The 144,179-nt window shown below is 44.8% G+C and overlaps 7 protein-coding genes across 11 annotated transcripts in view; 3 read left to right on the forward strand and 4 right to left on the reverse strand.

Annotated features, from left to right (window-relative positions):
- The first annotated feature begins 849 nt into the window (after window positions 1–849).
- Window positions 850–13,864, forward strand: pde6hb (phosphodiesterase 6H, cGMP-specific, cone, gamma, paralog b). Of its 5 annotated transcripts, none has more exons than XM_078531911.1 (4): window positions 850–958; window positions 11,290–11,454; window positions 12,772–12,812; window positions 13,055–13,864. In XM_078531911.1, the coding sequence occupies exons 2-4, from the start codon at window positions 11,327–11,329 to the stop codon at window positions 13,129–13,131; spliced, it is 246 nt and encodes an 81-aa protein (XP_078388037.1). In that variant the 5' UTR covers window positions 850–958; window positions 11,290–11,326; the 3' UTR covers window positions 13,132–13,864. The 5 variants fall into 5 exon arrangements, with proteins under 5 accessions (XP_078388037.1, XP_078388034.1, XP_078388036.1 ...); XM_078531908.1 differs by lacking the exon at window positions 850–958 and adding an exon at window positions 7,555–7,674; XM_078531910.1 differs by lacking the exon at window positions 850–958 and adding an exon at window positions 9,668–9,824.
- Window positions 13,813–37,828, reverse strand: cfap184 (cilia and flagella associated protein 184). The gene is made up of 12 exons (XM_078531905.1): window positions 37,778–37,828; window positions 33,118–33,154; window positions 31,739–31,861; window positions 31,124–31,330; window positions 30,293–30,336; window positions 27,720–27,906; window positions 26,727–26,818; window positions 22,404–22,557; window positions 19,769–19,962; window positions 18,377–18,589; window positions 16,952–17,089; window positions 13,813–14,126 (listed from the first exon to the last, which is right to left on the reverse strand). Exons 1-12 carry the CDS (start codon window positions 37,793–37,795, stop codon window positions 13,872–13,874), a joined length of 1,662 nt encoding a protein of 553 aa, XP_078388031.1. The 5' UTR covers window positions 37,796–37,828; the 3' UTR covers window positions 13,813–13,871.
- A 1,471-nt stretch (window positions 37,829–39,299) lies between these two features.
- wbp11 (WW domain binding protein 11) lies at window positions 39,300–67,986 on the reverse strand. The gene is made up of 11 exons (XM_078531912.1): window positions 67,777–67,986; window positions 65,329–65,360; window positions 63,765–63,858; window positions 63,014–63,210; window positions 55,152–55,285; window positions 54,121–54,320; window positions 50,623–50,829; window positions 50,062–50,163; window positions 47,784–48,065; window positions 42,856–43,038; window positions 39,300–40,296 (listed from the first exon to the last, which is right to left on the reverse strand). Exons 1-11 carry the CDS (start codon window positions 67,838–67,840, stop codon window positions 39,881–39,883), a joined length of 1,911 nt encoding a protein of 636 aa, XP_078388038.1. The 5' UTR covers window positions 67,841–67,986; the 3' UTR covers window positions 39,300–39,880.
- Window positions 67,987–69,128: 1,142 nt separating this feature from the next.
- Window positions 69,129–76,373, reverse strand: LOC144669462 (uncharacterized). The gene is made up of 4 exons (XM_078531913.1): window positions 76,210–76,373; window positions 74,929–74,964; window positions 71,834–72,115; window positions 69,129–69,873 (listed from the first exon to the last, which is right to left on the reverse strand). Exons 1-4 carry the CDS (start codon window positions 76,235–76,237, stop codon window positions 69,707–69,709), a joined length of 513 nt encoding a protein of 170 aa, XP_078388039.1. The 5' UTR covers window positions 76,238–76,373; the 3' UTR covers window positions 69,129–69,706.
- A 9,730-nt stretch (window positions 76,374–86,103) lies between these two features.
- On the forward strand, window positions 86,104–102,607 carry LOC144669525 (uncharacterized). The gene is made up of 8 exons (XM_078531994.1): window positions 86,104–86,150; window positions 88,759–88,788; window positions 94,270–94,551; window positions 98,142–98,249; window positions 99,010–99,040; window positions 99,949–99,989; window positions 100,661–100,698; window positions 101,570–102,607. Exons 1-8 carry the CDS (start codon window positions 86,120–86,122, stop codon window positions 101,699–101,701), a joined length of 693 nt encoding a protein of 230 aa, XP_078388120.1. The 5' UTR covers window positions 86,104–86,119; the 3' UTR covers window positions 101,702–102,607.
- Window positions 102,608–118,832: 16,225 nt separating this feature from the next.
- LOC144669526 (uncharacterized) lies at window positions 118,833–132,535 on the forward strand. The gene is made up of 4 exons (XM_078531995.1): window positions 118,833–119,134; window positions 129,831–129,930; window positions 130,637–130,766; window positions 131,166–132,535. The coding sequence occupies exons 2-4, from the start codon at window positions 129,846–129,848 to the stop codon at window positions 131,494–131,496; spliced, it is 546 nt and encodes a 181-aa protein (XP_078388121.1). The 5' UTR covers window positions 118,833–119,134; window positions 129,831–129,845; the 3' UTR covers window positions 131,497–132,535.
- Window positions 132,536–139,384: 6,849 nt separating this feature from the next.
- LOC144669473 (heme-binding protein 1-like) overlaps window positions 139,385–144,179 on the reverse strand; it is a 13,649-nt gene continuing 8,854 nt past the window's right edge. Inside the window, exons 3-5 of the mRNA XM_078531944.1 lie at window positions 143,967–144,105; window positions 141,947–142,127; window positions 139,385–139,704 (exon numbers count right to left, since the gene is read on the reverse strand). Coding sequence (XP_078388070.1) covers window positions 139,527–139,704; window positions 141,947–142,127; window positions 143,967–144,105 — 498 coding nt within the window. The 3' untranslated portion in view covers window positions 139,385–139,526. The remainder of the gene's footprint in view (window positions 139,705–141,946; window positions 142,128–143,966; window positions 144,106–144,179) is intronic.

Consider the following 144,179-nt stretch of genomic DNA (forward strand, 5'->3'; position numbering starts at 1 on the left):
CGTGTTCCAGGCCAGCAGACTAAGGGTTAATGATAGGATTTGATCAATTCTAGGTGACCGAAATTCCATCAGCATTAATGATCGAGAATGTGTGTTGTTTATTAAAAGGACAAGTCTGGTTTTAAGACGTTGAAATGTTCAGAAAGAATGAAAGCGTCAGCTGAGAGTTGTTCAAGAACATTACCTGTCCCATCATTTCAACATTCACAGGAAATGTCCAAGTAACCCGAGCTGCTGTGTAGAGACATGGGACCGAACCCAGGAACATTCCTGATCAGTAACGTTAGCGAGGAATAAATACTGTCTTTAGCTTTCTGACCTTGTTTATAATCTCGCTTCCAAAGGCCAACAGATGAACATTTTTCAGGTGTGTGTGTGTTTTTTTTAACAATACGATTGACATGAGGAACCAGTCCGGACTCCCCTGTGTCCGGTTCTCTCGCTCATCGGATGGTGTCCTGGCTGCAAAAGCTGGAGAAGGGTCCCGGCCCCGATGGTGCCTCACCTGCTGAGAATTTACAGCATTTTCTGTTTTTAAATCAGTGAGATTTATAACCTTCAAGCGACAAGAGTTTAACAATAATCCGGCCCCGTGATTGTCTGTCCAAAGGCAGTTTTGTGGATTCACTTCAGGTAATTAAAGTCTGAGTTAATTAAGGAACATTTCCTCCTGAGATACTGATTGGGAAGCTCAGTAAGAAGATTAATACAATCCGATTACCGAAATTAAGTTTTGGGGCGCCACTTACGTCTAACAGGGAACAGGGTGATGAACAGGGATTTAACTCCCATTCGGATGTAAATCTGAAACTGGGAAATTAGACCTGCGGGATCTTCACTTTTGTCTATTTACTGAATCGTCACATGTAAATTGTTTCCGTACAACTTTGTTCCTCCGACATGAGATAACCTTTGTGACTCGGATGGATCAGGAGACGATGTGAGGAAAGCGGGCGGGGTAAATACAGAGATAAAAGCAAAAAACTGCGGATGCTGGAAATCCTAAACAAAAACAGAAACAGAAATACCTGCAAAAACTCAGCAGGTCTGACAGCATCGGTGGAGAAGAGCACAGTTGACGTTTCGAGTCCTCATGGCCCTTCAACAGAACTAAGTAAAAATAGGAAAGGGGTGAAATCTGTCTACTGCATTCGCTGCTCCCAATGCGGTTTCCTCTACATTGGAGAGACCAAACGCAGACTGGGTGACCGCTTTGCAGAACATCTTCGGTCTGTCCGCAAGCATGACCCAGACCTCCCTGTCGCTTGCCATTTCAACACTCCACCCTGCTCTCATGCCCACATGTCCGTCCTTGGCTTGCTGCATTGTTCCAGTGAAGCTCAAGGCAAACGGGAAGAACAGCACCTCATCTTCCGACTAGGCACTTTACAGCCTTCCGGACTGAATATTGAGTTCAACAATTTTAGATCATGAACTCTCTCCTCCATCCCCACCCCCTTTCCGTTTCTTCCCCCTCCTTTTTGTTTTTTCCAATAATTTATATAGATTTATCTTTTCCCACCTATCTCCATTATTTTTAAATGTATTTCCACCCATTGTTTATCTCTACCTTTCAGTATTCCCCCACCCCCACTAGAGCTATCTGTACCTTATCTGTCCTGCTTCCTACTCTTAATTAGCACATTCCTTTAGATAATATCACCACCTTCAACACCTCTTTGTTCTTTTGTCTGTGACATCTTTTGGTTATCTCCACCTATCACTGACTGCTTGTCCCAACAACATCCCCCCCCACCCCACCCCTTAAACCAGCTTATATTTCACCCCTTTCCTATTTTTACTTAGTTCTGTTGAAGGGTCATGAGGACTCGAAACGTCAACTGTGCTCTCCTCCGCCGATGCTGCCAGACCTGCTGAGTTTTTCCAGGTATTTCTGTTTCTGTTTTTGTTCGGGGTAAATACAGTTTAGTGATCAGTTAATATTGAATGTTGATTTGAGGTTTGGGTGGGGGCTGTGCTCTGGTTTGTTGTTCCTGTGTTTAACACTGTCTTCCACCAGTTTCAGTGGTGCTGGGCTCGGGTCAGAAATGAAAAGGAAATTGCATCAAAAAGAGAAATATTAAAATATGGACAGCAAACTGGATCAGACTGGGTGGGGTATTAAAGGGAGGGGGGGTGGCAGTGAGATTGGACTGGGTGGGATATTAAGGGGGGTGGCAGTGGGTTTAGATTGAGTGGGGTATTAAGAGGGGGTGGCAATGGGATTAGACTGGGTGAGGTATTATGAGGGGTGGCAGTGGGATTAGACTAGGTGGGGTATTATGAGGGGTGGCAGTGGGATTAGACTGGGTGGGGTATTATGAGGGGTGGCAGTGGGATTAGACTGGGTGAGGTATTATGAGGGGTGGCAATGGGATTAGACTGGGTGAGGTATTATGAGGGGTGGCAGTGGGATTAGACTAGGTGGGGTATTATGAGGGGTGGCAGTGGGATTAGACTGGGTGGGGTATTATGAGGGGTGGCAGTGGGATTAGACTGGGTGGGGTATTATGAGGGGTGGCAGTGGGATTAGACTGGGTGGGGTATTATGAGGGGTGGCAGTGGGATTAGACTGGGTGAGGTATTATGAGGGGTGGCAGTGGGATTAGACTGGGTGGGGTATTAAGAGGGGTGGCAGTGGGATTAGACTGGGTGGGGTATTAAGAAGGGGTGGCAATGCGATTAGACTGGGTGGGATATTAAGAGGGGGTGGCAGTGGGATTAGACTGGGTGGGGCAGTAAGAGGGGGTGGAAATGCGATTAGACTGGGTGGGGTATTAAGAGGTGGTGGCAATGCGATTGACTGGGTGGGATATTAAGAGGGGATGGCAGTGGGATTAGACTGGGTGGGTTATTAAGGGGGGATGGATTTTAACGAAAAAGCAGCTGATTGGTGAGTAAATCCTGGGAGCAGACTCGGAGGGAGGAACACCGGAGCGGTGAGTATAAACCTAGCTTACCTTGGGGATTTGCAGCCTTGTCTCCAGGGAGCAGACTCAGAGGGAGGAGCACTGGAGGGGTGACCATGGGGCACAGAGTAACTGAAGCCAAAACTGAAAAAGTGACATCACAGGAAAGCTGTGACCTGATTGGTTGGTAGGAAATCTGCACCAAATTTGAAAAAAAACACTGCAAAGCTAATTAATAAATTAATTAAGTAAGTGGAGATGGCTGGGCAGGTGATGTGCTGTAGCTGTTTGATGTGGGAGCTGGCAGATCCCATTGCGAGCCGCAGTGACCACATCTGCAGCAAGTGTTGGTTGCTGGAGGAACTCCGGCTCAGAATTGATGAGCTGGAGTCCAAGGTCTGGAGCTGCGGCACATCCAGGAGGGGGAGAGTTACCTGGACGCTTTGTTTCAGGAGGTGGTCACACTCGGTAGATTAAGTACCTCAAGTTCGGTCAGTGGTCAGGGTCAGCAGGGTGTGACTGCAAGTGAGGCAGGTAGAGGGATCCTGTGTTCAGGAACAGAGGAGCCTCAGCTCTTGACCTTGTCCAACAGGTACAAGGTACTTGCTCCCTGTGTGGATGAGGAACAGGGCTGTAGGGAGGATGAGCCAGCCGACCACGGCACCGTGGCACAGGAGGCCATTCAAGAGGGGGGAGCAAAAAGACAAGTGGTAGTTGTAGGGGATTCTATAATTAGGGGAATTGATAGCTCCCTTTGTAAGCAGGATCGAGAGTCCCGCATGGTATGTTGCCTGCCCGGTGCCAGGGTGAGGGACATCTCTGACCGGCTTGAAAGGATATTGGAGAGGGAGGGGGAGGATCCAGTTGTTGTGGTCCACATTGGGACAAATAACATAGGTAAGACTAGGAAAGAGGACCTGTTTGGGGATTATCAGGAACTAGGAACTAAATTAAAGAACAGGTCCTCAAGGGTTATAATCTCCGGATTACTACCCGAGCCACGTGCAAATTGGCATAGGGACGCGAGAATAAGGGAAGTAAACACGTGGCTAAAGGAGTGGTGCAGGAAAGAGGGGTTCCATTTCGTGGGGCACTGGCATCAGTATTGGAACAGGAGGGATCTGTACTGTTGAGACGGTCTCCACCTGAACCGACCTGGGACCAATGTTCTAGTGCAAAAGGTAAATAGGGTGGCCAACAGGACTTTAAACTAGAAAGTCGGGGGGGAGGGAAGGGTAAAACTCCAAGAAGTATGACTAATGGAAAACAAAGCAGCAGGTTAGCGTGTGGGGGGGTGGATTCAACTTCATGGAAAATTATGAAAAAACTGAAAAGAAAGGAGAGCCCAGGAGAGGCTATTAAAGTCCCCAGAACACAAAATAGGACAGAGTGTTTGGAAAGGGCTAGGAATCTAACTTCAAGCACATCAGATAAAGGGACGATGATGAGAAAGGGGACGGGAAATACAGGACTGAAGGTGTTGCATCTGAATGCACGCAGTATACGAAATAAGGTAAATGAGCTTGTGGCGCAGATTGAAATTGGCAGGTATGATGTGGTGGGCATTACGGAGACATGGCTGCAAGGGGATCAGGACTGGGAGCTAAATATCCAAGGATATACATCCTATCGGAAAGATAGGCAGGTTGGCAGAGGGGGTGGGGTTGCTTTGTTAGTAAGAAATTAACTTAAATCGATAGCAAGAAATGACGTAGGGTCAGATGATGTAGAATCTGTGTGGGTAGAGTTGAGGAACCGCAAAGGTGAAAAAACCATAATGGGAGTTATGTACAGGCCTCCGAACAGTAGTCAGGATGTGGGGCACAAGATACACCAGGAGATAGAAAAGGCGTGTAAGAAAGGCAAGGTTACAGTGATCATGGGGGATTTCAATATGCAGGTAGACTGGGAAAATCAGGTTGGTAGTGGATCCCAAGAAAAGGAATTTGTGGAATGTCTACGAGATGGCTTTTTGGAGCAGCTTGTGGTGGAGCCCACTAGGGAACAGGCAATTCTAGATTTAGTGATGTGTAATGAGGCAGATTTGATAAGGGAGCTTAAGGTGAAGGAACCCTTAGGAGGAAGTGACCATAATATGATAGAATTTACCCTGCAAGTTGAGAGGAAAAAGCTGGAATCAGATGTAACGGTATTACAGTTGAATAAAGGCAACTACAGAGGCATGAGGGAGGAGCTGGCCAGAATTGACTGGGAGATGAACCTAGCAGGAAAGACAGTGGAAAAGCAATGACAGGAGTTTCTGGGAATAATTTGGGAGACACAGCAAAAATTCATCCCTAGGAAGAAGAAGCATACTAAAAGGAGGATGAGGCAACCATGGCTGACAAGAGAAATCAGGGACAGCATAAAAGCTAAAGAGAAAGCATACAATGTGGCAAAAAGCAGTGGGAAACCAGGGGATTGGGAAGCCTACAAAGACCAACAGAGGACAACTAAAAAAGAAATAAGGAGGGAGAAGATTAAATATGAGGGTAAACTAGCCAGTAATTAAGATTGCAAGAGTTTTTTTAGATATATAAAGGGTAAGAGAGAGGCAAAAGTGGACATTGGGCCGCTGGAAAATGACACTGGAGAAGTAGTAGTGGGGAACAAAGAAATGACGGAGGAACTGAATAGGTACTTTGCGTCAGTCTTCACGGTGGAAGACACGAGTAACATCCCCAAAGTTCCAGAGAGTCGGGGAGCAGAGGTGAGTATGGTGGCCATTGCCAAGGAGAAGGTGCTAGGAAAACTGAAAGGTCTGAAGGTGGATAAATCACCTGGACCAGATGGATTACACCCCAGAGTTCTGAAGGAGATAGCTGAAGAGATAGCGGAGGCGTTAGTGATGATCTTTCAGGAATCACTGGAGTCAGGGAGGGTCCCAGAGGACTGGAAAATCACTAATGTAACCCCCCTGTTTAAGAAGGCAAAAGACGGGAAATTACAGGCCGATTAGCCTGACCTCGGTCGTTGGTAAGATTTTAGAGTCTATTATTGATGAGATTTCAGAATACTTGGAAGTGCATGGTAAAATAGGGCAAAGTCAGCATGGTTTCATCAAGGGGAGGTCATGCCTGACAAATCTGTTAGAATTCTTTGAGGAGGTAACGAGTAGGTTAGACAAAGGAGAGCCAATGGATGTTGTCTACTTGGACTTCCAGAAGGCCTTTGACAAGGTGCTGCACAGGAGGCTGCTCAGTAAGATAAGAGCCCATGGTGTTAGAGGCAAGGTACTAGCATGGATAGAAGATTGGCTGTCTGGCAGGAGGCAGAGAGTAGGGGTAAGGGGGTCCTTCTCAGGATGGCGGCCAGTGGCTAGTGGAGTTCCGCAGGGGTCAGTGTTGGGACCACAACTTTTCATTTTATACATTAATGATCTAGATGAAGGAACTGAGAGCATCCTGGCTAAGTTTGCAGATGATACAAAGATAGGTGGAGGGGCAGGTAGTATTGAGGAGGCGGGGAGGCTGCAGTAGGATTTGGACAGGTTAGGAGAATGGGCAAAGAAGTGGCAGATGGAATACAATGTGGGGAAGTGTGAGGTCATGCACTTTCGTAGGAAGAATAGAGGCATAGACTATTTTCTAAATGGAGAGAGAATTCAGAAATCTGGAGTGCAAAGGGACTTGGGAGTCCTAGTTCAGGATTCTCTTAAGGTTAACTTGCAGGTTGAGTCGGTAGTTAGGAAGGCAAATGCAATGTTGGCATTTATTTCGAGAGGACTATAATATAAAAGCAGGGATGTGCTGCTGAGGCTTTATAAGCTCTGGTCAGACCATATTTATAATATTGTGAGCAATTTTGGGCCCCGTATCTCAGGTAGGATGTGCTGGCCCTGGAGAGGGTCCAGAGGAGGTTCACGAGAATGATCCCAGGAATGAAAGGCTTAACATATGAGGAACATTTGAGGACTCTGGGTCTATACTCGATGGAGTTTAGAAGGATGAGGGGGCATCTGATTGAAACTTACAGAATACTGAAAGGCCTGGATAGAGTGGACGTGGGGAAGATGTTTCCATTAGTAGGGGAGACAAGGACCCGAGGGCACAGCCTCAGAGTAAAGGGAAGACCTTTTAGAACAGAGATGAGGAGAAACTTCTTTAGCCAGAGAGTGGTGAATCTATGGAATTCATTGCCACAGAAGGCTGTGGAGGCCAGGTCATTGAGTGTATTTAAGACCGAGATAGATAGGTTCTTGATTGGTAAGGGGATCAAAGGTTACGGGGAGAAGGTGGGAGAATGGGGTTGAGAAACTTATCAGCCATGATTGAATGGTGGAGCAGACTCGATGGGCATAATGGCCTAATTTCTGCTCCTATGTTTTATGGCAGTGGGATTAGACTAGGTGGGGTATTAAGGCTGGGGAGGTGGCAGTGGGATTAGACTGGATGCTCATGCAGAAAAAACACCAGTGCAGGCCTGAACACCAGTTGTGAATGCACTATTTCTTTGCTGGAGCATTCTGTGAAATCTTTGCTTTTTTGTTTGGTGTGAGGCAAATTTGTTGTAAAGGAAAGTTTCACATTTTCCTGCTCTCATTTTGTTTGTATTTTCAGAGATTTGGTCTTTCCCGAGGAATATATTTGCAGTTTCAGTATGTGTCGGTTTCAGTTTACACTAGAGAGATGTTCAGATCATCTACAAATACCATTCCTTACAGCAGGTCAAACGCAGCAACATAGAGAATTTATTTCATATTAAACTAAATTATCTAGAGTAAGAACATCCCAACAACCAGTAATCAGGCACAGGGAAATATCAGGTAAGTTTTACTGCATAGAAGTTTGATATGTATCTTGTAATTCTGTATTTTAATAAAATAGTCCCATGTCTGTCTCTGTCTGTGTGTGTCTGTGTCTCTGTCTGTGTCTCTGGTCTGTGTCTGTCTGCATGTCTGTCTGTGTGTTTCTGGTCTGTGTGTGTCTGTTTGTCCCGGAGAGAGAATTCATCTTTTCCAAACAGCCGAACACATTCAATTCCGGATATCAATTTATTTCCCTGAAATAAACATTCCAGTTTTTAAGTGGAAAATGTCAGAGGTGACTTTCATGCATCCCTTCCTGAGGCACTGCAGAATTAACTGAACCAAGCATAGTGTCTAATTCTAAATTGCATCTATGTAAAGTTCTCTAGCCCTGCAACCCTTCAAAACTTAAATATTCCTTTAACATTGGCCTCTGTGCATTCCCGAACCTTCATCCCATCATTGACCTGTCCCTAGCCATCTAGATCCTAAACTCTGGAAGCCCCTCCTGAAACCTGTCACCTCCCCATTCCCCCCCCCCACCCCCCCCCCACAATACCTTGGGGTTCATAGTGATTTTGCGCTTCAAGGCAATTTTCTGTGACTAAAGGTGCTATATAAATGTCATTTGTTGTTGTAATGTAATGACATTAGGGGAAGGATGCAATAAACACAACATCATTGAAACCCAGAGTTTCTGAAGCATCCGCTAGATTCCATAAGATTACATTGGATATGAGGCACAGAAAGAGGCTATTCAGAGAGACAAAAGATTTCAGGAGGGATTTCCAGAGTTTAGGCTCCAGACGGCTAGGGACAGGATAATGGTGGGATGAGGGGTGAGGGGTGTACACAGAGGGCCAATGTTAAAGGAATACTGAGGTTTTGGAACCTTGTTGGGCTCCACTCGAGATGCTATCGTTATTTGCAGATGATACGAAGCTTGGGAGTGTTGTGAACTTCAAGGAGGACGGTGTGGAGCTTCAAGAGGACATAGACAAGTTGGTGGAGTGGGCAGATAGGTGGCAGATGAAGTTTGATGCAGAGAAGTGTGAGGTGATGCATTTTGGTAGGAAGAACACGGAGAGACAATATAAAATAAGGGGTGACATTTTTCAGGAGCAGAAAGACTTGGGTGTGTATGTGCATAGATCATTGAAGGTGGCAGGACAGGTGGAGAGAGCAGTTAATAAAGCATATAGTATCCTGGGCTTTATTAATAGAGGCATAGAGTACAAGAGCAAGGAGGTTATGCTGAATTTATATAAGGCACTTGTTAGACCTCAGCTGAAGTATTGTGTACAGTTCTGGGCACCACATTATAGGAAGGATGTGAACCCATTGGAGAGAGTGCAGAAGAGGTTTACACAAATGGTTCCAGGGATGAGACACTTCAGCTATGAGGATAGATTGAAGAGGTTGGGATTGTTCTCCTTGGAGAGAAGAAGACTAAGAAGAGATTTGATGGAGATGTTCAAAATCATGAGGGGCTGGGCAGAGTAGATAGGAAGAAGCTGTTCCCGCTCGTAAAAGGATCAAGAACGAGAGGGCACAGATATAAAGTGATTTGCAAAAGAAGCAAGTGTGATGTGAGAAAAAACTTTTTCACAGAGTGAGTGGTTCGGGTCTGGAATGCACTGCCTGGAAGTGTGGTGGAGGCAGGTTCAATCGAGGCATTCAAGAGGGCATTAGATGTATATTTGAATAGAAACAATGTGCAGGAGAAAAGGCAGGGCAATGGCACTAGGTCATAATGCTCATTTGGAGAGCCAGTGCAGACATGATGGGCCGAATGGCCTCCTTTTGTGCCGTTAAGATTCTGTGAGTTCTATTGAAATTCTCCCCTGGACAGAGATCCACACCGACAACAACTATTTGATAATAATAACCGGGACCTGGACACAGAATCAAATCAATCACCTGCAGTTTTCCAGGGAATTCAGAAACTTCACAAATTACCAACAGGACATCGAGGCTCTTGGAACCCTCCTGGCCCCGGATTGGCGGTGATGTGGGAGCTGTGCTCAGGGTACAGTACATCCGGAGAAACAACTCGGCAAATAGGACGGGACGTCCCCTTGATCCATAGGATTAAGGCAGCACATCATTAAGCGTTTAGTTCATCCTCTAAGGTGCCAGCCTGTCTGAGGAATATCTGTGTACAAAAGGTTCGACACTCAAACATAAAGAGGCGGTAAAGGGGGACGAAAATGTTAGATGGTCCAGCAACAGTGGCTTAGCCCTTTGAGTACTGAATGTTATCACTCATTATCCACAAGGGTAGATAGGAAAGATATTAATTGGTCGGAATTTCCATGAAATGACCCTGAATTTCTCTTGCAACTTTGGCAGAATCCATGGAGAGGTTAAAGTTAAACGGCTGCCTTTAATCGTTTGCACTCGTTCACCGGGAGTTCCGTCGATTTTCCGCAGAGAAAATCCAGGAAATCCCAGCGAATCCGGGAGCCTCCAAAATAAATGTGGAGCCTGATGTGGGCACTGAAGTTGCGGTCGTGGAGAGATGGGCTTCAACAGGACAACTAGGACCCGTTTCTTTAGGAAATCACGAGAAACCTGCAGGATATTGACCCAGTAATTAGGGACCAGAATAAAAGCAAAATACTGCGGATGCTGGAGATCTGGAGTAAAAACAGAAAATGCTGGAAAAACTCCGGAAGAAGACTCGAAATGTTAACTCTCTCTCTCTCTCTCCACAGAAGCTGCCGGACTGGCTGAGTTTTTCCAGCACTTTCTGTTTTTATTTCAGATCCCCAGCCAGTCCGGCAGCTTCTGTGGAGAGAGAGAGAGAGCGAACCTTTCGAGTCTTCTTCCGGAGTTTTTCCCCAGCGTTTTGTGTTTTTATTCAGGGAGCAGGCCTTTGCTGCCCAGTCCTTGGGAATGTCTGGAATGGGGTTCAGCAGACACGGGCGGGAATGCCTCTGCGCCAATTCACTCCAGACTTTCCTGAACCAAGGTTTGTTGCTGTAAGAAATGTCGGATGATCTCTGCGGTTAAAGTCACAAGGCAAACTCTGACTGCACTTCGGGAGTGGGCTGTTTTCACGCCATGGGTCTATTTTGGGCGTTTGCTCTTGAGCTGCAGATTTCCTGAAACTGTTGCTCAGTTTTTTTTTTCTTGTTGGTGCGAGTGTTGGGGTTGTTGTTGATGTTTTGGGGTTGTTGTTGATGTTTTGGGGCTGTTGTTGATGTTTTGGGGCTGTTGTTGATGTTTTGGGGCTGTTGATGTTTTGGGGCTGTTGTTGATGTTTTGGGGCTGTTGTTGATGTTTTGGGGTTGTTGTTGATGTTTTGGGGCTGTTGTTGATGTTTTGGGGTTGTTGTTGATGTTTTGGGGTTGTTGTTGATGTTTTGGGGTTGTTGTTGATGTTTTGGGGCTGTTGTTGATGTTTTGGGGCTGTTGTTGATGTTTTGGGGCTGTTGTTGATGTTTTGGGGCTGTTGTTGATGTTTTGGGGCTGTTGTTGATGTTTTGGGGCTGTTGTTGATGTTTTGGGGCTGTTGTTGATGTTTTGGGGCTGTTGTTGATGTTTTGGGGCTGTTGATGTTGGCTGATACCCGCCTGAATCTGAGGAATTCTTCAATCTTCTATTGTAACGGCGATGTTTTGTCTTTCAGAGAGATTTTCCTACCTCAGTAACTCCATCCTGTGAAAATGAATACAATTATGCCACCAACCAAAGATTCTGGAGGTGCCACCTCCCCTAAAAAGGGGCCACCAAAGTTCAAGCAAAGAGCAACCCGACAGTTCAAGAGCAAACCCCCCAAGGCAGGAGTGAAAGGGTATGAGCTATTTGTTGATTGAACCATGGGGGAAATCACTAATTCCTGAATCTCAGGTTTGTTTACGGATGAGCTGGAGTTTTTGATGTGAACGACACTCGAACACCTTCCAGTGTTAGCCTCCTACTAAGAGTCAATATTCGTTCCCAAATGTCTGCTCATAGCATTGGAGTCAGGCGTTGACAGGGGTGTCACAGAGAGTCAGCATCGGACCTTTCTGCCCTCACTCCTGTGGGGAGATCCATACACTATTGTGCTGACGGATTGCCCAGATACCCCAGTGGAGAGGCAGCCCTGACTTATCTTGGCTGTGCCTCTTCCGCTCCACCGCCTGTGGAACTGTGCCCCACAGGAACGGACATACGAATTAGGAGCAGAAGGCCATTCGGCCCCTCGAGCCTGCTCTGGCATTTGATAACATCATGGCTGATCTGATTGTGGCCTCTACTTTCCTTTCTAACCCCTCATTCCCTTTGACTCCTTTGCCAATCAAGAATCTACCTAACTCAGCCTTAAAAAATATTCAATGACCAGCCTCCACTGATCCCTGGGGAAGAGAATTCCAAAGACTAAGGACCCTCCTGAGCCGGTGATTTAGTGGCACCAAGCAGAGTGCTGACCTATTTCACTTCAGAAGAAGTGAAACTTGCCCCTTGCCAGCAGTCCGGACAGCTCTCCACTCCACTTGGTGCCTCAAACTCACCAAGATGAGGTTTAGAAACCGTGATGTGTTCAGTAATGATTGTCAGTGAGTTTTTAGATGGAGCCCCATCTCTTTCACCAACGCCTCTGGTAAAGAACAGAGAGGCCACTTATCACAATAATGGGAATAGAAACTCACTAGTCAAACTCTCCCATTATCTTTGCCCATAATCTAATAATGTAACCAATATTTTTAAAAGTACTTATCTTTTGTTCTGTTGTTACATTAACAGTAATTTTAGTACTTTAATTTTAGTATGAAAGTTGGACTCTGAGCTGACTGTTGTATTCTGACTCCATTCAGAAGTTAGTGTTGTGGCAGGTCACTAACAGGCCTAATAATGTGATTTGTAAAATATTGTCACTATGGTGACAGAATGGCCATGGCCCCAGTCTCATACCAATGCTTCAAGCTCTCAGACTGAATTTCTCCCTGAGCTACTCTAAGCTGAGGTAAACTGGATGAACACTGGCATTAAAACAACCAGTATTCAGACTTTATGAAAATAGGGCAATTTTTAAAAAAAATGTAATTACGCTGCTGAGTTGTATTGAGCTTTGCTGGTTTGTGGCAAACTGAGTTTTAGACACTGATTCATTCTCATTCTCCCTCAGGTTTGGAGATGATATTCCTGGAATGGAGGGGCTTGGCACAGGTATGTGTGGAATATTTCCAACCACTCGTTCTAAAGCACTGAACTTTAATCTAATCTCACACTCGCTCCCTGACTGTAGGTCGGGTGAGCACAAAATTGGGCGTGTGTACTTACACTCAAACATCATCAGTGACCACTTGGGCTAGGACTCAGGAAGATTCAGTGCTTCAGGAAATGAGCAAGACTGATATAGAAAACAATCTGGACATAAGAATGTTCAATTCTCTCTCTGTTTCTTACAGATATCACTGTGATCTGTCCCTGGGAGGCATTTAACCACTTGGAGCTGCATGAATTGGCTCAGTATGGTATTGTCTGAGACAGGGAGATGCCAACCAGTCGTTAGTGGTCCATGTTTCAGATGAACAGTAACTATAGTGAAGCAGACTTGACTGGGTTACTATTAGAACCAACTGTGCACAATGCGTCACCATTAGTGTTCAATCCCATCAGCCTGAACATTGATGTAGCTGTCAGTTTTCAGACTGTGATTGTGAGTAGTAGTGTATAGTGTATAATTTAAATATATTTATGTGGCATCCAGTTGTATGGTAAAGTTCTACTTTTAACTAACATAAAACTTTAATCTTTGCATCATTATTTGTATTTAATCTGTAAAACTCTGTCAATCTGGATCCTTGTCTGTAAAATGGGAGAGGTGCATGAAAGGATTTTAGTTCATCCTGTCATTGAGTTGATTCAGTTACTATTGCTAAATTGAAATGTGCATCAATATCTAGAGAATGACATTTACATTTACTCATGTCTAGAGAGTAAGCTTTATATTTGTTGCTGTCTTTGAGCTGGATAATAATCGGGTTAGAAAATTGTACATTGGCTGTTGTTCCCTTGGTGTTTGTTGCCTTGCCTAAAAATCAGAGTCTTGAGACAGTTTGGAACCTGATCTGTTGTAGCTACGCTTGCCTCATGGCTTACCACATTGCTTTCCCCATTGTATCTGTTTTTCACCACTAGAACAGGAAGAATAAATGCACAGATGCCAGCTCATATAATATTTATCATAACAGAATAAAGTGGAAAAACTCCCCGAAGTGGCTGTTACTGAGTTTGTAATTGTCCCATCTTCACCCACTCGATTTTCTTCTTGATACCGTAGGAGTCGAGTGTTAGATCAGCATGTCGTCGTTTCAGCACCTCCAGCCTTTGGCGCAATCTATCGCTGGTGTCTACATTGTCCTCAAAGTCACGAAGCAGCACCTTGTTACACAAGAGGCCACATTTCTCCTTCAGTTTGAAGTTGGCTGCCCGGACTCTGTCCCGTGCTTGTTTGGTTTTGGTCAGGATTTCCCGCTTCTATAATAACCACAAGTGGAAGGCCACATCAGAAAACCAAAAATCATACGATAATGTTAAAAAGAAAATAAAATTGTTATCCAGTTTTACCGGGTCAGATACTGGCTCAAACCTGATCATAATGCAGCAGTGTTTCCTACAACAGTGACTACACTTCAAAACTGTTTCATTGGCACTCTGTAAAGCACTGAAGGATGTCCCGAGGGTGTGATACAGAGGTGCGAGTCTTTCCCTTTTTATGAAAGTTGGATATGACTGTTACTGTCATTAGTCCACTGAGCACATGTTTTGATGTTAGCACAGGTACTAACATGTATAAGACATGTTAAAACTCCTGAAAAACAATCACATATCTCCGCCATGCTGTGTTAGCTCAACCTTATTACAATTATACAACTCTTCCCTGAGGCTTTTCCCTGCCTGGTTGATGCTCTGTAACTACACAGCTGAAAAAAAGGCTTTTTTTTTAAAAAAGCTTCCATCTTACTGAAGAGGCTTCAGGCCAATCCACATCCAACAACCTGCTCTTAAAACTCTGCTCACGTTTTGACAACCGTGACAAATTCCACCACAGCATCTGAGACAATTCACAACATTCTAAAACAATTAACAACATTTTTAAAAAGTCAATTCTCTCTATCTCCCAATATTAATTCCAGGATCTGGATCTTTACCGGAAACTAATCAATTCTTCCTTGGACCATACCCTTTTAAAAAAAATTTTTCATGGGGCGTGGGTGTCACTGGCAAGGCCAGCATTTGTTCCCCCTCCCTAATTGCCCTTGAATCGAGTAACTCAGAGGACAGTTAAGAGTCAACCACATCGCTGTTGGTCTGAAGTCACATGTAGGCTAGAACAGGTAAGGATGGCAGATTTCCTTTCCCAGAGGCCACTAATGAACCAGATGGGTTTTTACAACAATCGATCATAGTTTCATGGTCACCGTTACTGAAACTAGCTTTGTACTCCGTATTTATTAATTGAATTTAAATTCCGCCAGCTGCCTTGGGATTTGAAACCAGAGCATTAGCCTGGGCCTCTGGATTACTAGTCCAGTGACATTAACACTACACCATTGTCTTCCTTTAAACTCTGTACCAAAATTCATTGAAATCCATCCATTAGTTTTTCAGATATATTGCTTACAGACAAACAGTGGCAGAATTTACAGCACAGAAACAGGCCATTCAGCCCAACTCACCAGTGCTGGTGTTTAAGCTTCACACAAGGCTCCTCCCACCTACTTCATCTCATCCTATCAGCAGTTCCTTCTATTCCTTTCCCTCTCATGTGTTTATCCAGCTTAAATGAATCTATACCGCTTGCCTCAGCCACTGCCTTTGATAGCGAGTTCCACATTCTCACCGCTCTCTGGGTAAAGAATATTTTCTTGAATTCCATGTTGGATTTTTAAAAATTCTTTCACAGGGTGTGGACTTCACTGGCTAAGCCAGCATTTATTGTCCATCCCTAACTGCCCTTGAGAAGGTGGTGGTGAGCTGCCTTCTTGAACTGCTGCAGTCCATGTGGTATAGGTACACCCACAGTGCCGTTGGGGAGTGAGTTCCAGAATTTTGACCCAGTGACAGTGAAATATTTCCAAGTCAAGATGCTGTGTGGCTTGGAGGGGAACTTCCAGGTGGTGGTGACTATCTTATGATGTTTTTGTGCTAATATAGCTAACAATTCCACCTTGCTCTGATAGGTTTCACTCTGGATCTCACCAGGCTATAGCTATCCAGGGAGTGCTTGATGCTGACACCGGTTGCCTGAAACACAAAGGGATCCATTCCCAGCACTAACATCCTCCATCTAAAAAGAGACAAAATACTGAAGCTGCTGGAAATTGGAAATAAAAATGAAAATGCTGGAAATACTCAGCAAGTCAGACAGCTTCTGTGGAGAGAGAAACAGGTGAGGTCGATGACCTTTCATCAATTTCCCAGTCTGATAAAAACTCATTGACCTGAAATGTTAACTCTTGTTTCTCACAGATGCTGCCTCACCTACTGAGTATTTCCAGCATTTTCTGTTTTTATTACTAGCATCCTTCCTCTTGAGCACAACATTTAGACAGATGTAGAAATAAAGCATGCAATCCCTCACCCTCAAGGTCCCAATGTGGGCTCTCTGCTAATGTTGCTCTGGAGCCAGGTTTCAGCCACTGGGTGTTTATGTTAGATGCTGGATGTTTTCCCCTCTCCTGCATTGGGCAGTGTTATCTCTGTTCAGTTCCTGCTCTGAGAACAGCATCTTCTTGTATAAAGGGTCACAGATACAGACTCCTGTCTACCAGCACAGTATCTGGTCTCAGTGGTGCCTGTATCCTACTCATCTGGCCTACATTGTCTGTCTCACCTCCAACTTCAAGAAAAAAAACAATCTGGGTATATGACGCACTGCAAGCTCATGTTTTTACTGTCGTTGGTTATCACATGCACTGTGCTATCAGCTGAAGAGTCTCTCAGGGAGATTGGAGATTTTGTACCTGCTCTCCTGTCACCTATGTTCTTCCCCAACCCAAGTACCTACACTCTGCACAACATCACCCAACCCACCCACTACCTTACCTACACTGTCCTCCTGCCCCCCTACCCTGTGCCACTGCCCCTCTGCCCCAGTACCTACATTCTCCATGTCCCCCCGATACCTGCACTCTACTCCAGCCCCGCTGTACCTGCACCACCCCTCCACCCCACCCCCCCCACCCCGCCTGGTACCTACACTCTACCAACCTCCCACGAGTGCCCCCAACCCCCCCATTCCCGGGAATCTACACTCTCACCCTGCTGGTCCCCACCCCTGGCCCTCCTCACCCCGGTACCTGTGCTACGACAGCCTCAAGGTCCATCAGCTGGGTTTTCTTCTCTACATTCTCCACCTCCACATACTCCAGCTTCTCCTTAATATGGGTCATCACCCCAATGGTAACTGCAACCTTCTTCCGCATTTTTGTGACTTCCTGGAAAATGAAAATCAGATCTGAACACCTGGCATTGTTCTAATATTCCATTTAAAAGCAAAGCAAAACATAAAACATTTGTCTCATAATGTGATGCTTTCAGTTTTAAACTCCTGCTTACACATAAATGTTTCCATGCTGCATTTAGTTTTCCACCTTTGCCGTTTTCCTGTAGCCCTGGAGGAGGTACTGGCTCTCACTGGGGTTGGACACACCTTTACCAGCAGAAATTCATGACTAGCATCAGCAATGGGAATGCTGGCTTATTCTTGTACACTGAGACCAGTTATATTGACCTGTGCTGGTTGCAGTGGAATTGTACATCATTGCATCAAGGTACTTGGCATTTGTTTTGTTTTCTGTTTAGTCTTTACACACATGGTGAGTGCCAGACTGTCCCAGGCTGCAGCTGAAGAAGCTAAATACAATCTAAACGCAGTTCTAACTTGGTTCCCATGTGCTGTATAAAACCATAGAGAGTCTAAATCACATTTGTATACAATGGATATAAGGTCATCTCAGACCTTAGGTCCATTGGATTTTGGTGGGCTGGATGCAGGCCTATAATTTTCACATACTGCCTAATTTTCTGTTCCCCTGACAACTGGTCTCATCCCCTAAGGAAATGCAGGGCCTAGACTGCTACATCTCTTTACAATAGGTGGTGCTGCTGAACATTTATTTTACATGATGCAAGTCTGGCAGCTGATGCCAAATGAACATGGCGTTGAAAAAAATACAGCCTTTATTGTCCCTTCCTGCTTTCCAGACTGGGATACGGCTCCACTGGAAATGGATCTTTGTGTTAGCACCTTTGGGAACGGAGAAAGGGAACAGGTCTAAAAGGCGCATTTCACTGTTAATCCAATATCTACATTTCTTTAAAACTGTGAAATGCTCCTTTGTGACCTCTGTCTGTGCCCAGAGATGTTAATCCTTGCTGCCTGGCACCTCCTTTACATGTGGAGTTTGATGATGGGAGGAAATTGACAGTTGAACCCAACCCTGTCCCACCTCACAGACAGTCCAGCTGATATCAATGGACAGTGATTAGAAGTAGAAATTCAGGCTGGGTTTTTTATCCCTCCCTAACCCAAAGGTCAGGTTGAGATCAGCCGACAATTCAAACTGGGCAACCATCTTTGAGGTCTGGATGGCTTAGTTACAGGGGGCAGGAAAATGTTCTTTACTCTCTAAGCAGTTTTATTGATCCAAGATTTTGCAACAGTGACTTAAATGGTCCATCCGGCTAGCAGGTGAACTGGTGAGATCGTTCTTCCTGTTTACCTCATTGCGTTCTTCAATTTTCTCACTGTAAGACTGATTCTCGATTTTCAGCTGCTCATAGTCGATCAGGTTTAGTCCACCTGCTAGTTCCTCCTTCGCCTTCAGCTGATGCTCGTAAAACTTCAGTTTATTCTTCAACTTGATAGTCAGAAATCGAACCTGCCTCATCTCTTTCTCTTTCTGCTCCTCAGTAGTCTGAATGCGTTCCAACTCCTACACATACACACACAAACAAGTTATGTTTTCAGTTACTTTTTATAATTTAAGATTAATGAATGTTGTTGGGGAAGAATGGAAACTTTACTCTGTATCTCAACCAAGCTTTTTCTGAGCTGGGAGTGCTTGATACTGACAATGGATGTTCACAATAGAAGTGCCTCATCCCTAGCAGTAATATTTTTCACCTGTTGATTAGAATATTAACAAACAAATAAGGATCCTGACAATGATATCCCAATCAGATTTGGAGATCTAAAGACTAAAGTTCTAAATGTTGTGCAGTTTGTAGTCGCAGGATAAGCTTCAGAATGAACGCAAGAGTCTGTGGTCTGTTATTCTACCTGTATGTAGGTTGCACGTGAACAACATGAGACGGTAACTGGAAAAGCTCCTAATTAGTCTGCAACTCCTACTTGAGATTGTAAACTTGTCAGTGAATCCATTTAGTGCCTTTCTAAACCAAAATGTTTCAGTTGAATTTGTCCCTCAATAATAACAGCTAACTCTCTATAAAGCTCATGTCTGGCTAAGATCTAAAATGGAGCTTCCATGATCTGCTGCACCTCACAGGAACTCACACCCATACAGGGCTTGGATCAGAGAACTGAGGTTCCCATGTTATAGTTTTAATTCTGCTCCCATTGAAAACAGTTTCATTGCTGGCAGTGTGTGGAATCACTTAGACGTGGCCCGTAACCAGGGAGAATCTTCCATCTCTGTTACTGCCGGACAGGATTCAAAGAAAATCTTATTCACTCACCCCTTATCTCCAACCTCTCTCAGTCTCCATCTGAATAGTTCCTGCCTTTCTCCAACTTTTCTACACTGCTGTGGTTCTGAACTTCCTAGTCTTACTCCTACTAAGTTCCAACTACACTCTCCTACCTGCTCAGTGTATTAAAATTCAAGCCCTGTTTTTGAAGATCAGGCAAGAATGGAATTCAATTTGAAAAAGACACATTAAGGACCGAACACTGATCTTCATTTATATGGAACTTTGCATGTAGAAAAATATCTGAGGGGCATTTAAATAAGTTGACTAGGAGGGGTGGGGGGGAGGAAAAGTCCACAATCTGACATTTGCAAGTAGCTGAAAATTTAATGATTTTGTGTTTCGAAAGCAATATATCCTCAATCACTCCCAGAAACCACTAAAAGTAATGGTCAACCTACCAGTAGTGCTGCGTGTCTTCCTGGCCGTTTGTTTATTACGGTCTTTGCAACAGTCTTCTTCCTAGACACAAACAGCCTCCATTCATATTCTGTCAACTGCTGCTTCTCCTCACACTCAGCAGTGAGATCAGCGATCTGTTCCTGGTACAACTCAGCCTCCTCCCTATATTTGGCCTGCAACTTGGCCAGGGTGTCTGTGCCAAACAAACGAACTTCAGTCAGTGGCATCAATTCCAGCTTTTCTTTAACCCCCTAGGAAAGAGCTATCCAATTAGTCCCAATTCCCCAGTTCTTTCCCCATAACCCTGCAAGTGTTTCCTTTTCAAGTTTTTAATCAAATGTCCTTTCAAAAGTTCTTACTGAATCAGCTTCCACAGCCCTTTCACACATTGCATTCCAGATCACCCTAAGGCACTGCATAAAATATGTTCCTTCACGTTGCACTAAATAGAAGCAAAATACCACAGATGCTGGAAATTTGAAATAAAAACACAGTAAGAATAAATGGGTCATTTTCATAATGGCAGGCAGTGACTAGTGGGGTACCGCAGGGATCGGTGCTGGGACCCCAGCTATTCACAATATATATTAATGATTTAGATGAGGGAACTAAATGTAATGTCTCCAAATTTGCAGATGACACAAAGCTGGGTGGGAGGGTGAGTTGTGAGGAGGATGCAGAGATGCTTCAGTGTGATTTAGACAAGCTGAGTGGGCAAATGCATGGCAGATGCAGTTTAATGTGGATAAACGTGAGATAATCCACTTTGGTAGCAAAAACAGGAATGCAGATTATTATCTGAGATAATAAATAAATTTTGAGATAAATTGAGAGACGGGAATGTGCAACAAGACCTGGGTGTCCTCGTGCACCAGTCGCTGAAGGTAAGCATGCAGGTGCAGCAGGCAGTAAAGAAGGCAAATGGTATGTTGGCCTTCATAGCAAGAGGATTTGAGTACAGGAGCAGGGATGTCTTGCTGCAGTTGTACAGGGCCTTGGTGAGACCATACCTGGAATATTGTGCGCAGTTTTGGTCTTATCTAAGGAAGGATGTTCTTGCTATAGATGGAGTGCAGCGAAGATTTACCAGACTGATTCCTGGGATGGCAGGACTGACATATGAGGAGAGATTGAGTCGGTTAGGATTATATTCACTGGAGTTCAGAAGAATGAGGGGGGATTTCATAGAAACCTATAAAATTCTAACAGGACTAGACAGGGTAGATGCAGGATGTTCCCGATGGTGGGGGAATCCAGAACCAGGGGTCACAGTCTGAGGATATGGGGTATACCACTTAGGACTGAGATGAGGAGAAATTTCTTCACCCAGAGAGTGGTGAGCCTGTGGAATTTGCTACCACAGAAAGTAGTCGAGGCCAAAACATTGTATGTTTTCAAGAAGAAGTTAGATATAACTCTTGGGGCGAAAGGGATCAAAGGGTATGGGTAGAAAGTGAGAGCAGGCTATTGAGTTGGATGATCAGCCATGATCATCATGAATGGCGGAGCAGGCTCGAAGGGCCGAATGGCCTACTCCTGCTCCTATTTTCTATGTTTCTATGTAAAACAGAAAGTGCTGGAAACACTAATCGGGTCTGGCAACAACTGTGGGGAGAGAAATAAAGTTAGAGTTTTGAGTCGGATGTGACTCTTTTTCAGTTTTTCCGTTCTGAAATTTGACTTGAAACAGTAACTTTGTTTCTCTCTCCACAGACGCTGCCACACCTCATGAGTATTTCTTGCACATTCTGTTTTCATTCCTTTGTTGTCAGTGGTTCTTTTGCCAATCACCTACATTCTGTGTCCTCTGGTTACTGATGCTCCTGCCAGTGGAAACAGTTTCTTTTCTTTATTCCATCAAGCCCTTCATGATTTTGAACACCTTTAATAAATTTCACGTAAGCTTTACTGCTCTAAGGAACTCCATAGAACTGAAATCCCTCATCTCTGGTATCAGTCTAGTAAATCTCCTCTTTACCTTCACAAAGGCCTTGACATCCCTTTGTAAAGTGTGGTACCCAGAATTGAACACAATACTCCAGCTGAGACCTAACCAGTGTTTTGTGAAAGATTTGTCATTTCTTCCTTGCTTTCCTTTTCTTTGCCTATATTTATTAAAGTCAACGATCCCTTATGCCTTTTTTTAAACAGCCTTCAAAGCTTGTCCTGCTAACTTCAAAGATTTGTATACATACACCACCACGTCTCTCTGTGCCTGCTGCCCATTTAAAATTATACCCTTTGGTTTAAGTTGCCAAAATGAACTCACCACTGGGATGTTTAAGAGTGCCAGAAATAGCCAGCTAATAATGATCCTGACTGAACATGTCTTTTGTTAAGAAACGTCTGTTACCAGAGATCTCTCTAATAGGTGTGGGCTAACTGAAAGGAAGTGAGGTGAATGACAGAACTATTTATTTCAGTATAATTCTCTCAGGTGGAATTTTATTGAATATCTTCAGAAAATCCATATAAATAACATCCATAGACACTCTCTTATCTACCACATTAGTTAATTTTAGGTTCTTTAGTTGAATCTTCTCTGTCAATATTGGAATTAAACTCATTCCCAGAGTTGACATGATAATGTTTCTATATCAGACTGTCCTCTTCATACCCTAATCTTTTCCTTACCCATGAACCTCACATATCGTTGTTCATAGTCTGAGTGGGTTTTCCTTAACTCGCTCTTTGTTTCCTCCGTCCTCTTCCTGCGGTAGTAATCTGCCAGCTTGTTTTGTATTTGGTTATTATGGATCCTCAACCTCTGCAGTTCCACAAATAACGCCTGAGCAACAATGAAAGAAAAGAAAAGGATCTTAATCAGCTTTGTATTTTATACCAGTGAATCTGCCTCTCAACACTGCTTGTTATTAAATTAGATTGGAATGTCATACATTGGATCTTATAACTGATCAATTTACCTGGCTTCCTTTAGTTTTGTCTTCCTCCTAGAACCTACAGGTTTTTAGAAACCAAAAGCAGAAGAAAATAAATTGAAAGAAAGAAAGGATGAAAAAAGGTTTGCCTTTATAAGTGATTCTCAGAAACATCGTAGTGCAGTGGCTATTGTAAATGCGAAATAAAAGTAAGCAACATCTTTTATTTGTTTCTGGGATTTGAGTATCGCTGGCCAGGCCAGCTTTTATTGCCTATCCATAAATTCCCTTGAGGTGGTGGTGGTGAGCTAGCTTCTTGAACTGCTGCGGTCCATGTGGTGTAGGTACACCCACAGTGCTGTTTTTGGGGGGCGCGGGGGGGGAGAGTTCCAGGATTTTGACCCAGGGACTGTGATGATATAGTTGCAAGTCAGGATGGTGTTTGTCTTAGAGGGGAACTTCAAAATGGTGGTTGCCCTTCTCCTTCTAGGTAGTAGAGGTCATGGGTTTGGAAGGTGCTATTAAAGGAGTCTTGACGAGTTGCTGCAGTGCATCTTGAAGATGGTACACACTGCTGTCACTGTGCATTGGTGTTTTTTTCATTCATTCACAGGACGTGAGCATCACTGGCTAGGCCAGCATTTATTGCCCATTCCTAGTAGCCCTTGAGAAGGTGGTGGTGAGCCGCCTTCTTGAACCACTGCATTCCATATGGTGTAGGTACACCCACTGTGCTGTTGGGGAGGGAGTTCCAGGATTTTGACCCAGCAACAGTGAAGGAACACCGATCTATTTCCAAGTCAGGAGAGTGTTTGGCATGGAGGGGAACTTGCAAGTGGTGGTGTTCCCATGCATCTGCTGCTCTTGTCCTTCTAGATGGTAGTGGTTTTGGGTTTGGAAAATGCTGCCTGAGGAGCCTTGGTGAGTTGCTGTGGTGCATCTTGTAGATGGTACACACTGCTGTTACTGTTCATCGCTGGTGGATGGAGTGAATGTTTGTGGATGTGGTGCCAATCAAGTGGCCTGCTTTGTCCTGGATGGTGTCGAGCTTCTTGAGTGTTGTTGGTGCTGCACTCATCCAGGCAAGTGGAGACTATTCCATCACACTCTTGACTTGTGCCTTGTACATGGTGGGCAGGGTTTGGGGAGTCAGGAGGTGAGTTACTCCCTGCAGGATTCCTAGCCTCTGACCTGCTCTTGTAGCCACAGTATTTATATGGCTAGTCCAGTTCAGTTTCTGGTCAACAGTAACCCCAGAATGTTGATCGTGGGGGATTCAGTGATGGTAATGCCATTGAATGTCAAGGCTCGATGGCTAGATTCTCTCTTGTTGGAGATGGTCATTGCCTGGCATTTGTGTGGCACAAAAGATACTGGTGGAGGGAGTGAATGTCTAAGGTGGTGGCTGGGTGCTGATCTAGTAGAATGTTTTCTTCTGGATGGTGTCAGCCTCTTAAGTGTTGTTACAGCTGCACATGGAAAGTATTTCATCACACTCCTGACTTCTGCCTTGTAGATGGTGGACAGGTTTTGGGGAGTCAGGGGGTGAGTTACTTGCCACAGAATTCCCAGCCTCTAACCTGCTCTTGTAGACACAATATTTATTTGGCTAGTCCAGTTCAGTTTCTGGTCAACAGTAACCCCCAGGGTGTTGATGGTGGGGGATTCAGGAATGGCAATGCTGTTATATCAAGGGGAGGTGATTAGATTCTCTCTTGTTGAACACGTTCATTTCCAGGTATTTGTGTGGCACAAATATTATTTGCCACTTATCAGCCCAAGTCGGAATGTTGTCCGAGTCTAGCTGAATGCGTGCACGAACTGCTCCAGTATCTGATGATTTATGAATGGTGTTGAACATTGTGCAATTATCGGCAAGCATCCCCATGTCTGGCATAGGCTGATGGAGGGAAAGTCATTGATGAAGCAGCTGAAGATGGTTGGGCCTAGGACACTACTCTGAGGGACTCCTGCAGTGATGTCCTGGGGCTATGATTGACCTCCAACAACCACAACCATCTTCTTTGTGCTAGATATGGGTCCAACCAGTGGAGAGTTCTCCTCCTGGTTCCCATTGACTTCAATTTTGCTCAGGCTCCTCAATACCACACACGGTCAAATGCTGCCTTGGTGTCAAAGGCAGTCACTCACACCTCGCCTTTGGAATTTAGCTCTTTTGTCCATGTTTGGACGAAGACTGTAATGAGGTCTGGAGCCTAGTGGCTCTGGCAGAACCCAAACCAAGCCTCAGTGAGCAGATCAGTGTCACTTGATAGCATTGTCGACGACACCTCCCATCGCTTTGCTGATGATTCAGTGTAGACTAATGGGATGGTAATTGCCCTGATTTGTCCTGCTTTTTATAGACAGGACATACTTGGGAAAGTTTCCACATTATCAGGTAGATATACCAGTGTTGTAGCTGTACTGGAACAGCTTTGATGGGGGCGCAGCTGGTTCTAGTTCTGAAGCACAAGTATTCTGTACTACAGCCAGGATGTTGTCAGGGCCCATTGCCTTTGCTGTATCCAGTGCCTTTAGCCACTTCTTGATATTACATGGATTAAATCAAAGTGATCGAAGACTGGTGCTGGGGACCTTAGGAGGAGGTTAGGATGGATCATCCACTTGGCAATTCTGGCTGAAGATGTTTGCAAATGCTTTTCAGCCTTGTCTTTTGCATTGAAATGCTGGGCTCCACCATCATTGGGATGGTGATGTTTGTGGAGCCTCCGCCTATAGTTAGTTGTTCAACTGTCCACCACCATTCATGACTGGATGTGGCAAGACTGCAGAGCTTTAATTTGATCCATTATTGTGGAAATACTTAGTTCTGTCTATCGCACGCTGGGTCAGCTATTTTGCATACTTACAGTCCTGTGTTTCACCAAGTTGATACCGCATTTTGAGGTATACCTGGTGCTGCTCCTGGCATACTCGCCTGCACTCTTCATTGAAACAGAGTTGATGCCCTGGCTTGGTGATCATGGTAGAGTAAGGGATATGCTGGGCCATGAGGTTGACTGTGTTTGAGTACAATTCTGCTGCTGCTGATGGCCCATAGCACCTCATGGATACCCAGTTTTGAGCTGCTAGATCTGATCTGCATCTTACATTTGTATAATACCTTTCACAGCCTCAAGACATCCCAAAGCACTTTACAGCCATTGAAGTATTTTTGAAGTGTGGTCACTGTTGCAATGTAGGAAATGTGGCAGCCAATTTGTGCACAACAAGCTTCCACAAACAGCAATGTGATAATGATCAGATAACTTGTTTTTAGTGATGTTGGCTGAGGGATAAATATTGTCCAGGACACCAGGGAGAACTCCCCTGCTCTTTGAAATAGTATCATGGGATCTTTTCCATCTGAGAGGGCAGATGGGGCCTCAGTTTAACTTCTCATCATGTTCTCCTTAAGAGCAGAGAAAGCTAAGAAGAGATTTGACAGAGCTATTTAAAATCATTGAACAGTTTAGATAGAATAAATAGACAACTGTTTCCAATGGCTGAAGGATCGGTAACTAAAGGCCACAGACTGAAGGTGGTTGGCAAAAGAACAAAAGTTGACATGTGGAAAAAATTTTAATGCAACAAGTGTTTAGGATTTAGACCTATTGAGTGGTGGATACAGATTCAATAGTAAGTTTCAAAAGAAAAAAAATTGCAGGGATATGAGAAAAAGTGGGACTAACTGGATTGCTCTTTGAAACAGCGATGTAGACGCTATTGGTTGGATGGCCTCCTTCTGTGTTATACTTCTGTGTTTTTCTATAATTCTATGATCTGAAAGCTGGAACTACCAACAGTGCAGCACTCCCTCAATACCGTACTGGACAGTTAACTTAGGTTTTGAGCTCAATTCTCTAGAGTGGGACTTAAACCCATGAGCATTTGCCTCACAATGTGGCATCTTGTGTGAATGCAATGAAATGAATGAGCAGTTACCCTATAGGAGAGTATGGCTAAAAAAAAGAGAAGAGTAAATAGAGGATGTAACAAACTAATCGTGAGAGCAAAGTACTGGGAGGTAATGTGAAAAAATAGAGAAAGAGGAGTCAAAAAGGAAGGGATTTACTTGATATTTGTACTCTAGCTCCATTCGATCAGGAGATGCTTGTTCATCTTCAATCTCATCACCTTCATCTTTCTCTTCTTCGGTGGGTGTCTCTAACAGAAAATAAAAGACACCCTGTAAAATGGTATCTTAGCAGTTGCGGGATTTGATTATAAATCTTCTGAATTCTAATGTACGTTCCTCACAACAGCATTAGAAATATTTGTTTTGATTTACAAAATGAAGTCAGACTCTTTCCTGAAGATCTTCTGTATGCAGCAAATGTGGGGTAGAGGGCACAAACAATAAACTTACAAAGCTGAGCAAGGTAGGGTGATGGATTCTCCTGGCCCTGCATTTTGCTGCATCTGATTGCCCGGATGCAATGAATACACAAGAACTGGTCAGGGAGAATTCTATGCCTGTAAAGAAGCTTGCCCAACTCCTGTACATTAATTTAAATGGGTGGACCCCCAGACAAGCTCCAGGATGAGTTTGTGCTTCCCCCTGCCTGACTTGCCTGTGTGTGTCGCACCCTATGGGTACATTAGGTAAAGGACTAGGATAATCCACCCTGAGATTTTCAAAAGTATAAATAGCTGAAATCACTCTCTCATTGCTTCTTCAATGTCCAAGTCCGGTGATAGGTATTCCACCTAACTATTAGGCTAAGAAGCATTTTTAATCACTTACCGTGGCAACAGATTTTTCTAAGTTATAATCCCTCAGTAAATTGATAGTGGCTTTTTCTTTCTTTGTTCCCAGCTTCCACTGTGCCACTAAATCAAAAGTCTATTCTTTCATCCAGGTCCAAGATATTACCCTCCTTTCTCTACACAGTTAAGATAATGTACCTTTCATGGCTCATTGCAAGCTGCACCCTTTCTCATTAACCTAGTGTTACCCAATCATTATGATTCCGGGTTCCATGATAACCTTACCATCCAACACAAATGCACGACCTAACTTTCGATTGGTATAATTTCCTCTGCGACAGTTTGGTGCTAATCATACCTTCTCTCTCTGGTGTCCCAGGTTCTAAGGTTGGTAGACCTTTTGCAAATTCCTCCTTTACAGGACCATCATCACGTGCTAAATCTTCACCAATTATAGTCAGTGGTTCTTCCTTCTCCCCTTCTGAAAAAGTGAGACTAGTAGGCAAAGGTGATGGGGTCTTCTCCATTTCTTTTGTTTCTTCATGCTTGTTAGTAAAAGAAAAAACTGAGTTAAACAATATAAATAAGACTGATTGAAGTGGTGGCAGGGTTGGAATCTGAATCTGAAAAATGTTTTTACAGAATGTGGATTGGAATGAATGTCAAATCTTCTTCAGTCCAATATGATATTGCCAATCACCATCTAAAGTACATTCTACATAAAAGCTGATCTACATCTTTTATTAGTGTAGCATAATATTTATACATGGCACATACATAGCAACCATACCCAACAACTGCTTCATTGCTAATATTACAGTAAATTGTTTTGTTCCCAAGTTTCAGCATTTATGCTTACCTGGATTTATGACCTGCTCAAGTTTACAAATTACACAGGCCTCAGTTAAACCCAAGACATTCATTAGCTCCTCCGATGACTTAATGTTTAAATGTAGCACACAGTGTGATACTAGGACACACAGACCAGAAAGGTACCAGGTTTAATACCCAGTCTGTCGAGAAACTGCTAGTCTCAGCTGGAACTTTAGTTGGGGCATTACAATTGATTTAAGCACTAAAACAAATGAGGGAGAAAAATTAGCCAAGTTTCCTACTCCTGACTCCTACCAGGAAAAATTGTATGTTGGATAAAACAAAAAATTGACCTTGACTATGACAGCCCTGCAGCCTCAAAACCTGTCAGCTATACTACACATGAAGTTGGTCGGATGATGTACTGAAAGGGTGGTGATGCGTGTAGCGTCATACACCAGCAAAAGAATGTGCATCAGTAAAGGAGCAAACCAAGGGGAGAATATTAAAACAAGATAAGCATTAAGTACTACATGGATTGCATGGTGCTTACATATGCCAGGCAATAAACTTCTACATTATAATACATTGACATTAGTCCTTACTCATCTAACTGCAAACTTCTACTTCTAATATTGATTTTCGGAGTTTACATATTGATTGACCCATTGCCCATTTTGTTCATACAGCATTTCAAGGTTACAGTATTAAACATTAGTACAGCTGTATACATTTGAACAATCTAGGGAATTAGATGGATTGTTACGAGTGAGTTTGTGCCGGTCAGGTGGGCTCTCAAATGAAAAAGTTAATTACTAATATACCAATGACCAACCGCCTGTTCATTGGTAACTGAGACCAATAGCTTTAACTATATAACCAGATTCAAAGCCACGAGTTTGCAGATTTTAGACAAATAGACAGAATCATGGAACAGGACCTCCCAAAGCACCGGTAAAAATCCCGTACTCTCATGCAATGCGACAAAGATTAACTCTGAACCAAACAAGAAGGCATCAGGTGGAGAGACTAAATGCTTGGTCAAAAAGATGGATTTTAAAAAGCATCTTAAAGGAGGGGAAACAGGGAGTGGCAGAGAAGTTTAGAAAGGCAATTGCAGAGCTTAAAGCCTAGATTGCTGAAGGCACTTCACCACTGGTTGGCCGAAAAGGGGGTTGACTGAAGGAAGTGGGACATGCATTAGGGGTCAGTGTTGGAGATCTTGGAGGATTGTATACCTGGAGAAGATTATAGAGATAGGGAGGGGTGAGGCCGTGGAGGGATGTGAACCTGCATGGGATAATAATTTTAAATATTGAGGCCTTGCTAGGCAGGAACAATGTGGGCCAGTGATCACAGAGTTGATGATTGAACAGGATTTAATGTAAGTTAGGATACAAGCAGCAGGGTATCGGATTTTTATGGAGAGTGGGAGATAGGAGGCCACCCAGGACCAAATTAGAATAGTGGAGTCTGGAGGTGAGAAACGTGGGTGAAAGCAGTTCTGATGAAAGGTCAATGACCTGAAACATTAACTCTGTTCCTCTCTCCACAGATACTGTCTGATCTACTGAGTATTCCTGAGAATTTTCTATTTTTACTTTGAACAAAAGCATGGATGAGATTTCAGCAGCGTGGCTGAGACAGGCAGTGTTGTGGAGGTTAAATTAGCCAGTCCTTGTGGGAGGGATAATATTGGATCAGCAACTCAGCTCAGGGTCAGATGGGTCCCTGAGGTTGCGAGCGGTCTGGATCAGCTGGAGGCAGTGGACAGCAGAAGGCACAGAATTTGGGGCAGGTGCTAAAGACAATAGCTTTGGTCTTCCTAATCTTTAACTGGGGAAAATTTTAGGTCATACAGGTGTAGATATCGGACAAGCTGTCTGAAAAACAAAAACAGTACAACATAACTGTACTGCAGAAGATTGGGAAGTAAATTTGATTTGAGCAGACTGAGGGGATGGGAAATGCAAACAATGCAGGTGGGTATAATTACAGTGTGATAAACTGACATAGGCAGTTTCCATTATAAATGAGGACATAACAATTAGTATGTAGATTATATATTATTTTTAATCACTATTTGAATCTTCTGTAAAAACAGGAGCAGATACTCACAACAGTCTTTTCTGCAGTCACTTTCAGCTCAACTGCTATTTCTCCTTCAGAATTAAAAGACTCACAATTATTATGTTTATCTTTACTTAATCAAATCAAGTCCAAATGCATGGATAATTAAACAGTGTTGTGAAGAGTTTAAATATTCAACATTGCGCCATACTCTCCTTTGTTCCTCCTAACTCCCACACCCTCCTCCCTACAACTTGTTAAAATTGAAATCAAGGCTCACCATTCTGCCTCCTTGCTCTAAAATCTTTCCCTGCATCTCCTCAGCTCACTCAGTCTTTCCCTTCCCCTACAATCTATATGCTTAGAAGATTCAAGCCTTGCTATCCTTTAATTGTACCTTCTTGCTTTGTCCAGTCTCAACGTGTTCAATCTTGTTGGTGTCCTACACTATGGGCCTTAGCCCTTAACCTCAATCTGGCAATTTAAAAAAGGTAATTAATCTGAATTTAAACCACCAGCTGTTCCTTCTGTAGAGAAAACAAGGTACTGTGCAATTATTTATAAATATATTTTTAAACTTTCTGCCCTTTTTCTTCTTATTCATATCTTTTTCAAGATGATTCCTTCACTCTAATCATTATTACTACTCTGGAATCACTCTGCTTTACAGAAGCACATCCAAGTGGAAAAGATGAATGTATTACATGTTGTAAATACATTCTTCTTTTTTAACACCAATACCATGCTGGTTTAACAGCTAAACTAGGAATCGACTACTTGCCAACAGGAGGCAGCACACTCAGGTACTTGAGTTACTGCATTGCCTTGGGTAGATAGGTTTCTGAATGCTCAGCCTGTTATTCATACACACAAACATACCTACATTGCTACTTGTTTCATTTTCTTTCTCTAACATTTCCTCTGGTACATCATCATTTTTAGGTTCCTGAATCTCTTGGGTCACTCCATCACTGTCAGGAGGTAGGTTTATTTCTTTCCTCTCATCACTGACCACATTGTTCTCTTGTGTAGTTTCTTTAACAGCTTCAGGTCCTCTCTCACCTTCTACTGCTTCTTCAGTAATCTCTGCAATGACAAAGAGAAATAAAACAACTACATCCTTTCCAGCACAACTGAAAGGCACCAGGACGAGGGATCAGAACTACTCGTGGCTGAATACATCTTTACTGGCTCAAGAGTTGCACTATTGACTATGGTCAATGCCTATCCAGGATCAGGCAGGATAATTAGTGCTATCACTCCTTCATTCCCCAAACACTTCACTTCAGCCTCTGGTAATTTGCATGCAAAGTAACAAAACTAACTCAAAGGATCCAAGCAAGTTTGTGAAATGTGAGTGACTGACACAAATTTGAAGCTGTGGCTTTCCTTTTTGAGTTGAGGGGCCAATCATCTGAGTAGTGGTGGTTTCACCTGAGTCTGTGAGACTGTTTAATACACAGACCTATTCACAGGCAAATTACTTTCTTTCACCTTGGTCCTGTGCTGCATTTTCAGTCTGTATTTCCCCCATAGTTTGGGCAGTGGTAAGTTCTTGGGCTGGCAGAGATACTGCAGCCCCATCTTCCTCTTCAGCTGCTTCTTCAATATCGGTGTCTGAGATTAGAAAAAGAAATACTTCAGTTTGCATCTTTTCATACTGAGGTTTAAATCAATCACACCAGGATGGCATTAAACAGGAAATGCTGGAAAACTCAGCAGTTTTTCCAGAATTTTGTTTTTATTTCAGTTTTCCAGCATCCGCAGTATTTTGCTTTTTCTTGGAATTAAACAGGGTTGGCCTTTTAATAATCTGAGCTGTTATGGCACAATGGAGAATGTTACCTTGCCAATTTCATGACAGTTAGAAAGCATTTCTATAACTTCTTTCACAACCTCATGCCATCCCAAAGCACTTCACAGCCAATGAATTACTTTTGAAGTGTAGTCACTGTTGTAATGTATGCGGGTACATGTATTGTTATATAGCTCTGCAGTTTTGTGTGAAATTAGTCATGAACTGGAGCAGGATCATTCCATCCTGGACAGCCACGGTATCTGGATTGGGAGAGAAATCTTATTTATCTGAAACAGTGCATCATAGCCCTGAGAATTGAGGCAACAAAATATTGTGGGTACAGGCCTGTTACATGTAATCTAGGTTGAGACTTTAATGCAGTAATTAGAGAAAGCTGCATTGTTGGAGGTGCCATATTTGGAATGCAATAAACTGAGGTCCTGTCTGCTCAGATGTAAAGGATTCATAAGGACATAGGAACAGGAGTAGGCCACTGAGTCTGCTCCAACAGCAATATATGAAGACAAGCAGAACTCCTGGTGACCTGGCTAACATGCGTTCTGTAACAATCAGCAGTTATGTTACGTGGTTGGGAATGGCACCAACCCAACACACGCCTTTCCTGATGAGCAATGCTGTGACAGAGCTGGGAATTCTGGAGGCAAGAACAACCCAAACTGTCTTGTTCTCCCGGAGGGGGTCTGGATAGATGGACAGCAGGAAAATCAGTGGCCAAAGTAAAAGCGCTGTCTCTTCTTAAAGCCAGTTTCTTTTTAACTTTGCATTCTTTATAAAATTGTTAGCTTGTTACAATTGTTTCCTCAACACTGAATACAGACAGTACTGTAAAAAAACCACAGCTGGTATCCGAGTTTCCACTGATCACCCGCCAGACGATTAGGAGGAACCTGAGGAAATACCCGCACTTGCTTTTAACCTGAAGAAGTCAAGACAAAGCTACAAGCTGAGAGCCCACTGTAACAATTGTTGCAAATTACACTCTTACTAAAACTATCATTTAAAATCAGTAAGAATTAATCAAGCCGAATTTTTAAATCTCTGTACGCTGACTCACCTTGCTTTAAGTAGGTTTGCAGCGTAGTTGACTGTTGCTATTTGGAGGGAAAAATGAATAAACATCAAAAGTTTGGATCAATGTTTGTATGGAATTGATTGAGACAGAGAAGCACCTCAGAGTGCAACATGATCTATGCAGACAACTTAAATATCATTGCATTGTCTGACTGTCTGTTGTGACCATTTTGAAATGTCTATAATGTTCCTTTGATAGTACTGAAGCACCTCAGGGTGTGACATGATTTATGTAGAAAACTTGAATATTATTGTACTTTTTGTGATGGCCATTTTGAAATGTTTCATAATGTTCTTTCAGATATTTTATGAATAAAGTATATTTTGGCAAAAAATCAATGGAGACAGATACGAATCACTGCAGACTGGTTTAAAGCCAAGTTTACAAAGGTAAAAGGCTAGTGTCTAAACCATTGCACCAGGCAGTGTCAGCCTTCAAGTTCTTTTGAGTGTGTACCTCTTTGCTGTACAAACAGTACCTCTTTGCTGAGTCTTTGTCATTCTCTTTGCCTTATGAATTACTGGCTTAGTTCTTGGAAAGACTTCACTCGAGCTACTGTAAAGCCAGGACATCGCTCCTGAGCAATCACCAATGTAACTTCATGAACTTTTAGCAATTTTTAATGTTAGTTTTGTTTCACTTCAAAACCTCATGGCAGGAACACGTTGGTGTACAGTATCGATCTCCTTATTTAAGGAAGGATGTAAATGTGTTAGAAGCAGTTCAGGGAAGGTTTATCAGACTAATACCTGGAATGGGTGGGTTGTCTTATGAGGAAAGGTTGGACAGACTAGGCTTGTATCCGCTGGATTTTAGAAGTGTAAGAGGCAACTTGATTGAAACATATAAGATCCTGAGGGGTCTTGAGAGGGTGGATGTGGAAAGGATGTTTCCTCTTGTGGGAGAATCTATCATTGTTTAAAAATAAGGGGTCACTCATTTAAGTCAGAGATGAAGATTTTTTTTTTCTCTCAGAGGGTTCTGAGCGTTTGGAAATCTCTTCCTCAAAAGGCAGTAGAAGCAGAGTCTTTGAATATCTTTAAGGCAGTGGTAGATAGATTATTGATTAACAAGGGGGTGAAAGGTTATCGGGGGTAGGCAGGAATGTGAAGTTAAGGTTACAATCAGATCAGCCATGATCTTATTGAATGGCGGAGCAGGGTCAAAGGGCTGAGTGGCCTACTCCTGCTCCTAATTCAATTGTATTTTGGGGAGGCGGTGGCATAGTGGTATTGTTACTGGACTTCAGTAACAGTATTCCAGAGACCCAAGGTAATGCTCTGGGGACTCAGGTTCAATTTGAATTCAATTAAAAATCTGGAATTAAAGGTCTGATGATGACCACAAAGCCATTGCCGATTGTCATTAAAAAACCCATCTGGTTCACTAATGTCCTTTAGGGAAGGAAATCTGTTGTCCTGGCCTACATGTGATTCCAGACCCACACCAATGTGAACCTCTGAACAAGGGCAATTAGGGATGGGCAATAAATGCTGGCCTAGCCAGTGACACCCACATCCTATGAATGAAGTTAAAAAATGTATGTATGCACGTAACTGTACATCTTGATCACATAATTTGGATGCAACACTTATCAAACCTGGCAAAGGGCCTTTCAAAGCAACTATAACAGTAAGAGTTATTGTATTATATGAGAAGAGCTTGGTGGCATAAAAATGCAAATTTAATTTTCTGTCTTCTACAACAGTGTAGCAAATAGATATTAAACTATTCACTTTGTTCCAAAAACCAAGATTTCATATTGTATAAGCGACCACAGTTACATTTCCAGAATTAAAGATATTCAAATATTAAAGCTGTGAGATTAATATGTCATTCATGAGATAAGACCATAAGACATAGGAACAGAAGTAGGCCATTCAGCCCATCGAGTCTGCTCGACCACTCAATGAGATCATGGCTGATCTGATAATCCTCAACTCCACTTTCTTGCCTTTTCCCCATAACCCTCGATTTCCTTACTGATTAAAAATCTGTCTATCTCAGCCTTAAATATACTTAACGACCCAGCCTCTATAGCCCTCTGCGGTAAAGAATCCCACAGACTGACTACTCTCTGAGAGAAGAAATTCCTCCTCATCTCTGTTTTAAATGGCTGACCCCTCACTCTGAGATTATGCCCTCTGGTCCTAGACTCTCCCACAAGGGGAAACAACCTCTCAGCATCTACCCTGTCAAGCCCCTTAAGAATCTTATATGTTTAAATAAGGTTGCCTCTCATTCTTCTAAACTCCAATGAGTACAGGCCCAAACTACTCAACCTCTCCTCATAAGGAAATCCCTCCATACCCGGGATCAACCGGTGAACCTTCTCTGGACTGCCTCCAATGCCAGTATACCTTTCCTTAGATAAGGGGACCAAAATTGTTTACAATATTCTGGGTGTGGTCTAACTAATGCCTTGAATAGTTTTAGCAAGACTTCCTTATTTTTATACTCCATTCCCTTTGAAATAAAGACCAACATTCCATTTGCTTTACCTATTACCTGCTGAACTTGCATGCTAGCTTTTTGGGATTCATGCACAAGGACTCCCTCTCAGCTGCAGCTTTCTGCAGTCTTTCTCCATTTAAATGTTATTCAGATCCTCTATTCTTCCTGCCAAAGTGCATGACCTCACACTTTCCCATATTATATTCCATCTGCCAAGTTTTTGTCCACTCACTTAGCCTGTCTATATCCCTCTGTAGACTCTTTGTGTCATCCTCATCACTTGCCTTCCCACCTATTTTTGTGTCATCTGTAAACTTGGCAATAGTACATTCACTTCCCTCATCTAAGTCATTAATATATATTGCAAATAATTGTGGCCCCAGCACTGATCCCTGTGGCACTCCACAAGTTACAGGTTGCCATCCTGTAAATGCCCCCCTTATCCCAACTCTCTTCTATTAGATAGCCTCTATCCGTGCTAATATCCTACCCCCAACACCATGGGCTCTTATCTTATTAAGTAGCCTTACTCTGCCATTTCCTGGTTCCCCATTATTATTTTCCCACCCTCATTCTCTAAGGGACCTATGTTCACTTTGGCCTCTCTCTTCCTTTGTATATATTTAAAGAAGCTCTTACTGTCCATTTTTATACTACTTGCTAGTTTATCCTCAAAGTTTATTTTCTCCCGCTTTATTATTTTTTGGCCATCTTTTGTTGGTTTTTAAAACTTTCCCAAACCTTTGGCTCACCACTAATATTTGTCACATTGTATGTTTTTCCTTCAATTTTATACTATCCTTAACTCCCTCGGTTAACCATGGCTGGTTTATCCCCGTTCCTAGAATCCTTCTTCCTCACTGGCATGTATCTTTGTTGTGAGTCATGAACTATTTTCTTCAATGCCTGCCATTGTTCATCAACCGTCCTTTCTGCTAAACTCCTTTCCCAATCCACTCAAGCCAACTCTGCCCTCATTCCTTTGTAATTACCCTTATTTAAATTTAGCACAATTGTTTTGGACCCTAGTTTCTCACTCTCAAGCTGAATGCTAAATTCTACCGTGTTATGGTCACTGTTTCCTAGGGGGTCTTTTACTGAGATCATTTATTAAACCTGCCTCATTACACATTACCAGATCCAAAACGCCTGATCCCTGGTTGGATCCACAACATATTGTTCTAGGAAACTGTCCTGCACACACTCTATGAATTCTTGCTTGTGGCTACCTCTGCCAATTTGATTTTCCTAATCTATATAAAAATTAAAGTCACCTAGGATTAATGTACTGCCTTTTTAACTTGCCCTCATTATCTCCTGATTTATTCTCTGTCCTACAGTATAGCTACTGTTAGGGGGCCTTTGGACTACTTCCACCAGTGTCTTCCTCCCTTTGTTATTTCTTACCTCTACCCATATGGATTCTACATCTTCTGATCCAAGGTCATTTCTTGCTATTGTACTTATTCCATCACATGGAATTATTCCATTCAACTTATTCCATCACATGTAAGCACATTGGAAGATTATTCTCTCTAAAGTATTCTCTCATGTTCGCACATAATGTGTTGAGTTATCTGAACTTTACTGGGCTAGTGGTGGAGGAATTGCAGTTCACTCTGAGCCCCTGGGTTTGGGAGCGTAGGGGGAACTCAGAAAAGGTTTCCTCGCCTGATTCCTGTGTAACTGCCCTCTGGGCCAGTTGGAATTAGGACCAGCCCTGACTGAACCCACGCAAGGAACAGTCATTTGGAGGAGGTGCTGAAGGAACTGACCCCAGGTAAGAGGCAGCGCCCTCAAGTGAGGATGGAGGCCGGAGGTTACACCCAGGGCCTGGAAATTAAATTCGAGCAGCACCTCAAAACAGAATAAACCTTCAGTCCCAACAACCAATCAACGCACGGTCTATAGCGTCAATCAAATTGATCAACCAATAGAATTAGGCAGAGGGCGGGTATTATGTTGATTGACAGGTTAACTGACCAATAGATTTGCGCAAGCGGCGGGACGCGGGCCTGCGGCCCTCTTGTGGTTGTCAATAAACCGCGGATTGGATTAAGCTCATTAAACCCAAGCGGGGATAGCTAACCGGGCTTGTCCATTTGTTACTGGAGCCACTATATTTTCCGTCCAAAAGAATTATCCCTGTTAAAATACTCAAACCCCATTCCTCCTCCTCGCCCTTTACCTCACTGAACTTCACCATGTTGGAGTCGCGGTTACTATGGAGATCCCAGCATTCCCTACGTCACCATGGCCCCGCCGCATTTAAAGGGGCCACGCCCCCTCCTCCCCTCCCCTCCCCCACTCCTGAAATACAAGGATAGGTGACTCCTGTCTCATTGCAACTTGCAAATGAGAAGCATTTCTGGAAATGATTCCTCACCATTAAAAGTTTTAAAACATTACCATCCAGTTATAAAATATAATGGGGAAATGGGGAGGCAGTGGTGTAGTGGTATTGTCACTGGGTTAGTATTCTAGAGACCCAGCGTAATGCTCTGGGGACCTAGGTTAGAATCTCAACGTGGCAGAGGGTGAAATTTGAATTCAATAAAAATCTGGAATTAAAAAAGTCCAGTGATGACTCCAAAACCATTGCCGATTATCATTGAAACCCATCTGGTTCACTAATGTCCCTTAGGGTAGGAAATCTGTTGTCCTTACCTGGTCTGGCCTACATGTGACTCCAGACCCACAGCAATGTGGTTGACTTTTAAATGCCCTCTGAACAAGGGCAATTCAGGGTGGGCAAAAAATACTGGCGTGCATCCCTTGAATGAATTTTTTAAAAGCAGGAGATAAACAGGGTGAACAGCACCTGAAATCATTAAATATTTAGTTTACCCCTCATTAAACTGGAACCTTGTAAAGGTTTTGCATTTATTTTTGTTGCAATTTATTGCAGTTTTGAATGTGTGGAAGTTAGGTAGGTCAGGTAATGCTAGAAAACTCTGTTAGATCAGTAGTTATAATGCTTCAACAAAGCTAGAGATTAACTGGATTGAAAAATCCCACCCAGTCAGAAGAGTTCCAGTATCCTGGCCAATGTTTATCCCATAACCAATATTATCTTATTCACATTGATGGGAGCTTCTGGTGCGTAAATTGGCTACTGCGTTTCCGATATTATAACAGTGACTACACTTCAAAAGTATCTAATTGATTGCAAAGTATTTTGGGACATCCCGAGGTTGTGAAAGATCATATATAAATGCAAGTCTTTTTAATGATATTCTATTTTAGTGTAATATTGCTGCCTTTGTTAAAAATCTACTTCAAGTATGCAAATAGCATGACCTTCATTATTATCAATCAAGAATTTTTAAAAATTCATTCATGGGATGTGGGCGTTGCTGGTTTCGTGGTCATCATCAGGCTTTTATTGAGTTTTTTCAGAACTTTATTGAATTTGAATTTCACCATATGCCATGGTGGGATTCAAACCTTGAGTCCCCAGAGCATTACCCTGGCTCTCTCTCTGGAATACTAGTCCAGTGACAATACCACTACACCACTGCCTCCCCTTAGTTATTCAAAGATTGTTGGGGTGGAGTTAAAACATTTGAGAAGTTATAAATACATTATATTTGCACAGTGCTACTTCCGCAGGAAAGAGTTAAGAATGTACTGAGATTACAAAAAATGGAGCATACCTCACTTGTGAGTAAACTGATTATTTCAGATACAAATAAAAGTGAGACCTACCATCATTGGACCAATTCCATTTACTTCATTATGTATAATATTCAAACAAAGCCAAAGGAATCAAACAGTATAACAATAATTCACTACAATGAATACTTTTAACTTTGCACTGCCTTTCTGTTCAGGTCCATAAATATTGGATTAACTCATGTTGTCACCAGAGTTTCCATAATATGTAAAAGGAAATACTTGTACAATGTCCACTTAAACAAGGCTGTGTTCGGAAGAGCATTTTGAGATCAAAACAAACATTTCTATATATAACGTTGACATGCAATGAACCCCTCTTCCTCCCTAATTAAAAACTAATTGGGCAGTAAGTCTGATCTTCAGGTGCAGTATTTATAAACTCATGAGTAAGGGTCTGTTGTCAGCTACAAAACTTCAACTGTAATAAGTTATCAAGTTGAGCTTGACAGCATGTATAATGTTTATCCAGTCAGCACATCACAGAAGCATTTAGGTTTCACAAACGTTTTTTAAAAAACTACAAAGCAGACTTGGAAATGAATATACACAAATCTCAAACAAATGCCAAGCAGTTGGTAGTCCAGGACAAGGAGAGAGCACAAGTCTGGGTTAGTTATAAAAGTCCTTCCATTTCTTTCATGAAAGATTCGTAGATATCGTCCTTTGTTTGGATAGACACAGCAGGTGTGGCTTTTGGTATTGGCTTCATTGGGGCAACAATCTCTTCCTCTCCCTTCTTTACTGGTGCCTGACTCTTGCTTTCTCGCTTGACCCGCAGTGCGGTGGGTACAAAGCGGGTGATCTCTGCCTTGGGGTTGGTGATTTGGGGCTTCGCACTGATAGTGGCGATGGCTTTCTTCTCGATGGTGGTCACATTCTCGTCCATTTTTGGGCGCTGGATGAGACTTGGAGGAGCACTGAGGACACCAGGATTTGGCACTGGGGCTGGAGGGAACAATCCTGGTGGTGCAGGCCCGAGTGGAGGGGCCATTGGTGGACGTATCATGCCTGGCCGAGGAGGTGGGATACCTAGGAAGAAAGCCAAGTAGTTAGATTTGGAGAACAGTGTTTCAGAAAATCATTGCATAATCACTTTCCTTCAGAGAACCTCTGGCATGCTGTACGGAACAAATATATCTGACTCTTTCTCCTTTAATTAATATCATTTCTATAAGCAAGGTACATTCATGGAACTTAAAAGCCAGATGCAATTATGAACCACAAATAAATTACACTAAAAATGTATAATTGGACCCCTTTTATGTGTAAAACCCTTCCTCTTATTTAACTCACTGGACAGTTAGTGCCCACAGATCTTTTACAGATACCTAGTTCTGTTTATTAATAACAGTTGATCACAGTCAGGGCGTTGTTTCCAATGTACATCTGATAAATTGCAGGACTCATTGAATCAGTGATTTCAGCAAGATTCCATGAGGCAGGTGCATATTAATATCACTGAGGTTTCAAAAAAATGAAATGAAGTATGGTCTTTGGAAGACAGCTTTAATTCCCAATGTATTACAGCAACCTACATATTATATAACAGGAGTATTTTGTGTTTCCATGCATTTTGCAAATTCTTGACATTCGACACAAGTTTCACACATATCAGCCCTGGCTCAGTTGGTAGCACTCTCGCCTCAGGATCACAAGCTTTTGGATTCAAGTAACTCCAGGGCTTGGGCACAAAAATCAGGGCTGACAGTCCAGCGCAGGACTGAGGAAACGCTGTACTGTCGGAGGTGTCATCTTTCGGGTGAAATTTTAAACTGAGGCCCCATCAGCATGCTTGATGGAGGTAAAAGATCCCATGGCACTATTCCAAAGAAGAGCAGGGGAGTTACCGATCCCTCAATTAACGTCATAAAAATAGGTGGCCTGGTGATTATCATATTGTTGTCTGTGGGAGTTTGAGAGAAAATTGGCTGCTACATTACATCAGCAACTACTTCATTAACTGTAAAGCACTTTGAGACATCCAGTGGTTGTGAAAGGTGCTATATAAATGCATGTCTTTCTTTATTTCCAAATAAAATGATGTAGCAGTCTGCCAGAGAAAAATACTGATTCTGAATAGCAAAAGTCTATTTCTTTTAAAATAACAACTTATGTACCTACCGCTTTAATAATGGGGTTTAGATGCCTGCTCACTGGGGTACAGACAGATGTTTAAAATGACATATATGCACACATGGTGGGGAAAATGCTTCAATGTAGATCATTGTGGGGAGGGCAAGTTTTTTTTCTAAGATTTCCTCAAGTTTAATAACTTGAACCTACACTACCAGTTAGTACTAGTACTGTTTTAAAGTTTACTGTGCTTTTATAAACATGTAATTCACAATGTCAGTGAAGAGTTCATGTCCAAATGCAGCAAGGACTATATCCAGGCTTGGGCTGACAAGTGGCAAATAACATTCACGCCACACAAGTGCCAGGCAATGACCATCTCCAACAAGAGAGAATCTCACCATCGCACCTTAACATTCAATGGCATTACCATCACTGCATTCCCCACTATCATCATGGGGGTTACCATGGACCAGAAACTGAACCATATAAATACTGTGGCTACAAGAGCAGGTCAGAGGCTAGGAATCCTGCAACAAGTAACTCACCTCCCAACTCCCCAAAGCCTGTCCACCATCTACAAGGCACAAATCAGGTGCTTGATGGAATATTTCCCAATTGCCTGGATGAATGCAGCTCCAACAGCGCTCAAGAAGTGACACCATCCAGGACAAAGCAGCCCACTTGATTGGCACCCCTTCCACAAACATTCACTCCCTCCACCACTGACACACAGTAGCAGCAGTGTGCGCCATCTACAAGATGCACTGCAGGAACTCACCAAGGCTCCTTAGACAGCACCTTCCAAACCCACGACCTCTACCATCTAGATGACACGGGTAGCAGACACATGAGAACATCACCACCTGCAAGTTCCCCTCCAAGTCACTCATCATCCTGACTTGGAAATATATCACCATTCCTTCACTGTCGCTGGGTCAAAATCCTGGAACTCCCTTCCTAGCAGCACTGTGGGTGTACCTACAACAAGGCAGCTCACCACCACCTTCTCAAGGGCAACTGGGGATGGGCAATAAATGCTCACCCAGCCAGCAAAACCCACATCCCATGGACGAATAATAAAAAAAACTATACTTCTAACTCTATAGAAATTTGAATGCATGCAAATGGCAAAATGCTTATCACATTGGTCCCTTCTGGTCTGCACACAAAGTTGTCTTTGGAGGCATGAATATTTTCCTTTCTTGTTGATTTTAACAATGTTTAAGCTTATTGGAGAATTGGCTTCCAAAGATATTTTATACTTAATTGTAAATTAAAAGGGAAAAAAAAACTCTGCCCCTATTGGACTTCTGAAATTTTGAGGGGGTGGGGTGGGGAGGGTGGCAGTTAAAGAATACAGCAGTCTGTCACGTAATGTTTTGGGGGAATCTCGCTGTGTTAAATGGGTCATGCATGTTGTGTTCACAGCCCCACCTACTGGTACATCATAAGAGCGTTGTGACTATGTTTTATGCAAACAGAATAGATACCATGTAATGGATTCTATCTTACCTGGAGGTGCTGGCGGTGGTAATCTGGGAGGGGGTCCCCGTGGTGGTGGGCCTGGAGGAAGGCCTGGTGGGGGTCCTGGTGGTGGGCCTGGAGGTCTCCCAGGCGGTGGTCCAGGAGGAAGCAGTCGTGGAATTGGTCCTCTGATGCCGGGTAACCCAGGTGGTCGTATGAATGGGGGTGCACCTGTAATTAACAGCAAACAATTACAATCAGACTGTATATGATTAATCACAGTAATAAATCCCCCTCTGTGATAGAGATATTTTGGACTTTTTTTCAAAAAAGGATACTGTCAAACCATTCACAAACGTGATAATGTCCCATAATGATCCTAACACTGCCAATCTAAATGTTCCGATACATAACTTGCAAATTTCCAGGACATTTCACAGGAGATCAAATTAGAAAACCAATTACAAATTACATTTCCAAATTTGCAGCATAACCTGTGAATCAAGTGATTTATGAGTCCTGGAACAAATTCGATGATTTATTGAGGACTGGAGATTTTTCTATAAATCCAAATGTGTGACAATTGGTCATGGTAAGGGCCAGTTTTACTGAAGAATAGAAAACTTTGTTTTAGGCAGCCCAGGTAGGATCAAGCATTCCTACATCATGTAAGTCATAAGATGCAGAACACAGGTCCCTCTACACTGCCCCAAGAGTATGCCTCAGCAATACATCACAAAATTCATCTTTAAAAAGTCTAGTTACTCTGTTTGCCTCATCTTGCCATCTGATTTGCTGCATCTCCATTCAATTATTTGGACTTCAGTTTTCCTTGGTCCATTGTTCTCCACTGATTCTCACTCCCTTCCCTGAAAGGCACAAGTTTATCCAGATCCAAAATGTGCATCGGGATCCCATGGAAGTCCTAACTGACCTCCATGGGAATTGCCCGGGAAGTTTGAACTTCCAATGGGCCATCCCCCTGCTCTCCAGTACCCTCCGAAAAAGTCTCCGACTAAGTTAGAGTCAGAGGCTTTGTCCCCCTTCTCAAATCACTCACACTGAACTCCCTCCAACTCCCCCCACTCCCCACCTCGACTGCCCCCAGACACGACCTGATTAAGGAGGGGCAAAAATGGCAGCTCAACATTCCTGTTAATATAGTGTTTTCAGGCAGGATAGGGAGGGGGATAAAAAAAGGTGGGGGTGTAGCATTATTGGTTAAAGAATCAATTACAGCTGTGAGGAGGGATTTTATACTGAATGAAGCATCAAATGAGGCCATATGGGTTGAGCTCAGAAATTAAAAAGGGCAGCCACACTGTTAGGAGTGTACTATAGGCCCCCAAATAGTGGGAGAGAGTTAGAAGAGTAAATATGTAGCCAGATTTCTGAGTGCAAAAACAATAGGGCAGTAATCGTTGGGGACTTCAACTATCCTAATGTCAATTGGGATATGAAGAGTGTGAAGGGCACAGAGGGTGCATAATTCTTGAACTGCATTCAAGAGAACTTTTTTAGCTAGCATGTAACAAGCCCAAAGAGATGGGGTGCAATTCTAGATTTAGTCTTAGGAAATGGGACTGGGCAAGTGGATGAAATAGCAGTGGGAGACCATTTTGGAGATGGTGACTATAATATAGTTAGATTGAGCATCATTATGGAAAAGGACAAAGATAGAGCAGGAGTAAAAGTTCTAAATTGGGGGAAGACAAATTTTACAAACCTGAGAGGTGAGCTGGTGAGAATGGACTGAATACAGATATTGGAAGGAAAAACTCTGTCACATCAGTGGGAGGCATTCAAAGGCGAGATTCTACAGGCACAGTGTAGACGTGTCCCCACAAAGAAAAAGGGTGGTGCTGCCAAATCTAGAGCCCCCTGGTTATCCAGAAGCATATAGGTCAAGGTAAAGCAGAGAAAAAAAAGCTATGACAGTCACAAAAGACTTAATACTGTAGGAAGCTGAACAGAGTATAGAAAGTACAGGGGTGAAGTAAAAATGGAAATTAAGTAAAGAGGGGATACGAAAAAATATTGGCAGGTAAAATCAAAGAAAATCTTAAATGTTTTACTGGTACGTTAAGAGCAAAAGATTAATTAGGGAAAGGGTTGGGCCTCTCAGAGATGTACATGGTAACTTGTGGATTGATGCAGAAGGTGTGGGCAGGGTTCTCAATGAGTACTTTGTCTCTGTCCTCACTGAGAGGGATGATGCAGACATTCTAGTTAAAGAGGAGGAGTGTGAAGTTTTGGATACAATAAGCATAGTGAGAGAGGACATACTGGAGGGACTGGCATCCTTGAAGGTGGATAAATCACAATCCATCCGGCCCTGGTATCCCAGGTTGTGAAGGAAGCCAGGGAGGGAACAGCGGATGCTCTGAGGATCATTTTCCAATCCTCACCAGAGACAGGCAAGGTCCTAGCGGATTGGAGGTCTGCAAACGTTGTACCACGATTTAAAAAAGATGCAAAGTATAGGCCAGAAAATTATAGGTCGGTCAGCCTGACTTCAATGGTGGGCAAATTATTGGAAACAATTCTGAGACACAGGATAAGCTGTCACTCAGAAAGGCTCGGGTTGATCAGGGATAGTCAGCATGGTTTTGTTAGGGGGAGGTGGTGTCCGACAGATTTAATCAAATTTTTTGAAGAAGTAACAAGGAGGGTTGATGAGGGTAGTGCAGTGGATGTTGTCTACATGGATTTCAGTAAGGCATTTGACAAGATCCCACATGGCAGACTGGTCAGGAAAGTGAGATCCCATGGGATACAGCGGAAAGTGACAGGTTCAGTGACAGGAAACAAAGGATAACATTCAATGGATGTTTTTGTGAATGGAGAATGGTTTCCAGTGGTGTTCCACAGGACTGAGTGTTGGGGCTCTTGCTGTTTGTTCTTTATATTAATGATTTAGACTTAAATGTAGGAGGCCTGATTGGGAAATTTGCAGATGACACCAAAATTGGCCATGTAGTTGACAGTGAAGAGGATGTCTGTCGACTCCAGAATGACATCAATGGTTTGGTTGAGTGGGCGGAGAAGTGGCAAATGGAATTCAATCTGGAGAAGTGTGGGGTAATGTATTTGGGAAGGATAAACAAAGCAAGAGAATACTCAATAAACAGGAAGTTAGTGAGAGGGGTTGAGGAAATGAGAGACCTTGGAGTGCATGTCCACAGGTCCTTGAAGGTGGCAGGACAGGTGGACAAGGCGGTCAAGAAAGCATATGGAATGCTTTCCGTTATTGGACAAGGTATTGAATACAAAAGCAGGGACGTAATGATGGAACTGTATAAAACACTGGTTGGGCCACAGCTGGAATTTTGTGCACAGTTCTGGTCACCACATTACAGGAAGGACAGGAAAGACTGGTTTCCCCTAGCTGAGGGGTCAATTACCAGGGGGCATAGATTCAAAGGGATTGGTAGAAGGATTAGAAGGGACATAAGGAAAAACTTTTTCACCCAGAGGATAGTGGGCGTCTAGAATTCACTAAGTTGGTGGTTCAGGCTGAAAAACAACTCATTTATAAGGTACCTGGTTGTGCATCTGAAGCACTGTAACCTGCAAGGCTACGGACCTGGTGTTGGAAAGAGGGATTAAAATGAGTGGCTAGTTTCTTTTCTCTCTTTTCTGACTGGTGCAGACATGATGGTCTCTTTCTGCACCACAACTTTCCTTTGGTTATATGGTCACCCAACTATTCCAGCTACCGCCCCAACTAGACATGTCTATTCCCAACCACCCAACTAGCCCCCCACGCCTCTTCCCCTCCGAACTCTATCCAACTACCCGCCATCCCCCCCCCAACTACCCCTCCCAACCTGTCCTGACTAGCCCCTGACCTAACAGCCCCTCCCGACCCAACCACTCACCCATCTGCCACCCTACCCACTTACCTCACCCACCTACCCAACTTACCAGGCTGCCCATTCACTCATTCATCCACTCACCCTTTCACACTGAACACTTAAACTTACCTTATGACAGTTAGTGTCGTAAAAAAGGGACATGGCTTGTCTCCCCCGCCACGCTACTTTGCTATGATGGAGTTCTTTGAGTGACCGTGCACTCTGCATTTCTGAAGAAGCCAGGCTCAGAAGACTCAGCCAGAAATGTGGAGCGGCAACAGGGCAGAAAAGTAGAAGTGGAGCGACAATCTGATGGTGATTGTCACTTCACTGAAGATCCAGGCCAAAATCTTTTTTTCTTGCTTTCTCAGTTGCCCCGTGGAAGCAACAAGAAGTTGCTTCAAAAACAGTTTTCCTTCAATTAGTTAGAGGCAGTACTCTGCAGATTGGCCAGGACATGTCCGTGACAAATATTTTACATCAAAAACCAACACCTCCTTGAACAGTAGAGAGACTGTGCTCTGACAACCATTGGTTAAAAAAGCATTAATTTACTACACTGACTACACCAATTTTCTTTTATTATTCGTTCACGGGGTATGGTCATCGCTGGCTAGGCCAGCAATTATTGCCCATCACCCAACTGCCCTAATTGCTATGCAAATCAATTGAGTGCAGATTAAAGGCTCAATTCCACGATACTTAAAGAGGGAACTTTGTGTCAATTTAAAAATCTACACCAAAATCTTCCCCGCTTCACCATCAATTCAAACATTTGTATTTTAACTGTGCGTTAATTCAGGTCAAAAGAGCCAGGCTCAGCAACTCCAAGCAAAATTTCCCAAGGCCAGAGGTACAAACTGATCGCAATTTTTTGTGGTTATTTTAAATAGGGTGGTGACGATGGGACGCCCTTCTTCAAGCGTACAGTTTGCTTTATAAGTAACATTATTTCCATAGTTATCGGGGGTAAGTGGGATGCAGATTTCAGGTTACTGTCAGATCGGCCATGATCTTATCAAGTGGCAGAGCAGGCTTGAGGGGCTGAATGGCCTACTCCTGCTCCTTGTTCATATGTAATTCGCATTGGAGGATTATCACTTTATTTCAGTTTCTTACCTGGAGGTGGTCCTGGTGGCAGGCCAGATGGTGGTCCTGGCGGCCTCATCGGAGGTGCAGGCGGTGGTCCAAGCGGTGGAGGCCCAGGCATCGGTGGAGCTTGCATTGGTGCCCTAGGGGGCATCTGAGTTGGAGGTGGAACCTGCGGTCCCTCGGGCCGTGACTCCTCTCGTTGTCGCTTTTCCCGACTCTGCTCTTCTACATCCATCTTTTCCTCTTCCACATCTCCCTCGGTGTGGGCTTCCTCCTCCTCCTCCTCTTCATCCTCGGGGAAATCCTGACCTATTAGGAAGTACAGTATTAACTTAATTTCATATTCTGCACACAGAGCTCTATGTAAACACTGAACAAAAACAAAACATTATGGATTTGCTACCATAGTGTCAAGAATCTACACTGGCCCTAATCCTGGTCAACCACCGATTCCTCTTAAAGTGACAATGTGGTTGTCCCCATGTCATTTGTCACCAGAGCAACCCAGGAAAGAAAAATAAAACTCAACATGCCAGTCTGCACGAGGGTCATTTTATTTTTTCAAAAATCTCAGAAAACCATCACCCAGGCTCAAGATTTTCGATTAGGTACACTATCAGATGTACTATCCTGGTATCAATTGCTAACCGGTAGTCTGCTAGTATAAAACACCATCGTCCTGAGATCCCACATGAGCGCCCTCAGTCCCATCATAACTTTGGCAAAAGGCCAGCAGAATCCAAGGAAACAGTGTACATGGTTTTTAAAAAGCAATTTATTGGGGATTTAGCTGATCTCCTGTCAAGATCACACGGAGAACATCTGGAACTTCAAGGCCAATGGCTCCTGATGTCAACATCATATCTAAGTCTCAGGCACCAGAATGGGATCCCTGGACATCTAGATCAGGACGATATGATGTCTCAGACTCACTTCCTTTCACTGCCTGTCCCTAGCCTCCCCTCCACTCAATTTCTTCCTGAAGATACCAATTCTCACTGCTATACAGTTATACAATTGCTGGAAATCCTTTGGCATCTGGTACAGGTCATTCATCACCAGATGCTAAAGGATTTCCAGCCATTCTCCACGTGAGCCTTGGTAGTGAGTTACAGCTGTTAAACCATGGCGAGGAGATTATCACTGAGTCTGAGTATTGTTTTAACCAACGTTCAGTTGTATGCAATTTCCAGCAAGAGTTACTGGACATTGAACAGCAGCTGATTTTACCCTTCCATAATCTGAAGAACTAAGGCCAGTTCTAATGAAATTTATTAGCTCTCATTTAAATCATTACAGACTCTAATTTCACAGAATAATAGAAACTTACAGCACAGGAGATGACCATTTGGCCCATCGTGCCTGAGCTAGCTTTTTGAACGAGCAGTCCTGCTCAGTCCCACACCCTCGCCTTTTGTCCATAATCCTGTTAGGTTTCTCATCTTCGAGTATCTGTCCAAATCCCTTTGAAAATTATTTATGGAATCAGTTTCCACCATCTTTTCAGGTGAAGTGTTCCAGATCCTGACAATTCCCATAGAGAAAGAATTCTCCTCATCACCCCTTCTAGAACTTTCGCCAGTGTTTTTAAATCTCTTGCCTCTGGATATGGACACACTCAACTCGACAGGTGGAATGGTCTTTCTCTATCTAGATTTAATATATTTTACTTGCTATTTGTTATTGCTTCTTTACTATTTTCCAGAGCGGTATTATCTAATGGTCTTGGCAGCAAGCACAGGATATGCTGTGGATAAAGCTTGGGATCTTCCTGGGATATATGGCTTAGCAACAACATATTTTTATATATCATCTTTAACATAATAAAATGTCTTAAAAAAGCACTTCACAGGAGTGTTATCAAACAAAATTTGACACTAAGCTACCTAAGGAGGTATTAGGGCAGATGGCAAAAGCTTAGTCAAACAAGTAGATTTTAAGGAGTACCTTCAAGGAGGAAAAAGAGGGAGAGGTGTGAAGAGGTTTCGAGAGGGAATTCCAGAGGTTAGGGTCTTTGCAGTTGAAGACAAGGCTGCCAGTGGTGGAGTGATTAAAATTTGGATGCTCAGGAGGCTAGGATTAGAGTGGTGCATCTGGAGCACCTAAAAATAACTAGCAGTACAATGTTTTTCTAAGCTATTGGAAGACTAGATCTCTTATTCAAGACTATCTGTACACTACCATCTATTGAATGCTCATGTGAAATGCCGTGGTCCCTGCATTCTTACCACTCACAGATCATTTACTGTCTATGTGTGGATCAGAGCTGCCGTCAATGGAAGTTGAGAACCCATCTATTACTCACCCGCCATTCGAAGCATCATCGCTTGCAGAGGAGTCAGCTCCTTCAGGTTTTTCTTCTTCTTCTTTTGTTTGTCCTGCACATCTGCAAACCGCACAATGCGGCCTGTGGGAAGAGAATACCCACTCAATCAAGACGTTTCAATGTTCTGGTAAATAGCAATGCAAGGAAAAGCATAGCTAGCTTTCCATAAGCCATCAATCTCTTTTGGCTTTCTCAATGTTTTAAATGAATTTATATTTGAGTTTTAGCAACCTAGTTAAAAAGACTGTCAACACATTTTTGCAATCCGCAAAGCAACACATGTGGACTCTGCATCAACTAGAAGTTGCTTGAAATCATGTTCACAAAAGTACAATACTGGACATACGTCAAGCTTAGATTGAAGCCATGATCGTCAGACTGTGTGGTGCTGCAGTATACTGGAAATCATTGTGCACTATCACAAAGGACTGGGTCATGGTCCAACTCCCTTACTCTCACACGTATGAAGTATTTTAAAGAAAAGAACAGATGGAAGGGTAACTTAGTCACATCAGGCAACAACCAAATACAACAACGTACCTGGCTTATCATCATCTAGCCTTAAATTTTCATCATCTTCATCTCGATGCCGGAAATCATCATCGTCATCATCACTGTCTTTATCTTTTGAGTCGTCACTGTCTTCATCCTGGTCGTCTCGATTTCCATCTTGATCCTGCTCCATGCCATCAGGGTAATCATCATCCCCACTGTCCTCCTCATCCTCCTCTTGCATATCCTGAATTGCTAAAAAGGCAAAGTAAATGTCAGGATAGTGTATACAACACTCCACATCCACTGTGGACCTAGATTCACGGTATCATACTAACACATGGGGAGGCGGTGGTGTAATAGTGTTTGAATTCAATAAAAAAACTGGAATTAAAAGTCTAATGACCATGAAACCATTGCCGATTGTTGTAAAAACCCATCTGGTTCACTGATGTCCTTTAGCGAAGGAAATCTCCCGTCCTTACCTGGTCTGGCCTACACATGACTCCAGACCCACAGCAATGTGGTTGACTCTTAAATGCCCTCTGAAATGGCCGAGAAAGCCACTCAGTTGTATCAAACCGCTACAAAGTCTCAAAAAAGGAATGAAACCAGACAGACCATCCAGCATCGACCTAGGCACTGGAAACAACAATGGAAAACTCAGCTCAGTCGACCCTGCAAATTCCTCCTTATTATCTGGAGGCTAGTGCCAAAATTAGGAGAGCTGTCCCACAGACTAGTCAAGCAACAGCCTGACATATCATCCTCATGGAATCATATCTCACAGATAATGTCCCAGACACCACCATCACCATCCCTGGGTATGTCCTGTCCCACCAGCAGGACAGACTCAGCAGAGGTGGCGGCACTGTGGTATACAGTCAGGAGGGAGTTTCCCTGGGAGTCCTCAACACTGACATCGGACCCCACAAAATCTCATGGCATCAGGTCAAACATGGGCAAGGAAAACTCCTGCTGATCACCACATACCGCCCTCCCTCAGCTGATAAATCAGTGCTTTTTCATGTTGAAAATCACTTGGAGGAAGCACTGAGGGTGGCAAGGGCACAGAATGTGCCCTGGGTGGGGGATTTCAATGTCCACCACCAAGAGTGGCTCGGTAGCACCACTACTGACTGAGCTGGCTGAGTCCTAAAGGACATAGCTGCTAGACTGGGTCTGCGGCAGGTGGTGAGAGAACCAACAAGAGGGAAAAACATTCTTGACTTCATCCTCACCAACCTACGTGCTACAGCTACATCTCTCCATGACAGTATCAGTAGGAGTGACCACTGCACAATCGTTGTGGAGGCAAAGTCCCACCTTCACGTTGAGGATACTCTCATACCCTCCATTGTGTTGTGTGGTACTACCACCGTGCTAAAAGGGGTATATTTCGAACAAAATTGGGCATCCATGAGGCGTTGTGGGCCATCAGCAGCAGCAGGATTGTACTCGAACACAATCTGTAACCTCATGACCCGGCATATCCCCCATTCTACCAAAAATATCAAGCCAAGGGATCAGCCCTGGTTCAACGAAGAGTGCCAGGAGCAGCACCAGGCATACCTAAAAATGAGGTGTCAACCTGGTGAAGCTATAAGACAGGACTACTTGCGTGCCAAACAGCAGAAGCAGCAAGTGATAGACAGAACTAAGCGATCCCACAACCAACAGATCAGATCTAAGCTCTGCAGTCCTGCCACATGCAGTCATGAATGGTGGTGGTCAATTAAACGCCTCGCTGGAGAAAGAGGCTCCACAAATATCCCCATCCTCAATGATGGGGGAGCCCAGCAGGGCAAAAGATAAGGCTGAAGCATTTGATCCACTCAGCACTCCTGGCTGAAGATTGTATGGTCCACCTCGGTCTCCTCCAGATATCCCCAGCATCACAGATGCCAGTCTTCAGCCAATTCGATTCACTTCACGTGATATCAAGAAACAGCTGAAGGCACTGGATACTGCAAAGGCTATGGGCCCTGACAATATTCCGACAATAGCACTGAAGACTTGTGCTCCGGAACTTGCCGTGCCCCTAGCCAAGCTGTTCCAGTACAGCGACAACACTGGCATCTGCCCAGCAATGTGGGAAATTGCCCAGGTATGTCCTGTACTCGAAAAGCAGGACAAATCCAACCCGGCCAATTACCGCCCCATCAGCCTACTCTCCATCATCAGTAAAGAAGGGGTCGTCACCAGTGCGATCAAGCAGCACTTGCTTAGCAATAACTTGCTTAATGACAGCAAGTTTGGATTCCGCCAGGGCCACTTGGCTCCTGACCTCATTACAGCCTTGGTTCAAACATGGACAAAAGGGCTGAACTCCCGAGGTGAGGTGAGAGTGACTGCCCTTGACATCAAGGCCGCATTTGACAGAGTGTGGCATCAAGGAGCCCTAGCAATGGGAATCAGGGGGAAAACTCTCCACTGGTTGGAGTCATACCTAGCACAAAGGAAGATGGTTGTGGTTGTTGGAGGTCAGTCATCTCAGCTCTAGGACATCACTGCAGGAGTTCCTCAGGGTAGTGTCCTGGGCCCAACCATCTTCAGCTGCTTCATCAATGACCTTCCTTCCATCATAAGGTCAGAAGTGGGGATGTTTGTACAATGTTCAGCACCATTCATGACTCCTCAGATACTGAGGCAGTCCATGTCCAAATGCAGCAAGACCTGGACAATATCCAGGCTTGGCTGACAAGTGGCAAGTAACATTCACACCACACAAGTGCTAGGCAATAACCATCTCGAACAAGAGAGAATCCAGTCATCGCCCCTTGATGTTCAATGGCATTACCATCACTAAATCCCCCAATATCAACATCCTAGGGGTTACCATGGACCAGAAACTGAACTGGACTAACCATATAAATACTGTGGCTACAAGAGCAGGTCAGAGACTAGGCATCCTGCAACGAGTAACTCACCTGCTGACCTCTCAAAGCCTGTCCACCATCTAGAAGGCACAAGTCAGGAGTGTGATGGAATACTCCCCACTTGCCTGGATGAGTGCAGCTTCAACAACACTCAAGAAGCTTGACACCATCCAGGACAAAGCAGCCGTTTGATTGGCACCCCATCCACAAACATTCACTCCCTGCACCATCGACACACAGTAGCAGCAGTGTGTACCATCTACAAGATGCACTGCAGGAACTCACCAAGGCTCCTTTGGCAGCACCTTTCAAACCCATGACCACTACCACCTAGAAGGACAGGCACAGCAGATAGATGGGAACACCACCTCCTGGAAGTTCCCCTCCATGTCACTCACCAGCCTGACTTGGAAATATATCACCATTCCTTCACTGTCACTGGGTCAATATCATGGAACTCCCTCCCTAACAGCACTTTGGGTGTACCTACACCACATGGACTGCAGCAGTTCAAGGCAGCTCACCACCACCTTCTTGAGGGCAATAAATGCTGGCCTAGCCAGCAAAGCCTTCATCCCATGAATGAATTTAAAAAAAGACATAGAGCACTACAATAAAAATGAAAAATACTGGAAACACACAGCAGCACCTGTAAAGGTTGCCTTACCAGTTTCAGGGTCATAAACGTTATCTTCATCTTTTCCTTTCAGAGGTAAGCCTGGAGGGGGGCCCATCCTTCTTGCATAAAGTGCCAATACCTGAGGCGGAGGTGGTCCTGGGGGTGGGCCAGGGGGTTTCTTACCAGGTGGCAATCGAGGAACTCCATGCGAAGGAGGGGGCATGAGTGTAACAGGTTTAGAGGGTGGCCTGCAGGGAAGAATAAACATTGTGGATTTCTTTTCAAAGATCCATTTAAAAGTAACACCTCAAGTTGCCCCAACACCCAGTGCACATCAATAATCCCCATTACTTAACCCAACATGATACATATTACCGAGGCACACTCCTAATTTAGGAAGATAAAACCCATAATCTAAGTGTTCGGCTGCCTTATTGAATTAGTATTAAAAATCTGCACACACTTTACATTAATGTTCACCATTGCAAATTCCTGTCTATATTTATAATGGAAACTGCCCATATAAACTCGTCATGCTTGTAACTTCACCCTCCCACAAGTGGACACACCAAGCTGTCATCATTAACAGGAACTTGCATTGAAAACCCAAAAATAAAGATGAAATATATGCCTTTAATATAGGGGCTGAATTATTCATGTTTGCCCTGGTCCAACTGTTCCTCGTCCTCTAATGCTGCGTCACTTGTCTTGATTCCTTGTGTAATGAGACGGGAGACTGACTAGTAAAATATAAAAATTCAACTGGTCTATTGTACATTTAATAAAATCTAGTGAAGAAACAGCTACTGTCTGACTGTGAGAGTGTTCATGTTCACTACTATGTTTTCCTAAATTCTACTGATAAGCTTGAAAGTGTTACATGCTATTTATCTGTAACAACCAACCTCACTCACCAACAAGCCAATTTCTTTCAATTCTGATAGGCCAAAATAGCACAGAAGATCAAATTTCCCTGAGCGATGCTTATCCCAAAAACCCATGCTTCCTTTTTTAAAAAAAATATTCACAGTTCACGTACATATCTAAGAGGCTTTAAGTACAAATAAATTGCTGCTCACCCGTAAGCTGATGTCTTTTTCAATATGGATGGTGGCTGAGCTCCAGGGAGGGGGATATCCTGAATCATGATGTTTGATGGTGCATGAGGCATGTCTGGCAATGGAATACTCTCCACCTCCACATGCTGAGCATTCTGTATAAACAAGGAAAATGGCCACATACTTACACCGCACGAATAAACTAACTGTATTTTAAGAACATGTAATTCGATAATACTGATAACTATGGGTCCTTGATACAACCATTTTGGCTTCCTACTGCAATAGGTTCTTCACATAAGAGTTAGTGTCTTTAGTAGATATGTTAGTACAAAGGAGACGAAGGTGAGCATGAACAATCCTGCCAGCAGCTGCATTTGGAATTATAAATATCTGACGGGATCAGAGATCAGAGACTTGTGAATTGCCAAGTTGCATTGCAATTTTTTCCCATCAGAGAGCATTGTGGGTGAAACAGCAAATAGGGTATATGGGCATATGAGCCTGATTTTAGAAAGCTCTCCCAAAACCAGGGGAATGTTAGACACTCTCTAAACACAAGGCAATTTGTTTTAAATAGACACTTGCAAGCCTACTCAACCACTCCTCACATAGAAAGAGCATTTCAGTTCTGGTTTTCTAACGTTAGCTGAAATTCTTCACTCGACTTTAAAAAAAAACACATTTCTGCCCCTTTATCTCACCACCGTTTAAAAGGCTCCCACTTCACATGACTTTTGCTCTCATTTCTCCCTCAGCCTTGAACTGTTTTCACCAGAGCCATTCCACAGAGAGCTGTGAGCTGCATTCATCCCACCAATTCCATTACGGCTCCTTTAAAACACCAAGTCTGTTAATATCTGCCTTGAGCTGAAAGGCTACACAAGAAATAGGAAAGCACTTCAATCTCCAGGATGAAGGTAAAGCTCAAGCAAAAATTTACTTGTGTACCTCCTGCACTTCATTTAATACCTCTCCCAAAGAAACATCTGGTAGCAATTGTGACACAGTCTCACTATGGGGTAGGCTCCTTTCACTAATACAGTTCAGCATGAGTCCTTTTTTGGAATCCTCATCTCCATCTTCAGAACATTATCCCTTATTGCAGAAGATGGTGGAAAAGCTAGTTAACCAGCAGCTTCAAAGGGAGGTCAATGCTATCAACAAAGCAACATGAAAGTGTTGTCTCCTGATATTGAGCCTCATTCAGCGCTTCCCTGCAGCTGCTTTGTAAGGGATATTTGGTCCATTAATCATTTGTGTGTAGCAAAGGGAAAGACAAAGGCAGAAAATTCAGACCACATTCTCCACAACGACTGGGCTCAGTGCTGCACCCTGGGGACTGTCGGCACTCTGTTAGACAGAAAAGTGATTATGTACCACTCTGCATCAAGTTTGGAGCAAGGTGAGGGGAGAGGGCCTCCATGAACAGCCACGGCTGCTACAAGGATCGAATCTGCCCCATCGCTTTCATTCTCCATCACAATCCAGTCATTGAGCCAACTGAGCTCATTGACCCCCCACAAGCAAACAGGCGTCTGGGATTTACAGCCTTCACTATGGGACCATGAAACCAAGATCAGGTTTTCCATCGATTAACACAAATTAAAATAAAAACAATTTTATCATCAGAACTTTCTTTCCCAATACTCAGAATCATTGAGCTTGCTGCTGCCCCCATCAGGATTATACAGTTTCTCTCTGCCTGAGACCGATGTTATTTGGACAATGCTCGTGTTATTCAGAAATAGCCCATGAGGAGAAGTGTAAATTGGATTGTCACTGGTCATGAGGGGTAGGGACTCCCGGAGTGCTGCAGGATATGTATTGGTCGTTTACAACTTAGCTCGAGTTAAGGGAAGAGGCTGCTGTGCCGGGATCACCGGTCCTGTGCCGGGATCACCGGTCCTGTGCCGGGATCACCGGTCCTGTGCCGGGATCACCGGTCCTGTGCCGGGATCACCGGTCCTGTGCCGGGATCACCGGTCCTGTGCCGGGATCACCGGTCCTGTGCCGGGATCACCGGTCCTGTGCCGGGATCACCGGTCCTGTGCCGGGATCACCGGTCCTGTGCCGGGATCACCGGTCCTGTGCCGGGATCACCGGTCCTGTGCCGGGATCATCTTCCAAGAATCCTTAGATTCTGAAAAAGTGCCAGAGGATTGGAAAACTGTCTATGTAACGCCCTTATTCAAAAAGGGAGACCAAAAAACAGGTAACTATAGGCCAGTTAGCTTAACATCTGTCACTGGGAAAACGTTAGAGTCTATTATAAAGGATGTAATAGCAGAGCATTTAGAAATATGTAATCTAATCAAGCAGAGTCAGCATGGCTTCATGAAGGGGAAATCATGCCTGACAAATTCATTAGAATTCTGTGAAGGGAGCCAGTAGATGTAATATATTTAGATTTCCAAAAGGCGTTCGATAAGGTGCTGCATATAAGGCTACTTAATAAGATAAGCCCATGGTGTTGGGGGTAGTATATTAGCATAGATAGAGGACTGGCTAACTAAACAGAAGACAGAGAGTTGGGATAAGGGGGGCATTTTCAGGATGGCAACCTGTAACTCATGGAGTGCCACAGGGATCAGTGCTGGGGCCTCAATTATTTACAATATATATTAATGACTTAGATGAGGGAAATGAATGTACTATCGCCAAGTTTGCAGATGACACAAAAGCAGGTGGGAAGGCATGTGGTAAAGATGACACAAGGAGTCTACAGAGGGATATAGACAGATTAAGTGAGTGGGCAAAAACTTGGCAAATGGAATGTAATGTGGAAAATGTGAGGTTATGCACTTTGGCAGCAAGAATAGAGGAGCTGAATATTATTTAAATGGAGAAAGACTGTAGAAAGCTGCAGCACAGAGAGATTTTGGAGTCCTTGTGCATGAATCCCAAAAAGCTAATATACAAGTTCAGCAGGTAAAAGGGAGGGCAAATGAGATGAAGAGGAATTTCTTCTCTCAGAGGGTAGTGAATCTGTGGAATTCTTTACTACAGAGGGCTGTAGAGGCTGGGTCGTTAAGTATATTCAAGGCTGAGATGGACAGATTTTTAACCAGTAAGGGAATCAAGGGTTATGGGGAAAAGGCAAGAAAGTGGAGTTGAGGATTATCAGATCAGCCATGATCTCATTGAATGGCGGAGCAGACTCGATGAGCTGAATGGCCTACTTCTGCTCCTGTGTCTTATGGTATTAAGATGATCCAGCTGATTACACCAACAATGGGGTATTTACCAGTGTGGCTCAACAGATTTAAACAAAATAAATCAATTCAGATACTTCCGTGTTTGAAAAACATGATTATGTGGCTTACGGAGCTGGTGTAAAGTGCAATATTAATCAGTGGTGTTCTTAAACATGCAACAATGGGCTTACAAATATGTAATTTGGAAAATGATAACAACAGGGATTGTACACAGATGAATAAGTTGGACACTTGAAGGGAGAGCACTTCATTTTTAAGATAAAAAAGTTATTTTTCTCTCAGTAACACCAATGTTACCAGATCAGGTGCAGCAGTTAACTGCAGATTTCTGTTTCCTGCCATAACCCTGAACGAGAGATCCCACTGCACAAGTGCGGCAATTTTCTGAACAGACACCCTATGGTTTTGTGGGCAAGATCAATAATTTAGTAACAAATTTGGTCCAAATCCCCAATGCGATTGCATAGAAAGTTGCTGTGGGAAAGGGATGAGGTGTTAGGGATGTTGGAGGAGTGAACCAAGAGGTCACAGAGGGAATGATAAGGTGCCACATCAAAGGTTATTGTGGGAAATAAAAGCTCATGATGTAGGGGTAACATATTAACCTGGAGAGAAGATTGGCTGGCTGGCAGAAAACAGAGAGTTTGCATAAATGGGTCTTTGTCTGATTGGCAGATGTGCCAAATGGAGTCCCACAGGTGTCCATGCTATGGCCTCAGCTTTTTACAATTTACATCAATGACTTGGATGAGGGGAGCGAAGGCATGGTAGCTAAATTTGCAGACGATACAAAGATAGGTAGGAAAGCATGTTGTGAAGAAGACATAAGGACTTTGCAGATGGATATAGATAAGTTGATTGAGTGGGCAAAAATTTGGCAGGTGGAGTACAATGTGGGAAAATGTGAAGTTGTTCACTTTGGCAGCAAGGATAAAAAAGCAGAGTATTACTTAATCAGAGAACAATGACAGGATTCCAAGGTGCAGAGGGATTTAGGTGGAGTGGGGGGGGGGCGGTTCTCGTGCATGAGTCACAGTTAGTGTGCAGACACAGCATGTAATCAAGAAGGCTAATGGAATGCTGTCCTTTATTACAGGAGAAATTGAACATAAAAATAAGTATGTTATGCTTCAGTTATACAGGGCATTGGTGAGACCACACCTCGAATACTGTGTGCAGTTTTGGTCACCTTATTTAAGGAAGGATGTAAATCTGTTGGAGGCAGTTCAGAGGAGGCTTACTAGATGGATACCTGGAATGAGCGGGTTGTCTTATGAGGATAGGTTGGACAGGCTGATCTTGTTTCTATTGGAATTTTAGAAGAGTGAGGGGTGACTTGCTTGAAGTATATAAGACCCTGAATGGTCTTGACAAGGTGGACGTGGAGAGGATGTTTCCTCTTGTGGGCGAGTCCAGAACTAGGGGGCACTGTTTTAAAATTAGGGATCGCCCTTAAAGGACAGAGATGAGGAGAAATTTTTTCTCTGAGGGTTTTGCAACTTTGGAACACTCAGAAGGCGGTGGAGGCAGGGTCACTGAATATTTTTAAGGCAAAGGTAGATTGATTCCCTTGCCTAACAATAATCTAAGGTTATCGAGGGTAGATGGGAATGTAGACCTTGAAACACAAACAAATCAGCCATGATCTTATTGAATGGCGCAGCAGGCTCCTGGGGCCGAATTTACTACTTCTGCTTCTATTTCATATGTTCGTAATGTTGGAATTGTGCTGCAATAGATTAGATGCTTTAAATTGGTAATCCAGAGCAGCTGTCCCCAATTGGGGAGGTATTAGGGCTTCATTACAAGAGTATTAAAATATGTTCACACTGGGTGTTAAAGGGGAATTGGAATGGTCTGTGTCTTTACTCTGCAGGCTTGTAAATAAACCTGTCTTAAGGTACAGGCTGGCTTCAGACTCATTCTTTCCTCAACATAAGATTATTAGAATTAACACAGTCCCTTCAGATGCAACATAAGACAGAAAAACTAGGAGAATGGAATGGAGTCCTTACAGGAAGCAGGTGTAGTCAAGGTAGCTGTGGAAGTCGGTAGGCTTGTAACGAATATTGGTAAACAGTCTATCAGATAGAATCAGTTTAAGTAGAGATAAGATGTAGCAAAGGTAAGAAGTCTCTTGTGGGAATAGTTTATAGGTCCCCTAACAGTAACTACGCTGTAGGAAGGGGTATGTAGAAAGAAATAATAGGGGCTTGTGAGAAAGGTACTGCGATAATCATGGGTGATTTTAATCTACACATCGATTGGACAGGTCAGCAAAGGTAGCCTGGAAGATGAGTTCAAAGAGCAGCACCTTCTAGAGCCAGAGAGCATTCTAGGCCTGGTAATGTGCAATGAGACATAATTAATTAATGACCTCATGGTAAGGGAGGCCCTAGGTAGCAGCGATCATAACATAATTGAGTTTTGTATTCAGTTTGAGGAAGAGTGAGTCTAAGACTAGTGTTTTCAACTTAAATAAAGGAAATTATAAGGGTATGAGAACAGAGCTGGCTGAAGTGAATTGGGAAATGACGTTCAGGGGTAAGCTGGTAGAGATGCAGTGGCAAACATTTAAGAAGATATTTCATAACACTCAGCAAAGATACATTCCAGTGAGAAAGAAAGATTCTAGGAAAAGGATGCATCATACGTGGCCAACTAAGGACATTAAAGATAGTGTCAAATCAAAAGAAAAAGCGTACTAATCTGTGAAGATTATTGGCAGGTCAGAGGGTGGGATAGGGTATAAAAATCAGCAAAAAATGACTTAAAAATGAGGAGGGAGAAATTAGAGTATGAAAGAAAGCTACCTAGAAATATAAAAACAGATAGTAAGAGTTTCTACAGGTAATTAAAAAGGAAAAGAGTAACTAAAATGAGTGTTGGTCAGCTAGAGAATGAGTTTGGGGAATTAATAATGGGAAATAAGGAAATGGTAGTTGCAATGAACAAATATTTTGTGTCTGCCTTCACTGTAAAAGACACAAATAACATTCCAGAAATAATTGTAATTCAAGAGGTGGGAAGAGGAACTTGAAACAATTAGGGAAACATCAGGGAAAGAGTACTGGGAAAATTATTAAAACTAAAGGTTAATCCTAGGCATTTAAACGAAGTAGCTGCTGAGATAGTAGATGGACTGGTTTAAATTTTCCAAAGTTTCCCAGATTCTGGAAAGGTCTCATCAGATTGGAGAATGGCGAATATAACTTCATTATTCAAGGGGACAGACAGAAAACAGGCCAGCCTAGCATCTGTCATAAGGATAATGCTGGAATCTATTATTAAGGAGGTTATAGAGGGACACTTAGAAAATCTCAACGCAATCAGGCAAAGTCAACGTGGTTTTGTGAAAGGGAAATCATGTTTGACTAATTTATTGGAGTTCTTTGAGAAAGTAACAAGCAATGTGGGCAAAAGGGAACCTGTAGCTGTGCTGTATTTGGATTTCCAAAAGGTATTTGACAAGGTGTCACATCAAAGGTTACATCAAAATAAGAGCTCATGGTGTAAAGGTAACATATTAGCATGAATAGATAGAACATGGCAATATGTGACCACTGGAGTGCCACAGGAATCAATGCCAGGGCCTCAACTAATTACAATCTATACAAGTGACTTGGATGAAAGGACCAAATTTTTTTTCATTCACGGGATGTGGGCTTCGCTGGCTGAGCCAGCATTTATTGCCCATCCCCAATCGCCCTTGAGAAGGTGGTGGTGTTTTGTTGCTAAATTTGTTGACGACACAAAAATAGATAGGAGAGCAAGTTGTGAAGAGGACATAATCTATCTATATCCCTTTGCAGTTTCCTTAAATTAGTGGGCACAAATGTGGCAGGTGGAGTATAATGTGGGAAAATGTGAACTTGTCCACTTTGGCAGGAAGAATAGAAAAGCAGTAGGTTATTTAAAGGGAGAGAGACTGCAGAACTCTGAGGTACAGAGGGATCTGGGTATCCTGGTACATGAATCACAAAATGTTTGTATGCAGGTACAGCAAGTGGTTAGGAAGGCAAATGGAACGTTGTTTATTACAAGGGGAGTGGAATACAAAAGTAGGGATGTTTTGCTATAGTTGCAAAGGGTGCTAGTGAGACCACATCTGCAGTTTTGGTCTCCTTACTCAAGAAAGGATATAAATGCGAAACAGTTCAGAGAAGGTTCACTAGGCTGATTCCTGGGATTAAGGGATTATTTTATGAGGAAATGTTGGACAGGCTGGGCCTGTATCCAGTTTATAAGGTTGAGAGGTGATCTTATTGAAACATACAAGATCCTGAGGGGACTTGACAGGGTGGATGCCAAGGGGATTTTTCCCCTTATGCGAGACTAGAACTAGGGGGGGACATAGTTTAAAAATAAGGTGTCTCCCATCTAAAACAGGGATGAGGAGAATTTTTTTCTCTCTGAGGGCTGTTAGTCAAGTAATTCTCTTCTCCAGAGGGCAGTGGAGGCAGGGTCACTAAATACTTTTAGAATTAGATAAATTCTTTATTGACAAGGGAGTCAAGGGTTATAAGGGTAGACAGGAAAGTAGAGTTGAGGCCACAATCAGATCAGCGTGACCTTATCAAATGGTGGTGCAGGCTCAAGCGGCCAAATGGCCTAACTCCTGCCCCTAATTCATATGTTTGTTCGTATATTCAACTCATCCCTCACCTTGACAGCATCAAAGAACTGGCAGAGCTGTGATCGTTTCTGTTCATATTCAGTCTCAAGCTTCCGCAACTCCTTATAAAATTCGGTATTTTCCTTCTCATATAAACGCAGGATTCGCTCAAACGTCTCTCGTAACTTTTTCCGCTTGTCTTTCAGCACCTTCTCATTAAGTTGTGGCTGCTGCACAGGATTGAATTCTGCACAAAATCGAGGGGGAGGGGGAGTAAACAACAACACAGCATGCAGAACAGGTGTCATTTCAGCTCAGGTTAACAGCACTTAGCACTCACTTTGCACATCAAATACAATTTAAAAACTGCTACAGCATTTTAAATACTATTCCCCAAGCCCAGTCTCAATCCCTTGCTCAAAAGTATGACATATCCTTGGGGTCTCCTTAGAATGAACCAAAATAGAACAGAGTAGATCACATATAAACAATCAGCATTTTGATAATTCCAATTATAAGCAAACAGGAACATTTAAGATTCTAAAACAACCAAATATATGAAAGGGACACTGTTCACTGACTGTTCATAATAATGCAGGAATTAGGATTGAACAGTTTAGTGGAAGTGTGGCGATTGGAACATTGAGTTACATACCAAGACATCAAACCCACAATTCCCCAAGCAACATGACACCTTCTACTGGAAAACAACCATGTTTCAGCACATTTTTTCAATATAGTTGTGACTTTAAAAAAAACCACAAAGTTTTATCCTGGAATATTTTAATTCCTGTTCTTTACCCATTTCATCCAGTTTCTCCATGTCTTTGATTATCTGTTTGGGATCCTTCATCTTGAGCACAGCAGCTCGCACCATCATGCGCTGTTTCTTGTTCTGTGAGCACAAAGGTTATCCGAATCCATCAATAATTAAAATTTTCACCAAAGACAATTACATGATTTGAAGTTGATTTAACAAAATATTTGTGGCAGCTTATCTGAAGAAACCGGACACTGCTATGATCAATTCTTCTGTGTGTTCAAACCAAAACTTATATCTAATCTGACAAGTAATCTTTCCCTCATATCCAATCTTGATATCTCCTTCTCCACTTGCAATTTTTCTGGTCTCTCCTCTCTCCATACTAGAAAGGCATTGCTCCCATGTAATTCCTTCTCCTGTGTACCAACCTATTAGCTCTTCCTTCTCACTACACAATCCTGAAATCAAGGCTGACTGCAATCACTTCTCTTAGAGAGACTGGAAAGCCAGTATCTCAAGGACATTACACTCAAGTCTGATTCTGTCCTCACCCAGCAGCAATCATTGGAATACAATCAGGAATGAGAACACTGGCTAAATTTTTTTCACCGTCCAAGTCCAGGGAGCTGAAGGACAGTTATAGGTCTTCAATTGTGCGTGTTCAAATCTACTAACTCAGCATAGGTGTGGGAATAAATTTTGAATCTTCTCACTGCAGATGGCTCAGAATTGTGCCAGCTAGCTCACTTACCCTCCAAACTATCAGTGGATATATCCAAAGGGAGAGGCACAGACACAAGATTAAATATAAGAGATTTAGAACGGAGGACAGGAGAAACATTTTTACACAAGTTTATTTATGGTGATGGAAAAGGAGTTGAGAGGATATGGGTGTTGGGTTAGCAGGGAAAATGCTGGCATGGGCTAGTGAGCCGAATGGCCTTTTTTTTTCATGGGATGTGGGTGTCACTGGCAAGGTCAGCATTTGTTGCCCATCCCTAATTGCCCTTCAATTCAGTGGCTTGTTAGGCCTTTTCAGAGGGCAGTCAACCACATTGCTGTGGGTCTGGAGATACATGTAGGCCAAACCAGGTAAGGACAGTAGATTTACTTTCCTAAAGAGCATTCGTGAACCAGGTGGGTTTTTACAACAATCCACGATAGTCTCATGGTCATCAACACTCAGACTAACTCTATATTCCAGATTTTATTAATTGAATTCAAATTCCACCAGCTGCCGTGGTGGGATTTGAACCCCTGTCCCCAGAGCATTAGCCTGGGCCTCTAGGTTACTAGTCCAGTGATATCTCCCCATGTGTAATGCAAACTACACCCATGTGATATACACTGATATACAGAAATACTTTTGGCACACAAACAATGTTCCATCTAATGTTGTTTTTGCAGTGTACAGGCAATATAAGTACACAGCAGTTTAAAGAAGGCAGCTTGTGCACAACCTGCTCAGGGACTTTCAGGTTGCTGTGCAGCCACACAGCTTTGAGGGAATATTACACACAAACCACCCAAAGATTTGCACTGAAAATGCCCAGACATATTAACCACGAAGGTAGTAATCAGAAATAAACTCAAGTTCCTCACCTTTTTCAGTTCCCGTTTCCTGGCCTCTTTGCCTGGTTAATAAAAAAGTGAATCAATTAGAATTAGGAAGTAAGAAAAAAGAATTTACACTTATATAAATCACCTTTCACATCCTCGGAACATTCCAAAGCTTTTTACAGCAAATGAAGTACTCTTTGAATATTGGGGGGGGGGGGGAGCGCTGAGGAGTGGGGCATCATGGATGGGGGGTGGTCTGGGATCTGGTGTGGGGGCAGATCGAGATGTTGGGAGCTGGAGGAACAACCAGGGACCCAGGGGAAAGAGGAGCGCAGTTGTGCCACTTATATCATGAATAGAATAGGGGGAAGGATCTGAATTAAAGGCAAAATACCCAAAGATCTGCTTTGGCCTGACTGAATTTGGTATAAATGAGGCCACCTTGTAATCTCCGATTTTGATCGGATCGGCAGCTTCTGTCCAGCAGCTCCTACTGGTATCTTTATCCTCACAGAGGGATCCCTGTCACACTCTGACCAGCACATACGAATTAGGAGGGGAGTAAATTATTGGGGCCCTGGAGCCTGCTTCGCCATTTGATAAGATCCTGGCTGATCTGATTGTATGTTTCACACCCAGTTTTATGTGGCTGAAAGATTGCCTGTATGCCTTTGTGAGTACCACACTCTCCCCTCTGAGTTGGAAGGTCATAGGTTCAAGTCCCACTTTAGAGACTTGAGCACAAAATCTAGGCCTGTGTAGTACTGTGGGAATGCTGTGATGTTGGAGTGCTGACTTTTGGACAATAAGTTAAACTGTGGCCTCGACTGCCCTCATATGGATGCAAAATATCCCATGGCACCATTTAAAGAAGAGCAGACATGTGCTTGCCAATATTTATCCATTAACAAAGATCTAAATCAGATTATCGGCATCTTACTGTTTATGGGATCTTGCTATGCAATAATAGGTCTGAAATGTAGCAGCCAAAGTGTGGTACTCACAAAGGCATACAAGTAGTCTTTCAGCCACATAAAACTGGGTGCGAAACATACAATCGGATCAGCCAGGATCTTATCAAATGGCGAAGCAGGCTCCAGGGCCCCAATAATTTACTCTCCTCCTAATTCGTATGTGCTGGTCAGAGTGTGACAGGGATCCCTCTGTGAGGATAAAGATACCAGTAGGAGCTGTTGGACAGAAGCTGCCGATCTGATCAAAATGGGACCCTGCAAGGTGGCCTCATTTTATACCAAATTCAGTCAGACCAAAGCAGATCTTTGGGTATTTTGCTTCTAATTCAGATCCTCCCCCTATTCTATTCATGATATAAGTGACACGACTGCGCTCCTCTTTCCCCTGGGTCCCTGTCTGTCCCTCCAGCTCCCAGTTCCCCAATATGCCCCCACCCCTCTGGTCCCTTTGCCCCCCCACACACCAGATCTCAGACTACCCCACATCCACGATGCCCTGCTCCTCCCCAACACCCCGCCCTGCCCCGACACCCCCTTACCCCCTCCCCGGTCCTTCCCCACCCCCTCCAAAGCCCCAAGACCTTCCCCTCCATGACCCCAGTCCTAGCCCCCTGATGCCACCCCCCAACTTTCCCACCCACACCCTGATGCCCCCCGCAGCAATACTCCCAGACCCCCTCCCCAGTCCTTCCCCCCACGATGACCCCAGTCCCCCACCCTGATCCTCACTCCCCTCTCTCCCCATGATCCCGGTCCTCCCCCTGGTCCTCCCCCACCTCTCCCAATCACCCCTGGTCCTCCCCCACCCCTCTCCCCATCACCCCTGGTCCTCTCCCCATCACCCCTGGTCCTCCCCGCCTCTCCCCATCACCCCTGGTCCTCCCCCCCTCTCCCCATCACCCCTGGTCCTCTCCCCATCACCCCTGGTCCTCCCCCCATCACCCCCGGTCCTCTCCCCCTCTCCCCATCACCCCTGGTTCTCCCCCCATCACCCCTGGTCCTCCCCCCCTCTCCCCATCACCCCTGGTCCTCCCCCCCTCTCCCCATCACCCCTGGTCCTCCCCCCCTCTCCCCATCACCCCTGGTCCTCCCCCCCTCTCCCCATCACCCCTGGTCCTCCCCCCCTCTCCCCATCACCCCTGGTCCTCCCCCCCTCTCCCCATCACCCCTGGTCCTCCCCCCCTCTCCCCATCACCCCTGGTCCTCCCCCCCTCTCCCCATCACCCCTGGTCCTCCCCCCCTCTCCCCATCACCCCTGGTCCTCCCCCCCTCTCCCCATCACCCCTGGTCCTCCCCCCCTCTCCCCATCACCCCTGGTCCTCCCCCCCTCTCCCCATCACCCCTGGTCCTCCCCCCTCTCCCCATCACCCCTGGTCCTCCCCCCCTCTCCCCATCACCCCTGGTCCTCCCCCCCTCTCCCCATCACCCCTGGTCCTCCCCCCTCTCCCCCACCCCTGGTCCTCCCCCCCTCTCCCCATCACCCCTGGCCTTCCCCCCGCCCCCTCCCGATACTCACGGGCCTGGTCTGTCGGGTTCATGAATTTGCCGCTCTTGGTGGAGCTGGTTGATCGCCGGCCCATCTTTGCGGTGTTTTTCTCTCTCACTCTTTCTCCGCTGAAATGAGAGTGAATTTAATCCGCCGCAATGTCCAAACTCCCCGCTCACAGCCCAGCGGCCGCCATCTTGAGCCTAGTAACGACCTTTCACCTGGCCCACTTCCGCTTCCGGTTCCTGCTCCTCAGGGTCAGGGACAATGAGACAAGTCCCTGGGCAGCAAATACTCTTCATCCAATTCACCCTCAACCAGCCTGTCCTCATCAGCTGCAACATCACATAAAGATCTTAGAAATCAGGGGCGTAACCCAACCATAGTTGCATCTTGGTGAAAGGTGTCAGCTTTTGATTCATTTGATGCTTTAAGGTGTATTATGAAAGGGGAATAGGAACATTAATATGAAGAGATATCATTTCGTTTTTCGCTGAAGCTTCAGGATGTGTGATTTGCGTTGCTTCACTTAGTTTTTTTTAAGCCACATTATAAAATCAAATCGTCAAAACATCTGATAGGAATGGGACAGGAGGCAAATAAGCTGGCATCTGTTTCTTGAATGAAATATCTACTTTCTGGGGACAACGCCTGTCAGTCATAATGGATCAGCAATGATAGCGAGAAATGGTCTCTAAAGATCCTAAGTTTTTCTTGACAAGTTGTAGGAGAGAGTCGGGTTCAAAACAGATCAGCAGGTTCTTGGCAGGTCTACTTGCCCAAGAATGTCGATTGTGTGAGCTCAGGTTAGGTGTCAATGATCAAATTGTTTAATAAAAACAGAAAATGTTGGAAAACCTTTATGGTTGATTGCTCATTTCGATTACATAACCTACCTTGTCACATTTTCTACCACCATTTATGAACCTTACCAGCGAGCCCGTACTTTGCTATTCCTTCCTACATGCTCTGAACTCATTGACATTGTGATCCCACCGCCTCGGCCGTCAGTCCAGTGAATATTCTAGATTCTGGTTTGCTCGCTGGCTCAATGTGGTCAAGTCAATCCTCAGTTTGAGCGCAATGATTATATCTCTGTTCTTGTCGATAGTGATCGCTGACCATGTCCCTCTGGTGGTCCTGAATCAATTGTACCCTCGGGGCTGAAGCTCCCGTCGTTCTACTTTCATGTGAGTGTTGCACATATAAACTGCTATTCATTACCTAATGATCTGAAGATGTCTAAATTAACTCAGTCCAAATGAGACTAACCATAGACAATCCAACACTCTGAGTAACACGGTAGTATATAGTGAGCGAACTGTAATTATTGAGGATTAATCCTCTTATTTGACAATTGCACAGAATAAGATACAATGATACAATAAGTAACAATTTTATTTCACACCATCCACAACAATAATAACATGACACAGCTAAGCATTGAAAATTACAGTAAGTACTTGAGCTTATATTAATTAGTTAGTTAATTAATTAATTAGTCAACAGTGTCGATCCTCAGGCACAAAACGGAACTCGTTAATTATAACGTCTCAGTTTTGGACAAGTTATGTTTCATAAAAATATTACAGCTGTTATTGCGTTTCCAATGTTTCTAGTTATTGCCAAGCGAGCAGTTATATTCAAGGTGTTGTTGACAAGTTAGGAGAGTTGGGTCTTCCTCTGAAATGTAAACACCAAACCTTCCTTTTCGTAGTTTGTCAGCCGTAGCTGGGCTGTTCGCCCTGAAGGACGGAGTGTCAACATTAACATTAGGACCCATTGTTTCTTAAAATGTCAACCTTCTTACTGTGACCAAACCTTGCAGCGAAGCAACATGTTTCCTAACAATGTTTTTATGGGTTACTTTACTTCCCTTTGATGGTAAATTATTAAATGCCAGCAATCAAGAATTGTACAAACAGATTTAATGATTTTTTAATTTTTGCTACGTTCGAATTCAAGGTGATTCAGTTGATTTAGTGAGCTCGGTCATTGGCATGTTGCTCATGGGAATCTTCAGGTGTTCCTTGTTGCCAGGTTTCCAGCACCACACGGAGATCACCACTAAGTGAAAGATGAAAACAAAACCCAGACGGATACCCATTGCAATCGGCCAAACCAATCCTAATATAGGAAATGAGAAAGTGATTACATTTCGGCAAAACCCTGAAAATGTTCAAGTTCATGTCCAATTGCCTTTCAAAAGTTCCCATGGAATCTACTCCCACCAAAGTGCATTTCAAATCATCATAAGTCTCTGGATTCATTTCTCTTCTCTTCCTCTTGTTCTTTTGCTGATGATTTTAAATTGATGACCTTTGGTTAGCTACCAGCTTGTCAAAGGAAACACTTTCTCTCTGCGCCCCACCTCACAAATCTCGCTCTGTTTTCACAGTTCTGACCATCACCCACCCCCACATACACCTCAAACCCAGCCCACAGCTCCACGCCTCATTTGCACCGTTCTACGTCCCCCCGCTCACAGCTCTACCCTCCCCTCCCCCCCCCCGCCCCCACGCCTGCTCTCACAGTTCAACCCCCCCGCCCCCAAACTCTGCGGTCACGGAAATCTTGAAGCTTCAAAATGGAGTCACAGTGGGATAAATGTTTGGAAAGCACTGCTCTGTTTGCTCCTTCGTTATTGTGAATACCTCAATTAAATCTCCCTTTAACCTTATCTCCAATCTCTCCAATTAACTGAACTTCTCCATCCCTGGTATCGTTCCAGTGATTCTCCTCTGCACCTTCTGCAAGGATTTGACATCCTTTCTTAGTGTGGTGCCCAGCATTGTACACAGTACTCCAACTGAAGCCTCACCAATGATTTAAATGTTTAGCATGACTTCCTTGGTTTTGCATTCAATGGCCCCAACTTACAAAACCAAGTCTCCCACCTTCACTTTATCAACTTGCTCTGTCACCTCAAAGACTTCTGAATATGCACTCCCAGGTCCCTCTACTCTTGCCCCTCCCCCCAACCTCCACAGAATATTATCATATAATGCCCCTCCATGTTGCTTCTGCCAGAGTAATCTACATTAAACTGTGCCTTCCACCTGTCTGCCCATTTCACCATCTGTCTCGGCCCTGCCCAAGTCTGTCACTATCCTGTTTACTATTTTCTAAACTTTCTTAAATTTAGTGTCATCCTCAAACTATGAAATTTTACTCCTTATACCAAAGTCCAGGCCATTTATCTATAAGAAAAGTAATAACAAGGTATTTTTATAGCACATTTAACCTAATAAAACAGCCCAATGTTCTTCACAGAGGCACTATAACACAAAAATAATCATTGAAACACATCAGGCGATACTAGGTAAGATGACCAAAAGCTTGGTCAAAGGGGTAGCTTTTATAGATTGTCTTAAAGAAGGAGAGAGCTGGGGAGAGGTTTAGCAAGGGAATTCTGGAGTTTAGGGCTCAGGCAACTGAAAGGCGTGGCCACCAATGGTGGAGCGATTAAAATCAGGGATGAGCAAGAGGCCAGAATTAGGAAATTCAGGTATCCCAAAGGGCTGGAGGAGATTACAGAGATGGGAAGGGACGGAGCACGGAGAGATTTGTTAAAATGAATGAGCATTTTAAAATCGATGTTTAACTGGGAGACAGTGGAGGTGAATCAGGAGAGAGCTGGTGGGGAACAGGCTTTGGTGCGAGTTAGGACACAGGCAGCAGGATTTTGGGTGACCTCAGGAGGGGGAGGGTTACGGAGGTGGAAATAAGTGATCTTAGTGACAACCTGGATATGTGGTTGAAAACTCATCTGGAGTCTTTCGCTGCAGTTTGGAAAACATCCCTTCAGCACTATCCTCTCCCTGCTATCCCTTAGCCAAGTTGGCTCTTTAATATCAGGTGAGTTGTTTCCTCCGGTTGGGATTCCGATTGTTTTACACCCGAACTATCTCTAGCCTGAAGGAACGGTCATGACCTGCTCGTCGGCTGGGGTTTTTGTGGTCAACCTTTAGCTTCCAGTCCTCTGTGCGAGATCCTTCATCAAATTACTGAAATGATCTCGCTTCCCATTCGAAGAGACTTGCCCGCACGGAAGAACCAGAATTAGAAACACAAACAGGAACCTCACCTTTCACAGTGAGTTTCACATAATTACTGTAGGCGACCGATGCGAACTGCACAGTGTCGTACACACAGTAGTAAGTCGCTGCATCTGATGTCTGGGCTTTGAACTCGAAGACACCATGGAAGCTCTTCCCCGATATGTTTATTACTCGCTGCTCGCCTGTTCCTACTTTATACAGATGTAGCTTGGCGACGGGCCCGGGCCCCGTTACATTGCATGTGAATTTCACACTGTCTCCGCTCGTCACGGAGCCTGACTGGGGGTCGACAGACAGCGTCAGGACACCTGGAACAAACAGATTCGAGAATTAAACGTCCCCCGCTCTAGTTTAGATCCGTTTCTCTTGTGGTCTGCAGGACCGGTTTCAATAAATCCATTCTGAAACCCTCTTTATGCTAAAAGCAAAAAACTGCGGATGCTGGAAATGCAAAACAAAAACAAAAATACCTGGAAGAACTCAGCAGGTCTGACAGCATCTGCAGAGACAGATAACACAGTTAACGTTTCGAGTCCGTATGACTCTTCAACAGAACTAAGGAAAAATAGAAAAGGGGTGAAATATAAACTGGTTTAAGGGGAGGGTGGGGGGACAGGTAGAGCTGGATAGAGGGCCAGTGATAGGTGGAGATAACCAAAAGATGTCACAGACAAAAGGTCAAAGAGGTGTTGAAGCTGGTGATATTATCTAAGGAATGTGATAATAAAGGTACAGATAGCCCTAGTGGGGGTGGGGTGGGGGGAAGGGATTGAAATAGGCTAAAAGGCAGAGATAAAACAATGGATTGAAATACATTTAAAAATAATGGAAATAGGTGGGAAAAGAAAAATCTATATAAATTATTGGAAAAAAGGGGGATCGGAAAGGGGGTGGGAATGGAGGAGAGAGTTCATAATCTAAAATTGTTGAACTCAATATTCAGTCCGGAAGGCTGTAAAGTGCCTAGTCGGAAGATGAGGTGCTGTTCCTCCAGTTTGCGTTGAGCTTCACTGGAACAATGCAACAGGCCAAGGACGGACATGTGGGCATGAGAGCAGAGTGGAGTGTTGAAATGGCAAGCGACAGAGAGGTCTGGGTCATGCTTGCGGACAGACCGAAGGTGTTCCGCAAAGCGGTCACCCAGTCTGCGTTTGGTCTCTCCAATGTAGAGGAAACCGCATTGGGAGCAGCGAATGCAGTAGACTAAATTCAGGGAAGTGCAAGTGAAATGCTGCTTCACTTGAAAGGAGTGTTTGGGCCCTTGGACGGTGAGGAGAGGGGAAGTAAAGGTGCAGGTGTTGCATCTTCTGCGGTTGCATGGGAAGGTGCCGTGGGAGGGGGTTGAGGTGTAGGGGGTGATGGAGGAGTGGACCACGGTCTTTATGCTATCCGAGCGGACTCTGCCCCATCAGGCCTGATACCCTTCCCAGGCTCTGATGGGAATCTCGGGCATCCCCGGGTGGTGAACCCGCCGGGAGTGTGTCCTGGGTCCCTGTGTGCTACCCACTCGGAGCAATCGGTTCAGGGAAATCCCTTGCAAACACCGAACAACACATCGGAGACCCGTGATGGGACACAGGGACAGGGAGAGGCCATTCAGCCCTTCAGACCAGCTCCTCATTTAATTAGCTCACGGCCGAGCTGTGTCTCAACCCCACTTATAGGCCTTTTCTCCACATCCCTGATCCTTGATCCTGATCCTTGCCCAATCGAAGTGGCGCTCGCCGGGACACGATTCCTCCTAGTCTATTCTGTTGCTGTAAATCTCTAAGATTTGCACCCTGAATGTGTTCACTGCTACTGGGGAGATCTGGCCGGCACTTACTGCCCCATTTCTCCTCGGAATGTGAGGCAAACACCGGAATTTCTCATCCTCCGGAGGAAGTCGGATGTTGAGAAAATTCTTACTTAGATCACGAAATTCTTTTTTAAAAAAAGCAATCGACCCTCCTCAGCGCGAGCTTCTAAATCCCTTTTGAATAGTTGTTCAATGATAATTAAGGACATTTACCCATAATGTGAAATATGAACAAATTCAATGAGAATCGGTGACCGGTTCCATAAACTGATGGCAGGAGCCGCATTTACGGTGCAGCTTGTTCTCAAGCACCTTACTGTAAAGGACTGTGAGACCAACGAGCGAAGGAACAAGACCCCCATATATATTGGCCATGAGTGGTGCAAGAGAATGGACGAGTGAGAAAGAGTGAGAATGACATGTTGCTTCTGGCACTAAACTATTCTGCCCATATCTCCTGGGATCAAATCCCATCAGGAGCAGGAAATGACCACGAAAGGCGTCAGATTGTGGTAAATATCCGAACACATCATCCCAGTGTACCAAAATGTACTACCCACCGAGCCTGGGCGACTCCAATCGAATCTCCCCAGGACTATCAGCTGCCAATACCCCAAGAACAAATTCGCACATGTACAGAAAATGTTCCACATGGTATCTAACACCATGAGGATAGAATATTCTGATCGTTTCATTCTGTATCGATATGTCCATGTTTCCGAACATTAGAACGGGGGGGGGGGGGGGGGGGTCAGGCAGAGAGTCCTGGGGCCGGCTTCCTACACTAATAGGGATCCTCTCCTCCCCTCCGCCGCCCCCACCCCACCTCCCACCCACCCTCCCTCCCCTAACCCCCTCCCCACCTCCCACCCACCCACCCTCCCCTAACCCCCACCCCACCTCCCACCCACCCTCCCTCTCCTAACCCCCTCCCCACCTCCCACCCACCCTCCCTCCCCTAACCCCCTCCCCACCTCCCACCCACCCACCCTCCCCTAACCACCTCCCACCCACCCTCCCTCCCCTAAACCCCTCCCCCACCCCCACCCCGTCTCTGTCCATGATGCTTTTGACATGTCCTAATTTCTAGATGTAATATAAATACAACTGTCCCTGTTTTCTCAACCGTATTGAACGTGACATAAAACGTGCAGAGGGTTCGTGTGAATTGCCCGCTATAAATAAACTCAAAACAAAAAGCGGACTAGATGCTGACTAGTACTGTAAACTGGGTTGTGAAATATCTCTCAGTGACTGAAGTACTTGATGTTGGTGACTCATCCAGTCGAGTTCCCCCTTTTTGTTTTAGTTTTGGACACGAACCTTCCATTGCGACCTTCACCGAGCCAATCAAATGAGCTGTAAACAGAAAATAATAAATTCAATCATTCAAACCCAAAGGAATTAAGCCGAGAAAAAGTCAGTATTCAAGTACTTCATCAAATACAGGCTTTGTCCATGAGGTGAGCGCAGATTAAGTTGTGATGCCAAATGCAGCATTTCTATTTGTGCCCATTTTTCACCAATAACCAGCCCGTTTCTAACAGAATGAGAGTTGTTCTCACAAGAAATCCTCAATTAATTTAAACTGCAACGTTAACTTCCCGCTTCTCTTCTTCTCAAACAGTGTGATATTATTCCAGAGGGATTTACCAACATAGCGACATTATTCCCTCTCACTGAAAACCTCGATAGATTTACTGACTAAACATCCCCCGGCCTTGACCACTAACTGGTAACTTGTTGTGAGGAGAGCATTTGTCAAACATCCCTGCTTGTTTCGAGAATTAAACTTCCCCCCTAGCAGTCCATGACAGCAAATGGTTTCCAAATAACCATTACCGCTCCATTTACTGCCAGCGAGTTGCATCTATCAATCATTTTCCTGATGTCAGAAGAAGCTCATTACAGTTTCTCGGGCGCTTTCACGAGTGTTCCTCAGAGCTGGGAGCGTTTCTTCTCCACGGTCTCAGCTCCTGAATGTCCTTCACCAATCAGCCACGGTCCAACTGAATGGCGGGGTAAGGCTCCAGGGGTCAATTGGCCTCCTCCTCCCGCTCCGACTTCTCGTGTCCCTCTCATGTTAACACCGTTGTGTCCAACAGGTCGAGGTGATGCGCCTAGTGTAAGGGCGAAGAGGATGAGCACGCTTCTCGCTCTCTATCTGCTGGCTGCTTCTCATTATCTCACTTCCAGACATTCCCGCTGGCTACAGGTAAGTGAAAGTGTGGAACAAAAACAAAGGTACCTGGAAAAACTCAGCAGGTCTGACAGCATCTGCGGAGAGGAATACAGTTAACATTTCCGGAACTTCTGATGAAGAGTCAGACGGTCTCGAAACGTTAACTCTGTCTCTCTCTCTCCACAGATGCTGTCAGACCTGCTGAGTTTTTCCAGCATTTTCTGTTTTTATTTCAGATTTCCAGCATCCGCAGTACTTTATTTTTACCATAAAGTTTGCCCAGTGTTGCACGCCGGAGAGGAGACTCCAGTTTCGCTGGACACAGAGCTAACGTGACATAAATCATCATCTCATCTGCCAGAGAATGTGACAATATTTCAGCGGTAGCTACAGATAGATACAGATGAAGATACAACACTCACCAACCACAACAATAACGAAAAACAGCATTTTTACTGGGAATTTTCTTCCATTAAGTTCCGAACTGCTTGGATTCCGCAAGGATAATATCTTTAGAGAATATGGGGCTGTAATTTGGCAATAACGGAACTGAGCTCATTGGCATTGAAACGTACCACTGACCAGAGGAAGTTCTCTCAATAAGAACGTTTGCCCTGACGAATTAAGAGAGGGTCATTTCCCGTAAACAATCTTTACTGTTGAAATGTCTTAGAGAATCAGAGCGGTTTACATATCAAAGGGGCCTCAGGCCCTCTGTCGGAATCATTTCATCGGAGAAAAAGGGTTAGGAGTTAAAAATATAATCCAGTTCTAGTCACAATCCATCCAAAGCCTCCAGTGCACCATCCCCACTTAGCTGCTGTGTGTCTGAGTCTGGACATTAAGTGTTGGGAAGAAATGGGATTAAGGAGTTGCAGCGTTCTGACCTGTTCTTAGACTGCTCGGTGCTCACTTCCAGGAATGGATCCGCTTTTGTTTTCGCGAGCTGACAGTTATAAATAAATTCAGAATTTGCACCTTTTGTTTTTGGTGCCAATACTCGTTTCTATTGGGGAATACAATCCTCTAAGTTTTGGATGGTTGATTCTTAAAAATCTAATGATAGCTTAGTTTTTAATTTGATTTTGTACTTCGATGAATCTGGGAAAAGTGATGCTCGAAACACTAACCCCGAGACTGGGGGCTGGGGGTCACAGGCAGACTGGGGGGCAAAATGCTGGCTTCTCCAGTATCTGCGCGCAGTTTCTGAGTTTTCTAATAAGAAATAAAATCCATGAAGTCATTGTCCACTTTCCGTAATGACTAATAGGAACTTAGCAAAAACAGGACAATGATTGCATCGAATGTTAAAAAAAAACCACTGGCAGATTCATAGATTCAAAACATTACCAAGACTATATGGGCTTGTGTATCTTTAGTAACTGCACCATATGAACGTCCTTGTTTCCATGTACATTAACCCTAATCCTAACGCGATACCTACCCCAACCCTAACTCAAATTTAAACTCTCCGCAAATTTAAAGGAAACCACAAACCAGTGAGGAACAAACGAGAAATAAGAATAGAAACACAAAAGGGGACAATTGGTTTACCGCCTGCATTCACCGCTCTAACTCGAATCCATACCCACTCAAACTGACCTTGATCTTCCATTATTAATATACATACCATCCTGATTTGGAAATGTATCGCCATTCCTTCACTGTCACTGGGTACAAACACAGAATAGATACATTCCAACGAGTAAGAAAAAGCCCAAGGGACCGACACACCATCCATGGTTAACGAGAAAGGTTAAAGATAGTATCAAACTTGAAGAAAAAGTATATAATTGTGCAAAGACAGATGGAAAGCCAGAAGATTGGACAGAATATAAAGAACAGGAAAGGATGACTAAATGACTAATAAGGAAGGAAAAATTAGAGTATGAGAGAAAGCTAACCAGAAATATAAACACAAATAGCAAGAGTTTCTATAAATATTTTAAAAAGAAATGAATTAACAAAGTGAGTTTTGGTCCTATAGAAAGTGAGTTTGGAGAATTGATAATGGAAAACAGGGAGATGGCAGATGAATTGAACAAGTATTTTGCATCAGTTTTCACTATAGAGGATACAAGTAACATCCCAGAAGTAGCTATAAATCAGGAAACGGAAGGTATGGAGGAACTCAGGAAAATTACAATCACGAGAGAAGTGGTACTGAGTAAATTGTTGGAGCTGTTGTCTGACAAGTGCCCGGGTCCTGATGGACATCCTAGGGTGTTAAAAGAAGTGGCTAGTGAGATAGTTGATGCATTGGTTTTAATTTTCCAAAACTCCCCAAATTTGGGGAAGGTCCCATTAGATTGGAAGATAGCAAATGTAACTCCATCATTCAAAAAGGGAGGTAGACAGAAAGCAGGAAATACAGGCCAGTTAGCTTAACATCTCTTAGGCAAAATGTTAGAAGCTTTTATTAAAGAAACTATAGCTGGGCACGTCGGTAACTTCAAGGTAATCAGGTAGAATCGATGTGGTTTTGTGAAAAGGAACTCATATTTAACCACTTATTGGAATTCTTTGAGGAAGTAACACGTGCTGTGGATCAAGGGGAACGGGTGGATGAACTGTACTTATATTTCCAGAAGGCATTTGATAAGGTGCCACATCAAAGGTTATTGAGGAAAATAAAAGCTCATGGTATAGGGGGTAACATATTGCCATAGAGATTGTCTGGCTAACAGGAAGCAGAGAGTAGGCATAAATGCATCTTTTTCAGGTTGGCAAAATGTAACGAGTGGTGTGCCACAGGGATCAGTGCTGGGACCTCAACTGTTTACAATTTATATAAATGACTTGGATGAAGGGATGGATGGGATGGTTGCCAAATTTTCTGATGACACAAAGATAGGCATGAAAGTAAGTTGTGAGATGATATAAGGAGGCTACAAAAAGATATAGATAGGTAAGTGATGGGCAAAGATCTGGCAAATGGAGAATAATGTGGCAAAAATGTGAAATTGTCCATTTTGGCAGGAAGAATAAAGAGAAGCATATTATCTAAATGGTGAGAGATTGCAGAGCTCTGAGATGCAGAGGGATCTGGCTGTCTTAGTGCATTAATCACAAAAGGCTAGTCTGCAGGTATAGCAAGTAATTAGGAAAGCTAATAGAATGTTACCATTTATTGCAAGGGGAATTGAATACAAAAGTAGGGAGGTTATGCTTCAGTTATACAGAGCACAGTGAGACCACAGCTGGAGTGCTGTGTACAGTATTGGTCTCCTTATTTAAGGAAGGTTGTAAATGTGTTGGAAGCAGTTCAGAGAAGGTTTATCAGGCTAATACCTGGAATGGATGGGTTTGGACAGACTAGGTTTGTATCCACTGGAGTTTAGAAGAGTAAGAGGTGACTTGATTGAAACATATAATATCCTGAGGGGTCTTGACAGGATGGATGTGGAGACGATGTTTCCTCTTGTGAGAAAATCTAGAACTAGGGGTCACTGTTTAAAAATAAGGGGTTACCCATTTAAAATGGAGATGAGGTGAAATTTCTTTCTCTCAGAGGGTCGTGAGTCTTTGGAACTCTCTTCCTGAAAAGGCAGTGGAAGCAGAGTCTGAATATTTTTAAGGCAGAGGTGGATAGATTCTTGGTAAGCAAGGGGGGTGATTGATTATTGGGGGTAGGCGGGATGCAGATTGGAGGTTACTATCAGATCAGCCATGATCTTATTGAATGGTCGAGCAGGCTCAAGGGGCCAAATGGCCTACTCCTGCTCCTTGTTTGTATGTTCATATATTCATAAAATCCTGGAACTCCCAGCCTAACAGCACTATGGGTGTACCTATGTCACATGGACTGCAGCATTTCAAGAAAGCAACTCACCACCAGCTTCTCAAGGGCAAGGGCCTAGCCAGCAATGCCCACATCCCATGAGGGAATAGAAAAAATTAAGATCATAGATATAAAACCATTGTGTTGATACAGCTAGTAAACAATTATAAAACAGTTCTGGGCTGTAAAAAGAATTTCATGTAGAGCAGTTAAACTGCATTTAGAAACAGGAAATAGCATAAACTAACCACTGTTACCTCTGTTGGAGATATAATTCTAAATGGGGGGGGCGGGGAATTATGATTTGGCAGCCTAAATTTGACAGCTAGTCTTCCTAATATTGGCCAAACGCAAAGGTCAGGAATAGCCTATTATCCAAAATTAAAGTCACACAAATGTTCCAAAGAGGAGATATAAAAGCAGAATTTAAGAGCTTATATAATTACGTTGAACAGGAAGAGATTAGCAAAAGTAGCAGGACACTTGGACAGTCATAGTATGATCAGACAGAGTCAACATGGATTGATGAAAGGGAAATTCAGTTTTTTTTTGAGGAAGTAACGAGCAGGGTCGATAAGGGGGAATGAAAGGATGTCTTGAATTTTGGATTTTGAAAAGGCATTTGACAAGATGTTACTCAAGATGAGGGTTCATGGGATTGGGGCCAAAAAATTAGCATGATTGGTTGGACAGAAAAAGGGATTACAGGAAGGACGTAATAGCTCTGGAGAGAGTGCAGAGGAGGTTTACAAGAATGCTGCCAGGGTTAGAAAAGTGTAGCTACGAGGAGAGATTGGATAGGTTGGGGTTATTTTCCTTAGAACAAAGAAGGCTGAGAGGTGACTTGATTGAGGTGTACAAAATTATGAGGGGATTAGATAGAGTGGACAGGATAAAATTGTTTCCCTTGGTGGAGAATTCTAGAACCAGGGAACATAGATTCAAGATAAGTGGCAGAAGGTGTAGGGGGGACATGAGGAAGAACTTTTTTACCTAGAGAGTAGTGGGTGTCTGGAATTCGCTGCCCAAGTTGGTGGTAGAGGCAGAAACTCTAAACTCTTTTAAAAAGTACCTGGATCTGCACCTTAAGTGCTGTGAGCTGCAGGGCTATGGGCCGGGTGCAGGAAGGTGGGATTACAAAGGGCACCTGGGTGTCCTCGGGCTGGCATGGACAAGATGGGCCAAATGGCCTCCTCTGTGCTGTAACTTTTCTATGGTTCTATGGATGCCAGACTGAAACTATTGGATTGCCACAAGGATCAGTACTTGGGCCGCACCTATTTACAATCCATATCAGTGAATTAAGTGAGAGGACCAAGTGCTACATGTCTAATTTCACTGACAATTCAAAGCTAAATGATAAAGGAAGCTGTGAGGAAGGAACAACGAAATTGCAAAAGTTTTTAGACCAGTTAAATTATTGGAAAAGGAAGTGACAAATGGAGTGTGATGTGGAGAAGCAAGAAATGATCCACTTTGGTAAGAGAATGGAAAAGTAGATTTTAAAAATCTAGTAAATGTTGGTATGCAAAATGATTTGAGTATCCTTGTATATGAGTCAGACAGTTGACATGTAGGTACAGCAAGCAATTAGAAAACCAAATGGAATGTTACCTTTATTACAAAGGATAATGGAGTATAAGAGTAACAACATTTTGCTGCAATTATATAAGGCCTTGGTGAAATTACCCCTGGAGTTCTGTTTACAGTTTTGGTTTCCGTATCGAAGGAATGATTTACTTGTCTGAGGAACATAGAAACATAGGAAAATGGAAACAGGAGTAGGTCATTCAGCTCTTCGAGCCTGTTCCACCAATCAATGTGATCATGGCTGATCTTCTAACTCAACACCTTACTCCTGTTCTCTCCCCATACCCCTTGATGCTTTTAGTCTGAGAGGGAATGCCATGGAAGTTCACTAGATTAATTCCTAGGATGAGAGGACTATCCTATGAGAAAAGAATGAGGGGAAGGGGCCTAAACTCTCTGGTGCTTAGAAGAATCTCATTGATGGCTTGACAGGATAGAGGCTATTTCTCTGGCTGGAGAGTCTAAAACTAAGGGTTACAGTCTCAGGGTAAGGGTCAGCCATTTGTACTGAGGTGAGGAGGGACTTCTCCACAGAATGTTGTGAATCATTGGAATTCTCTCCCCAGAAGATGGTGGGTGCTCAGACAGTGATTATAGTCAAGGCTGAGATTGCTGAAGTTTTGGACACTAAACAAATTAAGGGGATAGGGCAGGAAGGTGGAGTTGAATTTAGAAGGACAATCATGATCGTTGAATGGGGGAGCTGGCTGAATCGGCCTAATTACCTACTCCTGCTCCTATTTCTTATATACTTACCACCAAAAGCAGACATTTCCTTGATGTTTGTGAAGCATTTCCGTGTTGGGAAGGCAATGGCGTAGTGGTATTGTCACTGAACTGAAAAGCAATCCAGAGAGCCAGGGTAATGCTTGGGGTACCCAGGTTCGAATTTGACCACAGCAGATGGTGAAATTTGAATTCAATAAAAATCTGGAATTAATAGTCTAATGATGACTATGAAACCATTGTCACAAAAACCCATCTGGTTCACTAATATCCCTTTAGGGAAGGAAGTCTGCCATCTTTACCTGGTCTGGCCTACATGTGACTAGATCTACAACAACATGGTTGACTCTTAAATGGCCCAGCAAGCCACCCAGTTGTATGAAACCGCTAAAAAGCCTAGAAGGAATGAAACCAGGTGGACTACCCGGCATTGACCTAGGCACTGCAAATGACAACAGCAAACTCAGCCCTGTTGACCCTGTAAAGTCATCCTTACTAACATCTGGGGACTAGTAAAATTGGGAGAAAGCACTGAGGGTGGCAAGGGCACAGAATATACTCTGGGTGGGGGGACTTCAATGTCCATCAACAAGAGTGGCTCGGTAGCACCACTGTTGGCTGAGTCAAAAGGACATGGCTGCTAATCTGGGTCTGCAGCAGGTGGTGAGGGAACTAACAAGAGGGAAAAAGATACTTGATCTCATCCTCACCAACCTGCCTGCCACAGTTGCATCTGTCCATGACAGCATTGATAGGAGTGACCACTGCACAGTCCTTGTGGAGATGAAGTCCCGACTTCACATTAAGGATACCCTCCATCGCCTTGTGTACCACCGTGCTAAATGGGATAAATTACAAATAGTTCTAGCAACTCAACACTGGTCAACCATGAGGTGCTGTGGGCCATCAGCAGCAGCAGAATTGCCCTCAACCACAATCTGTAATCTCATGACCCGGTATATCGCCCACTCTATCATTACCACCAAGCCAGGGGAGCAACCCTGGTTCAATGAAGAGTGCATGAGGGCATGCCAGGAGCACCACCAGGCATACCAAAAATGAGGCTTCAACCTGGTGAAGCTACAACACAGGACTACTTGCGTGCCAAACAGCATAACCAGGAAGTGATAGACAGAGCTAAGCGATCCCACAACCAATGGATCAGATCTAAGCTCTGCAGTCCTGCCACATCCAATCGTGAATGATGGTGGACAATTAAGCAACTCATTGGAGGAGGAGACTTCACAAATATCCCCATTCTCAATGATGGGGGAGCCCAGCACATCAGTGCAAAGGATAAGGCTGAAGCATTTGCTACAATCTTCAGCCAAAAGTGCCGCGTGGATGATCCATTTCAGCCTCCTCCTCCAGAGGTTTCCAGCATCACAGATGCCAGTCTTCAACCAATTCAATTCACTCCACGTCATATCAAGAAATGGGCTGAAGACACTGGAAACTGCAAAGGCTATGGGCCCTGACAATATTCTCGCAATGGTACTGAAGACTTGTGCTCCAGAACTTGCCATACCCCTAGCCAAGCTGTTCCAGTACAGCTACAACACTGGCATCTACTCAGCAATGTGGAAAATTGCCCAGGTATGTCCTGTACACAAAAAGCAGGACAAATCCAACCCGGCCAATTACCACCCCATCAGTCTACTCTCGATCATCAGTAAAGTAATGGAAGGGTGAGTAATGAACAGTGCTATGAAGCAGCACTTGCTTAGCAATAACCTGCTTACTGACTCCCAGTTTGGGTTCTGCCAGGGTCACTCAGCTCCTGACCTCATTAAAGCCTTGATTCAAACATGGACAAAAGAGCTGAACTCCCGAGGTGAGGTGAGAGTGACTGCCCTTGACATCAAGGCAGCATTTGACCGAGTGGGGCATCAAGGAGCCCTAGCAAAACTGGAGTCAATGGGAATCAGGGGGAAAACTCTCTGCTAGTTGAAGTCATACCTAGCACAAAGGAAGATGGTTGTGGTTGTTGGAGGTCAGTCATCTCAGTTCCAGGACATACGAACATACGGATGGGGAGCAGGAGTAGACCATTCAGCCCCTTGAGCCTGCTCCACCTTTTAATAAGATCATGTTTGATCTGACAGTAACCTGAAATTTGCATCTTGCCGACCCCCGATATCACCCCCTTGCTTACCAAGAATCTATCCACCTCTGCCTTAAAAATATTCAAAGACTCTTGCTTCCACCATCTTTTCAGGAAAAGAGTTCCAAATACTCACGACCCTCTGAGAGAATAAATTTCACCTCATCTCTGTTTTAAATGGGGGCCCCTTATTTTTAAACAGTGACCCCTAGTTCTAGATATCACTGCAGGAGTTCCTCAGGGTAGTGTCCTAGGCCCAGCCATCTTCAGCTGCTTCATCAATGACCTTCCTTCCATCATAAGGTCAGAAGTGGGGATGTTCACTGAGGATTGCACAATATTCAGCACCATTCGCGACTCCTCAGATACTGGAGCAGTCCATATCCAAATGCAGCAAGACCTGGACAATATCCAGGCTTGGTCAGACAAGTGGCAAGTAACATTTGTGCCACACGAGTGCCAGGCAATGCCCATCTCCAATGAGAGAGAATCCAACCATTGCCCTTTAACATTCAATGGCATTACCATCACTGAATCTCTCACGATCGACATCCTGGGGGTTATCATTGACCAGGAACTGAACTGGACTAGCCATATAAATACTGTGTCTACAAGAGCAGGTCAAAGGCTAGGAATCCTGTGACAAGTAAATCACCTGCTGCCTCCCCAAAGCCTGTCCACCATTTACAAGGCACAAGTCAGGAGTGTGATGGAATTCTCCCCACTTACCTTGATGAGTGCAACTCCCACAACACTCAAGAAGCTTGACAACATCCAGGACAGAGCAGCCCGCTTGATTGGCACCCCTTCCACAAACATTCATTCCCTCCACCACCGACACACAGTAGCAGCAATGTGTACCATCTACAAGATGCACTGCAGGAACTCACCAAGGTTCCTTTGACAGCACCTTCCAAACCTGTGAGCACTACCACCTAGAAGGACAAGGGCAGCAGACAGATGGCAACCTGCAAGTTCCCCTCCAAGCCACTCACTATCCTGACTTGGAAATATATCCTTCATTGTTGCTGGGCCAAAATCCAAGAATTTCCTCCCTAACATCACTACGGGTGTACCTACACCACATGGGCTTCAGCGGTTCAAGAAGGCAGCTCATCACCACCTTCTCAAGGGCAATTAGGGATGGGCAATAAATGCTGGACCAGCCAGTGAAGCCCACACCCTGTGAATGAGTAAAAAAGAAATGGCCACTGCTTTGTCTACATAGCCAGAGGTGGTAGCTGTCTATTGGGGCGGACGTAATAGATGTCCAGCACTATTGGAAGAGGATGGAGCTACTCCCACTGTCCTGACCCATCATGATGAGTTGCTAAGACACTGGAGCATGTTATCTGCAGGACTGAGCCCACCTTTTGCCACTGTCATTAGGGGAGGAAGGTAAAAAGGGAGCATGTTAGGAACGTAAGAACATAAGAACTAGGAGCAGGAGTAGGCAATTCAGCCCCTCGAGCCTGCCCCGCCATTCAATACGATCATGGCTGATCTCATCTCAGCCTCAACTCCAATTTCCCACCCTCTCCCCATAACCTTTCACCCCATTACTAATTAAAAATCTGTCTATCTCCTCCTTAAATTTATTCAGCGTCCCGGCATCCACTGCACTCCGAGGTAGTGAATTCCACAGGTTCACGATCCTTTGAGAAAAGTAATTTCTCCTCATCTCTGATTTAAATCTACCACCCCTTAGCCTAAAACTATGGCCTCTCATTCTAGAATGCCCCACAAGGGGAACCACCCGCTCCATGTCTACTTTGTCTATCCCCTTTAGCATCTTATATACCTCATTTAGATCCCCTCTCATCCTTCTAAGCTCTAGTGAGTATAGGCCTAAACTGCTCAATCTCTCCTCATAAGACAAGCCCCGCATCTCTGGAATCAATCTAGTGAACTTCATCTGAACCGCCTCCAATGCAACTACATCCTTCCTCAAGTAAGGGGACCAAAACTGTGCACAGTACTCCAGGTGTGGTCTCACCAATGCCTTGTGTTGAAAATCATTCGCTGGGGTGTTTGTAATGCAAGCCAATGTTTCCCCATGTACAACTTCTGCATTTGAATTACTTCCTCCTGATGATAGTTCCTGAGCCGAAATCTTTCTGTTCAATTTTTCATGATGATTCTGCAATTCCTTCTTTTGGTGGGTGAGTACTCTAGCTCCTACTGTTCTGCATGGGTTCACTTACAGGGAAGCAATGATCCAAAGGTTGTGGACAGGTGTCCAGTGCTGGCTGAAAGTGGGGTGCAGCAATGTGACCAAGTGATCCAGTTCTGGGTGAAATCACGAGCCCCTGGCACTGAACACTGGAGCATCTGCACTGACACATGGGCTGGATTTAACAATGGGGAGTTAGCAACCGAAAGTCTACAGGAATGGGTCAAAAATAAACCACAAAATGTATGTTTCAAATACATGGAAGGGTGTATGTGCGTTCACTCCTGCAGTTGTTGACAGGAAGGAGAATGGTTCCATTTGTGTCCATTGTCAAGTATTTAGATGTTTAAATTACTGGAGGAAGTTTCCCCCACCAGGTTCACCGTTTACGCCGCTTTTCCTGGAGTTTCCGCGGCTCTTCCGTCGAAGTTACGACCGACAAGTGGGAATTAGCACTTTATTCCAACCATATTATCCACCCACCCCAATGAGATTCGGCCCAACCTCACATCATGAGATCGCGATCGGTCCCCACTGCCTCCCGGGTGGATGGTCCTGCACTGACATAACACCCGGATTACACCCAGATTGGCATAACAGCAAAGCGGAACTGAAACACAGTAGCCTCTCCATGGTCAGAGCTCCTGAAACAGCAGAAAGGAGAACAGCTGGGCTCCGCTCTGCACCAGAATCCTCCAGCAAAACTCGGTTACACCGCAGAAACCCCACGCAGTCGCACAAAGTTCAAATGAGATCCCCTGTCAAGAAGATATAATAATTCTCAAAATGTTATTGCTATTTATTAGAAAGTAGAGTAATAATGGGATGTGTCTCTGTGGGTCTTTGAGGCTTAATTGAATTAGAGGCGGATAATCTGGGTGCTTTGACCTAAGAAGAGAGGTTAGGTTTGAAATGTTAATTTGATAAACATGGGGGACGTTTAGGAACACAGGTGCCAAGGGAACATTTTGAAATAAAGCAGACTAGATTGTTTTCAAAGGGGTGGGTGGAGGTGGTGTTGCTGGTGAAACGTGTCACCCAGTCAGGTGAAGTTTAGAAACGGTTTGCTTATTTTTCCCGAAGATTACTGGTAGAATTTAATGCTGCGAGAGCATCTCATCACCCTGACTTTGACATGTCCTGGAGTTCCAGCACTGCGCCTGGGTGCAACTCCTCCAGGTTGCCCCCAAAACAGTTATGTGGGTCTCAGTGTGCCACATGCTGCGGGTGCAGAACCCATCTCTTCACCACCCTCTCAGGGTGACCTCGGCATGGGCAATATCTGCTGGCCAACCTAGTGAAGGACACAGGCCATCAATGATTCAGTGCAGTCTCTACACTCAGACTGGGTGGTGGGGGGGAAGCCTACCTGCTGGGTTAAGTGACCAATGCCAACATGGTGCTCACCCTTCCCGAACGCAACAGGTCGTTGAAACGCTTGCGACACTGGATCCAGGTGCTCCGCACCACATTGCGGGAGCTCACCACCCCCGCCACCTCCTCCCAGGCACGTGTGGTCATGTGGGGAGGGGCCTCCTCCTCCCATCCTGGGGAACCAGGACCTCCCATGGTGCTGCCACCTCCTCAAGGAGGGCAGCAAGACAATCATCGGAAAAATGAGGGGGGGCACAGTGCCCCCTTGCCCTACCCTCCTGCCTGACCTGCTCACCAGCAGTGATCTGGGGAGCCCTTCCACTGGCCTTGGAAAGACTGCAGCAATGTTTTAAACCAGGCAGCCGGGTCACCATTGGACCCGGTGGTCATTGCAGTCCCGCTGCTGCCTGCCCACTCCCGCTGTCCTCAGGAGCCGCGATTCACGTTGGGCGGCGTAAAATGGTGGCACGGACCTGATCGCGGGCAGCGATCGGGTCTGCGCCCGCCCATGCCCGCTCCCGCTCCAACCCCCCAGCCAGAATATTCAGCCTATAGTGAAACAGTGGGTATTTGCATTCAAAGAGAAAGATATGTATAAAGAAGAAGCAAGGGCTGTGTGTAAGGCAAAGCATTTTTAAGATCTTACAAGTATGAAAAGCCTTCAGCATCAATGCCTCAGGCTGCTGCCTTCAAAGGACTGAAGTTAAGAAAACTCACTTGGAATTCGACTTGTTCAGGGTCATGTTTCTTTGCCTGGGTCTTTTAAAATCGATGTGTCTTACTGTTGCCTTGACGAAATTGTAACTGGGAGTTACATTGATTACAGGATTTAGAAATTATCATTGTAGCAATTTGTCGATCTATGTATGTATTTAAAGTCATTTCCTCTGTTAGTAAATGATTACTCTAGTTTTGTAAAAACCTATAAGATTTGGTGGTCTTATTACCACAGGGCATCTCAAAGTTTATACAAATTGCAGAACAAGTTGTGGCAGTTGTTTCAAGTTTCCCTTTGGGATTTGAACAACTCAGCATTTACCATCGGCTGTGCCATAACACCCCTGGAGATCTAAATGTTCAGCAGGGATTGGGTTTCTAACCATTTTAATGAACAAGCACAATAAACTTTCCAGAGTAATCCTCTGATAAAGAGCTGATCTATTTGGTTGGATTTTTATAGCGATAATTAATTGTATTAATCATGCACTTTTTCTCTGTTACAGTTCAAGTTATTGGAAATTGGTCTGTAGCAGGTTAGTGTTATTAATCAGATTGTTAATTAATCCAATTGAAAGTAGTTTGAGTATGGAAAGAGCGAAGTCCAAACTGACCAACAGGAATATTCTGTCCCCCTGGCCTCCTAGAAGGTGTACACGTTAGTAGGGGACATTGGGAGGCCTTGTGGTGCAGAGGTAGCATCCTTACCTCTGGGTCAGAGCTCCAGGTTCAGTCAGGACTTGGTAGCCAGAGAAGGCGCGCTCATAATGTGTCAAACAGGTTGATCACCAGCCTGGGAATGCTTATCTGTGCTTCAGCAGTATAAAGAAGAGAGGTTAAGTGCCTGGGCCGCAGCTATTCACAATATATGTCAATGATTTGGATGAGGGAACCAAATGTGATATTTCCAAGTTTGCCGATGACACGAAGCTTGGTGGGAATGTGAGCGATGAGGAGGGTGTTAAGAGACTTCTGGGCAATTTAGACAGATTGAGTGAGTGGGTAAATACATGGCAGATGCAGTATAACATGGTTAAGTGTGAAGTTATCCACTTCGGTAGGAAAAACAGAATGGCAGAGCATTATTTAAATAGTGATAGATTGGGAAATGTTGATGTACAAAGGGACCTGGGTGTCCTTGTACACCAATCACTGAAAGCAAGCATGCAGGTGCAGCAAGCAGTTAAGGAGGTAAATGGTATATTGGCCTTCATTGCGAGAGGACTTGAATACAGGAGCAAGGATGATTTACTGCAGCTGTACAGGCCCTTGGTGAGACCACACCTGGAGTATTGTGTGCAGTTTTGGTCTCCTTACCTAAGAAAGGATATACTTGCCATAGAGGGAGTGCAGCGAAGGTTCACCAGACTGATTCCTGGGATGGCAGGATTGTTGTATGAGGAGAGATTGGGTCGGCTAGGTTTGTATTCACTGGAGTTTAGTAAAATGAGAGGAGATCTCATTGAAACATATAAAATTCTGCCATGGATGGACAGGCTGGATGCAGGGATGATGTTTCCTCTGGCTGGGAGGTCTAGAACAAGGGGTCACAGTCTAAGTTACAGGGTAGACCATTTAGGACTGAGGTGAGGAGAGACTGCTTCACTCAGAGGGTGATGAACCTGTTGAATTCTCTACCACAGAGGCTGTGGAGGCCAAGTCACTGAATATATTTAAGAAGGAAATAGATAGATTTCTGGACTCAAGGTGACAAGGGGTATGGGGAGAGAGTGGGAGTACGGCATTGAGATAGAGGATCAGCCATGATCATATTGAATTTGGAGCAGCTCGAAGGGCCGAATGACCTACTCCTGCTCCTAGTTCCTATTTTTATATGTCCCCGCAAAGAAAAAGGGTGGTACTGCCAAATCTAGAACCTCCTGGTTATGAAGAAGAATATAGGGTAAGATAAAACAGAAAAAGAAAGCTTATGGCAGTCACAAAAAGGTTAATACTGTAGAAAGGTTAGAGAAGCATAGAAAGTACACGGTAAAGTAAACTGGAAAATTAGGAAAGCAAAGAGAGGATATGAAAAAATATTCGCAGGTAAAATCAAAGAAAACCCAAAGATGTTTTACCAGTACATTAAAAGCAAGAGAATAACTAAGGAAAGAGTAGGGCCTCTCAGAGATGTAAGTTGTGCATTGATGCAGAAGATGTGGGCAGGGTTCTCAATGAGTACTTTGTCTCTGATTTCACTAAGGAGAGGGACGATGCAGACAATCTAGTTAAAGAGTGTGAAGTTTTGGATACAATAAGCATAGTGAGAGAGGAAGTACTGGAGGGACTGGCATCCTTGAAGGTGGATAAATCACCAGGGCCGGATGGATTGTATCCCAGGCTGTTAAAGGAAGCCAGGGAGGAAATAACAGATGCTCTGAGGATCATTTTCCAATCCTCACTAGATACAGGCGAGGTACCAGGGGATTGGAAGTCAGCAAATGTTGTACCATTATTTGAAAAGGATGCGAGTGATAGGCCAGAAAATTATAAGCCGGTCAGTCTGACTTCGGTAGTGGGCAAATTATTGAAAACAATCCCAAGAGACAGGATAAACCGTCACTTAGAAAGGCACAGATTGATCAGAGATAGTCAGCATGGTTTTGTTAGAGGAAGATCGTATCTTACTAACTTTATTGAGGAAGTAACAAGGAGGATTGATGAGGGTAGTGTAGTAGATGTTGTCTACGTGGATTTCAGTAAGGCATTTGGCAAGGTCCACATGGCAGACTGGTCAGAAAAGTGAAATCCCATGGGATAGAGGGGAAGTTGGCAAGTTGCATCCAAAATTGGCTCGGTGACAGGAAACAAAGGGTAATGGTCTATGGATGTTTTTGTGGATGTAGATGGATGAATGGCCTCTTTCTGTGCCGTAACTTTTCTATGGTTCTGTGGTTCCAATATGCCTGATGACAGGCAGTAGGAGTAGGGCAGCAGAAGGGAACTGCTAATCACTGGAGTATTTTGCCAGACAGAATCTTGGACCAATGGAAGTTCATGGTCGCCAAAACTCTCTTAGGGTTTGTTACAAAGAGGAGGGAACATTATGCTCCTCTCAATAAGGCTGAGGTTATACTGGGTTACTGCACAGAATTTACAGCACGGAACCTCCCAGCTGTGTTACTGCAGAGACAGCTGCTCCTGGAATGCAGGTATACTATGGGCTTTCACAGGGAACCAGCTCTGGGTAACACTTCTCTCTTGGCGCAAAGTGAAGATGTGCAGTAGGGTAGGATCCTCGGAGGTAGAAATTTGGGCAGAATCTTCCCGGTCTCACTGAGTCGGCTTTGAAGTGGGGGCATCAGGTCAGTGCCCCTCATGAGTTCCCACCTCCAGCCAATCTTCCCAATGCAGATTTAAATATGTAAGCGCCCAGTTTGGGAAGATTGTGGACTCTGCTGAGGTGGCTGGTAGGGGAATGGGTGGGGGAGGGTGGAGAAAATCCTCCTATACTTCCATTCTTCACTGGATGGTGGACAGGGAGGCGGCCAATTACGATCACGTCGGCTGGTGCAGTGACGAGTTGGGACCTGAAAATGATCCTCACCAGTGTTTGTTTTTAAAGCGAGGGAGATTCCACCCTGGTGGCTCAAAGAAAGCAGTGCCAGATCCACTGCCCACTATACACAGATCCACTGCCCATTATACACAGATCCACTGCCCATTACACACAGATCCACTGCCCGTTATACACAGATCCACTGCCCACTATACACAGATCCACTGCCCACTATACACAGATCCACTGCCCGTTATACACAGATCCACTGCCCACTATACACAGATCCACTGCCCATTATACACAGATCCACTGCCCATTATACACAGATCCACTGCCCACTATACACAGATCCACTGCCCGTTATACACAGATCCACTGCCCATTATACACAGATCCACTGCCCATTATACACAGATCCACTGCCCGTTATACACAGATCCACTGCCTGTTATACACAGATCCACTGCCCACTATACACAGATCCACTGCCCGTTATACACAGATCCACTGCCCACTATACACAGATCCACTGCCCGTTATACACAGATCCACTGCCCACTATACACAGATCCACTGTCCATTATACACAGATCCACTGCCCATTATACACAGATCCACTGCCCATTATACACAGATCCACTGTCCGTTATACACAGATCCACTGCCCGTTATACACAGATCCACTGCCCGTTATACACAGATCCACTGCCCGTTATACACAGATCCACTGCCCATTATACACAGATCCACTGCCCATTATACACAGATCCACTGCCCATTATACACAGATCCACTGCCCACTATACACAGATCCACTGCCCACTATACACAGATCCACTGCCCAATATACACAGATCCACTGCCCGTTATACACAGATCCGCTGCCCACTATACACAGATCCACTGCCCGTTATACACAGATCCGCTGCCCGTTATACACAGATCCGCTGCCCACTATACACAGATCCACTGCCCGTTATACACAGATCCACTGTCCGTTATACACTGATCCACTGCCCGTTACACACAGATCCACTGCCCATTATACACAGATCCACTGCCCATTATACACAGATCCACTGCCCATTATACACAGATCCACTGCCCGTTATACACAGATCCACTGCCCACTATACACAGATCCACTGCCCATTACACACAGATCCACTGCCCGTTATACACAGATCCACTGCCCACTATACACAGATCCACTGCCCATTATACACAGATCCACTGCCCATTATACACAGATCCACTGCCCACTATACACAGATCCACTGCCCACTATACACAGATCCACTGCCCAATATACACAGATCCACTGCCCACTATACTCAGATCCACTGCCCACTATACACAGATCCACTGCCCGTTATACACAGATCCACTGCCCATTATACACAGATCCACTGCCCACTATACACAGATCCACTGCCCACTATACACAGATCCACTGCCCACTATACACAGATCCACTGCCCGTTATACACAGATCCACTGCCCGTTATACACTGATCCACTGCCCGTTATACACAGCGCCCAAAATTCAGTTCCATTGAAGTGAATGGAGTTAAATGCCAGGTCCTGCCAATATCACCCTTCATGCCATCCCTCAAGACCAATTTCTACCCACTCGTCTCCAATTGCATCTCCGCCTGGGTAAGCGTCTCAGGTTGAAACTGAATGAAGTTGCCTGTTTGATCCTACATTGGGCCTTAATCCCCAGAAATTTTCATCAAAACCGCCTATTTCCAATCATAAAACATTGTTCATCTCCACTTAATTCGACTGTAACCCGCTGCTGAAACCTTTTCCTGTACATTCGCTTTCAAACTCCATCAAATGTTCAAAGTTCATCTGAAATCCACCGCCGACATTTTAACCCACTCGCTGATAACATTCTCCTCCGTGAACTGTTTTACATCCCCTATCCTCATTAAGTTCCTTCATGTTGCAGTCAATTCAAAATCACTGCCCTCACTTACCAGAGGAAAATGCCGCTGGCAATATGAATTTTTATTTGCAAAAAACAGAAAATATTGGAAATAATCAGCAAGTCTGGCCACACATGCGGAGAGAGAAACAGAGTTAATGTTTCAGGTCAATGACCTTTCATTAGAACAGGAACCTTCCTCTCCCCTAACCTACCCTAACCTAACCTTCCCTTCCCTACCCTGCCCTCCCTCTCCTCACCCTCCCCCTACCTAACACTCGCCTCCCCCCAACTAGCCCCCTTGTACCCTCCCCTATTGCACTCAATCATTCCATGTCTGGCCCCGGTCAGTGGATCAGGCTGAGCGCTTTGTGTGTCATGACAGGTTTGGTTCTGACAGACTGCAGTTATACTGCACTTTGCGTGAACCAGGAGGCTCCAGGGTGCCCTGACAGCCCTGAACACTCTGTTATTACAGCTAAGTCAAATCTCCCAATGTCCAAAGTGTTATTTGTTATTTGTGAATGTTTTATTTAGTCCAATGTTTAAGATTTGAATTAACTGGTTTCCTGTTCACTACAGCAAGTCCACGAAAACCTCGCATTTTCTCATCGTGTGTTAATTGCACCGAAGGAGATGACATTTTGTTCTCCTGCATTCCTCCAAAGAGAGGCAGCAACTATAGTTTTTACAAAGATGGAGAACTTCTCAAAGTCATCAAAGGAGAAGGAACATACGGGATTTTGAAGATTGGAGGAGTGACTGCATCAGATCAGGGAAAGTACAGCTGTGAAAACAAGATAAATGAGACTAATGGAATGTCTGGACAGAGCAAGTCATTGCTTGTGTACGTCCAGCTGAAAGGTGAGATATTGGACACAGAGTGGAAATCAGTGATATGACACTGACCTTCTGTCCATAAATCTCACTAACTTGCACCTAATTCTGAAGCAATTGGTGATGATTATTTTACTGTTATTACATCATTATCATTGCACCAGAGAGGGTACAGAGGAGATTTACGAGTATGTTGTGAGGACTGGAAAGCTGCAGCTGTGAGGAAAGATTGGATAGGCTGGGGTTGTTTTATTTGGAACGTGGAAAGCTGAGGAGAGATTTGATTGAGGTGTACAAGGCTGTGAGGGGCCTGGATAGAGCGGATGGGAAGGACCTATCTCCCTTAGCAGACAGATCAATGACTAGGGGACATAGATTTAAAGTGATTGGTGAAAGGATTAGAGAGGGGATGAAGAAAATTATTTTTACCCAGAGGGTGGTAGGGGTCTGGACCTCGATGCCTGAAAGGGTAGTAGAGACAGAAACCCTCAACTCATATTCACCCAAAGTCCCGCAACCTCCAGGGCTATGCTTCAACTGCTGGGGAAGGGGATTAGACTGGGTGAATTGCTCTTAGAAGAGCCAGCATGGACATGATGGGCTGAATGGCCTTCTTCTGTGCTATAACGATTCTATGCTTCTATTCTATTCTAGTCAGGTACAAGGTCTGCTGTAAAAAAACAGAAAATGCTGGAAGCACTCAGCAAGTCTGGAAGCGCCTGTGGAGAGAGAAACGGAATTAACATTTCAGATGAAATTTGGACAGTTTGTGTCAGAGGTTTAAACTCATTTCACTTAGTATAGGGATAATTTTGACAGGGTGATATCAGATCAGTTGCCTAATATACACCCCTCCTCTCCCAATTTAAACAACTCCCCTATTTATAAATCTCCCTGCGTTTATACACCCCTCCCCATTTACACAGCCCCTCCATTTATACACCCTTCCCCATTTACACAGCCCCTCCATTTATACACCCCTCCCCATTTACACAGCCCCTCCATTTATACACCCCTCCCCATTTACACAGCCCCTCCATTTATACACCCCTCCCCATTTACACAGCCCCTCCATTTATACACCCTTCCCCATTTACACAGCCCCTCCATTTATACACCCCTCCCCATTTACACAGCCCCTCCATTTATACACCCCTCCCCATTTACACAGCCCCTCCATTTATACACCCTTCCCCATTTACACAGCCCCTCCATTTATACACCCCTCCCCATTTACACAGCCCCTCCATTTATACACCCTTCCCCATTTACACAGCCCCTCCATTTATACACCCTTCCCCATTTACACAGCCCCTCCATTTATACACCCCTCCCCATTTACACAGCCCCTCCATTTATACACCCCTCCCCATTTACACAGCCCTTCCATTTATACACCCCTCCCCATTTACACAGCCCCTCCATTTATACACCCCTCCCCATTTACACAGCCCTTCCATTTATACACCCCTCCCCATTTACACAGCCCCTCCATTTATACACCCCTCCCCATTTACACAGCCCCTCCATTTATACACCCCTCCCCATTTACACAGCCCCTCCATTTATACACCCTTCCCCATTTACACAGCCCCTCCATTTATACACCCCTCCCCATTTACACAGCCCCTCCATTTATACACCCCTCCCCATTTACACAGCCCCTCCATTTATACACCCCTCCCCATTTACACAGCCCCTCCATTTATACACCCTTCCCCATTTACACAGCCCCTCCATTTATACACCTTCTCCAATTTATACTCCCTCATTTATACACCAGGAGGGTGTGACCATGAGTGAAGAGGGTGTGGGGTATGCAGTAGGTAGCAATGGTACAGCCTTGGACTTTGCAATTGTCCAACAGGTTCGAGGTTCTTGCAATTTGTATGGACGAGAGGAGAGACTATAGGAAAGATGAACAAACTGACCGCAGCACCATGGTGGAGGGAGCCATTCAAGCTGGGGGAATAAAAAGGAATGTAGTTGTTGTCAGGGACAGCACAGTTAGGGGGATATATACTATTCTCTGCAGCTAGTGGCTTGAATCCCAAAGCCTGTGTTGCCTGCCTGATGCCAGGCTTCGGGACCCCTGCTCAGACTGGAGAGGAAGTTGGACTGGGAGGGGTTGGCACGGTCCACATAGATACCAATGACATGGGTGGGACTAAGAAAGAGATTCTGTTGAGGGAGTATGAGCAACTAGGGACTAAATTAAAAAGCAGAATCATAAAGATAATCATTTCTGGATCACTACCTGTGTCACAAACAAATTGTCATAGGGTGAATAAGATTAAAGAGTTGAATGTGTGGCTCACAGGTTGATGTGGGAGAAATGGGTTTCAATTCATGGGGCACTGGCACCTGTATTGGGGAAATGGGGAGCTGTACCATGGGGATGGTCTTCACCTGAACCATGCTGGGACCAGTGTCTGGGTGAATGGTATAACTAGGGCTGTAGACAGAGGACTTTAAACTAAATAGTTGGGGGAGAGAGTTCACATGAGAGGCAACGTAATAGTACAGGATAGTGATGTGGGTAATCATAACCAGAGTGTGACAGGAAGGGACAGAGTGTACAAACATAAGGGTGCACCAGCAAATAGGGTCAAGAGTGGGGAAAAATGGTCAAAAGACAGAATTAAAGGCTCTTTATGAATACTGAACGGATATGGTAAATAGAAATAAATGAGCAAGATCATTAGATCATAGGAAATAGAAGCAAGTGTAGGTTATGCAGCCCATCAAGCCTGCTCCACCACTCGTTAAGGTCATGTCTGATCTGATTGTGCCCTTAACTCCATTTTCCTGTCTGTCCCCCACAACCTTTGACTCTCTTGTCAATCAAAAATCTGTCTAACTCAGCCTTGAATATATTCAATGACACAGTATCCACTGCTCTCTGGGGAAGACAATTCCAAAGATTAATGACCCTCTGAGAGAAGAAATTTCCCCCTTATCTCCATCTTATTGGAGTTTAGAAGACTGAGAAACAATCTTTTTGAAACATACAAGATTCCGAGGGGCCTTGACAGGGTGGATGCTGGGAGGATGTTTTCCCTTATGGAGGAATCTAGAACTAGGGGGGCACAGTTTAAAAATAAGGGCTCATCCATTTAAGAAGGAGATGAGGGGGAATTTCTTCTCTCCGAGGGTCGTTAGTCTTTGGAATTCTCTTCCATAGAGAGCAGTGGAGGTTGGGTCACTGAATATATTCAAGGCTGAGTTAGACAGATGTTTGATTGACAAGGGAGAGCAGGCAGGAAAGTGGAGTTAAGGCCACAACCAGATCAGACATGATCTTATTGAATAGCAGAGCAAGCTTGATGGGCCGAATGGCATGGTCCTGCCCCTATTTCTTATGATCCCTCCTTATTTATACACTTCTCCCATATAACCCCTCGCCTTATATACACCCCTGCCCATTAATACATCCTCCCATTTAATTCCACTGGCTTCAACCATTGTTTCTCAATACTTACATGGATAGATGTATATGACCAAGGATTTCTTTCAAAGGCCAAGGTACACTCATATTATGTCATAAATATCTATCTGAGGGGCAGTGGAGTTCGTCAGTCTCATGTTGAACCTGTTTGTTATTGCCTTCGGCCTAGATGCTCACTCCAGGTACAGTGCCCTGGCCATAATGGGGATCTGCTTTGTCATCCTTTCGATTCTCTTCATTCTGGGCTTCAGTTTATACTTCTGTTTCACCAAAAAAGGTGAGTGGAAAATCCATCTGTTTGGGAGATCTAAACATTTAGAATAGGCAGTACACAGTGCCACATGGGAATTGTCCAATCAGCTGTTCTGATTCAGATCACACTCACTCAGCATGACCTTCACAGCTCCTCAATGCATCTTCTCCCCTTTAATCTTCTCACACCTTCTGCTCCACAGACTGACATTTGCTGTTTCCCTCTGTCAGCAAACATCAGCTGACTCAGTGGTAATACTCTTGCCGCTGAATCAGCAACTTTCTTCCAATATTTTGACATTTTCTCCTGTAAATTGTATCCCCTCTTGGACAGGGGGTAAACACTCTTCCTGCAGACTTTTCAAATCATGTGTCCGACATGTGGCGGCCTCTTGTCTTTATTTTGGGTGATGGAATTCAGAGAAGACCAGATGTGGCTTTACTTGGATAATTTTCTCATGACAAATAACTTAGCAAGTCCCAGTGATCACTGTGTGCGCTTAGACTGGGGCAGAGCTGAGTACCTGTTGGCTGCAGTGGAACCAGTCAGTGGGGTGGAAGATACAGAAAATGATCTATAAGACAATATAAGCTCGTTGGGCTGTAACCCAGGGACTGCACCTGATGCTGATTATACTCCAAATACATGAATTAGTTGCAAAATGGTCCAACTGACTTGAATGAAAAGTAAAGGGAGGCCATGCAGAACCTGTTTGATTCATGTATGTACTGTTACGCAGTGCCCTCAGGTCTGATACCCTTTCCCTCTCTTTTTCTCTATTTAGCAAGAGTTATTAAAAGGCAGGGAGAAGAACGGTAAGATTGAAATCCTTCCCATTTTCCCCCTTTTGTTCCATCAGTGTGACTTTGTTTCTGTCTTAAATAGAATATCCTACACAGAAAAAGGCCAATTGACAAACTGCTCCATGCTGGTGTTTGTGAGGTCCTAGGAGTACCAGACCTCTTGTCAATTAGTGATTCTTTGCATGTGAGTTTTGACAGCTATTTGACTCACAGGGGCACCACATCTCACCCTGACCCTGTTTTTCTCCAGCAGTCAGTCATTGCTAGATGCAGAGTGGTGATAATAGAGAGTGAGCTTTGGCTGAGGGTTCTCCTCCCTCCACCACCAGTGCTCAGGCCAGTTGTAGAATCCTGACTGTCAATCTGACTGAGATCTGGTTGGGAATTCCTGAGTCTTGACTCAGTGATAATGAAGAATGATGAGCCCAGGCCCCAGCAGCAGGAACTGAATGTTTTCCTTTATTCTTTCATGGAATGTGCGTGTCACTAGCAAAGTATTTGTGCCCACCCCTAATTGCCCTTGAACTGAACACTTCAGAGGGCAACTAAGAGTAAACCACATTGCTGTGGGTCTGGAGTCACATGTAGGCCAGACCAGGTAAGGACAGCAGGTTTTCTTCCAAAACCAGATGGGTTTTTACGACAATCAGTGAGAGATGCCATGGTCACCATGACTGAGACTAGCTTCACATTCCAGGTTTATTAATTGAATTTAAATTCCACCCATGTCCCCAGATATTAGCCTGGGCCTCAGGACTACTAGTCCAGTGACATTACCACCATGCCACCATCTCTGCCAAAATCCAGTGCCACTTTGAGGAGAGGAGTAAAAATGGGACAAAGTACAAATCATTGCTTGGGGTAGGGGGAAGTTCTCAGCAATAAATGTTTGTACATCAAAGTTTCTCTTTGGTTTTCAGAGCAAACGAGAACGAAGAATGGTCCAACTCCATCACAATCTGTAAGTCTGGTATTGTAGTGTTGTGGTTCTGTTATTGGATAATAATGAGTGGTGTGGGAGGCCTGCCCACACTCTGGACCGCTGGAAGCCCCTTTACTGAGGCAAAAAGAGGACCCCGAGGATGCCCCAAAATGGAGGTGTCCTGTGACACCAGCAGAGAATTTTAAAATGGAGGAGAGAGGATACCCTGCACAGGATAAATTGTAGCTCAGGCTGTTGCCTTTTGATCCTTGTGGCTCCTTCACTGGGGCATTAACCGGAGGTCCTGATGGTGCGGGGCTCAGAGGGCAGTGTGACCAATACCACAATGCCAGTGGGTTCTGAAAATTACCCCAAAGTGGGGCACTAATTGGACTAATTGGCCGCCTGCCTCTGTGGAGTGGGTTGCCGATTCCGATGGCAGTCCTGCCCTGGGAAACTCGCCCGGAGGTGGAACATCATCAGGGAGCTGTCTTGATGTGGAACCATCTGAATTCCCCTGCTCCCTGTCTCTGGGCTAGGAAAATTCCACCCACTCACCGTGAAAAATCATTTGAGTGTCTTTCCAGATATTTTTACAGAGAATAAGTGTTGGCCATTTGAAAATTCACAAGTAAATCGAGCATTGATTTATTCTTCATATTCTTTACGAATAGTCCATGTTCTAAAGCTGGATTTTTTTTGTTTTTCAGATGACTTACTGAGGCTTCCACACCGCATAACTCCACAAGTATGTTCTCACTCTCATTGCTCCTGAACACACAGTAACCAGTGCAGCCCTGGGCATCTCTTGTCCAATTAATCATTCACTCTGTAACTGATCATTAGGTTGTGTCTGAAGCAGTGCAGGCTTTCACCCGCAGATAAGCACACCACTCCCCCACTATCCCTCACTTCACATTGCTGCTCCTAATAATAATATATATAAGACTTAACAGCAGAGTTTCACCTGATCAGTTGGTTACTCTAATAAGCATTTCCTTACAGAGCAGCAGGATTTTGTAACCAAACTATTTTGTATTTGGTAAGGACCTTACTGAGGTCTTTTTATCCAGTATCAAAAAAGATCAGCAATTTGAAAAAGATTATGGCTGTCACAAGACTTAGAATCTAACCTGCAGTGCTTTGAAAAGTTCCAGAAAGTCTGCTGCTGTAGCCAAGTTCAGGACTGTTAGTTTCTGATAAATCTCAAAGTCTTTGTATGTGAGAGAGACAGGGGAAGTGTGTGTCTGTGTGTGTGTCTGTGTGTACACCTTTTGTCTTCTCTCTCTTTAAACAGGTAGTGCAGCCAGCTATAGCATATGGCATTGGTTAACTAGAGGTCATTACTACTTCTTCAGTTCTTTACCCAGAGGCGGGTCTAACCCACAACCTCCACCATGGGTAGGGCAAGGAGGCAGGTCCTGAATCCAACCCGGCCAGAACGGAGATTGAACCCTATGCTGCTGATCCACACAGACCATCCAGCCAACTGTGCCCCTCAGGAACTACTCTCCGCTTCCTGTCCCTTAATTAGTTTCATACCCAATAGATATCGCTGAATCCTGGGCATCACCACAGGCGTTAGTACAGCTGGGATAACAATGTTTTCTTGTTTTCAGGAAAGTGATCACCATGATGAGCAAGGCAGTTCCCCTGTTAACACATATGCCAATCTCTATGCAACAGCTTTGTACAGAGTGGAGCTGCCAGACACAAAGGAGGAAGGACTTTACTCTGTGATACAGGCTTAAGTCAAGGACCTGCAAACTGGGTGCAGACTGACTTAAGGATGGTCCCACCAAATCTCTGAACCAGCTGTCTTCCATGTGGAGCTCCAGCTCCCATTCTGTTTGTAGCTGCCGCACTAATATTTTCCTAATATTTTGCTTCAGCCTCGGATTGTAAATTTCTTGGGAATTTGTTCATTAATTCTGTGTGAGAAAGATGCTCCATGAGAGTTGCAGCATTTACCCTCTTCCTGTGGACCCATAGCAGCAAAACCCAGATCACCTGACAAATAACAACAGCAAAACTGAGAGAGACTGAGTCAGTCAAAAGTAAAAAAAAGTTTCATTTCATTACAGTTCATTCCATTGAAATTTGGATCTGACATGTGTTGTTTAGGGGGTTTAACATACATGGAACAGGAAGAAGACATTTGAAGTACTTTGATATTTGATGTTGAGTTTAGATAGTACGGAGAAGCCAGTGTGAGTTAGCGCTGGATTATGTGAACTGGCATCTGTTGAGCATATGGCTAGCAAATAGGAATAACTATATAAGAAAATAAATCCATCATATTAAACAAGGCAGTGAATGATTATTCAGTTAAATAATTGATGAAAAGAGGCTTTGGGAGGAAGAAAGGAGAAAAAGCAACTCTAAATTCTATTTTTTTTAATTTAAATTTTCATAAACAGGTCAAGATTAAAAACAGAAATTTGTCCCCTGCGTGAGTTGTGTTTGGGTCAGTGCACCCAAAGATTAAATGACAGAGATGCCATGGAACTAAAAGCAAAGGGAGTAGTAATAATAGTTTTAAGGAAAGAAAGGATTTGTCCAGAGTAGGTGTGAATAGCAGAATAAAGGTCAACTGAAAGCAAAAACATGAGGACAAGATACAGACTGACTCTAGGGGAAGATGTCAAAAGAAAGGACATTTTCAACTCATTGTTGAGTCCAGAAAGCAGTAAAATGACAAAGCAGAAGATGCTCCCTGGAGCATGTGTCTAATTGTGTGCCTAGTGTGTGCTGTATTTGCTACAGTGTGTCCAGTTTGCACTCAGTGCGTCTGTGTTTGTGTCAGTGTCCAGTGTGTTGTGTTTCAGTGTGTCCAGTGTGTGTTGTGTTTGGGTCAGTGTGTTCAGTGTGTGTTGTGTTTGGGTCAGTGTGTTCAGTGTGTGTTGTGTCTGGGTCAGTGTGTCCCTTGTGCGTTGTGTTTGGGTCAGTGTGTCCCTTGTGCGTTGTGTTTGGGTCAGTGTGCCCAGTGAATGTTGTGTTTGGGTCAGTGTGTCCCTTGTGCATTGTGTTTGGGTCAGTGTGTTCAGTGTGTGTTGTGTTTGGGTCAGTGTGTTCAGTGTGTGTTGTGTTTGGGTCAATGTGTCCAGTATGTGTTGCTTGGGTCAGTGTGTCCAGTATGTGCTGTATTTGGATTAGTGTCCAGTGTGTATTGTTTAGGTCAGTGTGTGCTGTGTTGGTGTCAGTGTGTCCAGTATATGTTGTGTTTCAGTCAGTGTGTCCATTGTGTTCTGTGTTTGGATCAGTGTGCAGTGTGGTTTGTTTGGGTCAATGTGTCCAGTGTGTGTTGCGTTTGGTCAGTGTCCAGTGTGTGTTGTGTTTGGGTCAGTGTGTCCAGTGTGTGTTGTGTTTGGGTCAGTGTGTCCAGTGTGTGTTGTGTTTGGGTCAGTGTGTCCAGTGTGTGTTGCGTTTTGTCAGTGTCCAGTGTGTGTTGTGTTTGGGTCAGTGTGTCCAGTGTGTGTTGTGTTTGGGTCAGTGTGTTCAGTGTGTTATGTCTGATACAATTGGTAAAGCTGAGTTATTTAAAAATCCCAGAGGGAAAGTTTAAACAACTGTCATAACATTGGTGAGGCCAACTTTGGAGTATTGTGTGCAGTTCTGGTCGCCTAACTACAGGAAGGATATCAGTAAGATTGAAAGAGTGCAGAGAAGATTTACTAGGATGTTGCCGGGTCTTCAGGAGTTGAGTTACAGAGATATATTAAACAGGCTAGGACTTTGTTCCTTGGAGCGTAGAAGAATGAGGGGAGATTTGATAGAAGTTTACAAAATTATGAGGGGTATAGACAGAATAAATGTGAGTAGGCTCTTTCCACTTAGATTAGGAGAGATAAACACGAGAGGACATGGCTTTAGGGTGAAAGGGGAAAGGTTTAGGGGGAACATTAGGGGGAACTTCTTCACTCAGAGAGTGGTGAGAGTGTGGAACGAGCTGCCATCTGATGTGGTAAATGCGGGCTCACTCTTAAGTTTTAAGAATAAATTGGATAGGTACATGGATAGGAGAGGTCTGGAGGGTTATGGACTAGTTGCAGGTCAATGGGACTAGCAGAATAATATTTTGGCACAGGCTAGAAGGGCCGAATGGCCTGTTTTTCTGTGCTGTAGTGTTCTATGGTTCTATGGTTCTAACCTATAATTTTAGGTGTTATGTTTGTGACTCTAAATTCAGGAAACAGACCACCAGATCTTGAGGCTTTACATTAAACTAAATGAAACATTTTATTAATTTTGCGCAGGTTAAAAATATATATATATATAGACATGGCTTCAAATTACTATCATAACTTTTAACAAATTCACAAACTAATCTCCATTAAGGTAACAGCAACCCATAGACTTAACCAAACACCAGGCAAAGCATTTTCACCTCACAAATTCAAAATGTGGTTCTTGTCACTGGTTCCTATGGAGCCAGTTGGAGGCTTACAGCTGCCTTTTGACCTTACATTGCCTCTGCCCTGTATACCCGAAAACTACTGAAGTTATACCTACCAGCCTCATTGAATGTTAATTTTCATTGTATCAACAACCTCTGAACTAAACCTTTCTAACAATAAAACCCCTTTCATAGTACCAACTTTATTAGCAATATAAACATATGGCTTGGTAGCTGCTGGAAAGGCATCAGTTTTCACCCCACTTCTTGAATGCTCTATTCAAAAAATGCAAATGAATGCTATCTCGCTTACATATTAAACCTAGTACACATCAGAGCACCCAGACTAGCTGGCTTTAATCCAATTAAGACACACCCACAGACTAAACCTCTATTTTAAAAGAAAAATATTTTCCAAAATATTATCTACATTAATAGCTTCATGATATCCCTGCCTTAGCAGAAAATGAACCATCATAATTGTAAAAGACGGCTTCATTTTAATAACCCATCTCACACTATCTCTTATACTTATTACACTATTACATTACCAGATGCATGCATTAACAAAACTATATATATAAACAAGTCCTTGGTATCAACAGAAATCACTCCAGTTCAGTGTCCAGGTTTTTTTTTAAATGCCCCTATTTCCTTTAAGCTTCAAACTCTTGATAATGCATCTTTCTCTTCCAGCAATATGTATAATACGTAGATTAAATGGTTGTAATAACAAACTTCATCTGAAAAGCCTTGCACTTTTGTCTCGAAACTTGTCCAGAAACTTCAAAGAATTATGGTCTGTATAAACGATTGTTTCTGATGAATTGTTTGTAAACATAAATTTCAAAATGCTGCAATCCTAACACCGAACCCAGTCTCTTTTTTGATCGTTGAATATCTTCTCTGTTCTACATTCAGCTTCCGTGAAAAATACGCTATTGGTTTTTCAATTCCAGTTCATCTTCTTGTAACAATATAGCCCCAGTGCCTATATCACTTGCCTCAACGGACAACTTGAGTTGCTTGGCATAATTGGGTACTGCCAAAACCAGTGTCGTAGTTAATACAGTTTTTAAACTATCGAATGACTTCTGACACTCCAGTGTCCATTGAAACTTCTTGTTCTTATTAATAGTTCAGTCAGTGGAGCAACCACTTGGCTAAAATTTGGTACAAATTTCCAGTAAAACCCACTCATGCCCAGAGATCTCAAAACTTATCAATTTGTTGTAGGTGCTGGGAAATTCACGATAGCCTTGACTTTTGCATCTCTCAGAGCCATCTTGCCTTGTCCGTGGTATGGCCTAGGTATGTAACTTGCGCTTTTGCAAGTTCACTTTTAGCCAAGTTCATCACCAAATTAGCTTCTTGCACTCGAGTAAATAATTCTTCCAGATGCTGTAAATGCTCCTCCCACATCTGACTGAAAACAATTGGATCATCAAAATAAACCGCACAATTGCTTAGACCTGCATTAATTTGTCTGTCAGTCATTGAAATGTCGCAGGTGCATTCTTCATACCTAATGGTATGACTTTAAACTGATATAGTCCATTTGGCATTACGAAAGCTGATATCTCCTTTGCCCTCTCTGACAATGGTACCTGTCAATATCCTTTTAACGAGTCAATCTTTGTGATAAATTTTGATTGTCCCACTTTCTCAATACAATCCTCCAACCTTAGTATGGGATATGAATCCACTTTTGTCACTGCATTCACCTTTCGATAGTCCACACACAGTGGGTGAAATTTTACAGCAGTGGGATTTTACGTTCTCGCCGAAGCCAATGAGGTTTAGAATGTCTCGCCACACTTTACAGCCTCGTCCCAACCGAAACGGGGCTGTAAAATTCTGCCCAGTCTGTGTGTTCCATCTGGTTTTGGCACCTGTACAATAGGCGAAATCCAGTTACTGCAACTGGATTCAATTATATCATTTTGAAACACGGAATCAATTTCTTTTTGTAATTGTGATAACTTTGCCAGATTTAATCTATAAGGTTGTTGCCTTATCGAAGATGATATTTTTATACATACATCATGTAAAGCTAAATGTGTCTTTCCCAACTTATTTCCACAAATAGGTTTGTGTGACTGCAATAGCTTTTGCAAATCGTTTTGACACTTGCTTGGAAGCTAACTCAATATTTCATTTAAATTTTCAAGCACCCCCTCATTGTCCAATTTGATTGGAGGAAAATCAATTTCAGAGTCCCGCACTTCTACCTCTTTCTCATTATCCATTATCATTGACACCTCTTTTTGTTCCTCTCCCCGTCAAAGTACTTTTTAAACATACTTACATGACACACCCTCTGCTTTTTTCTTTTAACTGGAGTACTTATTAAATAATTTACTTCACTCAATTTCTTTTCAACCCTGTAAGGCCCACTAAATCTTGCATTTAATGAATCCCCTAATACTGGTAACAAAACTAGTACTTTCTCTCCAGAAACAAAACTGCAAATTTTAGCCTTCTTATCTGCTTTCATTTTCATCACTTGCTGTGATATCTTTAAATGTTCCATAGTCAACTCACACTCTCTGTTCAATCTTTCCCCGAAGTTTGATACGTAATCCAGGAGAGTAGTTTCTGAATTTTGACCCACCAACTTGTCATGAATCAATTTCAGTGGTCCCCTTACCTCATGACCATAAACTAGTTCAAAAGGGCTAAAACCAGCAGATGCATTAGGAGCGTCTCTAATAACAAATAACAGGAATGGAATTCCTGTATCCCAATCCTGTGCATAATCATGTGACTCCGGATGATAAGCTATTGACTTAATCTGTTTTGTCCCCAAACTATTCATTACTTCATTAAACAGCTGTGACATGAAATTTGACCCCTGATCTGACTGTATTTCCTTAGGTAAACTAAAGCTTGTAAAAATTTAATTATCTCCTCCACAATCTTCTTCGTTGTAATATTTCTTAAAGGCATTGCTTCAGGAAACCTGGTAGACACATCCATTATTGTCAATAAATACTGATTTCCACTTTTAGTCTGAGGGACGTGTTGTACACGATCAATCATGACCCTAGTAAAAGGTTCTTCAAATGCTGTTATTGAGATCAAAGGCACTGGCTTAATCACTGCTTGTGGTTTTCCTGTTATTTGACATATATGACAGGTTCTACAGAATTTGACTACATCCTTACGCAATCCTGGCCAAACAAAATACCTCTGTATCTTTTCCTGTGTTTTCCTAGTTCCTAAATGTGCCCCCATTGGAATTTCATGAGCAATCCTCAGAATCTCATTAGAGAATCCTACCTCTAATAGGATAACAACCTGATGCACCTCTCTCCAGCTTTCATTTGTTGAGACGTAAACCGACTTCCATTGTCTCATTAAAATACCTTGCCAAAGATAACAACATACTGGAATACATTTTGCTTTGGTTTCTGATATAACTGTTTTAATTGCAAATCATTTTTCTGTAACTCCATTAACCCCTTTGAACACTTCAATTGAACTGTCCTGCATTCCTTCCTCCTGAACAATGTTATCGAACACAGTGCCAGCTAATTGGATTTCGACACCTTCTTCTTGCCTTTGAACTGCCTACTTATCTTGTTTATTCTGTTCTTCCCTATGGGCCTTTGATCTCATTATAAAACAATCAGGAAGCAATCCAGGATGTTCCTTCTGTAGCACTTCTGTTGAAAACACTTCTACAGGCTATTCAACTACCACAGACATCACCCATATTTGTGATCCAGCTATATCATTACCCAGAATAAATTGAACCCCTGCAATGGGCAATTTTTCCACCACTCCAATTATAACTTCACTCGGCTTCCATCTGCTCTTTAAATTTACCTTCCACAACGGAATACATTTAGCATCTCCATGAACCCCAATTATTATTACCTTCTCCTGCAACACTCACTCTGAACAAAACACTCGCTCTGAACAACAAATATTATTATCCCACAACATTAAGGATTGACTAGCCCCTGTGTCTCTTAAAATTTTAACATCTTTACCCACTCCACCCTGTACACATGGAAAGATTTTCCCTTCACATACAAAGTCTTTAAACATTTCTGCGACCTGCTCCTCAGAATTCTCTTGAGTAAACTGTGAACACCATCCCACCTCTTTACTTTTCACTGATTCTCCCTGTTTCACCTGTACACAAACCATTGGTTTCTCCTCTGTCCGAACCTCAGAACCCACAGTACTTTTACTTCCAGAGCTTTTCTGTACCCCTACAATTCCCACAAGTTTTTCCTGCAATCTCCCAACACACTGATTTTGTGTGCCCCACTTTATTACAATGAAAACACCTCAATTTTCGAATGTCACTTCTACCTTCAGCACCTTCATTTTAATTCTGAGAAAAAACTTCCTGGGAACTTCCAGCTACTCTTTCTCTTCCCTGACTACCCACCTTCCTTTCGCCTTCCCACTTTTTACCCTTTTCCAATTTGAAAGGGTAACAGAAAAAAAGGTTTAGCTCTATGAACTAATTCATAATCGCCAGCTATCTCTGCTGCCTGGTCTTACAGAACCAACCCTCTGTACCTCCACATGGGTGCTCACTACTGAATCTTTGAATTTCTTCCAAAAAAATCCCTAAGAGCTGCATAGGTTGTCTCTATTTTTAACGCCTGTATCCACCAGCCAAAATTACTTTGTTTTACTCTTTCAGACTCAATACAAGTTTGTCCAGACTGTTTTCTCATATTCCTATATTTCTGCCTGTATGCTTCAGGAATCAACTCATATGCACTCAGAATAGCTTTTATCACCACACCATAATTCACCGACATTTCTTCTGAAAGTGAAGCATATACCTCAAGTGCCCTACCTAACAACTTAGACTGTAATAATAATGACCAGTTTTCCTGTGGCCATTTCATCTGTTTAGCTAGCTTCTCAAATGAAATAAAGAATTCTTCAATATCTGTTTCCTCAAACTCTGGAAGAGCTTGTACAAATTTAAACATATCCCCACTGGGTTATACTCTAGAGATAAATCCTTCCTCACCTACTGACATCTTTTTCTAACTTCCAACATTTTCAGTTGAAATTCTCTTTCTCTTTCCTCCTTCTTCACCTTCACAATTTCTAATTTCCTCGCTTGTTCAAATTCAAGCTTCTTCATTTGCAACTGAAGTCTTGCAACCTCCAGCTGTGACTCGCTAGTGTCAGGTTTCACTTCCAACTGTAGATGCTGTGCTATATGTTTAACTATATCTGATTTCCTAGCCCCCTCGGGTAACCCCAATTTTAACTTATCTGCCAACTCTGTTAACTTTCTTATGGTTATTCTCTCCAACCCAACCTGAGTTATCTCTTCTATTCCCAGACAAGTCTTGGCAATTGCCAAAGCCATCTCGCAGTCTCACCACTTCTAAAATACCTCACCAACTCCTGAATTCAAAGTGCCTGTCATACTCGTTATCTCAAGTTTCACCAATCCCTAACCAATCGAGGAATCAGAAATACAATTTATCCCAGCACAGCCCCCAAGTGTTATGACCAATGCAATTGGTAAAACGGAGTTATTTAAAAATCCCAGAGGGAAAGTTAAAACAACTGTCATAACCTATAATTTTAAGTGTTATGTTTGTGACTCTAAATTCAGGAATCAGACCACCAGTTCGCGAGGCTTTACATTAAACTAAATGAAACATTTTATTAATTTTACACAGGTTAAAATATATATATATATATACATGGCTTCAAATTACTACTAACATAACTTTTAACAAATTCACAAACTAATCTCCATTAGGCAACAGCAACCCATAGACTTAACCAGACACCAGGCAAAGCATTTTCACCTCACAAATTCAAAATGAGGTTCTTGTCACTGATTCCTGTGGAGCCAGTTGGAGGCTTACAGCTGCCTTTTGATCTTACATTGCCTCTGCCCTGTATATCCGAAAACTACTGAAGTTATACCTACCAGCCCCATTGAATGTTAATTCTCATTGTATCATTAACCTCTGAACTAAACCTCTCTAAAAATAAAACCCCTTTCATAGTACCAAATTTATTAGTAATATAAACACATTGGGATAAATTCTAATTCTAATTCCTTGATTGGTTAGGAATTGGTGAATCTTAAGCTTACGAGTACGAGAGGCACTTTGAATTCAGGAGTTGGTGAGGTATTTTAGAAGTGGTGAGACAGCAAGATGGCTTTGGCAATTGCTAAGACTTGCTGCTAGAGAGGCATCAGTTTTCTCCCGACTTCTTGAATGCTCTATTCAAAAAATGCAAATAGAAACATAGAAACTAGGAGCAGGTGTAGACCATTCAGCCCTTCGAGCCTGCTCTGCCATTCATTATGATCATGGCTGATCATCCAACTCAAAAGCCTGCTCCCGCTTTCTCCCCATATCCTTTGATCCCTTTCACCCCAAGAGCTATGTCTAACTCCTTGAAAACATACAATGTTTTGGCCTCAACTACTTTCTGTGGTGGCGAATTCCACAGGTTCACCACTCTCTGGGTGAAGAAATTTCTCCTCATCTCAGTCCTAAATGATCTACCCCGTATCCACAGACACTATCTCTCTTATATATCAAAACTAGTACACATCAAAGCACCCTGACTATCTGACTTTAATCCAATTAAGACACACCCACTGACTAAACCTCTATTTTAAAAGAAAAATATTTTCCAAAATATAATCTACATTAATAACTTCATGACAAGTGTGTGTTGTGTTTGGATCAGTGCCCAGTGTGTGTTGTTTGGGTCAGTGTATCCAATGTGTGCTGTGTTTGGGTTAGTGTGTCCAGTGTGTGTTGTGTTTGGGTCAGTGTGTCCAGTGTGTGTTGTGTTTGGGTCAGTGTATCCAATGTGTGCTGTGATTGGGTTAGTGTGTCCAGTGTGTGTTGTGTTTGGGTCAGTGTGTCCAGTGTGTAATGAAAACAGAAAGGTCCAGGGAACATCTTCCGATTAGGCTCTCTGGTTAGCTGCTCTAAGGACCTGTCCCAAAAGGACCCTATGAACTCATTGTTCAGGCTCCCTTTGCCAATCTAATTTGTCCAATCTATATGTAGATTAAAATCACCCCCGATCATCACCGTACTTTTCTCACAAGCCCCCATTACATCTTCTTCTATACCCCATCCTAAAATGTAGTTACTGTTAAGGGGCCTATAAACCAATCCTACAAGTGACTTCTTACCTTTACTATCTCTCATCACTACCCAAACTTATTCCACATCTTGATGTCCAGAACTAAGATCATCTCTCTCTGTATTGTACAGATGTCATCATTAATTAATAGACCTACCCCTCCACCTTTTCCTAGCTTCCTGTCCTTCTGAAATATCACGTACCCTTGAATATTCAGGTCCCAGGCTTTGTCATCCCACAGCCAAGTCTCTGTAATGGCTATCAGATCATATATGTTTGTTTCTATTTATATTGTCAATCCATCTGTTTTGTTATGAATGTTACGTGCATTCAGACACAGAGCCTTTAGTTCTGTCTTTTTACTCTTTTTGGAACCTCTAGCCCAGGCTTGTGCAACCTTTTTTTTTTAAGTTCCATATTTGCATATTTTCTCACTGCGGGTGAGCAGATTTCCGAAAGATAAGGTTTGGCACAATAACAAACTGGATTTCAAAAAAAAATGTTGAGGTTTTAAGGAAAGAAACAATTGCTGAGCAAATATAAAACAATGTCATAGCAATAAATTGTTAAGTTGAAAAAGAGTAATTAATAAAAATGACCAGAGTGTGAGGGTCAGTGTGTGTGTGTGTGTGTGTGTGTGTCTGGCTCATTCCCAGTCTCATGGTGCTCGCTCACTAACCCTCACCCCCTGGGAGTGCCTGTGTGTGTATGTGTTGGTGTGTGGTGGTGAGAATGAGTGAGAAACCTGAGACTGGGAGTAAGGCAGAGTCACACTCACCATGACACACTACTCGGTCTCTCGCATTCACTGTCAGTCTCTCACGCTCACCCTCACTCACTCACTCCCCCCACACACTTAGTCATTCACACTCACTACCCCACCCCCACACACACCCAGTCACTCACTCTCACTCCCACACACACGCTTACAGACACATTCTCTCACTCCCACACACAGACACACTCTCTCACTCCCACACACAGACACACTCTCTCACTCCCACACACAGACACACTCTCTCACTCCCACACACACACTCTCTCACTCCCACACACACACACACTCTCTCATCCCACACACAGACACACTCTCTCACTCCACACACAGACACACTCTCTCACTCCCACACACAGACACACTCTCTCATCCCACACACAGACACACTCTCTCACTCCCACACGCAGACACACTCTCTCACTCCCACACACAGACACACTCTCTCACTCCCACACGCAAACACACTCTCTCACTCCCACACACAGACACACTCTCTCACTCCCACACGCAGACACACTCTCTCACTCCCACACGCAGACACACTCTCTCACTCCCACACGCAGACACACTCTCTCACTCCCACACGAAGACACACTCTCTCACTCCCACACACAGACACACTCTCTCACTCCCACACACAGACACACTCTCTCACTCCCACACACAGACACACTCTCTCATCCCACACACAGACACACTCTCTCACTCCACACACAGACACACTCTCTCACTCCCACACACAGACACACTCTCTCACTCCCACACACAGACACACTCTCTCACTCCCACACACAGACACACTCTCTCACTCCCACACACAGACACACTCTCTCATCCCACACACAGACACACTCTCTCACTCCCACACGCAGACACACTCTCTCACTCCCACACACAGACACACTCTCTCACTCCCACATGCTCGCCACAGCACCGTCTCCACCCCGGGCCTGCTGAAACTTCGCCCTCCCCAGGCCCGCCGTTGTTTGCCTCCGTGGGCTCCAGTCCTACCTTTGCTTCCCTTGACCGAGCAGCCCTCAGCACCCTCACCAACGCCGATGTTCACTGCTCCTCCAATTCCAGGCCATTTCTCTCCATTTCTCTCCCAATCAGCAGCAAATGCGGGAGAGAAGCAGCCTGTGATTGGAGGACCAGCTCCATGCAGAATCTTCCACTGAAATTCACCTGTTTGACTGGAATTTTTAAAACCGGCTCCGGGGGCTGCACACAGAGACTTCACAGGCCACATCCAGCCCATGGGCCATACGTAGAACAAGCCTTATCTGCTGGTGCACTCTTAGGCTTGCACACTCTGTCCCTTCCTGCTGTGCTCTGTTCATAATTTCCCTTATTAATATCTTGCTATTTTGCCTTATCTTCTCTATTTAATTTATTGCACTTTCGCAAACTTGATCCATTGCCCCCACTATTTAGTTTAAAGCCCTCTCTATCACCCTGGCCATATGACTCGTCAGATCACTCATCCCAGCACGGTTCAGGTATAGACCACCCCAACGGTACAGCTCCCACTTTCCCCAATACTGGTGCCAGTGTCCCATGAATTGAAACCCATTTCTCCCACACCAATCTTTGAACCACGCAGTTAACTCTCCAATCTGATTTGCCCTAAGCCAACTTGATTATTACTCATGTAGTAATCCACAGATTATTACCTTTGAGGTTCTGCTTTTTAATTTACCCCCTAGCTATTCATTCTCCCTCAGCAGAATCTCTTTCATAATTCTACCTATAACATTGGTAGATGGATATCATGGACCATGACCACTGGATCATTCCCCTCCCACTGCAAGTTCTTCTCCATCCTAGAGCAGATGTCCTGAAACCTGGCATTGGGCAGACGACATAACCATCTGGACTCTCACCCTCTGCTGCAGAGGGCTGTATCTACCCACCCCTGACCATGCTGTTCCCAACTACCATTACATTCCAATTAACTCCCCCCTATTGAATGGCTTCCTGTACCATGGTGCCATGGTCAGTTTGTTCATCCACCCTGCAGCCCCCACTCTCATCCATACAGGTACCAGAAGCTCAAACCTGTTGGACAATTGCAAAGGCTGAGGCTCCTCCACTTCTACCTTCTGGGTCCCCATACATGCATTACTCGCAGTCACTCTGGTGGCCAGGAATCCCAATATTCTGCAGTTGCAACATGACACATCACTTTCCCTGTCATCTTTGTTATGTGACCAAGTCAGAAGACCCTACCCTAAGGGGTGTGGCTGCCTCCTGATACAAAGTGTCCAAGTAACTTTTGCCTCCATGATGCTTTGCAGTGTCTGCAGCTCGGCCTCCAGCTCAAAGACTCTGAACCAAAGCTCCTCAAGCCGCAGACACTTACTGCAGACGTGTTTGCCCTGGATCAGCCCGGTGTCCAGGAACTCCCACATTCTGCAGTAGCAAAACATCACCTGCCCTGCCATCTTTATAATGTGTTAATTCACTTATGCTTAATTAATTTATAATTAATGAACACTGCTATGCCCAATAACCTTTATAGCTGCTACTAAACTTTTGAAGATTGGATTGGATTGGCCTGGACTAGATTGGATTGGCTGGACTGGACTGGACTGGACTGGACTGGACTGGACTGGACTGCTCTTCAAGGTGCTCTTTTACCAGGAGGCAGTCAGCACTGCCCCTGGAACAGCTGTAAACACATCCTTGTTGATAACAAGTGTAACCTCCTGTTTGCTCAAGAGGAGCGTGAGGGAGGCAACATAAGTTTGTGAACAGATAGAAAAATGAAGTCAGTGGGTCAGGGGGTCAGTAAGATTCTACCTGCTGGTGAGACCCTCTCTCTGTTGAGACCCTCTTCAACTTGAGGGGTCTGGATGTTGTGTTGGTGTGTTGAACAAAGTTGCCATTCACAAAATCCTACAGAGTGAGAAGACAGTAATTGGCTGACCGTTAACATGAATGATCCTCCACCTGTGCAGCACATGTCCAAATGTTTCTCATCTAAACGTATATATATATCACACAGAGCCTGTAAAGAGAAGACTATATAATTCATCTACAAATTCACTCAATAAAGCCAGGAATTTGGACCTAATCAATACCATCTGTTCTCAACAACATCTGGGAACATTTTCCATCCTCTGCTGCAGCATTTCAGCCTTCACTAGAACTTACAATGCCCAGTTCAACAGTTGTCCATAGTGTGAAATGGGCAGTATCAATTCGGATATGAAGTCAATGAAGAAGTTAATAATGGGTGGGTATGTAAATGGGTGGGGAAGAGCTCCCCATGTTACTGAGAATCAATAACCACCTCCCCACCCACCACGCCCAACCTGTACAATGCTGAGGGAGTGCTGTATTGTTGGGTAGTCAGTACTGAGGGAGTGTTGCACTGTCGAAGGGTCAGTACTGAGGGAGTACTGCACTGTCAGAGGGTCAGTACTGAGGGAGTGCTGCACTGCCCGAGGGTCGGTACTGAGGGAGTGCTGCACTGTTGAAGGGGCAGTACTGAGGGAGTGTTGCACTGTCAAAAGGGCAGTACTGAGGGAGTGCTGCACTGTCAGAGGGTCAGTACTTGGGGAGTGCTGCACTGTTGGAGGGTCAGTACTGAGGGAGTGCTTCTCTATCAGAGGGACAGTACTGAGGGAGTGTTGCACTGTCAAAAGGGCAGTACTGAGGGAGTGCTGCACTGTCAGAAGGTCAGTACTTGGGGAGTGCTGCACTGTTGGAGGGTCAGTACTGAGGGAGTGCTGCACTGTCAGAGGGTCAGTACTTGGGGAGTGCTGCACTGTTGGAGGGTCAGTACTGAGGGAGTGCTGCACTGTCAGAGGGTCAGTACTTGGGGAGTGCTGCACTGTTGGAGGGTCAGTACTGAGGGAGTGCTTCTCTATCAGAGGGACAGTACTGAGGGAGTGTTACACTGTCAAAAGGGCAGTACTGAGGGAGTGCTGCACTGTTGAAGGGGCAGTACTGAGGGAGTGTTGCACTGTCAAAAGGGCAGTACTGAGGGAGTGCTGCACTGTCAGAGGGTCAGTACTTGGGGAGTGCTGCACTATTGGAGGGTCAGTACTGAGGGAGTGCTTCTCTATCAGAGGGACAGTACTGAGGGAGTGCTGCACTGTCTAAAGGGCTGTACTGAGGGAGTGCTGTACTGTCGGAGGGTCAGTACTGAGGGAGTGCTGCGCTGTCGGAGGGTCAGTACTGAGGGAGTGCTGCACTGTCAAAGGGACGGTATTGAGGGAGTGCTGCTCTATCAGAGGGACAGTACTGAGGGAGTGCTGCACTTTCGGAGGGTCAGTACTGAGGGAGTGCCACACTGTCAGAGGGGCAGTACTGAGAGAGTGCTGCACTGTTGAAGGTGTCATCTTTTGGATGAGATATTACACCGAGGCCCCATCTGCCCTCTCAACTGGATGTAAAAATCCCCATGGCATTCTTGGATAAAGAGAAAGAGACTCTTCCCCTGTGTCCTGGGGCTAATATTTATCCCTCAATCAACATCACCAACAAAAAAGGACAAATTGTCACAAATGGTCATAATTATATGTGAGATCTTGCAGTGTGCAACATGACTTCCGCACTTCCTACATTACAACAGTAACCACATTTCAAGAGTACATCATTGGCTGTATAGTGTCTTGGGACAGTGTGAGGTAGTGAAACGCACGTTCGAAATGTGTTATGTTTATTGCAAATAGGGCTCTGAAATAACTGCAAGTTAAGAACTAATAGAGAGGAAGTTGTCCCAATTCTCCTCACTGTGTGTAAACAACATCTGTCCTGTCTACTTAGCACATTGATGTTTCTTGATCCTGTTCTTCGCAGACTGCCTGTTTGCAATTTGTAATAATATATCCAAAAGTATAAAAATAACACAATTCCATCCAAACTGGCTAAAATGACTCTGTGATGAGGCAACCTCCTGGCATCTCTTCACTTGTTTGTTAATCTGAACATTTATTGCTGGACACAAGGGCTCATGCTACAGAAAGGGCCGGATGAGTAAACTGCACTGTCCAGGTGGGGGGAGCTGAGCACTTTAAAAACCTCCAGCTTTGACTCCTGGGCTGTTCTGACACCCACCCAGCCAAGTTCACAATCGCCCACCACCCCCCCCACCCTGGGTCAAGAAGATAATCAAGCAATCATTCCTTCTGAACACTTACTGTACAGAAATTTCAGCTTGAATAGACACCAGGTGAGAATAGAATCAGCTGGTGATCTGTCCATCGGGCCCTTGTCCGCTGACATTTGCAGCTCAGCGCTGGACAGACCCTTTAGGAAGTTAGCTGAGGAGAGCCAATGTCTGTGGAGTTGTGCTCCAACATTCAGCACCTTTACTGGCTGGGGGGCTGGGGGCTGGGGGGGCTGGGGGCTGGGGGCTGGGGGGGCTGGGGGGCTGGGGGTGGGGGGTTGGGGGCTGGGGACTGGGGGGCTGGGGGCTGGGGGGCTGGGGAGCTGGGGGGATGGGGGCTGGGGGGCTGGGGGTGGGGGGCTGGGGGTGGGGGGCTGGGGGGCTGGGGGTGGGGGGTTGGGGGCTGGGGACTGGGGGGCTGGGGGCTGGGGGGCTGGGGAGCTGGGGGTGGGGGGCTGGGGACTGGGGGGCTGGGGGCTGGGGGGCTGGGGAGCTGGGGGTGGGGGGCTGGGGACTGGGGGGCTGGGGGCTGGGGGGCTGGGGACTGGGGGGCTGGGGGCTGGGGGGCTGGGGGTGGGGGGCTGGGGGTGGGGGGCTGGGGGGCTGGGGGCTGGGGACTGGGGGGCTGGGGGTGGGGGGCTGGGGGTGGGGGGTTGGGAGTGGGGGGTTGGGGGCCGGGGGGCTGGGGGCTGGGGACTGGGGGGCTGGGGGTGGGGGGCTGGGGGTGGGGGGTTGGGAGTGGGGGGTTGGGGGCTGGGGGTGGGGGGTAATGTCGAGACAGGAAGAATGAACAGAAAGGGAGAGACATGGTGCACAGAGACCTTGCAGCCACAGTGTTCTGTCCCACTCCGCCCCAGTCTTCTTATCCTTGCCAATGTTCTCTGAATCACTTTAGGCTCTGAATATTTTTTTTTAAAAAAGCTTCCAATTAATGGGCTTTTGTATAACAGGGGGTCAGACAGACTCGAAACGTTAACTCTGTTACTCTCTCCGCCGATGCTGCCAGACCCGCTGAGTTTTTCCAGGTAATTCTGTTTTTGTTTTGGAGACACGATGGGCTGAATGGCCTCCTCCTGCGCTGTAACAACTCTGTGAACCTTTAACAGTTTATCGGGGGGCCATGGGGGAGTGGGGTTTGGGGGCGATGGGGTCTGTGAGGCTCTGTGAGGGGGGGGCAGACATGGGAATGTGGTTGGGAGATAGTGTTTGCGAAAAGTGCCACTCAGTGCGAAGCTCTGGTTGTAAATTCAGATTATTTAGCTCGCGGTGATAGATTAGTTTCTAAATTATTGATGGCATAATTCCTACAGGATATCACATAACTGAAAGGCAGGCTAATCGATGGCTCTGCTCCTAAAGGGACCCCCTGCTCTCGCCCCATGTGGATACAGTGGGAAAGGTACAGGTTCAATTAACGACACAACATTAAGTGAGATATATACCGATGGAAATGTTAATATAAAATACCCTACTCTTCAAATAATGCTGGGATCTAAACACCTGCTGGAATCTGTTTGCTTGAAATTCATTTCACTGTTCAGCTGCCTTTAACACTCACATCCTTTTACCATCTGGAGTTTAAAGACTGCTTCGCACGTCACTCAGTTAAAAAAAAAAGTGGAGGAACTTTGATCAAACTGGCAGCAAAAATTCTAGCGATGAGAAAGCGGAGAGAGAACGAGAAATAAAACTAGGGAAAGAGACACGTCCGTCTGGGGACAACTGGAATCGACTTTTCATCTCAGGAATAAACAGATCAAAAAGCAAAGAATTCAAAGGTAAAATATTCCAATAGATCAAACTGGGAAAACAATTACTGAACAATGTCATATCAATTTTTTACTCTAGGTAATAAACTTTAAAAAGGAAATGTTTGATAAAATGATTGCTGACATTGCGGGTCTCTGGGTGGAGTTTTTAAGAGGTGACTGTGTAGGTTGGTTACTGAGAAGCTGTGAGGGGTATGTGGGTCTGTGAGTGAGTGTGTGAGGGTGTGTAACTGAGTGACGGTGTGAGAGAGTGAGTGAGTGAGGATGTGTGAGAGTGAGTGAGTGAGGGTGTGAGGGTGTGTGAGAGTGAGTGAGTGAGTGAGGGTGTGAGGGTGTGTGAGAGTGAGTGAGTGAGGTTGTGAGGGTGTGTAACTGATTGACGGTGTGAGAGAGTGAGTGAGGATGTGTGAGAGTGAGTGAGTGAGGGTGTGAGGGTGTGTGAGAGTGAGTGAGTGAGTGAGGGTGTGTGAGAGTGAGTGAGTGAGGTTGTGAGGGTGTGTAACTGAGTGAAGGTGTGAGTGTGAGTGAGGGTGTGTGAGAGTGAGTGAGTGAGGGTGTGAGGGTGTGTGAGAGTGAGTGAGTGAGGGTGTGAGGGTGTGTAACTGAGTGAAGGTGTGAGAGAGTGTGAGTGAGTGTGTGTGAGAATGAGTGAGTGAGGGTGTGAGGGTGTGTAACTGAGTGACGGTGTGAGAGAATGAGTGAGTGAGGATGTGTGAGAGTGGGTGAGTGAGGTTGTGAGGGTGTGTCAGAGTGAGTGAGTGAGGTTGTGAGGGTGTGTCAGAGTGAGTGAGTGAGGTTGTGAGGGTGTGTGGGTCTGTGAGTGAGTGAGGTTGTGAGGGTGTGTGGGTCTGTGAGTGAGTGAGGGTGTGTGAGAGTGTGAGTGAGGTTGTGAGGGTGTGTGAGAGTGTGTGAGGTTGTGAGGGTGTGTGGGTCTGTGAGTGAGTGAGGTTGTGAGGGTGTGTGGGTCTGTGAGTGAGTGAGGCTGTGTGAGGGTGTGTGAGTGAGGTTGTGAGGGTCTGTGAGTGAGTGAGGGTGTGTGAGGGTGTGTGAGAGTGAGTGAGTGAGGTTGTGAGGGTATGTGGGTCTGTGAGTGAGTGAGGGTGTGTGAGAGTGTATGAGGTTGTGAGGGTGTGTGGGTCTGTGAGTGAGTGAGGGTGTGTGGGTCTGTGAGTGAATGAGGGTGTGTGAGATTGGGTGAGTGAGGTTGTGAGGGTGTGTGAGAGTGTGAGTGAGGTTGTGAGGGTATGTGGGTCTGTGAGTGAGTGAGGGTGTATGAGGGTGTGTGAGAGTGAGTGAGGGTGTGTGAGAGTGAGTGAGGGTGTGTGAGAGTGAGTGAGGGTGAGTGAGGGTGTGTGAGAGTGAGTGAGGGTGAGTGAGGGTGTGTGAGAGTGAGTGAGGGTGAGTGAGGGTGTGTGAGAGTGGGTGAGAGTGGGTGAATTTTCATTTAAATTCCCTTCTTTAAATGTTGTTTCTCGCCAGGCAAAATTTGATTTGAAATCCGGAAACCGAGTTGATCGGGTTTAGTCTCCGCTCCCCAGGTCGCTGGCCGCATCGTTAATCCCACTCACTGAATTACAGAGCCTGTCATGTTCACACACACCCTCACTCACTCATTCACTCACACACACCCTCACTCACTCATTCACTCACACATCACACACACCCTCACTCATTCACTCACACATCACACACACCCTCACTCACTCACTCACACATCACACACACCCTCACTCACACATCACACACACCCTCACTCACTCACTCACTCACTCACACATCACACACACCCTCACTCACACTCACACATCACACACACCCTCACTCACTCATTCACTCACACATCACACACACCCTCACTCACTCACTCACACATCACACACACCCTCACTCACACTCACACATCACACACACCCTCACTCACTCATTCACTCACACATCACACACACCCTCACTCACTCACTCACACATCACACACACCCTCACTCACACATCACACACACCCTCACTCACTCACTCACTCACACATCACACACACCCTCACTCACACTCACACATCACACACACCCTCACTCACTCATTCACTCACACATCACACACACCCTCACTCACTCACTCACACATCACACACACCCTCACTCATTCACATCACACACACCCTCACTCTCACTCACACACATCACACACACCCTCACTCACACATCACACACACCCTCACTCACTCATTCACTCACACACACCCTCACTCACACACCCTCACTCACTCATTCACTCACACATCACACACACCCTCACTCACTCACTCACACATCACACACACCCTCACTCACACATCACACACACCCTCACTCACTCACTCACTCACTCACACATCACACACACCCTCACTCACACTCACACATCACACACACCCTCACTCACTCATTCACTCACACATCACACACACCCTCACTCACTCACTCACACATCACACACACCCTCACTCACTCACATCACACACACCCTCACTCACTCACTCACTCACACACATCACACACACCCTCACTCACACATCACACACACCCTCACTCACTCATTCACTCACACATCACACACACCCTCACTCACTCATTCACTCACACATCACACACACCCTCACTCACTCACTCACACACATCACACACACCCTCACTCACACTCACACATCACACACACCCTCACTCACTCATTCACTCACACATCACACACACCCTCACTCACTCATTCACTCACACATCACACACACCCTCACTCACTCACTCACTCACACATCACACACACCCTCACTCACACTCACACATCACACACACCCTCACTCACTCATTCACTCACACATCACACACACCCTCACTCACTCATTCACTCACACATCACACACACCCTCACTCACTCATTCACTCACACATCACACACACCCTCACTCACTCATTCACTCACACATCACACACACCCTCACTCACTCACTCACTCACTCACTCACACATCACACACACCCTCACTCACACTCACACATCACACACACCCTCACTCACTCATTCACTCACACATCACACACACCCTCACTCACTCATTCACTCACACATCACACACACCCTCACTCACTCATTCACTCACACATCACACACACCCTCACTCACACACATCACACACACCCTCACTCACTCATTCACTCACACATCACACACACCCTCACTCACTCATTCACTCACACATCACACACACCCTCACTCATTCATTCACTCACTCACACATACGCTCACTCACTCACACAGACCTACATACCCTCACACACCTTCACAACCTCACCCACTCACTCTCACACACCCACCATCCTCACTCACACCCTCACGCACACCCTCGCTCACTCACAATCACACAGACCTACATACCCTCACTCTCACTCACACTCTCACATACCCTCACTCATTCACTCACAGACCCTCACACCTTCTCACCCACCCTCACTCTCACCCACTCTCACTCATTCACTCACACGCCCACACACCTTCACAACCACCCTCACTCACTCACACCCACCCTCACTCACTCTCACCCACCCTCACCCACCCTCACTCTCATCCACCTTCACTCTCACCCGCCCTCACTCTCACCCACCCTCACTCAGCCTCACTCTCACCCGCCCCCACTCTCACTCTCACCCACCCCCACTCTCACTCTCACCCAACCTCCCTCACTCCCACCCTCCCCTAATTCTTCCTGTTAACAATTTTACTGAAAAATTAGGCAAAAAATGGGTCAAAACTAGCACCCAAACTGAAAAAGGTGGCAAGTTTAAAACACAGTTTTCTCCAGTGCATGCTGTTTCAAGCATAGAAAACTGTCAATATTGCTAACATTACTCATTCAACTACACTGATGTCATAAATCACAAATTCTTGAGTTAAAAGGATTTATGCAATTTCTCTGGTAACTGTTTAGTGTGTTCTGGCTTAAAATGGCACGAGATTTAAAACATTACAGAGCAGCCACATTACACAATGGGTGAACTCATCATTGGCAGGCTAACCTCGAATTCAATTCCTGATCTTTTGGCTGTAACTTTCCATTGTACAATAAATTCAACATTGAACATGGTTTAACATACAGAACACAACTATCCACATAGCTTCAAATAGATTCCACAACAATGGAAGAATGGCAATGGTCTTCCTTCTTTAGATTCATCTTTCTGATCTTGGTTTTCCAGCTCCGATTCAGTTCCTAGATTCAATTCAGGAATCTCATCATCTACATTCTCTCTGCGATGTCCCAGGTTCTGCTTCATCCACCAGCTCACTCTCACCCTCCCCAACCTCCCTCACTCACACCCTCCCTCACTCACCCTCAACCACCCTCACCCTCACTCTCACCCACCCTCACTCTCACCCACCCTCACTCTCACCCACCCCAACCTCCCTCACTCACACCCTCCCTCACTCACCCTCAACCACCCTCACCCTCACTCTCACCCACCCTCACTCTCACTCACCCTCAACCACCCAACCTCTCACTCACCCTCAACCACCCTCACCCTCACTCTCACCCACCCTCACTCTCAACCACCCTCACCCTCACTCTCACCCACCCACTCTCACCCACCCTCACCCTCACTCTCATCCACCCTCACTCTCACTCACACCCTCCCTCACCCTCAACCACCCTCACCCTCACTCTCACCCACCCTCACCCTCACTCTCACCCACCCTCACCCTCACTCTCACCCACCCTCACCCTCACTCTCACTCACCCTCACTCTCACTCTCACCCACCTTCACCCTCACTCTCACTCACCCTCACCCTCAGACCCTCATTCACTCACTTTCACACAGCTTCACACACTCACTCACACCCCTTCACTCCCTCACACCCTTCACTCTCCCTCACACTCCCTCATTCTCTCACTCACTCTCACCCACCCTCACTCTCACCCACCCTCACTCTCACTCTCACCCACCCTCACTCTCACTCTCACCCACCTTCACACTCACTCTCACTCACCCTCACCCTCATTCACTCACTTTCACACAGCTTCACACACTTCCTCACCCCTTCACTCCCTCACACCCCTTCATTCTCCCTCACACCCCTTCATTCTCTCACTCACTCTCACACACCCTCACTCACTCTCACACACCCTCACTCACTCTCACACACCCTCATTCACTCTCTCACACACAACCTCACTCACTTTCACACACCCTCACTAATTCACTCACTCACACAACCTCACTCATTTACTCTCTCACACACCCTCACTAACTCACTCTCACACCCTCACTCACTCACACACCCCACTCACTCTCACACACCCTCACTCATTCACTCACTCTCACACACCCTCACTCATTCACTCGCTCTCACACACCCTCACACACTCTCACACACCCTCACTCACTCACACTCACACACCCTCACACACCTTCACTCACTCACTCTCACACACCCTCACTCACTCACTCTCACACACCCTCACTCACTCACTCTCACACACCCTCACTCACTCACTCTCACACACCCTCACTCATTGACTTTCACACACCCTCACTAATTCACTCACTCACACAACGTCACTCATTTACTCTCTCACACACCCTCACTCACTCACTCTCACACACACACCCTCACTCACTCACTCTCACACACCCTCACTCACTCTCACACACCCTCACTCACTCTCACACACCCTCACTCACTCACTCTCACACACCCTCACTCACTCACTCTCACACACACCCTCACTCACTCACTCTCACACACCCTCACTCACTCACTCTCACACACCTTCACTCACTCACTCTCACACATTATCACTCACTCACTCTCACACACCTTCACTCACTCTCACACACCCTCACTCACTCTCACACACCTTCACTCACTCACTCTCACACACCTTCACTCACTCACACACCCTCACTCACTCTCACACACCCTCACTCTCACACACCTTCACTCACTCACTCTCACACACCTTCACTCACTCACTCTCACACACCCTCACTTACTCACTCTCACACACCCTCACTCACTCACTCTCACACACCCTCACTCACTCACTCTCACACACCCTCACTCACTCACTCTCACACACCCTCACTCACTTACACTCACACACCCTCACTCACTCTCACACACCCTCACTCACTCACTCTCACACACCTTCTCTCACTCTCACACACCCTCACTCACTCACTCTCACACACCTTCACTCATTCACTCGCTCTCACAACCCCTCCCTCACCCTCACTCATTCACTCACTCTCACACACCCTCACTAACTCACTCTCACACACCCTCACTCACTTACTCTCACACACCCTCACTCACTTACACTCACACACCCTCACTCACTCACTCTCACACACCCTCACTCAATCACTCTCACACACCCTCACTCACTCTCACACACCCTCACCCACTTACACTCACACACCCTCACTCACACTCTCACACACCCTCACTCACTCACTCTCACACACCCTCACTCACTCTCACACACCCTCACTCACTCACTCTCACACACCCTCACTCACTTTCAGACGCATTCATTCTCACACCACCTCACTCATTCACTCACTCTCACACACCCTCACTCATTCACTCACTCTTACATCCCCTCACTCATTCACTCACTCTTACACCCTCTCACTCACCCTCACAACCCCTCACTCACCCTCACTCATTCACTCAATCTCACACACCCTCACCCACTCACACCCTCACACACCCTCACTCACTCACCCTCACACACACTCACCCACTCACACACCATCACCCACTCTCACACACCCTCATTCATTCATTCTCACACACCCTCACTCACACTCTCACACACCCTCACTCACTCACTCTCACACACCCTCACTCACTCACCCTCACACACACTCACCCACTCACACCATCACTCACTCTCACACACCCTCACTCACTCTCACACACCCTCACTCATTCACTCAATCTCACAACCCCTCACTCATTCACTCACTCTCACACCCCCTCACTCATTCACTCACTCTCACACACCATCACTCATTCACTCACTCTCACACCCCCTCACTCACTCTCACACCCCCTCACTCATTCACTCACTCTCACACCCCCTCACCCATTCACTCACTCTCACACCCCCTCACTCATTCACTCAATCTCACAACCCCTCACTCATTCCTCAATCTCACAACCCCTCCCTCACCCTCACTCTCACACCCCCTCACTCATTCACTCACTCTCACACACCCTCACTCATTCACTCACTCTCACACCCCCTCACTCATTCACTCACTCTCACACACCATCACTCATTCACTCACTCTCACGCACCCTCACTCACTCTCACACACCCTCACTCGCTCACTCTCATATACCGTCACTCATTCACTCACTCTCACACCCCCTCACTCATTCACTCACTCTTACACCCCCTCACTCACCCTCACTCATTCACTCACTCTCACACACCCTCACTCATTTACTCACTCTCTCACACCCCCTCACTCACTCTCATACCGCCTCACTCATTTACTTATTCTCACACACCCTCACCCACTCACTCACCCTCACACACCCTCACTCACTCACCCTCACACACACTCACTCACTCTCACACGCCCTCACTCACTCTCACATACCCTCATTCATTCACTCTCACACACCCTCACTCACTCACTCACTCACTCTCACACACCCTCACACTCTCACACACCCTCACTCACACCCTCACATGCCCTCACTCCCTCACACACCCTCACTCACTCACCCTAGCACACCCTCATTCACACCCTCACACACACTCACTCTCACACACCCTCACTCACTCACTCACTCACACACCCTCACTCACACTCTCACACACCCTCACTCACACCCTCACATGCCCTCACTCCCTCACACACCCTCACTCATTCACCCTAGCACACCCTCATTCACACCCTCACACACACTCACTCTCACACACCCTCACTCACTCACCCTAGCACACCCTCATTCACACCCTCACACACTCACTCACTCTCACACACCCTCACTCACTCACTCACTCACTCTCACACACCCTCACTCACTCACTCTCACACACACTCACACTCTCACACACCCTCACTCACTCTCACACACCCTCACTCACTCACTCTCACACACCCTCACTCACTCTTACACACCCTCACCCATTCACTCACTCCCACACATCCTCACTCATTCACTCACTCCCACACACCCTCACCCATTCACTCACTCTCACACCCCCTCACTCATTCACTCACTCTCACACACCCTCACTCATTCACTCACTCCCACACACCCTCACCCATTCACTCACTCTCACACCCCCTCACTCATTCACTCACTCTCACACAACCTCACTCATTCACTCATTCTTACACACCCTCATCCACTCACCCTCACTCACTCACTCACACACCTTCACTCATTCACTCACTCTCACACTTCTGCCCCACGCTCCGGATCTTTGCGGAGGGTGGGGAGGGGAGGGGTGCAGATGTGGGCAGGGCACCTCCTAGTAGGCCTGCTCTGGGCCTGGCCAAAGTGGCCATTAATGGGACCAGGCAGCAGGCGGTGGAGGGGGTCATTCAGCTTGACTGTCTGCCCCTCCAACACAGCCATGTTCACAGCCAGGTGTCCCTGGAGAGGGAGCACGCAGTGTCCATTGGTACACTCGAGGTCATCCATGACCAGTGAGCCCACAGGGGCTGGAGGGCATCACCAGCCCCGGGAACACTATTTTAATTTACTTTGATAAGTTCCCTTTGAAAGTGTTGGGTTTTGTTGCAGTGCTCTTTTGAGGGGCTTTCGATTAGTTAATTAGTTTTTTTGTAAATGGGTTTATTTAATTAGCTCATGGTTTTAAAGCAAGCATATAAATTGGGGATATGTGCCTGGCTAGTTCCCTTGGTCAAGCCTAAGAGCCTTAATTTTTTTGCCCCTTTAAGGGGCTTTCTATTAGTTTATATTATTTGTTTTAAAAGAGCATATACCCCCAGGTCTCCCTGCTCCTGCACCTCCTTTAGAATTATACCCTTTATTTTATATTGGTTCTCCGCGTTCTTCCTACCAAATGAATCACTTTACACTTCTCAGTATTAAATGCTAATTTCATCTGTCAATTCCACCAACTTGCCCATGTCCTTTTGCAGTTCTACACTAGCCTCCCCATGGCTCACAATACTTTCAAATTTCATATCATCTGCAAATCTTGAAACTGTTGCCTGTAATACCACGGTCTAGGTCATTAATATATATTGGGAAGAGCAAGGGTCCTACGCTGACCCTTCCAGTAGAAAAACAACCATTCACCTCTACTCTTTGTTTCCTTCACTCAGTTTTGTATCCACGTCCCTTTTATTCCATGAGCTCTAACTTTGCTCACAAGTCTGTTGTGTGGCACTTTATCAATTGTCTTTTGGAAGTCCATGTGTACCTATCCACAGCATTACCCTCATTAACCCCCTCTGTTACCTCATCAAAAAACTCAAGTTAATTAAAACACAAATCCATGCTGGTTTTCTTAATTAACCCACATCCGGCCAAGTGACTATTAATTTTGTCCCAAATTATCGTTGTCATTCACCCTCACTCACTCTCACCTACACTCATACTCAGTTTCGCCTGCCCTCAGCCTCAATGTAATGGTTTTAAATCTGGGAAGATAATTAATTATGATCCTCAGTCTGTAGTTTGAGCACTTTCCATGAATTCTTTATTTGAAGATTACCCTGTGAACATTCAACGCTTACACTTGAATATTAATAGTTTGGAAAAATATTTAAAATTGATGCAGTAAAATAGAGACTCTATTTGGGAGGAGGCTCTGAGTCTCTATCTCTACTCCTGAGTGTGGATAATATTTGGTGTTTGTTTCTTTAAACGCTGCTGTTTGTGACACCAGTTTCAGACTCTCTGCTCAGGAATCTACTGTTAATGATGATGAGAAAATTCCACAGTTTCTAATCGATGTGTTTTACAGTTTCATATTTGTTTCATATTTTTGTGTCACCTGCACAATTCCTGGTAAAGGAAGGTGTTCCAGGAATTGTGAACATTCCCTCTTGTTCTCCATGATGCTAATTCCCCTTTTTAACTTAAGGTTCCCTCAGATCCTCTAAGTTATGCTGTAGGTTAATTTGAAACATTTTTTTATCATTCAATTACTTTATATTCTCAAAACATTTGGAAAGGTTTCCGGTTCTCCCTGGACACAACCTGCAGGAAACCCCCCCTCCGCCTCCCCAACCTGGGAACACCTTCCCCCCAGGAACCACCTCGCCCGGGGCCCCTCTCTCCTCACGGGACCCCCACTCCCCCTGGGAACCCCCTCTCCTCACAGGACTCCTCGCCCCCACAAGAGTCCTCCCCTCCCCCCCACCCCCGGATCCCCTCTACCCCGGGACCCCCTCTCATCTCATGATCCCCTTCTCCTCATAGGACCCCCCTCTCCCCCGGGTCACCCTCTTTGGCAGGACCTCCTCTCCCTCAGGATACCCTCTCTCCTTGGGACCCCTTTCCCCCCCACCCCCGGGACCGCCTCTCGTCGAGGATCTCCTTCTACCCTGGGACCATCTCTCTCCCTGCGGGAACTCCCCTCCCAGTGGGACCCCTTTTTCCTCCCTGCCCCCAACTCTATGAGATCAGCTTATGATGTGTCGGTCTGTGATCCCACTTGTTTGTGCCCCTGTAGAGCTTGGGGTTCAGGATGAAGTTCCCTCTGGGATTGTTGGCCCTGTTCTTGGCTCTGGCCCAGACCAGCGAGCGCTGGAGATGGAACTACCGGGATGGAGGTAGGAAGGGCCCAGGGGATTGATGTGGGAAAGGTTGGTTATGGGGAGGTCTTTGTGGTACCTAGAACCCTCGGAACCATAAGCTGAAGACTTCCTTTCCTCAGCATTGATCCCCTCAGAACCTTCAGCAGGGGTTGTGGCTAATATTTGGGGGTGAGGTTGATATTTGAGGGTGTGGCTAATATTTGGGGGTGAGGTTGATATTTGAGGGTGTGGCTAATATTTGGGGGTGTGGTTAATATTTGGGGTGTGGTTGATATTTGGGGTGTGGTTAATATTTGGGGGTGTGGTTAATATTTGGGGGTGTGGTTAATATTTGGGGTGTGGTTAATATTTGGGAGTGAGGTTGATATTTGGGGTGTGATTGATATTTGGGGGTGTGGTTAATATTTGGGGATGTGGTTAATATTTGGGGTGTGGTTAATATTTGGGGGTGTGGTTAATATTTGGGGTGTGGTTAATATTTGGGGGTGTGGTTGATATTTGGGGTGTGGTTAATATTTGGGGGTGTGGTTAATATTTGGGGTGTGATTGATATTTGGGGGTGAGGTTGATATTTGGGGGTGTGGTTAATATTTGGGGTGTGGTTAATATTTGGGGGCGTGGTTAATATTTGGGGTGCAGTAATGTTGGGGTGCGATGATGTTGGGGTGCAATTTGAGAGTCAGTTCCCTGTGACAACTGTTTAACTTGTTCTTGTTTCTAGCGGACAGAGTGAACATTAACGGGCTTCGCAGCCTCACCCGTCTCCTGGATTACTGGGGAAACAGAATCTTCAAACAAGTGAAGGACACAATGATCAGCAAACCACAGGATGTACTGCCTGACTACTCCAGGTAGAAAGGGAGAAAAAAGAAGAGAGAGAGCGGGGGGGAACGGAGGTGGGGGGAAGGACAGAGAGAGTCAGAGGCAGAGAGAGTGTGAGAGAGACAGAAACAGAGAGATAGAGGGAGACAGAGAGACGGAGAGAAGGAGAGAACGACAGAGAAAGACACACACACAAGAGGGAGAGACAAAGAGAGACAGAAACAGAAAGATAGAGGGAGTGAGAAGGAGAGTGAAAGAGAGATAACAGAGGGAAAGGGATAGGGAGAGAGACAAGAGAGAGATAGAGAGAGCGAGACAGGGATAGAGAGAATGTGTGAGAGAGAAATGTACAGTCACTGACTTCTCTCTGTTCTTTTTCCTGGTCACTGATCGCTGTCCTGTCTCTCTCTCTCTCTCTTTCTGTCCAGGATTCAGCCACTTTCTGAGGCTTTGGATGATCTCTTTAAAGAGGTCCGGGCTCTGAAGAAGCGACTTGCAGATTTGACCGAGACTCTGACGGGTTTGGAAAAAGTTTTCACCCAAGTAGGATATGGAAAACCGGTGAAAATCAAACGTGTGGTGATGAATAAGTTGCCAAGGAAGAAGTCAGTTTACCAGATCCCAAGCCAGATCCCGAACCAGGCCCTAATCCTGAAACCGGTCCGGAAACCGGTCCGGAAACCAGTCCGTGGCCCGTACCGGAGGGTGAAGCCAGTAAACAGGAGACGCTCAATCATCAAGGGCTTCAGAAAGAATTGAAGTGTGTCCATGTTGGAGGATTGTACCAGTGATGGTCTGTCTCCACCCCAACATGAAGCAAGCTTTACATTCCCAGCACCGAGACATAAACCATTCCACAAAGTAGCAAAATTCACCCAACTTGAAAATCTGGATGTTCTTGTTATGATCCTAACTTTGGGTCTAAATGTAGGAGAACGATATATAAAACCCCTAAACAATCATGAAGGAGCTCAATGCACCTCACAGGACAGATAAAATCCAACCAAATCTGACCCAGGGCCACATAAGGAGTTATTAGGGCAGATCATAGAAACATAGCACATTAAATCACAGAAGGAGGCCATTTGGCCCATTATGTTCCTGCTGAGTCTTTTGAAGGGCATTCCAGTTAAACCCACTTCCCTGCTCTTTTTCTCATATCCCTGCAATTTTTCTCCTCAAAGAGTTTATCCAATTCCTTTTTGAAAGTTACCCTTGACACCATATCTACCGTTCTATCGGACAGTGTATTCCAAATCTTAACCACTCCTTTGCAGGAATAATTTTTTCCTCATGTCTCTCAGAGAGTCGTTAGTCTGTGGAATTCTCTTCCCCAGAGAGCAGTGAATGCTGCATCATTGAATATATTCTAGGCTGAGTTAGACAGATTTTTGATTGACAAGGGAGTCGAGAGTTATGGGGGTTGGGGGCAGGCAGGAAAGTGGAGTTCAGGTCACAATCAGATCACCATGATCTTATTGAATGGTGAAGCAGGCTCGAGGGGCCAAATGGCCTACTCCTGCTCCTAATTTGTATGTTCTTAGGATTTAATGTCACCTCCAGCTCTTTTGTCAATCACCTTAAATCTGTGCCCTCTTGTTATCAACTCATCAGCCATCGGAAACAATTTTTTGTTAGGTACCCTACCCAAACCCTTCATGATTTTAAACAACTCGATTGAAACTCTTCTCAGCCTTCTCTGCTGTAAGGGGAACAACTTCTCCAATCTCTCCACGTACAGTAAAGTCCCGCTGTTCACGACTTCTTTTGCCAATTTGTTTACCCACGCATAAGACCATAACACATAGGAACAGAAGTAGGCCATTCAGCCCATCAAGTCTGCTCCACCATTCAATTACCTCATGGCTGACCTGATAATCCTCAATTCCACTTTCCTGCCTTTTCCCCATAACCCTCGATTCCCTTACTGATTAAAAACCTGTCTATCTCATATTGAATATCCTTCACAACCCAGCCTCTATAGCCCTTTGCGGTAAAGAATTCCACAGATTCACTACCCTCTGAGAGAAGAAATTCCTCCTCATCTTTGTATTAAGTGGCCACCCGCTTACTCTGAGATTATGCCCTCTGGTCCTAGACTCTCCCACAAGGGGAAACAACCTCTCAGCATCTACCCTGTCAAGCCCCCTAAGAATCTTATATGTTTCAATAAGGTCGCCTCTCATTCTTCTAAACTCCAATGAGTACAGGCCCAACCTACTCAACCTCTCCTCATAAGAAAATCCCTCCATACCCGGGATCAACCTAGTGAACCTTCTCTGGACTGCCTCCAATGCCAGTATATCTTTCCTTAGATAAGGGGACCAAAACTGTTCACAGTATTCTAGGTGTGGTCAAACTAGTGCCTTGTATAGTTTTAGCAAGACTTCCTTATTTTTATACTCCATTTCCTTTGAAATAAAGACCAACATTCCATTTGCCTTCCCTATTACCTGCTGAACTTGTATGTTAGCTTTTTGTGATTCATGCAAGAGGACCCCCAAATCCCTCTGTGCTGCAGCTTTCTGCAGCCTTTCTCCATTTAAATAATATTCAACTCCTCTATTCTTCCTGCCAAAGTGCATAACCTCACACTTTCCCACATTATATTCCATCTACCACATTTTTGCCCACTCACTTAACCTGTCTATATCCCTCTGTAGACTCTTTGTGTCATCCTCATCACTTGCCTTCCCATCTATTTTTGTGTCATCTGTAAACTTGACGATAGTACATTCATTTCCCTCATCCAAGTCATTAATATAAATTGTAAATAATTGTGGCCTCAGCACTGAACCCTGTGGCACTCCACTAATTACAGGTTGCCATCCTGTAAATGCCCCCCTATCCTAACTCACTCTCTTCGATTAGTTAGCCAGTCCTCTATCCATACTAATATACTGCCCCAACACCATGGGCTCATATCTTATTGAGCAGCCTTATGTGTGGTACCTTATTGAATGCCTTTTGGAAATCCAAATATATTAAATCTACTGCTTCCCCTTTATTTATCCTACTTGTTACCTCCTCAAAAAATTCTTAAAAATTTGTCAGGCATGATTTCCCCTTCATGAAGCCATGCTGACTCTGCTTGATTAGATTATGTATTTCTTAATGCTCTGCTATTACATCCTTTATAATAGACTCTAACATTTACCCAATGACAGATGTTAAGCTAACTGGCCTATTGTTACCTGGTTTTTGTCTCCCTCCCTTTTTGAATAAGGATGTTACATTGGCAGTTTTCCAATCCTCTGGGACTTTTCCAGAATCTAAGGACTCATGGAAGATTACTACCAGTGTATCCACTATCTCTGCAGCTATTTCCTTTAATTTCCTAGGATGTAACCCATCAGGTCCAGGTGACATATCGGCCTTTAGCCCCATTAGTTTCCCTAGTACATTTTCTCTAGTGATAGTTATTGTATTTATTTCCTTCCCCCCCTTTTGCCCCTTGATTATTTAGTATTTTTGGAATGCTATTAGTGTCTTCTAAGTGAAGACTGATGCAAAGTAATTATTTAACTCCTCTGCCATTTCCTCGTTCCCCATTATTATTTCCCCAGCCTCATTCTCTAAGGGGCCTATATTGACTTTGGCCTCTCTCTTCCTTTTTATATTTAAAGAAGCTCTTACTGTCTGTTTTTATATTACTTGCTAATTTACCCTCAACATTTATTTTCTCCCGCTTTATTTTTTTTGGTCATCTTCTGTAAATGTCCTTGTACACACGAATACCCATTGCAGCCCCAAATCTTCACCTATCCATGATTTAAACATTAAAAGTTTGTACCTGAATGTATACTGGTCCTGAAATGAAGGAAAACCAGCATTTGGAAGATAGTTTTCCATGGTATGTTTCCCCTAGTAGGAAGTGCACACTGCATATGCATCGCCTGTAACTATACGTGGGTTGCTGTGATTTACGGGACACAGTAACTCCTGGCCAGTATTTTACAGGACGAGTACAGGACATGAGTGAGCCACAGCCAAGCAGAAAATGTCCCAGGAAAGTGACAACAATTGAACAAAAAGTCACAATCTTCGATAAACTGAAAAATGGTGCAAGTTTATGCTGGCAAGGGCATACTCTGAATGAATTTACAGTCAGGTACACTAGGCAGTCGGAAGCAAATAATAAGGGCAAGTGTTAGTGTTTCTGGTAGTCATACTGCCAGGTTAACTTTTGTAAGTAGGAGAGATCCACACTTGGAGGAAATGGAGAAGTTACTCAACGTGTGGATAGAGCATCAGCATCAAAGGAGGATAAGGTCCAATCATTCGAAATAAAGCACTTGAATTGTACCAGCACATAAACAGTGACAAAGAGGGTAGTGCTGGTGCCATCTGTGATGATGAAGGTGGTGCAGAAGGTGCCTCTCCTTTGACTTCCAAAGCATTCTCAGCCAGGCCTGGATAGTTCGATCGCTTTAAAGAACATTTCAGGCTGGATAATGTGAAGTTAGTGGAGAGGCTGCTTCTGCTGACCAGGCAGCTGCACCCCAGGGTGCTGCAGGAACACACTGAGGAGAGGGGCTACCAGGCAGAGCAGGTCTTCAACACAGACAAAACTGGCCTGTCCTGGAAGAAGATGCCAAATGGGACCTACATTTCAAAAGAAGAGAGGACAGCTCCTGGGTTTAAAGCAGCAAAGGAGAGGCGGACACTCCTGCTCTGTGCCAATGCAGCTGGTTTTAAATGTAAACTAATAGGTCAGAAAACCCTCGAGCTGTCGAAGAGAAAATTAAATCTCATTTGCCAGCCTTTTGGAAGGCTAACACCAATGCCTGGGTTACTGCAGTTGTATTTGAAGACCAGTTTGCCAATTGCTTTCTGCCGGAGGTCAGGGCTTATCTGAGGGAAAAGAACTTGTCTTTCAAGGTCTTACTAACCCTGGATAATGCACCTGGGCATCCACACTCGCTCACAGAGAGCCATCCAAGTGTTGTTTTTATCCCCAAATACGACCTCACTTATCCAGCCAATGGACCAGGAGGGCATTGCCTCATTCAAGGCTCACCACACCGGACAAAGCTTCAGCCACACCCTTCACCTTCTAGAAGCAGAGCCCTCAACCACAGTCCATGATTGGTGGAAGGGATTCAACACCCTCACAGCAGGAGGTATAACTAAGGGCTCACGGGATGAAGTTAAAGCTTCAACCATCAATGCCTGCTGGAAAAAAGCTTATCCCGAGGCGGTGAATGATTTCACAGGGCTCCTCAATGGGGAAGCGGAAGAGGCCAGGATTGTTTGACTCAGCAAAACAAGTTGGAGGGGAGGCATTTGAAGACCTGGTCACCGATGAAGTAGAGGAGTTGCTTCAAGCTGATCAAGAGGAACTCTCTGCGGAAGAATTGGTTGAACTGATGAAATTAAATGAAACTATACAGGAGCAGGAGCAGGAAGAAGAGCCTAAAAAGGCTCAATTCACTACCGAGAGGATGGCAGATCTCATGAGATCAGCTGAAGATTTGAATAAGTGGGTGACAGACTGCGATACAAACAGGGAGCGGAGCAACACCTTTCGTAGAGTGATGGACGCAGCTCCTTATCGAGAACTTTACAAAATCGGAAAGCAGAAGGTGAAGCAGTCAAGAATAATCTTGTTCTTTTTACTCACATCAGCTTCTACATCAGCCATTCACCCATTCCCTCCATCTGCACTCTCAAGTACTGGACAGTAATTTGTACTGCAATGTACCGTAATTTGGACTCTGTAAGTGTGACAAATTTTACATTGTCCTTATCCTTATTTTCTTGCTTTGTTAAACAATCGCTCAGTAAAATTGTCTCAAATTTCCTCAAAAAGATCATTTTTATTGCCTCTGTGCCTTTAAAAGGTCAAATTTTGAGATGGATGGAACCTTATCTAATACACTCCCATTATAATGTATGTTCACGATTTCGTCCCATGAATGGCAGAACTTTACTGTACCTGTAATCCCTCAACACTGGAACTATTCCAGCAAATCTCTTCTGCACGTTCTCCAAAGCCTTCACAACCTTCTCCAGAGGGCTGTGCCCAGTGCTGTACACAACACTGAAACTGGGGCCAAACCAGTGTTTTACAAAGATTTTGCATAATTTCCTGGCTTCTTAAAAAACTCATTTCATGGGATGTGGGCGCCACTGGCTAGGTCTGCATATCTCGCCCATCCCTAGTTGCCCATGAGAAGGTGGTGGCGAGCTGCCTTCTTGAACCGCTGCAGTCCATGTGGTGTTAGAAAGGGAGTTCCAGGATTTTGACCCAGCACATTATCCCAATAGACTTCATGGTGATGAGATATAATACATATGGAACCTTATGTGTTTTGGATGATGTTTTTGAGGGTCGGCATGTAGATGAGGAATAGAAAGTGGCCAAGGATAGAATCTTGGGGACTCCAGGGGTAACAGTGTGGGAGCAGGAGCAGGAAAAGCAGCCTTTCCAGGAGATTCTCTGCTTAGGACTGCAATTGTGGCGCAGGTGACAGTATAGCTTGCACTTCAGGTTAGTAACATCATGTCAGTCTCTCTGAGCCAGGAGCGTGAGACCATCTCAAGTGGATCATTTGACACTTTGGAAAATTGACTCAATTGACCTGGTAGAAAATCGCAATGAAACCTTTATTTTGAAGATAGCCTACTCCACCTACCAGATACCTTGACCAGCTCGGAGGGAGCGCTGCCTTACCTGAGATGCCATCCTTCACAGGAGATATTAAACTGAAGTCTATTGGGATGAAGATAAAAAGTCCAATTCAAGCATTCAAAGTGCAGGAAGTTTTCCTGTTGTCCTGGTCAACATTCTGCTCAGAATTAACACCATCAAAAGCAGATTAACTGAATACCTGTGTTCATGGGATCTTTCTTTACAGAAAATGGCAGCATGTTGACTTAGGGGACAACATTCACTGCATGACATGGGCATTCACTGTGATGCTGTGGGATTAGTTTGATAAGGTGATAAAGGGTTGTATAAATGCAGTTTATTGTTAAAATGTCACTGGCTGATTAACAAACCCTGCACATCTTTGTCCCATCGTTGTTATGCAGAATGTGATCTACCAACTGCGTATCACAATGTCTAGGTTTTATTTACTGCTGGCTGGAGTGTGACAACAACTTCAGTTACAAACACAGCTCCTCCAACCCTCCCACTCAGTCACTGTACCTCTGGCCCCACAAATACCAGCGTGTGGTGTTTTAGACAAGTTATTAAAATGTTGGTGTTTCATTACAAAGTGTTGCAAAGAAAGTCTTTGTTTAAAAGCAGGTGCTCAGCATCACCCAGTCAGTGGATTGTGGACAGGCTTTGGGGAGTCAGGAGGTGAGTTAGTCACCACAGGATTCCCAGCCTCTGACCTGCTCTTGTAACCACAGTATTTATATGGCTAGTCCAGTTCAGTTTCTGGTCAAAGGTAACCCCCAGGATGTTGATAGTGGAGGATTCAGTGATAGTAATGCCATTGAACATCAAGGGGCGATGGTTGGATTCTCTCTAGTTGGAGATGGTCATTGCCTGGTACTTGTGTGGCGTGAATGTTGCTTACCACTTATCAGCCCAAGCCTGGATATTGTCCAGGTCTTGCTGCATTTGGACATGGACTGATTCAGTATCTGAGGAGTCGCGAGTGGTGCTGAACATTGTGCAAGCATCAGTGAACATCCCCACTTCTGACTTTATGATGGGCAGAAGGTCATTGATGAAGCAGCTGAAGATGGTTGGGTCTAGGACATCCTGAGGAACTCCTTGTCTTTTGCACTGATGTGCTCCTTCATCATTGAGGATGGGGATATTTGTGGAGCCTTCTCCTCCAGTGAGTTGTTTAATTGTCCACCACCATTCACGACTGGATGTGGAAGGACTGCAGAGCTTAGATCTGATCCATTGGTTGTGGGATCGCTTAGCCCTGTCTATCACTTGCTGCTTCCACTGTTTGGCACACAAGCAGTCCTGTGTTATAGCTTCACCAGGTTGACAACTCATTTTTAGGTATGCCTGGTGCTGCTCCTGGCATGCCCTCCTGCACTCCTCATTGAACCAGGGTTGATCCCTGGCCTGATGGTAATGGCGTCCACACACTGACCATGTTTTTAAAGATGGAAAAACTGTTTCTACCAATTTAAAGATTAAAAATGAAGTTTAGCAGATTCTTAGCACCAATCAGCCTGGGAGGTTTTAAATTTCAGGGAAATGTACTTGCAGTTATACCAGAGACAGCCAAGGCCATGTGAAAGAGAGGGAGGGTAGGGTGAGTGGAGGGTTTCAATATTGAAATTCAGCGAGAGAATCAGTTGGAATAGGAGAGAGTGCAATGATGCAGGCAGCAAAGAGAGTTCAAAGGAGGCCTGGACAGTGAGAGAGAGATAGAGAAAGAGAGGGAGGGAGAGGGAGAGAGAGAGAGGGAGATGGAGAGAGAGAGGGAATACAGAGAGAGGGAGAGGGAGAGAGAGGAGAGTGATAGATACAGAGAGGGAGAGAGGAAGGAAGAGATAGAGAGTGTGAGAGAGATAGATAGGGAGAGGGTACGGTAGGAGAGAGGGAGGAGAGATGGAGAGATTCAGAAATAGAGAGGGAGAGAGAGATTTATATTGGAAATTTGGGTTTACTCGGGTTCAAGCTTTTCCGAGCAACTATTCAGAAATTGAGAAGAGGTTCCTGAAACATTTGAATATTTAATCAGAGATTTCAGGGGAAATTTTCTGTTAGAAAGTACTTGATACTCGAGATGTCTTTCATTGAGATTTCTCCTCCTTGTTGGTTGTGCTAGTCTCGTTCTCTGTGACGCCTCCACAGTCAATCCTCAATCCTCCTTCTTCAAAAACCACACTTCATTCTTCCTGCCAATGGGTTTCATTGGTGGGTCGTAGCCAGCGCAGACATAGAAATCTCGGTGATAGGACGATGCGTCTCCCATCGCTGTTCGCAGCTTTCCCGCATAGTCAACCCAATTAGCTTCTTTGGCGTAGCCTCCAAACTGACTGCAAGATGGGAACAAGAAATGCCAAACACTGAGAGGAATTGAAAAGAGTAAAAATACTGCCTTCAGTTGAGAGAGGGACCACTGCGGCCATTGGTGCTTTTTCATTCTTGCTCCAACCTTGTGATCCTGCATCACAGACACCAGCCCATCATTCCAACTACGGACATGGAGTAGGGGCTGGATATTGCACTGCGGCAGCAATCACAGTCAACATGCAGACTCAGTGCGGAGCAGTGCACTGGCACAGAAAAGGGTTTTCACTAATTAGTCACCAAGACTACATAGATTACAAAAGTATGGAGGTCATGTTGGTGTTGTATAGAACCTTGGTGAGGCCACAGCTGGAGTACTGTGTGCAGTTCTGTCACCACATTATAGGAAGGATGTGATTGCACTGGAGGGGGTGCAGAGGAGATTCACCAGGATGTTGCCTGGGATGAAACATTTAAGTTCTGAAGAGAGGTTGGATAGACTTGGGTTGTTTTTGGTTGGAGCAGAGAAGACTGAGGGGCGACCTGATCGAGGTGTACAAGATTATGAGGGGCATGGACAGGGTGGATAGGGAGCAGCTGCTCCCCTTAGTTGAAGGGTCAGTCACAAGGGGACATAAGTTCAAGGTGAGGGGCAGGAGGTTTAGGGGGGATGTGAGGAAAAACTTTTTTACCCAGAGGGTGGTGACGGTCTGGAATGCGCTGCCTGGGAGGGTGGTGGAGGCGGGTTGCCTCACATCCTTTAAAAAGTACCTGGATGAGCACTTGGCACGTCATAACATTCAAGGCTATGGGCCAAGTGCTGGTACATGGGATTAGGTAGGTAGGTCAGGTGTTTCTCACGTGTCGGTGCAGACTCGATGGGCCGAAGGGCCTCTTCTGCACTGTGATTCTGTGAAGACCAAGACCTTTTAGAAGCCCTGGACGATTTGTTTCAGGCAGAGTTCACTATCAGCACATTATCACTATCAGCACATTGTCACTATCAGCACATTGTCACTATCAGCACATTGTCACTATCAGCACATTGTCACCATCAGCACATTATCACTATCAGCACATTGTCACTATCAGCACATTGTCACTATCAGCACATTGTCACTATCAGCACATTGTCACCATCAGCACATTATCACTATCAGCACATTGTCACTATCAGCACATTATTGCTAAGCAGCTCCTAGCTCATTACAAGACCATTGGAAAGGAAGGCTCTCGCCACTCAACACAAGCTCAGGCGAGCTCAGTGGGGAGCCCACCCACCTCTCAGTCAGCAGGCTGTGAGTTCAAGTCCCACTCCAGGCACTTGAGTACAAAATCAATGCTGACATTTCCAGTATAATACTGAAGGAACTCTGTACTGTCAGAGGGTCGGTACTGAGGGAGTGCTGCACTGTCAGAGGGTCAGTATTGAGGGAGTGCTGCACTGTCAGAGGGTCAGTACTGAGGGAGTGCTGCACTGTCAGAGGGGCAGTACTGAGGGAGTGCTGCACTGTCAGAGGGTCGGTACTGAGGGAGTGCTGCACTGTCAGAGGGTCGGTACTGAGGGAGTGCTGCACTGTCAGAGGGTCAGTATTGAGGGAGTGCTGCACTGTCAGAGGGTCAGTACTGAGGGAGTGCTGCACTGTCAGAGGGTCAGTACTGAGGGAGTGCTGCACTGTCAGAGGGTCGGTACTGAGGGAGTGCTGCACTGTCAGAGGATCGGTATTGAGGGAGTGCTGCACTGTCAGAGGGTCAGTACTGAGGGAATGCTGCACTGTCAGAGGGTCAGTACTGAGGGAGTGCTGCACTGTCAGAGGGGCAGTACTGAGGGAGTGCTGCACTGTCAGAGGGTCAGTACTGAGGGAGTGCTGCACTGTCAGAGGGGCAGTATTGAGGGAGCTCTTAATCAGACTCCAGTGAGACTTAATGGAAAGTAAGTGTAGATACTGGGTGAGGGTGCCTCATGGAAAGCATGGTTGTGTAGTCTGTCAACTTGCAGCAATATCCCTGTCACTGGGATGAGGAACCAGAAGGTCAGTCTGATCCCAAAAGCAGAGGCCTGCTGGATAGGCTGGGAGGGTGACAGGCCGTCCAACAGATTCCCACCCTGACCCCAGCATTCCAGCTGGGACCAGTTAAGTAACCTGAGCACAGAATGTAGAGTCAAGTCAAACCTTGTCGTTTTCCATTCTGTCACGGACCGTGGAATTGGCTCTGGTTTTTCACAACGATGCCAGGTTTAACCTCACTGGATTCACTGAAACTTACGTGGAGTAGACAGTGAATCCATCTTGATGTTTGATCTCGATGCTCTCGTCTGTTGGTTTGGGGGCGTTCTCCTGAAATTTGCTGGGGATGCGGATTTGAACTTCGACCTTGGGTTGCAAGCTGTCGCCCTCAGTTGGCCAGACGACCATGCTGACCGGAGAGGTCATTCCCAACTGGACACCTGCAAAAAGCTGCAAAATTCAGGAAGGTTCCGCTCAGCTGGGAATCAGTACACCCTTCGCTTCCCATTTAACCCTGGACAGGCCCCCGATGGCTGCCCATGTCTTAATTCACTCCTAGTCCTGTTTCCTATCATCCTTGTGCTCTCTGACCTACACTGGCTCCAGATCAGGCAACAGCTCGATTATAAAGTGTTTATCCTAGTTTTCAAACCTCTCCATGGCCTCACCCCTCCCTATCCCTGTAACCCCCTCCAGCCCCACAATTCTCCGAGGTCTCTGCTCTCTGCCAAATCCCGGCCTGATGAACATCCCCAGTTTCACTCCCCTCACCATTGGTAGCCTCACTGTCAGCTCCCAGGAGCCTGAGCTTTGGAAATCCCTCTCAAAACCTTGCTGCCTCCCTACCTCACTTTACTCCATTAAGACACTCCTTAAAACTTACCTCTTTGACCAAATTTTGGTCATCAGACCTGATATCTCCCTGCGTCTCAGTGTCAAATTTTGTTTTATAATCATTCCTGTGAAGCATGTTCAGACATTTCACCGCATTAAATCGCTATATAAATGTACATTGTAGTGGTGTGTTGTGACTCAATGGATTTGGTAACCGAAACGTAGAAACATAGGACTAGGAGCAGGAGGAGGCCATTCGGCCCTTTGAGCCTGTTCTGCCATTCAATAAGATCATGGCTGATTGGATTGTGGTCTCAACTCCACTTTGCTGTCTGACCCCCACCCCCCCAGAACCCTGACTTCCTTGTCCATCAAAAATCTGTCTAACTCGTCCTTAAATAGATTCAGTGACCCAGCCTCCACTGCTCTCTGGGGGAGAGAATTCCAAAGACTAACGACCTTCAGAGAGAAAAAAATTCTCCACATCTCCATCTTAAAGATAGACGTCTTATTCTTAAACGGCTCTAGTCACCCCTCAAAAATAAACATCCTCCCGGTATCTACCCTATCAAGCCCCCTCAGGATATTACATGTTTCAATAAGATCACCTCTCATTCTTTGAAACTCCAATGGGTATAGGCCCAACCTGTACAACCATTCTTCATAAGATAAGCCCTTCACCCCAGGTAACAGTCGAGTGGACCTTCTCTGTACTGCTTCTAATACAATTATATCCTTTTTCAAATAAAGAGACTAAAACTGTACACTGTATTCCAGATGTGGTCTCACCAGGGCCCTGTACAGCTGCAGTAAAACTCCCCCACTTTTATATTCCATTCCCCTTGCAATGAATGATCACATTCCATTTGCCTTCCCTATCACTTACTTTACCTGCATATTAATTTTTGTGATTTGTGCACCAGGACACCCAGATCCCTCTGTACCACCGAGATCTGCAATCTCTCTCCATTTGGATAATATACTGCTTTTCTATTCTTCCCGCCAAAGTGAACAAGTTCATATTTTCCCACATTATACTCCATCTGCCAAATTTTTTCCAACTCACTTAACCTGCCCATATCCCTTTGCAGACTCTCTACTTCCTCTTGACAACTTACTTTCCTACCTATCTTGGTGTCATTGGCAAATTTAGCAGTTTTCTCATCCACCCTGCAGCTCCCACTCTCGTCGATACAAGCTGCAGGAATCTCGAGCCTGTGGGATAATTGCAAGGGCTGAGGCTCCTCCACTTCTATCTCTCCAGTCCCCTTACCTTCCTCACTCGCAGTCACACCCTCCTGCCTCTTGCCACTGACCAAAGCAGAAGACCCTATCCTGGCTGACCTCAATCAGGGTAACAATAGGTGCCCCTACAACAGGCAGAGTCCAATCCCTTACCCTTTTCCCCAATATTATACTTCAAACTCAGAAAGAACCCTCAATACCTTGCTCATTGGTTCCTCCAACATATTTGAGCAGTTTCAAGGCTCCTTCACCCGAACCTTCATTAAATGGTTTCCCGCTGATAGTTACACTGGCGTAATTACCTGGCTCATATTTACGCTCCTCATAGGTCAGGTCTCCCTGTGAGAAAATCCAAAGCTGTAATTTCAAGGGTGAAATAAACTCATTGACAAATGGACAGACAATTTGTGCAG

The sequence above is a fragment of the Cetorhinus maximus genome, chromosome 29, assembly GCF_964194155.1.
Source record: "Cetorhinus maximus chromosome 29, sCetMax3.hap1.1, whole genome shotgun sequence".
Lineage (NCBI taxonomy): Eukaryota > Metazoa > Chordata > Chondrichthyes > Lamniformes > Cetorhinidae > Cetorhinus > Cetorhinus maximus.

Bases quoted from the DNA above. Each gene is read 5' to 3' on its own strand.
- pde6hb (XM_078531911.1), top strand. From the start codon at position 11,327: ATGAATACAATTATGCCACCAACCAAAGATTCTGGAGGTGCCACCTCC. The intron at 11,455-12,771 runs GTATGAGCTATT...ATTCTCCCTCAG, and splicing joins CCCAAGGCAGGAGTGAAAGG to GTTTGGAGATGATATTCCTG. The intron at 12,813-13,054 runs GTATGTGTGGAA...TGTTTCTTACAG, and splicing joins AATGGAGGGGCTTGGCACAG to ATATCACTGTGATCTGTCCC.
- cfap184 (XM_078531905.1), bottom strand. The intron at 27,907-30,292 runs GTGAGTATCTGC...TTTACTAACAAG, and splicing joins TGACTGCAGAAAAGACTGTT to CATGAAGAAACAAAAGAAAT. The intron at 22,558-26,726 runs GTAAATCCCTTC...ATTGTTGCTCAG, and splicing joins AGCTAGAGTACAAATATCAA to GCGTTATTTGTGGAACTGCA.
- wbp11 (XM_078531912.1), bottom strand. From the start codon at position 67,840: ATGGGCCGGCGATCAACCAGCTCCACCAAGAGCGGCAAATTCATGAAC. The intron at 55,286-63,013 runs GTGAGGGATGAG...TTGTTTATACAG, and splicing joins AGTTCTTTGATGCTGTCAAG to AATGCTCAGCATGTGGAGGT. The intron at 40,297-42,855 runs GTAAGATAGAAT...CTTTCTTCCTAG, and splicing joins ACCACCGCCAGCACCTCCAG to GTATCCCACCTCCTCGGCCA.
- LOC144669462 (XM_078531913.1), bottom strand. From the start codon at position 76,237: ATGCTGTTTTTCGTTATTGTTGTGGTTG. The intron at 72,116-74,928 runs GTTCGTGTCCAA...TGTTTGTTCCAG, and splicing joins GGTGAAGGTCGCAATGGAAG to GTGTCCTGACGCTGTCTGTC. The intron at 69,874-71,833 runs GTGAGGTTCCTG...TTCCTATATTAG, and splicing joins TGTGAAACTCACTGTGAAAG to GATTGGTTTGGCCGATTGCA.
- LOC144669525 (XM_078531994.1), top strand. From the start codon at position 86,120: ATGATGATTCTGCAATTCCTTCTTTTGGTGG. The intron at 86,151-88,758 runs GTGAGTACTCTA...TCTCTGTTACAG, and splicing joins GCAATTCCTTCTTTTGGTGG to TTCAAGTTATTGGAAATTGG. The intron at 100,699-101,569 runs GTATGTTCTCAC...TCTTGTTTTCAG, and splicing joins CACACCGCATAACTCCACAA to GAAAGTGATCACCATGATGA.
- LOC144669526 (XM_078531995.1), top strand. From the start codon at position 129,846: ATGAAGTTCCCTCTGGGATTGTTGGCCCTGTTCTTGGCTCTGGCCCAG. The intron at 129,931-130,636 runs GTAGGAAGGGCC...TCTTGTTTCTAG, and splicing joins ATGGAACTACCGGGATGGAG to CGGACAGAGTGAACATTAAC. The intron at 130,767-131,165 runs GTAGAAAGGGAG...CTTTCTGTCCAG, and splicing joins GTACTGCCTGACTACTCCAG to GATTCAGCCACTTTCTGAGG.